Source organism: Sapajus apella, unplaced genomic scaffold, assembly GCF_009761245.1.
Source record: "Sapajus apella isolate SASKATOON/1434 unplaced genomic scaffold, GSC_monkey_1.0 scaffold64, whole genome shotgun sequence".
Taxonomy (NCBI): domain Eukaryota; kingdom Metazoa; phylum Chordata; class Mammalia; order Primates; family Cebidae; genus Sapajus; species Sapajus apella.
In genome coordinates, this window is record NW_022437004.1 from 2,305,670 (window position 1) to 2,449,848 (window position 144,179).

General features: G+C 38.0%; 3 protein-coding genes and 2 long non-coding RNA genes across 13 annotated transcripts; 2 read left to right on the top strand and 3 right to left on the bottom strand.

Moving 5' to 3' along the window:
- The first annotated feature begins 14,045 nt into the window (after positions 1-14,045).
- On the top strand, positions 14,046-45,023 carry LOC116529907. Of its 2 annotated transcripts, none has more exons than XR_004259731.1 (6): positions 14,046-15,328; positions 16,738-16,918; positions 20,125-20,220; positions 42,900-42,976; positions 43,364-43,512; positions 44,381-44,470. It is a non-coding gene; the product is annotated as an uncharacterized LOC116529907 (long non-coding RNA). The 2 variants fall into 2 exon arrangements; XR_004259732.1 differs by lacking the exon at positions 14,046-15,328 and adding an exon at positions 44,937-45,023 and having other exon boundaries at positions 15,339-16,918; positions 44,381-44,528.
- GBP2 (guanylate binding protein 2) lies at positions 24,119-51,374 on the bottom strand. The gene is given in 12 exon segments (XM_032247817.1): positions 24,119-24,390; positions 25,809-26,002; positions 26,293-26,368; positions 26,370-26,396; positions 35,719-35,931; positions 37,239-37,519; positions 40,209-40,451; positions 40,794-40,990; positions 43,401-43,510; positions 44,363-44,490; positions 45,000-45,209; positions 50,903-51,374. Coding segments are annotated over 11 exon segments (1,776 nt in total). The 5' UTR covers positions 45,190-45,209; positions 50,903-51,374; the 3' UTR covers positions 24,119-24,273.
- Positions 51,375-54,211: 2,837 nt separating this feature from the next.
- LOC116529902 (guanylate-binding protein 7) lies at positions 54,212-97,789 on the bottom strand. 3 transcript variants are annotated; one of them, XM_032247813.1, is made up of 11 exons: positions 97,717-97,789; positions 83,896-84,104; positions 79,989-80,116; positions 73,936-74,045; positions 73,539-73,735; positions 71,631-71,876; positions 70,629-70,909; positions 66,861-67,073; positions 64,403-64,505; positions 57,156-57,349; positions 54,212-56,298 (listed from the first exon to the last, which is right to left on the bottom strand). In XM_032247813.1, the coding sequence occupies exons 2-11, from the start codon at positions 84,083-84,085 to the stop codon at positions 56,080-56,082; spliced, it is 1,881 nt and encodes a 626-aa protein (XP_032103704.1). In that variant the 5' UTR covers positions 84,086-84,104; positions 97,717-97,789; the 3' UTR covers positions 54,212-56,079. The 3 variants fall into 3 exon arrangements, with proteins under 3 accessions (XP_032103704.1, XP_032103703.1, XP_032103705.1); XM_032247812.1 differs by lacking the exon at positions 97,717-97,789 and adding an exon at positions 90,121-90,230; XM_032247814.1 differs by lacking the exons at positions 79,989-80,116; positions 97,717-97,789 and having other exon boundaries at positions 83,896-83,974.
- Positions 81,949-95,757, top strand: LOC116529908. Its single transcript, XR_004259733.1, has 3 exons — positions 81,949-82,009; positions 90,200-90,371; positions 95,283-95,757. It is a non-coding gene; the product is annotated as an uncharacterized LOC116529908 (long non-coding RNA).
- On the bottom strand, positions 84,035-114,876 carry LOC116529899 (guanylate-binding protein 4-like). 6 transcript variants are annotated; one of them, XM_032247807.1, is made up of 12 exons: positions 114,348-114,828; positions 112,679-112,873; positions 110,144-110,271; positions 107,560-107,669; positions 107,163-107,359; positions 105,542-105,787; positions 104,331-104,611; positions 102,896-103,108; positions 99,476-99,578; positions 98,815-99,008; positions 97,717-97,952; positions 84,035-84,104 (listed from the first exon to the last, which is right to left on the bottom strand). In XM_032247807.1, exons 1-11 carry the CDS (start codon positions 114,469-114,471, stop codon positions 97,734-97,736), a joined length of 2,010 nt encoding a protein of 669 aa, XP_032103698.1. In that variant the 5' UTR covers positions 114,472-114,828; the 3' UTR covers positions 84,035-84,104; positions 97,717-97,733. The 6 variants fall into 6 exon arrangements, with proteins under 6 accessions (XP_032103698.1, XP_032103697.1, XP_032103696.1 ...); XM_032247806.1 differs by lacking the exon at positions 84,035-84,104 and adding an exon at positions 96,031-96,346; XM_032247805.1 differs by lacking the exon at positions 84,035-84,104 and having other exon boundaries at positions 97,590-97,952; positions 114,348-114,827.
- Positions 114,877-144,179: the final 29,303 nt, after the last annotated feature.

The following is a 144,179-nucleotide window of genomic DNA, read 5'->3' on the forward strand; positions in this document are numbered from 1 at the left end:
AAAAGAAGGCTTTCAAGCAGAAAGCAGGTGGCCTCTGATGGTAATACACATCCATACGGACAAAGAGCACCGTAAGATAATTATATAGTTGCAAAAGACAATATAAATGCATATTTCTTCTTATTTATCTTTTAAACTAATTTTTAAAAGACAGTTATATAAAACTGGTCTTGTGGTTCTTACCCAGAAACTGACTCATGCAATAACTGACTCAATCAGCGCTCCCCACTTTCCAACCCCCTTCCCACCAAATTATCCTCAAAAACACTCATACTGAAATTTTCAGGGAGGCTGATTTAAGTAATAACTCAAATGTATATGATTGGCTTTTAGTCTCTACTAAAAATACAAAAATTAATCAGATGTAGTGGTGCATGCCATTTGCAACTATGTTTCCCTAGATATCCAGGTGACTTCCTCCTTACTGCTTTAGGTGTTCCCTGAAACATCACTTCATTGATGCTAATTCTGATTCCATGTGGCAAATCGCTATACTCTAAATTGCCAGCTTGTTCTCTCCCTCCCTTATTCCTGCTTCACTTTTCTGCATAAAAGTTGTGGTCATTGGACACTCTGTGTTTTATATTTTTGTTATTTCTTGCTAAAATGTAATGTCCCTAAATACAGATATTTTTGTCTCTCCCTAACTGTCCGATCTCTAGAACCTCAAATCAGTACCTGACACATAATAAGCCTTCAGTAAGTATTTGTTGAGTTAATGAATAAAACTGGAAGTAAACATGTTGATTAAAGGTTATGCTCTTTTTCAAGACCTTTGAGGCATGTTTTAAAATTCGTCCCTGGAAGTATTTGCTGTTCCTTCCATACTTCAAAGTGCTTATTCTCCCTTTCACATCATCCCCAACAGGTGGAATCAGACTTTTTAATCATTGGTCAACTGACAGGTGGAAAAAGACATTTTTTAAAATAGGCAATTTTTGGCCAGGTGCAGAGGCTCACGCCTGTAGCCTAGCACCTTGGGAGGTTGAGGCAGGCAGATCGCCTGAGGTCAGGAGTTTGAGACCAACCTGGTTAACATGGCGAAACCCCGTCTCTACTAAAAACACAAAAATTAGTCAGGTGTAGTGGCATATGCCTATAGTCCCAGCTACTCAGGGGGCTGAGGCAGGAGAATCCCTTGAACTGGGGAGGCAGAGGTCACAGTGAGCTGAGATCGCACCACTGCTCTCCAGCCTGGGATACAGAGTGAGACTCTGTCTAAAATAAAATAAAATAAAATGTGAATTTTTGATTTTTATTTAAAAGGAACATATATTTATATAACTATTTTCACCACATTTTCATCTTGTACTATATGGGCTTCTTTGAGGTGATGAAGCCTGAGTTAATGTTGTTATAAGAAGTAAAATGTAGCCTGGGCAACACAGCAAGACCTCATCTCTATAAAAAGTCCTACTTACTTGGGAGGCTAGGTGAAAAGATTGCTTGAGCTCAGGAGTTCAAGGCTGCAGTGAGCTCTGATCATGCCGCTGCACTTCAGCCTGGGCAGCAGAGTGAGATACCATCTTTAAGAAAAAGAAAAACGTCTTTAAAGAAGTAAAATGTTTTTGGTGTCTTCTATATGACAGGCTGGCAGGCATGGTGCTGGATTCTTTACAGGTGTTATTGAATTTATTCTTCAGCATATATTATGATGCAAGTATTATTTTCTTCATTTCACAGAGCAGTAAATATAAAGATGTTTAATTGCTTTTTAAAAACAGTTTATCAGGCCACAGGATCCTGACGGTTGATTTGAGGTTTCCTCAAATGATTAAGCATCATGTTAAAAGAATATCAAATTGAGTTTGTCTATGGCTCTTTATTCTGCCGAAGCAGATGGAAACATTCTGGTGCTGTATGTCTCTCCTGTTACTTTCCCTAACTTATAAGTGTAATCAGCTCTCTCATAAATGAAAATTCCCAGGCCCTCCATTTTTTGTTTTGAGTGTAGGATTTCTGAGGTCAATTCAGGACAACTTGAAACCATTTTTATTTTGGACACAATCAAATTGAAAGTGAAAGCAAGGACAAGCTCTTCATTTCTGGGAAATAGACTAGATGTTAAAAAATCAGTTCCTTTCTGTTTAGTGCAACGTGTTGGGAACAGTCTCTGTGCCTTTTATGTCAGACTGCTGGAAAAATTTTCTAAAGAATTTTTCATTTAGATGGGGGGGCGAGGAAGCATCATTTCCTCATTTTTCAGTTCACTTCGTTTGCAGTCTGTGGAATCCTTCTAGTAGTCACAGATCAAATTAATTCACAATTTAGTATTATTACATGATACAATAATCAATGTATATATGCCTAGTGGTTTCAAAGATTGTCTTAATATTAGCATCCAATGAACAGATTGAATTTCAGGTTTGGAATGTTTTGATAATAAGTTTATTTTCACATAAAGAGCTTTATGGGGCCTGCTGTAGAATATGCATAGCAAGAAGGATTCAGTGATTCAGCTGGGGTCACTGAGTCTCATACCAAATGGAAGCAAGACTTGCAAGTTAGAAAAACAACCATATGTACGTGTGTGTATAGAGAGCAAATATACTGTATGCACTGTGCTGTACTAGGTGCTGATAAGTGTATGAAGATTAATTAGACACAGCCACTGCTCTAAACTGGACTTACTTTAGTGTAAAACTGATTTGCATTCAAAGCATCAAATGTGCAAAATAACCAGCTAGCATCATAATGACAGGATCAAATTCACAAGTAATAATATTAACCTTAAAAGTAAATGGGGTAATGCCCCAACTAAAAAATATAGACTGGCAAACTGGATAAGAGTCAAGACCCGTTGGTGTGCTGTATTCAGGAGACCCATCTCACATGCAAAGACACACATAGGCTCAAAATAAAGGGATGCAGGAATATTTACCAAGCAAATGGAAAGCCAAAGAAGCAGGGATTGCAATCCTAGTCTCTGATAAAACAAACATAAAACCAACAAAGATAAGAAAAGACAAAGAAGGTCATTATATAATGGTAAAGGGATCAATGCAATGAGAAGAGCTAACTATCCTAAATAGATATGCACCCAATACAGGAGCACCCAGATTCATAAAACAAGTTCTTAGAGACCTACAAAGAGACTTAGACTCCCACACATTAATATTGGGAGACTTTAACAACCCACTGTCAATATTAGACAAATCAACAAGAAAGAAAACATTTTTTTCTCATGTAAACTGATTTTTTCTTCTTTTTTAAAAAAATTTATTTATTATACTTTAAGTTCTGGGGTCCATGTGCAGATCGTGCAGGTTTGTTACATAGGTATACATGTGCCATGGGGGTGGTTTGCTGCATCCCTTGCCCCGTCACCTACATTAAGTATTTCTGCTAATGTTATCCCTCCCCAATCTCCCCACCCCCTGCTATTCCTCCCCAACCCCCAGGCCCCAATGGGTGATGTTCCCCTCTCTGTGTCCATGTGTTCTCATTGTTTAACACCCACTTAGGAGTGAGAACATATGGTATTTGGTTTTCTGTTCCTGTGTCAGTTTGCTGAGAATGATCGTTTCCAGTTTTATCCATGTCACTGCAAAGGACATAAAGTCATCCATTTTTATGGCTGCAGAGTATTCCATGGTGTATAAGTGCCACATTTTCTTTATCCAGTCTATCATGGTTGGGCATTTGGGTTGGTTCCAAGTCTTTGCTATCATAAACAGTGATGCATAAACATATGTGTGCATGTGTCTTTATTGTAGAATGACTTATAATCCTTTGGATATATACCCATTATTGGATATATACCCAATAATGGATACAGCTGGATCAAATGGTATTTCTGGTTCTAGATCCTTGAGTAATCTCCACACTCTCTTTCAAAATGGTTAAATTAATTTACACTCCCACCAACAGTGTAAAAGCCTTCCTATTTCTCTACATCCTCTTCAGCATCTGTTGTCTCCTGATTTTTTAGTGATGGCCGTTCTAATTGATGTGAGGTGGTATCTCAATGTGGTTTTAATTTGCATTTTGTAATGACCAGTGAGGATGAGCTTTTTTTCATATGTTTGTTGGCTGCATAAATGTCTTCTTTTGAAAAGTGTCTGTTTATACCCTTTGCCCACTTTCAAAAAATTTATTATTATTACTTTTATTATTATTATACTTTAAGTTCTGGGGTACATATGCAGATCATGCAGGATTGTTACATAGGTGTATACATGCCATGGTGGTTTGCTGCATTCATCCCCCCATCATCTACATCAGATATTTCTTCTGTTATCCCTCCCAAACCCCCCTACCCCCTGTTTTTCCACCTCTATCCCCCCCACCCTGCAACAGGCCCCAGTGTGTCATGTTTCCCTCCCTGTGTCCATGTGTTCTCATTGTTAAACACCCACTTATGAGTGAAGAACATGCGGTGTTTGATTTTCTGTTCTTGTGTCAGTTTGCTGAGCTTCATCCATGTCCCTGCAAAGGACATGAACTCATCATTTTTTATAGCTGCATAGTATTCCATGGTTTATATGTGCCACATTTTCTTTATCCAGTCTATTATTGATGGGCATTTAGTTTGGTTCCAAGTCTTTGCTATTGTAAACAGTGCCACAACGAACATACATGTGTATATGTCTTTGTAATAGAACAATTTATAATCCTTTGGGTATATACCTAGTAATGGGATTGTTGGGTCAAATGGTATTTCTTTTTCTAGATCCTTGGGGAATCGTCATGCTGTCTTCTGTACAATTGCTACAAAGAGAACAAAATACCTAGGAATACAACTAACCAGGGAGGTGAGGGACCTCTTCAAGGAGAACTACAGACCACTGCTCAAGGAAATAAGAGAGGACACAAACAGATGGAAAAACATTCCATGCTCATGGTTAGGAAGAATCAATATCAGGAAAATGGCCATACTGCCCAAAGTGAATTATAGATTCAATGCTATTTTCATAAAGCTACCATTGACCTTCCTTACTGAACTGGAAAAAACCACTTTTGCCCACTTTTTGATTTTTTTTTTTCTTTTAAATTTGTTGAAGTTATCTGTAGATTCTGGATATTAGCCCTTTGTGAGATGAATAGATTGCAAAATTTTTTTCCCATTCTATTGGTTGCTGGTTCACTCCCTTGATAGTTTCTTTTGCTGTGCAGAAGCTCTTAAGCTTAATTAGATTCCATTAGCCTATTTTGGCTTTTGTTGCCATTGCTTTTGGTGTTTTAGTCATGAAGTCCTTGCCCATGCCTATGTCCTGAATGGTTTTGCTTAGGTTTTCTTCTAGAGTTTTTATGGTGTTAGGTTTCATGTTTAAATCTTTTATATACCTAGAGTTAATTTTTGTATAAGGTATAAGGAAGGGGTCCAGTTTCAGCTTTTTGCATATGGCTAGCCGGCTTTCCCAACATCATTTATTAAATATGGAATCCTTCCCCAACTGCTTGTCTGTCAGGTTTGTCAAAGTCTGTAGTTGTGTGCCATTCTAAGAAAGAAAATTAACAAGGATATTCAGGACTTGAAATCAGCTGTGGACCAAGCAGACCCAATAGATATTTAAAGAACTCTCCATTCCAAATTAACAGAATATACATTCTTCTCAGCACCACGTAGTACTTATTCTAAAATCGACCACATAATTGGAAGTAAAATACTCCTCAGCAATTGCAAAAGAATGGAAATCTTAACAGTCTGTCATCCGCAGTGCAATTAAATTAGAACTCAGGATTAAGAAACTCACTCAAAACTGTACAACTACAGGAAAATTTAACAACGGCTCCTTAATTACTACTGGGTAAATAATGAAATTAAGGCCAAAATAAAGAAGCTTTTTGAAACCAGTGAGAATGAAGAAATAACATACCAGAATTTCTGGGTCACAGCAAAAGCAGTTTTAAGAGAGAAATTTATAGCACTAAATGCCCACATTAGAAAGTGAGAAAGATCTAAAATCAACACCCTAACATCACAATTAAAAGAATTAGAGACACAAGGGCAAAGAAATTCAAAAGCTAGTAGAAGACAAGAAATAGCTAAGAGCAGAACTGAAGGAGATAGAGAGTCAGAAAACCCTTCAAAAAATCAATGAATCCAGGAGCTGTTTTTTCTTTAAGTTAATAAAATAGATAGACCACTAGTGAAACTAATAAAAAAGAAAAGAGAGAAGAATCAAATAGAAACAATAAAAATGCTAAAGGGAATATTACCACTGAACCCACAGAAATACAAACTACCATCAGAGGACACTATTAATAGCTTTACACAAATAAACTAGAAAGCCTGGAAGAAACTGATAAATTCCTGGACACATACACCCACCCAAGACTAAAACAGGAAGTCGAATCCTTGACAAGACCAATAATGAGTTCTGAAATTCAGGTAGTGATTCACAGTGTACCAACCAAAAAAAGGCAAGACCCAGACAGATTCACAGTGGAATTCTACCAGAGGTACAAAGAGGAGTTGATTCCTTTCCTCTGAAACTATTCCAAATAATAGAATAAGAGGGACACCTCCCTAACTTATTTTATGGATCCAGCATCAATCTGATTTCAAAACTTGGCAGAGTCACAACAAAAAAATGAAAAATTCAGGCCAACACCCCTGATGAACATAGATGTGAAAATCTTCAATAAGATACTGACAAACCAAATCCAGCAGCACATCAAAAAGCTGATCCAAAATGATTAAGTTGGCTTCATCTGTGGGATGCAAGGCTGGTCCAACATATGCAAATCCATAAACATAATCCATCACATAAACAGAACCAATGACAAAAACCACATGATTGTCTCAATAGATGCAAAAGAGGCCTTTGATAAAATTCAACAGCCCTTCGTGCTAAAAATTCTCAATAAACTAGGTATTGAAGTAACATATCTAAAACAATAAAAGCTATTTATGACAAACCTAGAGCCAATATCATACTGAATGGGCAAAATCTGGAAGCATTACCTTTGAAATCGGGCACTAGACAAGGATGCCCTCTCTCACCACTCCTATTCAATATAGTATTGGAAGTTCTAGCCAGAGCAATTAGGCAAGAAAAAAAATAAATTATATTCAATTAGGAAAAGAGAAAGTCAATTTGTCTCTATTTGCAGATGACATGATTGTATATTTAGAAGACCCTATCATCTCAGCCCAAAATCTCCTGAAACTGATAAGCAACTTCAGCAAAGTCTCAGGATACAAAATCAATGTGAAGAAATCACAAGCATTTCTATACACCAGTAACAGACAAACAGAGAGCAAAATCAAGAATGAACTGCCATTCACAATTGCTACAAAGAGAATAAAATACCTAGGATTACAACTAACATAGGATATAAAGGACCTCTTCAAAGAGAACTACAAAACACTGCTCAACAAAACCAAAAACCTTGAAAAAAGGTTAGACGAAATGCTAACTAGAATAATTAGCTTAGAGAAGAATATAAACGACTTGATAGAGTTGAAAAACACAGCACGAGAGCTATGTGAAGCATACACAAGCTTTAATAGCCAAATCGATCAAACAGAAGAAAGGATATCAGAGATTGAAGATCAACTCAATGAAATAAAAAGAGAAGGAAGATAAGAGAAAAAAGAGTGAAAAGAAATGAACAAAGCCTCCAAGGAATATGGGATTATGTGAAAAGTCATAATCTATGCCTGATTGGTGTACCTGAATATGATGGGGAGAATGAATCCAAGCTGGAAAACATGCTGCAGGATATTATCCAGAAGAACTTCCTCAGCCTAGAAAGGCAGCCCAACATTCAAATTAAAGAAATATAGAGAACTCCACAAAGATATTCCTCAAGAAGAGCAACCCAAGGCAAATGACCATCAGATTCACCAGGGTTGAAATGAGGGAAAAAATGCTAAGGGCAGCCAGAGAGAAAGGTCAGGTCACCCACAGAGGGAAGCCAATTAGATTCACAGCAGATCTCTTGGCAGAAACCCTACAAGCCAGAATAGAGTGGGGGCCAATGTTCAACATCCTTAAACAAAAGAACTTTCAACCCAGAATCTCATATCCAGCCAAACTAAGCTTTGTAAGTGAAGGAGAAATTAAATCCTTTACGGACAAACAATTACTGAGACATTTCATCACCACCGGACCTGCCCTACAAGAGCTCCTGAAAGAAACACTAAGCACAGAAAGAAAAAAGTACCAGTCAATGCAAAAGCAAACCAGTTTGCAAAGACCAAAAACGCAATGAAGAAAATGAGTCAACTAATGGGAAAGAAAACCAGTCAGTAACAAAATGGCAAGATCAGATTCACACACAACAATATTAACATTGAATGTAAATGACCTAAACACCCCAATCAAAAGACACAGACTGGCAAATGGGATAAGAAGTCAAGACCCATTTGTGTGCTGTATTCAGGAAACCCATCTCATATACAAAGACACACATAGGCTCAAAATAAAGGGATGGAAGAAGATTTACCAAGCAAATGGAGAACAAAAAAAAGCAGGGGTTGCAATCCTAATCTCTGATAAAATGGACTTCAAATCAACAAAGATCAAAAGAGACAAAGAATGACACTCTACATAATGGAAAAAGGACCAATCCAACAAGAAGAGCTAACTATCCTAAATATATATGCATCCAACACAGGAGCACCCAGATACATAAAGCAAGTTCTTAACATTCTAAAAGGAGATTTAGACTCCCATAGAATAATAGCTGGAGACTTCAGCTCTCCACTGTCAATATTAGACAGATCAATGAGACAGAAAATTAACAAGGACATCCAGGACTTGAGTGCAGTGCTTGACCAAGTGGACCTAATAGACATATACAGAACACCTCACCCCAAATCCACAGAATATACATTTTTCTCAGCACCACACTGCACTTACTCTAAAACTGACCACATCATTGGGAAGCAAATCACTCCTCAGCAAATGCAAAGGAACGGAAATCATACCAAACAGTCTATCAGACCACAGCACAATCAGACTAGAATTCAGGATTAAGAAACACACTCAAACCCACACAACCACTTGGAAATGGAACAATTTGCTTCTGAGTGTTGACTGGATAAACAATGAAATGAAGACAGAAATAAAGATGTTCTTTGAAACCAATCAGAATGAAGACAAAATTTACCAGAATCTCTTGGACTCCTTTAAAGCAGTGTTGAGAGGGAAATTTATAGCAATAAATGCCCACACGAGAAACAAGGAAAGATCTAAAATTGACACCCTATCATCAAAATGGAAAGAGCTGGAGGAGGAAGATCAAAAAACCTCAAAAGCTAACAGAAGACAAGAAATAACTAAGATCAGAGCAGAACCGAAGGAGATAGAGACACAAAAAACCCTTCGAAAAATCATTAAATCCAGGAGCTGTTTTTTTTAAAAGATCAACAAAATAGACAGACCACTAGCCAGATTAATAAAAAAGAAAAGTGAGAAGGATCAAATAGATGCAATAAAAAATGATAAAGGGGATATCACCACTGATCCCACAGAAATAAAAACTACCATCAGAGATTACTACAAACAGCTCTATGCACATAAACCAGTAAACCAGGAAGAAATGATTAAATTCCTAGACACCTGTACTCTACGAAGACTAAACCAGGAGGAAGTTGAAACCCTGAATAGACCAATAACAAGGGCTGAAGTAGAGGCAGCAATCAATAGCCTACCAACCAAAAAAAGTCCAGGTCCAGACGGGTTCACAGCCAAATTCTACCAGACATACAAAGAGGAGTTGGTTCCATTCCTTCTGAAACTATTCCAAACAATACAAAAGGAGGGAATCCTCCCCAACTCATGTTATGAGACCAACATCATCCTGATACCAAAACCAGGCAGAGACTCAACTAAAAAAGAAAACTTCAGGCCAATATCCATGATGAACATCAACACAAAAATCTTCAATCAAATGTTGGCAAACAAATTGCAACAGCACATCAAGAAGCTTATCCAGGATGATAAAGTAGGCTATATCCTGGGAATGCAAGGCTGCTTCAACGTAAGCAAATCCATAAACATAATCCATCACATAAACGGAACCAAAGACAAAAACCACATGATTATCTCAGTAGATGCAGCGAAGGCCTTTGACAAAATTCAACAGCACTTCATGCTAAAAACTCTCAATAAACTAGGTATCAATGGAAAGTATCATAAAATGATAAAAGCTATATATGACAAACCTACAGCCAATATCATACTGAACAGGCAAAAGCTGGAAGAATCCCCTTTGAAATCAGGCACTAGACAAGGATGCCCTCTCTCACCTCTACTATTCAATATAGTATTGGAAGTTCTAGCTAGAGCAATCAGGCAAGAAAAAGAAATAAAGGGCATTCAAATAGGAGAGGAGGAAGTCAAATGGTCTCTATTTGCAGATGACATGATTGTATAGCTAGATGACCCCATCATCTCAGCCCAAAATCTCAAACTGATAAGCAGCTTCAGCAAAGTCTCAGGATATAAAATCAATGTGCAGAAATCACAAACATTCCTATATACCAATAATAAACAAACAGAGAGCCAAATCAAGAGCAAACTCCCATTCACTATTACTACAAAGAGAATAAAATACCTAGGAAAACAACTAACAAAGGATGTAAAGGACCTCTTCCAGGAGAACTACAAAACACTGCTCAATGAAATAAGAGAGGACACAAACAGATGGAAAAACATTCCATGCTCATGGTTAGGAAGAATTAATATCATGAAAATGGGCATACTGCCCCAAATAATCTATAGATTCAACACTATCCCCACCAAGCTACCAATGACCTTCTTCACAGAACTGGAAAAAACCACTTTAAACTTAATGTGGAGTCACAAGAGAGCCTGCATAGCCAAGACAATCCTAAGCAAAAAGAACAAAGCCAGAGGCATCACACTGCCAGACTTCAAACTATACTACAAGGCTGCAGTAATCAAAACAGCATAGTGCTGGTACCAAAACAGAGACATAAACCAATGGAACAGAACAGAGGTCCCAGAAGCAACATCACACATCTACAACCATCTGATCTTTGATAAACCCGACAATAAGACCTGGAACCAACCAAAATGTCCATCAACAATAGACTGGACAAGGAAAATGTGGCACATATACACCACAGAATACTATGCAGCTATAAAAAATGATGAGCTTGTGTCCTTTGTAGGGACATGGATGAATCTGGAAACCATAATTCTCAGCAAACTGACACAAGAACAGAAAATCAAACACCATATGTTCTCACTGATAAATGGGTGTTGAGCAATGAGAACACATGGACACATAGAGGGGCGCATCACACACTGGGATCTGTTGGTGGGGGCAAGGGAGGGACAGCATGGGGGGGCAAGGTTGGGGAGGGATAACATGGGGAGAAATGCCAGATGTAGGTGATAGGGGGATGGAGGAAGCAAACCACATTGCCATGTGTGTACCTATGCAATAGCCCTGCGTGATCTGCACATGTGCCCCAGAACGTAAAGTACAATTAAAAAAAAAAAATCCAATGTCTTATTTCACAAAAATAGAAAAAAATCCTAAAATTTACATGTAGTTACCAGAAAACCCCAAATAGCCAAGGAAATCATGATCATAAGGAACAAAGCTGGAGGCATCACATTACCTGATTTCAAGCTATACTACAGAGAAATTTTTATTAACACAATATGGTACTGAAATAAATATGGACACTTTGCTGAATGGAACAGAATAGAGAATCCAGAAATGAACCCACCCATATACAGTCAATTGATTTTCAACAAAGGTGATAAGAATACTCAGTTGAAAAAGAACAGTCTCTTCAATAAAGAGCATAAAGAGTGTTGGGAAAGCTGAATATCCACATGCAGAGAAACGAAATTGGACCCTTATCTCACACCACATAACAATGAACTTAAAAAAGGGTAAAGACTTAAATATAAAATCTGAAATTGAAAAGTGACTAGAAGAAAACATATGAGGCAAATGATATGATGTTGATTAGAACAATGATTTTTTTTTTAATTTGACTCACAAAATTCAGGCAACAAAAACAAAAATATGCAAATAAGACAACATCAAACTAAATCTTCTATACATAAAGTGAAACAATTAACAGGGTAAACAGACACATATGGATTGGGAGAAAATATTTGGAATGCATGTATCTGATAACAGCTTAGTACCCAAAACATATGAGACCGTTAAACAACTCAATAGCAAGAAAACAAATAACCCAATATTGAAATTGGGCAAGGGACCTAATTAGATATTTCTCAAAAGAAGACATACATATGGCCAATAGATACATGACATAATGCTCATCATCACTGATCATCAGAAAAAATGCAAATCAAAACCACAATAAGATATCATCTCACACCTGTCAGAATGGCTATTACCAAAAAAAGATGAAAGAAAACAAGTGTTGGTGATGATATGGAGAAAAGAGAACTCTGATACACTGTTGGTGGGAATGTAAATTAGTACAGCCATTATGAAAAACAGTATGGATGTTTCTAAAAAAATCTAAAAATAGAATTACCATATAGTGCAGTAATTCCACTTTGGAGTCTATTTCTTAAAAAATTGAAATCAGAACATTGAAGAGATGTCTGCACTTCCATGTTCATTGCAGCATTTATTCACATTAGCTAAGTTGTGCAATCTACCTAAGTGGCTATCAACAGATAGATGGATAAAGAAAATGTGGTATATATACACATGGAATATTATCTAGCCTTAAAAAGAAGACATTTCTGCCATTGAGACAACATGGATGGAATTGGTGAAATAAGCCAAGCAAAGAATGACAAATATCACATGTTCTCACCTATATGTGGACTTTAAAACAATTGAATTAATAGAAGCAGAGGGTAGAAGGGTGGTTACCAGAGTGTGAGGGTGGGAGAAATGGAGAGATGGTGATGAAAGGATACAAAGTCTAAGTTAGACAGGAGAAATTAGGTTTTGCGTGTGTGTGGTTTTTTTAAATTTGTTGCATGGCATGGTGAGTGTACTCAATAATGATATATTGCATATTTCAAACTTGCTAGGTGAGTAAATTTCAAATGTTCTCACCACAAAAATGACAAATATTTGAGGTGATGGATATGTCAATTAATTTAATTACTCTATTGTATTCATAAAGATAACACTACTTAGCATTTTATAAATATATACAATTATATTTTGTCGATTTACTATAAGATCAAATTTTTTCAATTAAAAAATTTAAAGAACTTATTTTAATGTCAGATATGTATAATAGATTTTTTTTGTAATGGCTAGACAGTTCTTATTTGTATTGAAATGTTTTCTAGACCATCCATTTAGTCCCATTGTTTGCTGATTTTTATTATACTCAGTGCCATACTTTAAAATGATTATAATTTATGTTTTATTGTATTATCTGGTACTATAATTTTTTCTAATACATTATATTATGGTTTGGCTCCATGTCCCCACCCAAATCTCATCTTGTAGCTCTCATAATTCCCATGTGTTGTGGTAGGGACCTGGTGGGAGATTACTGAATTGTGGGGACAGGCCTTTCCCATGCTGTTCTTGTGACAGTAGACAGTAAATGGATTTCATGAGATCCAATGGTGTCTTTTTTTTTTTTTTTTTTGAGATGGAGTATCCTTCTTGTTGCCCAGACTGGAATGCAATGGCGCGATCTCAGCTCACTGCAACATCTGCCTCCCAGGTTCAAGTGATTCTCCTGCCTCAGCCTCCCAAGAAGCTGGGATAACAGGCATGCGCCACCACACTTGGCTAATTTTGTATTTTTAGTGGAGACAGAGTTTCACCATGTTGGTCAGCCTGGTCTTGAATTCCCGACCTCAGGTGATCCACCCACCTTGACCTCCCAAAGTGTTGAGATTACAGTCATGAGCCAACTTGCCCTGCCAGAGATCTGATGGTTTTAAAAACAGGAGTTGCCCTGCACAAGCATGTAGGCATGCAGAGGTGGGGAATTTTTAGCACTTGTGAAATTTGAGAACATGCTTCTTCATGCATCGTTATGTCTCATTAGCATTTTAAATCTCCACCTTTGGATGTGATTTTTAGTATTAGAGGAGATTATAATGAGGAAAATCTCAGTGAAAGATTAGTGCTGGAGTCCATCTTGTCTTTAGCCAGCTGGATCTGGTCAGGTTCTTATGAGGAATGCCAGAGTCCCTCTTTAACAAAATTAGGAGAAATACTGTAATTCAACAACATAAATGGTTAGGTCTTTCTTATATGGATAGGGATTCAGCTTGTTCAGCTGAGTTAGGAGCAGGGCAGCTTTCTGCTATGTGACTTGGGTCAGCTTGCTAAGAGAGGCAAGGAGGTAGGGGAGGGAATATGCCTGGACGTGTGAGACCCATGGAGTCTTGGTTATTATGTCTCTTGTCTGCTGGGACTGAGACGCTTCCCTATACTGTCTCAATTGGAGTATAAATCCTTTCCAGTTGTAGGAAAGCTGTGGTTTCTTATATGTACTCATATTACAATTTTAATTCTTTCGACTATCTTTCTAAATGACAATGACATCACTAAAGATGACTCGATCCTTCAGAAGCCACTCTGATGAACATTTGTCTTCAATAAAACTTCATTTAAGAGACATATTCAAAAAGAAAGGGGATAAAATTTCTCTGGCCCAATGGGTAGCACTTGTTTTGGCTGATATGCAGAGGTCTCCAAATGCAATTCTCCAAATGCAAGTAAATCGAAGGATTTACTTGCCTGCAGCTACCTCTCTATATTCAGCTCTCTCTATTCCCCCTCATATTTCTGATTTCTCTGCTTCAATACCTTCACATACTTCTTCTTCCTCTTACTCAGACCTCTAGCTTTTCCCAGCAACTCTCCTGAAACCCCAAAATTCCAGGGACCTCTGAGACAGGTCACACTTGACAGTTTACTTTAAAAGTAAGCAGGCTTCCAAATGTACTCATGTTGGGGAGGTCTTGTAATTCATGGCAACATCCAGTCCCTGTGTAAAAAATATTAATGTGAATTTTCAAAATTGTTTACTGATTAATGTATGACCTACTTTATTGAAAAGAACACTTATTTATTTCTGAATCATGAAGATTCATGATTGTCTGGCATGTAAACATTTTAGTCAGCATGTTGCAATCTGTATCCAATGATTGTAATCTTTGTATTGTACCCTCCAATGAGAAAGGATAACTGGCATGAGGAGTCCTCTTTCCTTCTTCTAAACTTTCCTATAAAAGTCTTTCAACTTGTAGCAGACTCTGGAACACTCCCAACTTTCCAACTTGTAACAGACTGAAACACTCCGGATTGTTAATTTGTCTTCCAGGATTTATCCTCAATTTGTCTTTCCAAGAAATTGTTATCTAATTATTTGTCTCAGCCTTATTTTGCTGGGTACTTCTAAAGATTCTTTCCTCTCATTATCCAGGTATGAAGGGAATTACAAAGTTTAAATCTTGTAACTGAATTAAGCTGAATTAAGAACTCTAAATAAAAGATTTCCCTAAACTCAAATAAGATTGGCAAATATTCATAGAAGAATTTATAATTCTTTTGGATGAACATGACCCAGGGTTTCCTGATTGTTATAGATGGAATGTTTTTTTTCCCCGAACTCAACTGTTGAGGCCCTAACTTCCAGTGTGACAGTATTTGGAGATGGGCTCTTTGGGATGTGATTAGGGTTAGATTAACTTATGAGGGTGAGGACCTCCTGATGGAATTAATGACCTTATTAGAAGAAGAAGAAATCTTTCTCTTCTTGTCTGTGAAAAAGCAAAGAGGAAAGGCCAGGTGAGGACACAGTAAGTAGGCAGCCATCTGCAACCCAAGGAAAGAACACTTCCCACCCCCTAGAACTGTGAGAAAATAAATTTCTGTTGCTTAAACCACACAGTACGTGGCATTTTTTTATGACAGTCCTAGTGTTGCAGGACGTTTCCTTAGTTCAGCTAAAGACAGGGTTCTTGTCTGTCCCATGGCCATGAAAATTTAGGCTTGCAAATGGTTCGAAGGGTGAATAAAGCTGGGTTTTATTGGGTGAAAGGGAAAAAAGGGGGGATCTGCTAGAGCGCTTCCTGCCAGGCAGTTTGAATCTCAATTTCCACCCAGGAAGAGAAGGGGACAGGCTCAGGCTCCTCCCTATGGCAAAGGTCCTGAATTTCCCCAGGCTCCACCTCTGTGGGCAGGCTGATTGGAGTTTCTCCAGGGAACCCTTCCCATTAGCAGTCTCTGTCTCACTAGCAGTGTAACACACTGACCTATGTGTGACCTTTAACAACTTGCAGTCATGTTGGTTAAAATCCGAAATGCTAAATCCTGGATGACAAAAGCTGGTTATGTTTTCCTGGAAAGGGAGCTATAGAATCCTTCTTCCCACAATAAATCTGAGGGTCAAAAAGAAAAAAAATTTTTAAAGGCTATAAGAGTAGGTTGAAGTCTCCTAAAAGCCAGACCTGAAACATTTTCAACAAAAATTAATTGGGCCATAATTCAGTCATGCAAACTGATGAAACTAAAGGAGATTTTCAGAATAGACTAGAAAATACCTTCCAACATTTGGAAGCTAAAGAAGATGTTGATGTAATAGCTACTCTTTCGTCTCATTTTGCCAATGGAGTTAAGCTTGAAATTGAAGATCCAATTTAAAAACTAATTAGAATGGAAATAGCCCCCTTATCTGCAGTACAATACCTAGTACAGCATTTTGAAAGGGCTTTAGAACAAAAATGAAACAGGTTCTAAAATAAACTTGTAGCACTACTAATCCAACAGCTAGGTTACCCATTTTATAACAAGTGACTTGTTGACAAGGTCATGTTTGGATATTGTTAACAGGACACAGGAAAGAAGATTGTCCCATCTTACAAGAGACAAAAAAAGACAGAAAAATTCCTAATTCAGATCAATTGATGTTCTCACAAAAACCAGAAAAGGAAAAAGCATCCAATATTCTGCCTGATGCTAAACAATCAGTGAATACGATACAAATATAGATGGTCAACTTCATCAATTCCTGGTAAATAAGGTTTCTACTCTTTCTACATTAAACCCTGCCATCTTTGCTCAACATTTTCTGTGGAGTAAGCATATTACACAGGCAGTATTTCCAATACCCCACAGATTTTCCCTGTATCTCAGCCCTTAACTATAACTATTGGGCTTTAACTGCAAAAACATTCCTTTCTATCCTGTGATACCACTCCTGCAAATTTAATAGGAAGAGATTTACTTTGCAAATGGAACTCTAATACTTTTTTTTTGTTTGGTTTTTGTTTCTTTAATTTTTAAAGTTTTTAAAATTTTTTATTGTATTATTATATAATATTTTTTATTATATTGTTAAAATTTTTATTGTTCTGGGGTACATGTGCAGAACATGCAGGTTTGTTACATAGGTATACACATGCCATGGTGGTTTGTTGCATCCATCACCCCATCATCTACATTAGGTATATCTCCTAATGCTATCCCTCCCCTATCTCCCCACCCCATGCTATCCCTCCTCCAGCCCCCCAACCCCCTGACAGGTATCAGTGTGTGATGTTCCCCTCCCTGTGTCCATGTGTTCTCATTGTTCAACACCAATTTATAAGTGAGAACAAACCTTATTTAATACATGGTGTTGGGAAAACTGGCTAGCCATATGCAGAAAGATGAAACTGGATCCCTTCCTTACACCTTATACAAAAATTAACTCCAGATGGATTAAAGATTTAAACATAAGACCTAACACCATAAAAACCCTAGAAGAAAACCTAGGCAATACCATTCAGGACATAGGCATGGGCAAGGACTTCATGACTAAAACAGTAAAGGAACCACAATATTAAATGTTCTCCAAAGGGACTAGCTTTTAAGGTTGCAGAGAACACTTCTATTCATAATTGTGTCTGCTCAACATGTAAGTTTGCCTTCTCCATTATATTTGATACATATCCCAGATAAGGATCTTGACATTATATCTGGCTAGATCTTTTTTTTTTTTTAATTGCATTTTAGGTTTTAGGGTACATGTGAAGAACATGCAAGATTGTTGCATAGGTACACATATGGCAGTGTGATGTGCTGCCTTCCTCCTGATCACCTATATCTGGCATTTCTCCCCATGCTACCTCTCCCCAAATACCCACCCCCTGCTGTCCCTCCCCTATTTCCTCCCTACAGACCCCAGTGTGTGATGCTCCCCTCCACAGGGGAGGGGAGTTCTCATTGTCCATGTGTTCTCATTGTTCAACACCCACCTATGAGTGAGAACATGCGGTGTTTGATTTTCTGTTCTTGTGGCAGTTTGCTGAGGATGATGGTTTCCAGGTTCGTCCATGTCCCTACAAAGGACATGCACTCATTGTTTTTGATGGCTGCATAGTATTCCATGGTGTATATGTGCCACATTTTCCCTGTCCAGTCTATAATTGATGGGCATTTGGGTTGGTTCCAGGTCTTTGCTATTGTAAACAGTGCTGCAATGAACATTCATGTGCATGTGTCCTTATAGTAGAATGATTTATAATCCTTTGGATATATAGCCAGTAATGGGATTGCTGGGTCAAATGGAATTTCTATGTCTAGGTCCTTGAGGAATCACCACACTGTCTTGCACAATGGTTGAACTAATTTACACTCCCACCAACAGTGTAAAAGTGTTCCTATTTCTCCACATCATCTCCAGCATCTGTTGTCTCTAGATTTTTTAATGATTGCCATTCTAACTGGTGTGAGGTGGTATCTCAATGTAGTTTTTATTTGCATTTCTCTGATGACCAGTGATGATGAGCATTTTTTCATATGTTTGTTGGCCTCATGTATGTCTTCTTTTGTAAAGTGTCTGTTCATGTCCTTTGCCCATTTTTGAATGGGCTTATTTTTTTTTGTTGTTGTTGTTGTTGTTGTTGGTTTGTTTTTTTTTTTTTTGTAAACCTGTTTTAGTTCTTTGTAGATTCTGGCTATCAGCCCTTTGTCAGATGTGTAGATTGCAAAAATTTTTTTCCCATTCAGTTGGTTGCCGATTCACTCTAATGACTGTTTCTTTTGCTGTGCAGAAGCTGTGGAGTTTGATTAGGTCCCATTTGTCTATTTTGGCTTTTGTTGCCAATGCTTTTGGTGTTTTGGTCATGAAGTCCTTGCCTATGCCTATGTCCTGAATGGTTTTGCTTAGGTTTTCTTCTGGGTTTTTATGGTGTTAGGTCTTATGTTTGTCTTTAATCCATCTGGAGTTAATTTTAGTGTAAGGTGTCAGGAAGGGGTCCAGTTTCATCTTTCTGCATATGGCTAGCCAGTTTTCCCAACACCATTTATTAAACAGAGACTCCTTTCCCCATTGCTTGTTTTTGTCAGGTTTGTCAAAGATTGTATGGTTGTAGGTGTGTGGTGTTGCCTCTGAGGCCTCTGTTCTGTTCCATTGGTCTATATCTCTGTTTTGGTACCAGTACCATGCTGTTTTGATTACTGTAGCCTTGTAGTATAGTTTGAAGTCTGGAAGTATGATGCCTCCTGCTTTGTTTTTTTTACTTAGAATTGACTGGCTAGGTGGGCTCTCTTTTGGTTCCATATGAAGTTTAAGGTGTTTTTTTCCAGTTCTGTGAAGAAGGTCATTGGTAGCTTGATGGGGATAGCGTTGAATCTGTAAATTACTTTGGGCAGTGTGGCCATTTTCACAATACTGTTTCTTCCTAACCGTGAACATGGAATGTTTCTCCATCTGTTTGTTTCCTCTCTTATTTCGTTGAGCAGTGGTTTGTAGTTCTCCTTGAAGAGGTCCTTTACATCCTTTGTTAGTTGTATTCCCAGGTATTTTATTCTCTTTGTAGCAATTGTGAATGGCAGTTCGTTCTTGATGTGGCTCTCTTTAAGTCTGTTATTGGTGTATAGGAATGCTTGTGATTTTTGCACATTGATTTTGTATCCTGAGACTTTGCTGAAGTTGCTTGATCTTTGTGTTTTTATTTCACCCCTACAATGTCCTGGAGCTTTCCAAGTTACCTTATGAGAACAGATAACTAGAAGGAAAGAAAAAAAGGAACCTCTGTAACAGACTAGACACACTGAACCTCAAAGTCCTGAGTGCAAAGCAGTGGATTAAAACTGTAAAGAATTTTCTGGGAGTTGTGTTAGTGGTTGCATTAACATCTTCAAATTTTATTTTTGGAAGAAATCATAGATACCATTTGTTGTTGTTTTTAAAAGCCCATCATATCATGTGAAATATCATCTTACTTATTTTAGGTTTGGGTGACATTTTGAAAAGCCAAGGTTGAGGAGGCATCATATTGTTTTAAAGTCTAACTTCCTCAAATATTTGACACACTCACATTGGAACAGGTTAGTCACTTGGAGATGCAGCAAGTGAAGTAAAGGACATGTCTTATATACTGGTGAGTATTTAGCACCAAGCTAAGGATATAGCCTTCCATATGTATTTTGCTTGAAAGAATGAAACTGGGAGTGGAGCATGAAGGTCAGAGATGGTGTTCTTATTAAAGGCTTTTTGAGATATATTAATAAACTTGCTTTCATTCCTTCATGCCCACCCCCTACAGGTGGAATAAGGCTTTTTAATATTAACTAAATTGAGAGGTGGAAAATGGCACACTGTTTTAATAAGAAGTCTTTAAATATTACTGAGATGAAATATATTTGCAGCATTGAAGCCTGGGTTAGTGTTATAATAAAAAGTATATTGCATTCTGTGGGGCGCAGTGGCTCATGCCTGTAATTCCAGTGCTTTGGGAGGCCAAGGCAGGCGGATCACTTGAGGTCAGGAGTTCCAGACCAGGCTGGCCAACATGGCAAAACTCCATCTCTACTAAAAATACAAAAATTAGTTAGGTGTGGTGGTGTGTGCCTGTAATCCCAGCCACTTGGGAGGCTGAGGAAGGAGAATCACTTCAACTGGGGAGGCAGAGGTTGCAGTGAGCTGAGATAGCAACACTCCACTCCATTCCAGCCTGGGTGATAAGAGTGAGACAGCGAGACTGTCTCAAAAAAAAAAAAAAAAAAAAGGAGAAGAAGCATATTACATTTAGTGGCTATTATATTGCAGGCATTGTGTTAACTTCTTTATAGATATTATTTATTAAATTTATTCCTCATTACCAGATTGTGATGCAAGTACTATCATCCTCATTTTACAGCAAATATACTACAAAGATTTTAACCTACATTTTATGCCAGTTCATAATGCCACAAGGTTCTGGCACTTGGTTCAAATAACTCAGTTTGTTAAAAAAAAAATGGTTAAATTATGTTTAATCTCTGCTCCGTATTCCTGAAAGTAGACTAGATATGAATGCGGACTAGAACAATCTGGCACTATTTATCTCTACCTTTCCCCTCCAAATCTGAAAGTTTGATTATTCATTTTCTAAAAGAATAGTACTGAGAGCTTGTGTAGGTCTTACACCAAGTTGCATCCAGGGAATATAAGATGAGGTGAAGACACTGATCAGAATAGATTAGCAGCAGAGAATTCTTTTGAGAGAGTTATTGGTGTGCATTGATCCCCACCCTCTTTTTATCTTTGCTCATTTTCCTCATAGGGCAATGAGAGGCGCTGCTTTCTTACTACCTTTACAAACGAAGTAGCAATGGACACTTAAAGATTCCCTTGAAAAGCTGATATGTGCTCTTTGGGGTTTGGGGACACTAGTCCTGGTGCCTGACTCATGCCTAAAAACATTTAAAAGTGATAGTCTGGCGTGGAATTGTTTGTGGCGAAGTAGGAAAGAAAAGAGAATTGGGGGCTTCCCGTCCCTGCAGTGTGGGGCAGGTAGGTGCGCATGAGCTTTTCTCCTGGGTAGAATCACTGGGGTGTTCTGGACTTGGGTCATCTTGAAGCAATCTTGCACCAGATGTCAACATGTCAAGGTGCATTGATCTCAACATCAAGCATATATGGAATAAGTGGATCCTTAGAAGAGAAAAATTGAGGAAAGGAATCAGAAGTAGACTACAATAGGGATGTGCTATTGGGAGGTCCAGGCAGGGGGAATCAGCAAAGAACCCAAATCATCCTTAAGGACTTAAGCCACCACCAGAAGGTGACAACACCAGAGCAGTTATGTATCATGTAAGGTTTCTTTTCTTTAATACCCTGCACTCTAGTGTTACAACTTGAAGGTATCATAAACATGAGCTAGTGTACCCTGTGGGAGGTAGAGCTGGAAATGCAAAAAAAAAAAAAAAAAAAAAAAAAGCCATACTCCTTTCTCACTGTGTGCCTGTAAGGCTGAATCAGGCCTGGGCTGTGTGAATGAGTGAGACCTGAGGGAATGCAGGATATAATGACAGAAACTTTAAATCAAAACTCAGAGAAACATCTACAAATTTAGGTCAAATGGTATTTTGTTTTTATTTAGAAAGAGAGACTATTCATTTATCTGAGAGTGACTAATGAACAAACAGGAAAAAATGTTCTGATTAAGTAAAAGGGGAATTATAAGAAAGAATAAAGTTGCTTTTTGCTTGCACAGAAGTAGATACAAAATACTAGCTGTTTAAAAAGTAAGAACGATACCTAAATTGAGGCATAAACAAGATAAATCTTAAATTCAAACAAACTAATGTGTTATATTGTTTTGGGAGGGTTGGGGAGTAGGGAGTACCTGTTTGATAGTCCTATTAAGGCTTTCTTAAGTATCATTGTTAAAAGCTAAGAATAACTTAAAGAATGTTAACAAAATTCATGACATAAAACAACAGTGGAAAAAATTTGAAAAAACATTGAAAAATGATGACAAAAAGAAAAAGATGAGAAGAGTATTGTATCTGATGTACACAAAAATACTAACACAAGTCTTATTTTATTCCTGCTATAAGATTTATCTCCCAACATCTACCTGGAAAAACTGGTTGACTTAAACCTAGAGGAAAATTTCCCATGTTATTAGTTTCTACCTTCAAAAGTAGGAGACAAAAAAATTCCAGTTCTCAGACTTCCCCTTAGGTAGGCATATGATTGAGATTCTTCCCTGCGCATTGACTTTTGTGAGGCTTAGCTGGAGGTGTAAGCAACTCAAGATGCAACTTTTCATGGGGTAGGGGTGTGTTTGTTTACTGCAAATGTGAAAGTGGTGGCATCCATTTACTCATAGGTGACATTGGAGAAGCTTCTAGCATTTCATCTAGAGATCATGGTGCCGGGTCATGGTAGCTGTGTTGTTTTCCCATGAGATGCGTTTACAATGGTAGTATTATTCTGGGTAGAATAGCTGTAGAGTATGACTCCCTCACAATTCTGGAGTATCTGTGTGCACCTTAATGGTCTTAAAAATTAAATTACTTTTTACTTAAATTGCTGAGCAGATTGTTATTTGCCATGAAGAACTCTGAATAATACACACCCTGAAACAATTGGAGTAGGTTGTTTTGTATTAATGAATTATTCTTGATATTTTTGATCTGTCATCTGTTTTTGCCCTAGCAAGGCATTTATTCTGACTAGCTTTGAGTATATAATGTCATAGCAGAGGGGCAGAGAGAAAAACGCAGTCGAGTTTTAGACTTTACAGAATTATAGTCATGGTCCTCAGAAAAATGGAAAGTAATTTGAGTTTGAGTTAAAGCTTTCCTTTCTGTGGTTGTAGAAGTCATTCTCTAAAAGTCAGGACATGGAAAAGACTAAGAAAGGGAGATTAGAGGAGAGAAATCTAGGTGGCCTGGGAATGGGTCAGTAATTTACCTAGAGGGTTTAAATGGACAGAGAAGCTGGAGCCTCTACTCATATGCATTCTGCACAGAGGCAACCATTTTCTCTGCCAGTGCCCATAGATCATGCAGCCTTCACCCCAGTGAGAACTGTGCACTGTCTGTACTTTAAAGCCTAGTTAAGTGTCCCAGATCTCCTTCATTTGCAGCCAGGGTGCCATACAAAGGCCATTTGGCAGGAGTGATGCTCAACTGTGCCCCATGGTTTGTTTGGTCTCATCCGATTTTCATCCTGTTCACAATACTGCAGCCCTATCCTAGGATCATAGTAAATCCCTGAATAAGAGCACTGGACTGAATATACAGAAGGGTGGTGCATATGAGAGAAAAAAATCTACCCTGAACAGAAACTGCATGATATCTCATTGGAAAATGCATTCCAGTTGTCAATATCTCTCTTGAGTCCTTGTGCATGATTTCAAATATAGGATTTAGTTAAAGATCATATTCAAAATTAGTTTATAAATAAACATGAATTGAATTGCTTTGTTGGTAAAACATAGACCTCATTTTTAACCTTCACTTTGCAAACTTTATGGTTCAACAAAAATGCTCACATCATGATTTTGAGTTAAGTTTAATGGCAGTTGTTCGACACACTGGAGTTGCTCATTCACCTTGTTCCTTGGGGAGAGGGAGCTGGATAGGCAAATTTTGCTCCTTGGACTTTTAGAGTATGTTACATGTTGGGCCCGATGATACGCCTCTCATCTGGATATCTCGTATCTCTTTCTGAAGTCTCTTGCTCTCATTCTCGAATCCCTCTTTGAGAAGGCGTTCCTGTTCCTAAAATGGAAAGTGGAGACTAAACCCATCCAGTTTAACACACTTTCACCAAATTAGTTCCCCTTTTGGTACTTATATTGATCCTTCAAGAATTTTTGACACTTGTTTTTGAAACGCTTTCTTCCCTTACTTTCCATTCTATCACTCTCTTCTGAGTCTCCAGTACCTGCCAATAATCTTTCTGTGATTTCTTTAGCTTCAAAAATGGTGTTGTCCTGCAGGTTCTAAAATATTAGTGACCCAACATTTTATTCTTCAGTTCCTTTACCCTTCACACACATGCAACACAGTCTTCCTGGAAAAACTCTTGTTCTTTTCTTTTTGTTCATTTCTGATCTGTATAGTAGGGACTCAAATATATATCTAGGAAGATATGAAAGATAGGTGATTTTCAATTGATAGGTTACTACATAACTCAAGACTAGGGTAAGTGTTTGATTGGAGAATTTAGTACGAGTCTCCAAAATTCAGAGGTAACAGAAATAAATTGAGGAGATCAGGGCCTACAGTGGCCCATAGCGTATTTCTGGGCAAGCATAAATGTGGAAAAGAGCCCAGAGAACAAGAAAGTATTGGCACCATGGGCACTTAACTAGTGTGTTTAAGTGGGTAGATGGTTAGAAAATCTTTCTTTCTTTCTTTTTTTTTTTTTTTTTTTTTTAGATGGAGTTTCGCTTTTGTTGCCAAGGCTGGAATGCAATGATGTGATCTTGGCTCACTGCAACCTCCGCCTCCCAGGTTCAAGCGATTCTCCTGCCTCAGTCTCCTGAGTAGCTGGGATTACAGGCATGCACCACCACACCCAGCTAATTTTGTATTTTTAGTAGAGACGTGTTTTCTCCATGTTGGTCAGGCTGGTCTTGAACTCCCGACCTCAGGTGATCCGACCCCCCAGCGGCCTCCCAAAGTGCTGGGATTACCGGTGTGAGCCATCATGCCCAGCCCAGTTAGGGAATCTTTTTACTCATAGCAGTGCTTCTAGACATAAAGTTATAGCAGGCATGACAGAAACAAAATCCCTATGTATGTCTCTTAGTAGGAAAGACTGACCAGATATTTCTCCAGGTAGTCCGATGCAGAAAAGTTACTTATTGCTCATGAAATTACAATTTCTTCATTAGGCATGAGAAAATAATAGTTCCTTTGCCATTAGAGGAAAATTTGATCACATAATGTAAAACACTTGTGCAGTGCCTAGCAATGTTTATTAGTGACAGCATAATAAAGTATTCCATGTGATATTATCCTGAAAGTAAATAATCTTTACTAACTAGAGATGACTGCATAAAAACAGGGAATGAAAAATGTAGTAGTGTCTGGGCTAGAAAATTTTTTGGGAAGCATTATGTTCTCACCCTTACACTTTGTTTTCAATTTGGGGCACTGGAAGAGAAAATTGAGATGATGCAATTGAATACCTTAAGTTTAAAATTGATGGTCTTCTCTTGCTCCGCCATTAACCGGGCCTTAGCACTCTCCATCTTCTCGGTCAGTTGTTTCACATGTTCCTGATAACTCTTCTCTTTCTGTTCCATCATCTGCTCGTTCTTCTTTTGTATTTCCTCCAACATTTTCTTTGCAGCTTCTGCAGATTCAGCCTTTATATGTTCCACTGGGGAAGAAAAATAAGCAGAAAAAAATATGAATATTCAATTGCAGGTGTTCCCTTTTCCTTTCACTCTTTTTTGTTTGTCTTATTCTCACATTACTGAGAAAACTTCTTGTAACTTTGCCCTGGGTAACCAGAAAACCACTGATCATATACATTAGTTAAGAAACTCTCATAACTATCAATGATACTTGCCATTCTTTCTCTACAATAATAATTCTAGGTGGACCAATATTGCTAACTAACAGTTTGAGGACTTTCCAACCATCTAAAGTGTTTTCAGCTGTTCTCACCTTCAATTGCTTTTTCCTTTTCTGAGAGTGACTGATCAGTTTGTAGAAGTGCATCAGCCACATCCTCCTTGGACTCTTAAGTATTTTTTCAGCACCTCTTCAGCCTAGTTATGCAGAGGAAGGTAGAATGAAGAAAGAGTGATTATGGGTTAGCGCAAAACCCTGCAATATATCTGCTAATTCAATTTAATTTTACGACTCATGTAACAATTCACTTTATAATTCAAATAGTATTTAAAATTTTGTAGGCCTGAAATGCAACTCTGGATCTCCCTTCAAACCTGTTCCTTCCCAATCACCCCAATTTTAGTAATTAATAACTCTGTTCATCTAACTATATCTTGATTATCTTTGTTTTCTCACATACCCAGTAAGCAGTCATCTGCAAACTGTGTTAGCTTTCGCTTCAAAATACAGTCAGAACCCACCCCTTGTCACCTGCTTCATCCAAACACCCTGGTCCAAGACAGCATCACCTCTAGGCTGGATCATTGTTAAAGCTTCAGAATTGGTCTGTTTCCACTCTTTTTTCCCTACAGTCCATTCTCCTCAGAGCAGCCAGAGTTTCACTACATTATTTAAAGAAAAATCATACCACTTTTATACTCAAAGTCCTCTATTGACTTTCTAATTCATCCAAAAAAAAATTTCAAACTTCTTTTATTAGGTTTCAACATACTCCCCTGTCTGGCCTCTGGTCTCTACCACTCCTCTGAACGTATCTCTCACCAATCACTCCTTGATTCACCACCTGCCAGCATATTAGCTTTCGTACTATTTCCAGGACGCAAGCCAATTTATGTATCAGGTTTATTTCTGTTATTTGAAGTTTTCTTTTCCTAGAGTCCATTTGGCTCACTCTTTAACTTCTTCGAAGATTCTGCTGAAACTTGACCTCATCTGAGAGGCCTTCTGTAAGAACATACACATAAAATTGGTGCACATTTCCTTCCTCTTCTATACCTGGATCCTGCTTTCTTTTTCTTCAGAGTGCTTTTGGTCACTGTGACAGGGACTGCTAGAGGCATTCTAAATCTCTATTCTCCTCTGTGTATTTTGTAACAGAACTGTGATTTTTTTTTTCCAGCTGGGCGCATGGCAGGTCATGGTAAAATATTGTCTTTTCTTTTTTTTTTCCTTCCTTTCTTCCCTTTTTTTTTCTCACTCTGTCACCTGGGCTGGAGTGCAATGGCATGATCTCAGCTCACTGTAACCTCTGCCTTCCGGGTTCAACCAATTCTCCTGCCTCAGCTTCCCAAGTAGCTGTGATTACAGATGCCTGCCACCATGCCTGGCTAATTTTTGTATTCTTTTTTTTTTTTTTTTTTTTTTTTTTTGGTAGAGACGGGATTTCACCATGTTGGCCAGGCTGGTATTGAACTCCTGACCTCAGGTGATCCATCCACCTTGGCCCCCCAAAGTGCTGGGATTACAGGCGTGAGCCACCACGCCCAGCCAATACTGTGTTTTCTATTCAACCTCCCTTATAGCTGAGGTGCCCATATGATTAAATTCAGGCCAATAACATACACTCAGAAGTGTTATATAGTACATTTCTTTAAAGGAAGAAAATTTCTTTAAAGGAAGTTGACTCACAGCCCTTTTACACTTTGCTTTTCCTTTTTTCCCCCCGCCTATAATGTGGAACCAAACGCTGAAATTCTATGAACCATCCTAGAGCATAAGTTGACATGGAAGATCGAGGCTATGCACTAAGGAGCTGAAGCAGAACAAGGGAGGGCCTGGGGTCAAGGTGAATGTGACGTCCTCATAGCAGCATTCGGCTCCCTCCTCCTGATTTCTTACATGCATACAAGAAAAAGAAACTTCTACCTTTTAAAGCCACTGTTGTTTTTTCATTTTAAATAATATATAGCCAAACTTAATTGTAACTGTTGTAACCTCAGTATACTAGCATAGAAGACTTGCTAAGAGCATAGATTCTGCTACTTGCATTTGCATTCAAGCGTATCATTCATTACTTGTGTGATATTGGTAAGTCCTTGCACTTCCCTGCACCTCAATTTTTTATATAAAATTGGGTTGTTGAGAGGGCAAAGCAAGATGGCAAAATATAAGTCTCCACTGATCATCCCCCCAGTAAGGACACCAATTTAACAACTATCTAAACACAGAAAAAGCACATTTATGAGAACAAAAAATTAGGAGCACACTGACAGTAACTGGTTTTGTCTTAATATCACTGAAAGAGGCACTGAAGAGGTAGAAAAAACAGTCATGAATCTCTGATGCCATCCCTCTGTTACCCCCTGGCAGAGGCAGCGTGGTATGGAGAGTGATTCTGTGTCTAGGGAGAGGGAGTGCATAACAACTGTGAGGCATTGACCTCAATACTGCTCCGTTAAAATAGAAAGCAAAATAGGTTCAAACTTAGCTGACACCTGTTCATGAAGGGGCTATTTAAATCAGACCTAGCCAGAGTAGAAATGCTGATCCAGTGGTTGGAATTTGAATGCCTACAAAGCTCGCTGCCGCAGGCTGAAGTGGTTGGGGTGCTCAATAAACTTGAAGGGCAGTTTAGGCCACAAGAACTGTAACTCCTAGGTGAGTCCTCATGCTGAACTGGACCCAGAGTGAGTGGACTAGGGGGCACATAACCTACTAAAACAGCAGTCAGGGTGGCTAAGAGAGTTCTGGCATTATTATTGCCTTAACCCCAGGCTGCAAGGCTCGTGGCTCCAAAAGAGACCCTTTCCTTTTGCTTGAGGAGAGGAAAGAAAAGCATGGGAAAGACTTTGTCTTGCATCTTGCATGCCAGCTCAGCCATAGCAGGTTAGGGTATCAGTCAGAGTCATAAGGCTCCTGTTTCAGGCCCTCCTGGATGACATTTCTAGACACACCCTGGGCCAAAAGGAATCTGCTACCTTGAAGAGAAGGACCCAGTCCTGGCAGCATCCACCACCTGCTAACTGAAGAGCCTTTGCACCCTGAATAACCAGGAGCAATATCCAGGTAATATGCTGAGGGCCTTGGGTGAGACTCTGAGACTTGCTGCTTCAGGTGAGACTAAAGCACATTCCCAGCTGTAGTGGCTATGGGGCAATAGTCCTTCTGCCTGAGAAAAGTAGAGGGAAAAGTACTGGGGACGTTGTCTTGTACTTTAGGTACCAGCTCACCCACAGGCAGGTAGAGCACCAGGCAGGCTCTTAGGGTACCTGATTCCAGGACTTTGATCTTAGATGGCATTTCTGGACCTTTTCTGAGCCAGACAGCAGTCCTTTGCCCTGAAAGGAGAGTCCCAGGCTAGGCAGTGTTCACCACAAGCTGACAAAAGAGCCCTTGGGTCTTAAGAGAATATTGGTGGTAGTCTGGCAGTACTCCCCATGGGCCTGTGGTGGCTGTGGCCATGGGGTGAGGTGTCTCTGCCTTTGGAAAGGAGAGGGAAGAGCGGCAAGGACTGCATCTTATGGTCTGAGTGCCAGCTCAGCTGCAGTTCAATAGAACACCAGGCAGATTTCTAAGGTTTTTTGACTGTAGTTCTTGGCTCCTGGATGACATCTCTGGACATGTGAGGGGCCCGAGGAAACTCTCTGTCCTAAAGTGAAGGACACAGGCCAGGCTGGCTTTGCCACCTGCTAATCGTAGAGCCCAGGGCCTTCAGCAAACACAAGAGGTAGTCAGGGAGTTATTATAGCAGGCCTCAGGAGGGACTCAGTGCTATGCTGGCTTCTGGTCTGACCTGGCACAGTGCTAGTGGTGGTGGCCACAGGAGTGCCTGTGTCACTTTACACCGAGCTTCACTTGGCTCAGAACAAAGAGAGAGACTTCACTTGTTTGGGAGAAAGTAAGGGAAGAGAACAAGACTCTCTGCCTGGTACTCCAGAGAATTCTAGATCTTGTCCAAGACCATCAAGGTAATACCTTGATGAGTATGTAAGAATCACAGTGTTACTGGGCTTGAGGTGCCCCCAAAGCAGATATAGCTTAGATCATGATATCCAAGTCCTTTTAAATATCTGGAAAGCCTTCCCAAAAGGACAAGTACAAACAACACAGACCGCGAAGGTTACAATAAATACCTAACTCTTCAATGACCAGACACAGATGAACATCTACAAGTATCAAGACCACCAGGAGCATGACCTCGCCAAATGAAGTACATAAAGCATCAGGGACATGTTCTGTAGAAACAGAGATATGCCACCTTTCAGGCAGAAAATTCAAAATAGTTGTTGTATTGGTCCATTATCACACTGCATTTGTCCATTCTCACAAGACACAGGTAATTTATAAAGGAAAAGAGGATTAATGGACTCACAGTTCCATGTGGCTGGGGAAGTCTCACAATCACGCCAAAAGGCGAAAGGCATGCCTTACATGGTGGCAGACAAAGGAGAATGAGAGCCAAGTGAAAGGAGCTTTCCCTTATAAAACCATTGAGTCTAGTGAGACTCATTAATTACCACAAGAACATTACGGGGAAAACTGCCCCCATGATTTAATTATCTCCTACCAGGTCCCTTCCACAACATATGGGAATTATGAGAGCTACAATTCAAGATGAGATTTGGGTGGGGACACAGCCAAGCCATATCATTTTGCCACTGGCCCCTCACAAATCTCACATTCTCACATTTCAAAGCCAATCATGCTTTCCCAACAGTCCCCAAAGTCTTAACTCATTTCAGCATTATCTCAGAAGTACACAGTCCAAAGTCTCATCTAAGACAAGGCAAGTCCCTTTGCCTATGAGCCTGTAAAATCGAAAGCAAGTTAGCTACTTCCTAGATACAATAGGGGTACAGGCACTGGATAAATGTGTCCATTCCAAATGGCAGAAATTGGCCAAAATGAAGGGCCGAAAGGCCCCTGCAAGTCCAAAATCCAGCATGGCCGTCAAATTTTAAAGCTCCAAAATGATCTTCTTTGATTCCACATCTTACATCCAGGTCACACTGATGCAAGAGGCAGATTCCCCTGGTCTTGGGCAGCTCTGCCTCTGTGGCTTTGTGGGGCATAGCCCCCTCCTGCCTGATTTAATGGGCTGGCATTGAGTGTGTGCAGTTTTTCCAGGTGCACAGTGCAAGCTGTTGGTGGATCTATCATTCTGGCATTGGGATGATGGTGACCCTCTCTTCACAGCTCCACTAGGCAGTGCCCCAGTGGGGCCTCTGTGTGGGGGCTTCAACCCCATATTTCCCTTCTGCACTGTACTAGCAGATGCTCCATGTGGGCCCCATCCCTGCAGCAAAGTATTTTTCTGGACATCCAACCATTTCCACACTTCCTTTGAAATCGAAGTGGAGGTTCCCAAACCTTGATTCTTGACTTCTGTGCACTTGCAGGCTCAACACCGCATGGAAGCTGCCAAGTCTTGGGGCTTGCACCCTCTGAAGCCATGACTGGAGCTGTACTTTGGAACATTTTAGCCATGGCTGGAGTGGCTGGGATGCAGGGCATCAAGTCCCTAGACTGCATATAGCAGAGAGGCCATGGGCCTGGCCCACAAAACCATTTTCCCCTCCTAGGCCTCTGGGCCTGTGATGGGAGGGGCTGCCATGAAGACCTCAGACATGCCCTTGAGACATTTCCTTCATTGCCTTGGTGATTAACATTGGGCTCCTAGTTACTTATGCAAATTTCTGCAGCTGGCTTGAGTTTCTTCTCAGAAAATGGGTTTTTCTTTTCTATTGCATTGTCAGGCTGAAAATTTTCTGAACTTTTATGCACTTTTAACAGCACCCAAGTCACCTTTTGAATGCTTTGCTGCTTAGAAATTTCTTCCATCAGATACCCCAAATCATTTCTCTCAAGTTCTCAAATTCCATAAATCTCTAGGGCAGGGGCAAAATGCCACCAGTCTCTTTGCTAAAGCATAACAGGAGTCACCTTTGCTCCAGTTTCCAACAAGTTGCTCATTTCAATCTGAGACTGCCTCCGTCTGGTTTCATTGTCAGCATTTTGGTCAAAGCCATTTAACAAGTCTCTAAGAAGTTCCAAACTTTCCCACATATTCCTGTCTTCTTCTGAGCTTTCCAAACTGTTCCAACCTCTCCCTGTTACCCAGTTCCAAAGTTGCTTCTGCATTTTTGGGTATCTTTACAACAGTGCCCCACTCTACTGGTACCAATTTACCGTATTAGTCTGTTTTCACACTGCTTATAAAGACATACCTAAGACTGAGTAATTTATAAATGAAAAGAAGCTTAATGGACTCACAGTTCCACATGGCTGGGGAGGCCTCACAATCATGCCAGAAGGTGAAAGGCACTTCTTACATGGTGGCAGACAAGGGAGAATGAGAGCCAAGTGAAAGGGTGTTTCCTTATAAAACTATCAGATCTTGTGAGACTTTTTCCCTACCACAAGAACAGTATGGGGGAAACTGCCACGAAGATTCAATTATCTCCCACCAGTTCCCTCCCACAACACATGGGAATATGGAAGCTAAAATTCAAGATGAGATTTGGGTGGGGACACAGCCAAACCATATCAGTTGTTTTGAGAAAGCTAAAAGAAATTCAAAATAACGCAGAGAAGGAATTTAGAATTCTATCAGATAAATTTAACAAAGAGATTAAAATAGTTTAAAAGTATCAAGCAGAAATTCTAGAGCTGAAAAATGCAGTTGGCATAGTAAAGAATGCATCAGTCACTTAATAGCAGAATTCATCAAGCAGAAGAAAGAATTTGTGAACTTGAAGACAGGCTATTTGAAAATATACAGAGGAGACAAAAGAAACATAATAAAAAATGATGAAGCACACCTATAGGATCTAGAAAACAGCCTCAAAAGGACAAATCTAAGTTATTGGCCTTGAAGAGAAGGTAGAGAAAGAGATAGAAGTAGAAAGTTATTAAAAGAAATAATAACAGAGAAAGATATGAATATCTTAGAGAAAGATATCAATATCCAAGTACAGGTAGGATATAGAACACAAAGAAGATTTAACCCAAAGAAAGGATTAATTTCAAGGCATTTAATAGTAAAACACCCAAAGGTCAAGGATAAAGAAAAGATCCTAAAAGCAGAAATAACATGCAATGGAGCCCTAATATGTTTGGCAACAGGCTTTACAGTGGAAAATTTATAGGCCAGGACAGAGTGGCCTGACATATTTCAAGTGCTGAAGGAAAAATCCTTTTACCCTAGAATGGTATAGCAGGTGAAATTATCCTTCACACATGAAGGAGAAATAAAGGAGAAACAAAAGCTGAGTGATTACATTGACACTAGACCTGTCCTACAAGAAATGCTAAAGCGAGTACTTCGGTCATAAGAAAAGGACATTAATGAGCAGTAAGAAAACACTTGAATGTCAAGACTCACTGGTAATAGTAAGTACACAGAAAAACAGAATAATATTACACTGTAACTGTGGTATGTAAACTCCTTTTATGCTAAGTAAAAAGACTAAGTGATAAACCAATCAAAAATAATTAAAACACATTTTAAAACATGCACAGTACAATAAAATATAAATAGAAACAACAAAGTTAAAAAGTGGGGGGATGAAGTTAAGGTATAGAATTTTTATTCACTTTTTGCTTGTTTGTTTATGCAAATAGTGTTAACTTGTTATCAACTTAAAATCATGGGCTATAAATGGCATTTGCAAGCCTCCTGGGGACCTCAAACCGAAACACATACAACACATACACAAAAAATAAAAACAAGAAACTAAATCATATCAGCAGAGAAAGTTAATTTCACTAAAAGGAAGACAGGAAGGAAGACAGAAGACCACAAAACAACCAGAAAACAAATAACAAAATGGCAAAAGTAAGTCCTTACTTATCAACAGTGAAGTTAAATGTAAATAAACTCTCCAATCAAAAGACTCAGACTGGCTGAATAGGTTTAAAAAACCAAGATCCGGGGACTTCTGCCAAGATGGCTGAATAGGAACAGTTCCGGAGTGCAGTTTCCAGCTAAAGCAATGCAGAAGGCGAGTGATCTCTGCATTTCCAACTGAGGTACCAGGTTAATCTCAATGGGACTGGTTAGACACTGGGCGTATCCCAAGGAGGGCGAACCAAAGCAGGACAGGGCACTGCAAGAGGCTGGAGAACTCCCTCTCCTAGCCAAAGGAGGCCATTAGGGACTTTTCTGGACACTCTGGCACTCTGGTTTAGATACTGCACTTTTCCCATGGTCTTTACAACCTGCAGACCAGGAGATTCTTGTTGGTGCCTACAACACCAATGCCCTGGTTTCCAGCACAAAACTGGGTGGCCATTTTAGCTGGTGCCTGAAATGCCAGTGATACAGAACTGCTCATTGCCCTGGAAAAAGGGGGGCAAAAGGCAGGGAGCCAAGTCATTTGGCTCAGCAGGTCCCACCCCCACAAAGGCCAGCAAGCTAAGACCCACTGGCTTGAAATTCTTGCAGCCAGCACAGCAGTCTGAGTTCGACCTGGGATGGTTGAGCTTGGTAGGGGGAGGGGTGTTCACCATTACTGAGGTGGTTCTAACCTTGCCTGTGTAGTCACTGGGAAGTTCACACAGTAGCTGGGCGGAGCCTGAGGCAGTTCAGCAAGGTCTCTGTAGGCAGACTGTGAATAGACTCCCTTCTTGCTGGGCAGGGCATCTCTGAAAAAAGGCAGCAGCCCCTCAGGGACTTATAAATAAAGCTCCACCTTCCCAGGACAGGGTAGAAAGAATGAATAAAATCAAGTATAGCACAACGTACTTGATAGCATAAAACTTGATAACACAGAAGGGTGACTATAGTCAATAATAATTAAATTGTACATGTTAGGATAACTAAAAATTATATATTATTGGATTGTTTGTAACACAAAGGATAAACGCCTGAGTGACCAAATACCCCATTTTCCATGACGTGATTACTATGCATTTCATACTTGTACCAAAACATCTCATGCACTCCATAAATATATGTATCTACCATGTACTCACAAAAGCAAAAAAGTAAAAAACTACAAATTTGGGATATTAGTAAATACATACTTTACATAATTGTTCTTAGTATTAATGAACTAGGCTTTCAGCCCAGTTCCTGGAACACAGTAAGTGCAACATAAATGTTAACTGTTATTATTATTTGTTCATAAGCTATAATTTGCTAATTGCCTGTGTGTACTTTGAGACAGCTTGGCCCTTTTTTTTTTCCTTTTTCTTTTTCTTTTTCTTTTTAACTGCTGTGTCCCCAGCAACTTGACAAGTGCCTGGCATACAGCTAGGCCAAAAACAAATAATTGTTGAATGACTGGATGAATAAATAAATGAGTAAATTCGATAAACTTTTTTGAGGGCTACATCTGTGCTTCCGAGGAGGAACTTGCTATCTCTCTCATGATGGGCTCTCTTATTGAATCAGTAAATGGAAAAATGAAAGGCAGAGACCCTGGGCACCGGTTGCAGTGCCATTTACCTTCTTGCCAGTGGGCTTTGAAAGTATCCCCTCAGCACGTCCCAAGAAATGTACCCACTGTGTAGTACCTGTATCCCCTTCCTCGGCACCTGGTAGTACTTATTCTTCAGCTCCTGCTGCTTCTGAATAAAAAGACGGTAACCTCCTGGTTTAGAAAATGTTCCCTGCTTGACATCTTCTTCTAAAGGGCCAAATATATCCTGAAGTAAAGCCATGCAACAATCTGATGATGCTTTCGAATTCTGCTTACAAAAGTCATCTCGCTTTGCTTCCAGCTGGGCCTGCAAAGTGACAAAACAGCACAGATGTTTCAGTAAAGCCATGAGGAGGATGTTAGCCACATAGAGACCGGGAAATGCTTCTCCTTGAAGAAACTGTGGCCTCTAAATAGTTCCATCCTCCTCACCTTGCTGTTAGATCCTAGAATATCCCTAAGTTGTGCTTGTTGCAGAAATTTATCTGCTTCTGTTTGTGATTTCCTAAAGCTCCTTTCTTCCAGTTTTCCTGCTTCAGAGAATGAGTCTCAAAGCACACACTATTTCATATGAAACTTTTATCTTTTCAAGTATCTCATTTGAGGAATAGTTCTGAGCAGAAACACTGGAGTCAGGCAGCCTGCCTAGAGTTCCAAGATCCGCTAGACTGTGGCTTGTGACACACAACCTTTGTGAACTGAGGATTCCTTGTCTGTACAGCAGAGGAGCAATACTCATCTCATCAATTTCTCTGCAGGGTTCTATGAGGTGATGTAAGGTATTTGGCCCAGGAACTTTTTTTAGAAGTGCTCAGTAAGGAGTACATGATTATTTAGTACATTCTTTAATATAAGAATATTTTCTCAGCATAGGACTAATAAAAGTAATGAAGATTGTACCATAGGTATTGTCAGTATTTAGAAAGTTCCATAAAGCAGCATATTTATCTACATTAAATCACTTAAGATAACATAACTAAGAAACTTTCTTTTTCCTCCTTAGGTTGGAAGGGTGACAATTGCTGACATCAGCTATCTAGCTTCACCAGAACCTCAGAATGTAGCAACATATCATTTATAAGATCCCGCCTTCCTAGCTAAAAAGAGAATTTTCACTTGTCAAGTGGTCATTCTTCATGCAAAAATACTTCGTTCACTTGGAATGAGGTAGACGTTAAAAACATTCTATAATAAATTATATAATTAATTTCTCTTTTGTGGCTTTCTGAATATTTTACCATTGGCTTACATTTAAAAAACAACACATTGTTAGGGTTATTTAAAAATAATTTAGTCCCCACTGATAATTACCAGGGAACATAAAAGCCAATGTATTTTTTTAATTTAAAAGGAAAAAATGACATAGTCTTTAATAATGCTGTTGTACAATCTACTTACTTTCTTAAAATATGGCACCCATAGAGGAAAAACTAACAAAACTGAGTTTCTGTAAAACTTAGGTGCCATTTTTAAAGGTCTAAGGCTATGCATATTCTAGTCTTTTAATAATTATTTCAAATATGTACACATAACTGAGTGCAACTATTTTGGAGTCTAAAAAGAATTATTCTCCCAAGTTTTTCTGCCTCTTATGACGTAGAACACCAAATATACCCCTAATTTCCTCTGGAACTTGTGGTCCACATCCTTGAAAGAGTTCTTCATGAAGACTTCAATGGCCTCCCTCTCACTGTCCCTGTGCAGGTCCAGCAGCTTCTGGAGGGTTTCCGTGGGCAGCTGCACCTTCTGGCCCATCTGCTGGTCATAGTGGGCAACAGCCTTTTCCACTGCGGCTGAGTTTTCTAACTGGGCCAAGGCCAGGACTGCATTCTCCATGCAGGGCAGATCCCCGCTGCTGATGGCACTGACATAGGTCAGCACCAGGCTCTCTAGACCTGCAAAAGGGAAATTTTAAAAAATGTGACCATCACTTGGTGGGACAGAGTATTTTGTGTGCTTTTCAAGTGAGTGTCACAAAGAATAGTTTTAAAGAATTTTTGGATAAAAAATAGTAATGGAATAATTTGTTAATTTCTAGTCACAGAGGAAATTAAAGTTACTCTTTCCTAATTCCTTCACACAAAAGGAAGATATTGAAATGAATAGAATAGGATATTTTGTGGCTGAGATACTAGGTCAAGGTGTTTTCTTAACTTTCTTTTCTCTCATCTCTCCCTCTATTCCCTTTTTCTCTTCACTCCTAATTTATGAAAAAGGTCAATAAGAAAACTTAGCCTTTTAAATTTTCATTAATTTTAGTAGTGCTGGCCACTAGTCCTGTGTCTGGCTTAGGTAAACATGCCTCCTTACATATTCTCTCATCAGAACTACATGCAGGGTATAAACTCATTAAGTTTGTCAGGGCTTTGCTGGGTATAACACTGAAAGTCTCACATGCCAGGAAGACCTCATCTCAGGTGAACTGGAGTGGCTGGTCACAAACAAGAGGTGATTATTTGTGACTAAATCATGGACCTTCTCATCTCTCTGTAGTTTTAAGTACCATTTGTATGGATGGCTGGTATATTTTGTTTCCTGCCTTGACATTTATTTTGAGCTTTGGATTAAAAATAAGTTTTGTGCCTTATTTTTAATGCACTTTTAATATTCCTTACTGTGTAAATCAGAAGAAATTCAATATTAAATAATCTAAATATAAAAACTTCATCCACTCTGAAAAACTATTTCTCCTCCTGATCTCATTAAATAACACAGCCATTAAAGCAATTGCTAAACTTGAAACTCTGGAGATAGGCTTGGCACTTCCTTCTTATTCCTTTCATAAATCCATATTCCCTCCATCAACAGGCCTTTTGGATTTGATATCCAAAATATGTTTGGATCTTGTACATTTTCACCGTTTTTACTGCCATAATCGGAGACTAACCCAATGCCCATTTATTGCTCAGCCACTGCAAATAGCATCCATCCTCTTATTCTCTCCCATTCACCACTCCAACAAATTATCTACAAAATATTCAGAAAGATATGTATAAACATAAGTTAGATAACTTTACCTAACTGCCAAAAACTCTTCCCTAGAACTTAGACAAACTCTAATCTCCTCAAAGTTCTTTGCCAATCCTTTCAAGACCTGACCCCTTTATACTTCTCTAATTATGACACCTCTCTATTCAGTCTACTCTTGTTCCAATCACCTGTCTTTCTTCTATTTTCATTAAAAGACATGGAAATGGAATTCTGCTCTGTCACCCAAGCTGAAGTGCAGGGCATAATCATAGCTCACCATAGCTTTGAACTCCTGGGCTCATGCTGGGTCCTCCTGCCTCAGCCTTTTGAGTAGCTGGGACTCCATGCATGTACCACACATTTGGCTGATTTTTAATTTTTTTATGATAATAGCATCTTGCTAGTTTGGCCAGGCTGGTCTTAAACTCCAAAGCTCAAGGAATTCTCCCACTTTGGCCTCCCAACGTGCTGGGATTACAGGCATGAATCTCCATGCTAAGCCCCTGTCTTCTATTTTCTTGAAGCTGCAAAGTTTTCCTGCCCTGGGCATTTCCACATGACATTATTTTTGCTGTAAAACTATTTCTCTATATGCTTTGGTTAGCCCTTAATCATTTATTTTATATATATTTATATAGGTACCTATGTATTTGAGACAGGGTTTCACTCTGTCTCCCAGGCAGGAGTGCAGTGGTGTAGTCTTGGGTCACTGCAACTTCTGTCTCCCAGGCTCAAGTGATCCTTCCTACTCAGCCTCCTGAGTAGCTGGGATTACAGGTGTGAGCCACAATGCCGGGTTAGTTTTTGTATTTTTAGTAGAGAAAGTGTTTCACCGTGTTGCCCAGCTGGTCTCAAATTCTTGAGATCAAAGTGATTCACCCACCTCAGTCTCCCAAAGTGCTGGGATTATAGGCATTAGCCACCACAGCCAGCCAAATCAATCATTTTTAAGTTCTCATCTTACATATGACATTCACAGACAAGCATTCTCTCACAGTCTAAATTATATCTCCCTCCCTTTACTCTTTCATAGAAGCCTATTATTTTTATGCATTATGTTAATCACTATTTATCATTATAAGTTTTCGTTTTACTTTTTACAAAAGTACCTTTTGCTCCTATTATGCTGGAATGAGGATAAAAGTCACATTTCTTTTATCCATCATTATACCCAGTGGTTGGTACATTACATTACAGGCATTCCTTAAATATTTCTGAATTGTTGAACAGGAGAATTGTACTGCAGTTAGCGGCAAAATCTACCTTACATATAGTATTTGCTTTTTTTCTTTCTTGCTTAGTGTATATATATATATACACATATATATATCCTGAGTTTGTTTTATTAAGAGGGAGCTGAGAAGTTGCTGGAGAAGTTGACCACAGCAGAATTAGATTCTAGTTCTTTTCTTTATCCTCCTTGCAAGGAATATGAGATGATACTATAGTTTTAGTTTTCATGTAAAATTTATAATATGACCTTCATGTTGTGTTTTCCTTGCCATCAATAGACTATGAATTTGTCAGAAGTGACCCTTATGCATTCCATTTTATCCTCTACAATAGGTGAAAGGAGAAAGTCCAGGTAGGAAGTCGGTAGAGAGAGTGACTCACGAGGCCCATTGACTGTGATGCCACCTGAGAGAGTCTTGACATTGGAATGGCTGAGGATGTAGGAACAAAATTCTGCAACTTGTTCTATGAAATCAGGGTTTAGATCTTCCTCCTTCAACTGCTCCAAGTGAGCAAGGTACTTCCTCCGAGCGGGCCGATCGAAGATGAAGCACTTCCTCTTGGGGAAGAACTTTCGAATGCACAAACGAGGATCATTAAAGCTTTTACTTTTTTTATCAGTACCTACAGGAGTGAAAATTAGAGGTAATAAAACTTCAGATTAATTACTTCGAATATAATCTTTCAATTTTATGATTTTCACAAAGCCCATGTAAGGAGGAAATTAATAAGGAAGGCAGAATAAACAATTAAAAAGGTAGAGAAAGGAAAGTCTCCAAGAAGAGATAGGTAATGCAATTTAAAGTTGGTTCCAACTGATATAATCAAGTAATATGTCCATTTCCTTTAGCAGAACAGTCAGGAAAACACAGTTAAAAATTATAATTTTTAGTACTACACAGAAATGGTCATTTTGATATTATCTGCTCTTTACATATTAACCCACCAACGATTAGACCCAGAAACCTTTTCTTAGCTTCAGCGAAAGCTCCAGGTAGTCATCGGGAGTGATGGGTTCTCCATCTGTTTCCAGCTCCAGGGAGAAATCTCTAAGAGTCCACACAAATGCTGGAAAAAAGCTCACAAAGTCAGCTGAGTCTTCTACATAAGTGTTATCAGGTGAGGAGTTTGCCTTGATTCGATCTGTCAGCTCTGTCACATAACTGAGACGCTAAGTTAAGAAAATTACAGAAAATGACACTTTTTATACTACATTTTATCCTAATGCTTACCTAAAATAATTCAGTTTCTTTTGATTAGCTCATTGATTCACAAACATTTATTTACAGAATTCATTCACTCACAAACACTTGTTGAGCACCTACTACGAAATAAGCACTGTCCCAGGGACTAAGAATACTGTAATGAATGAGACAATGCTACCATTATAGAGCTTACATTCTAATCATGGAAACAAACAATAAACAAGTAAATAAAAATATAATAAATTATCAGGTATTGATAACAATTGTCTTGAAGAAAAATAAACTGGGCAACTAGTTCCTAGTGTATTTTTAGAAACTAGCAACCAATAGACAGTTATCTAACACTCTGGTATCTCCCACATCTACCAATAAGGAAAGCAGAGAATAACCATGTGTATTTGCATGTGGTGCTGATTTATGTAGTTTTCCAGGTAAATTATCTCTGACATTGTAGTTGAGCAGTGATCTGAATGAATTGAAGGAGCCAGTCATATACAAATCCACTGGAGGAGCATTGCAGACAGAGATCACAGAGCCTGCAAGCCCCTAGATAGGAAATCACTGAATGTGTCCAACATATATCAAGAAGTCCAGTGTGGTAGGGCAGAAGCCTTAAAATAAATAGAGGTAGGGATATGTAAGCTCTGTAAACCAAAGTAAGAAGTTTGAAATTGAATAAAAAGTTAATAGGAAGTCATTGGTGGGTTTCAAGTGAAGAGAGGACATAGTATGATTTTTTTTTTTAACAAAAACCATACTGGCTGGCATTGTCTCTGTGAGTCAAATGCATATGCAAAACAAAACAAAACAAAAACAAAAAACAATTAGGTAGTTGGAAAGATAACCAAGTTGAGAGGTATTGAAAACTTAGAGTTATCATGGAAGAAGTAGTGAGAATTGGCCAGTCTAGGAAAATAACTTTGATAGTGGAGCTGAAAGAATTTGATGATTAATAATTTCCAGGACATAAGGAAAGGAATCATCCGAGATGATTCCTAAGTTTTTGATCTGAGCACTTCTACGAATGATGTGGGAATTTATTGTGATTGGAAAGACTGGGAAGGAATGATTTTGGACAGAAAAATTAAGTTTTATTCTGTATATTTTAGGCTCAAGATGTATCTTACACATCTGAATGGAGATGATAAAAAAGTTTGAATTTGTTCATACTTGGTAATATAAATTTGATGGTGATTGACATATTGGTGCTACTGAAAACCTTGAGGCTGGATGTGATCATCTGGGAACTGGGAGTAGAAAGAGAAAAGAGGCACAAGAGCTTAAGATTTATAATATTTAGAGGCTAAAACTAGAAAGAGGATGCAGCAAAGTAATCTGAAAAAGCCCACCAATAAGAAAGGTGAAAAATTAGGGAACTATGGTATTCTAATAGGAACCAATTCCAAACAAAACAAGCATTTCAGAAAGGTGGAAGGGATCAAATTTATCAAATGCTCCTAGACAGAAAAAAAAGGCTTTTGGAAGACTGGAAGATCAAATGAGGTGAGAACTGTGCATTACATACACAAATACGATGGTGACTTTGATGAAATCTAATTCAGTGTAATGCTTGAAACTAAGCTAATGGAAATGGTGAGGTCATTGATAATGAACTAGGTTAGGTAATGTATGAGAGTGGAGAATAACAATGAGAGTTATTGGGGAGTTCCAATAAGGTGATAGAACTGAGACACCAGGGTATTAGATAATTGTCTATTGGTTGCTATTCTCTAAAAGGACACTAGGAGCTAAAATCTTTAGTAAATGAGGAATGTATTTACTGGAACGTTGCTAGATAATTGCAACAAAAATGTGGCTTCGTCAAAGGGTATATGTATTAAAGAAGGTTCTCTTCCTAATGGTAAAGGAATGAGAAGATGTCCATAACTCTAACATGGTAGAAGAAGGATACCTAACTCATCTCTTAGACTTATGATATGCAAGGTATGGTATAAAAAATAATTATCACATAAGACCACTGGAGAGGTCTGTAGCAGAAATAGTATCTATAGTGTATAGCTAGGTATCAGTTAGAAGGCAAAACTTGGAGAAGATGATAAGAATATAGAGAATTGCAAAAGTAAGACCATGAGTTCTTGAGGACATTGAGGGTTTGGACAGGGATAGGAGATTAAGTCAGAAAGATGATATACAGAGTCTTGGGTGGCTGAGCGTCTAAGGATATATGTAACCAGGAAGACTTGAACTTCTGGTAGAGATTGAGATACAGTGAGATTTTCAGCATGAGATTTATTAAAGATGGGACTTACGAATTCTTCAGTACCTGTTTGCCTCTGTACCTGATGAAAAAATGAAGCTGTTATTTTCTAGGTTTAATGCTGTTCTGGACCACAAAAAAAAGAGATACTGCAATTGGTCCATGGCCTGCTGGTTGATGGTTCCCATGCTATTGTACACGAAGGTGCTGCTCAGGAGGATGGCCAGGGCAAAGATCCAGGAGTCATTCTCATTGTCACCCTGTAAGTTATTGTAGAAGCCACACAGAACAGTGACTAACAGAATGAACAATCAATTCAGATAGCTGAAGACTGACTGAACTCCAACCCTGTCTCTTACTAGCTGTGAAAACTTAGGTAACTCACTTCTTTATGCAGTATTTTTCCATCTGTAGAGCAAATTTATAGTGTTCATGATGTATACTTTAAGGTATTATATATAAATGTATATGTTAGTGGAAAACACGTGAGCACTTGGTATTAGAAGCTATTTTGATCAGCTACTAGAATTCAAACTGGTATCCTAAACTTAGTTTATGGCTCTATTCCATTTCCATGGCACATCATGGTAAGAAATTTTTTACACAGTAGTTAAAATAGGCTCCTTCAATAACAGCTTCCTATGTCTAAGATTTATAAAAGTATTAATACATTATCCTTAATGAGCAAAGATGTTATCATTAGATGTTACACTTTGCTTCTCTTTCTACTGGTGCTGCTGTAGATGTGAAAATTTTTACCACCTTTATGGGTTCCCACTGTAAAAAGTCAGACACGTTTTTAAAATGTCTACTGAAGTTTATAAGCACCTTCAGCAGCCTTACCAAAACATTTCACTATAATATGAAAGAAAAATGACTGAAAACATTATTAGCCATGATTTTATAGGTTTACCAAAATTAATCAATTGAACTTACTGTATACTCTAAATGCTTACACCACATCAATTAAAAAAAAAGAATATATTAATATAATTAACTAGAGTCCTAAATCAAGGAGTAGGAGTGATAGTGCAAAGAGGTTATTGATCTGACCTTGTTTATGTAGATTTTAATCTATCTAAGTGAAATTTTAAAAATATTTATCTTCTTACCTTCTCTATATCTCCAAGGCCCTCAGTGTCGAGCAGAACTAGGGTGTGTCCTGGCTTCTTGGGATGCGGCTCGCACCACATCCAGATTCCTTTGGTGTGAGATTTCACTGTGGAGCCCAGAGGGAAGCCTGCAAAGGAGAGGATAAAATGGAGAAGAGATTAATTAGTAGGCGTTTCTGGAAATTGAGATAAAAGTTAACATAATCAAAGGTAAAAGAGATAAAAGAAAATACAACTGGCATAAATCTTAATTACAATCCAGTAAATAGGAAAGTTGTATATCTAACAGACACTGAAACATTCATTTTTCCTTAAAGTTCATTGAAAGCTTGCTGTCACTACATAAATATTTTAATAAATGTTTTATAAGTATTATTATGGAGGTTAACTTTATTTATGTATTCCTTCCAGAAAGGCACATTTATACTCTCAATTGGGAAAATAAAAGTAAAGTGGGAAGAAAGAGTCAGCTGACTATAATCCTCTGAAGTCAATGTAAAGAGCCCATTAATGGATTAAAAGTTAGCTTTCAATATTCATTCTCATCTCTAACTTTCTGTTCTCACATTCCAAGGCTGGATGATCGCAGTGTGTATGGACAGGAGGGACTTGGCAAAGCTTTGCTGGTGTCACTTACCCTTGTTCTTCCCAGCCAGCCTGTTCATCAGGTAGGATTTGCCTGTGCGGTAGAGGCCCACAATCGCCACCACCACCACAGGCTGCGTAATTGCAGACAGGATCTTCAGAGCTTCTGGATTCACCACCAGTTGCCCTTCAACGTTGTCAATGAGGCTCACTGGGCCTGCCATGTGAATCTCTGGAGCCATGTCCAGGGTGGTGTTCCCTTCTGTGCCAGGAAAAAGATGAAATGGAAAGCAATTTCTAGGTAGCTAGCCATGCTGAGCTTTACAATATGGGTTACATTTTTGATTTCTATGCTTGAATTTTTTCTCATATACATTTTTTAAAGCCCTATTTCTCTTTAAGGCTGTCCTACAAATTGGTCCACTGGCTTTCTTTAAAAATAACTTTATTTTGAAATAGACTTACAGAAAAGATGTACAATGGGTATGAAAAGTTCCCATATATCATTTCCTGTAATGCTAAAATTTTATATAACCATTGAACAAGGATTTTAACATTAATACAATGATAATTAACCTACACTCCTTATTCACATTTCACCGGTTTCCAACTATGTCATTCTGCTCCATGATCAGTCCAGGACTGTTCATTGCATTTAGTCATTATGTTTCTGTATTTTCTTTGCATCTTTGATAGCTTCTATTCTTTGTCTTTCATGTCTTTGACAGTTTAGAAGTTGACTGGTCTGTGATTTTGTATTCATCCCTCAATTTTTTTGATGTTTCTTTATTACTAGATTGAAATTATGCATTTTATTTTGCAAATGTCACTGAAGTGATGTTCTGCCATTTTCAGTGTCTCCTATTAAGGGATTCATGGTGTTCACATGACTTTTTCTAATGCTGTGACCTTAATTTTGATCATTTGGTTAAGGTGGTCTCTGCCAGATTTCTCCACCACAAAGTGTTATGTACCATTTTGTCACTAAAAAAACACCATTTGGAGAGACACTTTGAAGACTATGCAAATAAAGTTTCATCATACTTTCATAATTTTTCAGTCACTGTTTTTAGCATCTATTGATAATTCTTGCTTATAACTTACTGTTGTGTTTGATTGAAGGTAATTTTCTATTCTCATCATTCCTTCTATATTTATTAGAGTTTTAATGTGAGCAAGAACTGCCCTTTCTCCTTCATTTGTTTTATTTACTTATTTAATCATTTAGTTGTATCAGTGTAGACCTACAGATATTTATCTTATCATCCGGGTAACACTTTACTATCATTATTTATCTCATTGCTCAACTCGTCCCAGATTAGTTCACTGAGAGCTCCTTCAAGCTAGAGCCCAAATTCTTTGGACATGCTTCCATCATATTTTCACTGCTTCTTTCCTTCTGGCAGGCTTATCTAATACCTGCTTCAGTCTTAGAATTGACCATTTTTCCCAAAGGCTCTGGTTGCTTTCATTGGATACTGGTACATAGACACCAAGATATCACACTAGGTGTAGTCATTACTTCTAGTCATTACTTTCCCACAGGGAAAATTAAGGAATCTATGTTTGTATACTAGCACATGAATACAAACATCTACATTTATTTCTTATCTGTACATTTCTATATATAAGCTTGTTTCTTTTGATACTTCTAATTCCAATTCAACAAAACAAAATTTATTCATACTTTCCCTCCTTGTTTTTAAAACCTTTTCTCTGAGTATGTCATTACATATAATAAATTATTTGCTCAATTCTACTATATACAATTAAAGTTACTAACTCATAAGTCTTTGTAAGATAAATTTGCTAACTAGAGTGCACTATTAGTTAACAGTTCTTTTTGTCTTTGGTCTTACACATACAGTCAAAATACTGTATTCCAAAGTTGCTTAAACTACCTTTTCCTTCTCTATTCTCTTTGGTGTGGTTAAATCATTTATCTGTAATATAGTTAGGTTTGTTTGTTGGTTGATTTTAAGTATGTATGTATTTATTTTGAGTATGTAAAATATCACAGTTATGAAAGTCAGAGCTTTACAACAAGCTGTAGTCAGAGAAGTGTCACTTTTCCTTCATCTTAGCACTGCATTCCCATTCCAGCTGTCTTTATATTCTTTCCACCTCACGGCCACTCATCCTCCACAGATGCTCAATCTTGTTAGTTTATAGTTTACCTTTCTTGGACATTCTTTTCATTAATGAGCATATACATGTATGTTTTTTATTCACGTTTTCTAACATAAAGATCACATCATGTGGAAATATGGAAATCTCTCCATACCAGTTCATAGGAAGATTTCTCAGTTCCTTTTACAGGCATCTATTCCATTTATGTGAACATACCACAGTTTATTCAACCATTCTTTTATGTATAGACATTTAGATTGTTTCGGATATTTAGCAATTACAAACAATGCTGCAATGAAAACCTCTGCTAACCTTGTGAGAGTGTATTTTTACATTGCTATAGGAGTTACTTTAGGATAGTGTCCTATAAGTGAGATTGCTGGATCAAAAAAAAGAGCATTTTATTCCGTTAGTTATTGCCAAGTTCTTCTCCAGAAGGATGTACCAGGTTGAATTCCCACCAGATCTTCTTGTATCTCATTGTTCAGAAAATGAATTTTTTTCTAGGTATGTCACATTTTCTGACTTAATTACAAAATTTCCTTTGGTAACTTTTCACATTCACATTTAGATCTTTGGACTGAGCTCGCTGAGCTCCTGCATATAGTAATGGGAACCTTCACCTGAGGAATCTTCTAGCGCACATATCTCCATACTTTGAAACATAGACACCATTCTCACCTAGCCTTGGTCTGGATTTCTTCCAAGCCGTTCTGTGGACAGGGCCTGGTCATATTGTGGGACTCAGGTTACCCAATGGCTTCTTCCTCTCACTATGCAGGAAGCCCCTTGAGTTACCGTAGCCCATCACTGGTTCTTAATATTTGCTGTGAATCAGCATTTACCTGTTACTCACTCAAGCTTGATATCTCGCATCTGACATATAGAAAATCAACAGATTTTGTTACCAGAGTTTGACCTTTCTGTGCTTTATGATTCATTGTCTATTACTTGTATGTATGTCAGTTTGCATATTGCTTTCAATTATTTCAGGTAATGAAGCCAGCATCAGGAAACATTGCCTGATGAGCCAGGGCTTGTTTTTGGTGTGACTTCTGCTTCACGTGCAGCAGTATATACACAATTGTAGGCATATCCTGTTTAACCAGGCCTTGATAATTTGATAATTTACTAAAGAATAGAAACATATTCTCTCGTAGTTCTGGTGGCTGGGAAGTCCAATCTCAAAGTGTTAACAGGTTTGGTGTCTCGGGAGAGCCTGGTCTCTACTTCCAAGACGGTGCCTTGGAGCCTTGATCCTCCAGAGTGACTCACTCACAGAGGCTCTTTTTATAGTCATTAATCTCTTCATGAGTGCTCTGCCCATTTGGCCCCATCTCCCAACCCTGTTACACTGTTGGGAATTAACTTTCAACATGAGTTTTGGAGGGGACAAAAATATTCAAACCATGACATATCTTTTGAAAATTAAAAGTATAGTATATAAATAAAATTCAATAGAAAGCTCATAAGATAAAGTTGAGAAAATCTTTTTTAAAGCAAAAAAAAAAAACCTTAAAAATGAAGATGAAATAAATGAGAGAAAATACAAGATAATTACATTACTTCCCCCTTAATAGATTCTACATTTGAATAATATGAATTCCAGAAAAGAATGGAAGTTACTAGGGGGAAAATAGAGGCTGAATTAGTAACAAATAGAAAACTAAACAAAAAAAAGAAAAGCATTACTTTAGGAAAAACAAAATTGTTCAAGAAAGGAAAAATAAAGATGTTAAGTATATCGATATCATTTATATCTATAGTGTCAATGCTATAAATAACATTGAAATTGTCATACTAATGCAAACACTGAGTATTGATCTAAATAGAAGTATGATATAATTATATTGAGGGGATCATGGGCAGAGTTTGTGTGAACGTGGGTGGTAGTAATAGTGGTGAGGGGGTGTGTGATAAAGGAATGGAGATGATGAGTAAGGCTTAAATCCTTATTTTCCCTATATGATACATAAAATTAGAAATTCAAAAGGTAGGAAATACAAGGTTGTTATTTTTATATGTGGAGGTAAATAACAAAGAAACAGCTAAAATAATTAAAAGTGGTTGCTATTGAAAAAGAGAAGAGGTAAAGGTGGGGGATTTACTAGGAGGATTTTTTTTTTTTTGAATAAGTCTCATAGAATTGTTTGATTCTATAAATTATGTGAAAATCTAATTTTGAAGAAAATAAAAACAAAAGTTGAAAATAAAAATTAAATAAGTAAATAAAAATAAAACAAGTGAGAGGCCTTCCTGCAGTAATATCTTAATTTTTGTTTTTACCTTGAATATGTCAATCCTTGTAATTTAAAATGATTGTGGTATAAAATGCCTAATTTTTTAACATACAATCATAGACTATAAGCATTTACAGTTTTCCTTCTTATCCTATAATAGAGTGCTTTGTTTGTAATATAGAGCTGATTACTTCTGACTTGCTCTGCTGAAGGCTTATATCTAATTATCTACTTCCTATCTCTTCAGGGGACAATGGCAAAAAAAGCCATTTATTTTTCTGTGATCAGGACCCATTTTCTTTTACAGCAATGGCTGACAGAGACTTCTGGAAAGACTTCTGTTTCATTTTATAGCATGAGGTATACTACCTTAAAATGGGACTCAATCAATGACTGACTCAGAAAAGTAGCTGCACAAAGATTTTATAAGCTCCCTAATTATAATAACTTGTTCTTCACTTTTACACTGTTGGTGGGAGTGTAAATTAGTTCAACCATTGTGGAAGACAGTGTGGCGATTCCTCAAGGATCTAGAAATAGAAATTCCATTTGACCCAGCAATCCTATTACTGGGTATATACCCAAAGGATTATAAATCGTTCTATCGCAAAGACACATGCACATGTATGTTCATTGCAGTGCTGTTTAAGATAGCAAAGGCCTGGAACCAACCCAAATGCCCATCGATGATAGATTGGACAAAAAAAATGTGGCACATATACACCATGGAATACTATGCAGCCATAAAAAACGATGAGTTCGTGCCCTTTGTAGAGACATGGATGAACCTAGAAACCATAATTCTCAGCAAACTGACACAAGAACAGAAAACCAAGCACCACATGCTTTCACTCAGGCGGGTGATGAACAATGAGAACACACAGACATAGGGAAAGGAACAACTCTCACAGGGCTAGCTGGTGGGGGTGGAGGGGAGGGGGGGGCAGTGGGGGTGGAGGGGAGGGGGGGGGGGGCGGGGGGGGGGGGAGGCAGGGAGGATGGGGAGGGATAATACTGGGAGAAATGCCTGATGTAGGCAACGAGTGGGGGGTCGGTGATGGAGACAGCAAACCACCATGGCATGTGTGTACTTATGCAACAGTCCTGCAGGATGCAGGACGTGCACATGTATACCATAGCCCAAATACAATTAAAAAAAAAAAAAAAGAAAGAAAGGGCTGATGAACTGGCTGGTAGAAAATGCAGTGCTTTGTAAGTATTATGTTCCTTCAACCATTTAAGAGGAATAAAACTAACATCTACTCTGTCTCCTACAAAAACAAAAACAAAAACAAAAACTTGTTCCCTCTTTTTGCTGATCCCAAGTTGCCTACCTTCATTTACCTAGAGCTCTAAAAGTGGCAAAGTGAATGTGATGGAGTCCTAACTTTATTAAGCAGATACCGATAATGATAAAGTTAACTTAAGATGGTGTCAAGAAAGAAATAACAATTTGGAAACATTCCCATCTATGGAGGGACCATTCCCTCCGTAAGTAGTCTGACCGTTCCTGTGATGGGAATGGTCAGTTTGGATAAAACTGATGAACCCTGGTAAATAGATTCCCAACCTGTCCCAGTCTTATCTAAATCAGAAATCCTTTAGAGTTGGAAAGAAGGTTGCTTCAATGTGAAAGTTGATTCTTATCCTCCTCTCTTTTCTTCTGAATTTGGCAGCATTGCTTTCTCCGTCTTTTTTCTCTCAGTAACTGTGAGCTTTCACTTTGCCCCTCCAATGTCCGGGGCTTCCCAGATTTTCTTCAGAGACCTGATGAAAGACAAGAAAAAGAGGTAACCTCTGCAAAGGAATGAACTAATATGAAACAGAAAGTATTAACTAAAGCAGTGACTCATTAGCCATAAAAGGAATTGCTGGCAGCTGTGCCAGTAAGAGGGTTTGTCATGATTTCTCAACGAGGAATTTGCTGTTTCGTTATTTGAAAAGATCTTAGAGACTGCTTGCATATTAATTTTTAAAAATCCCTTCATTGGGTCATTTAAAATTGTGCTATTTATCTCATGTTTGTGGGCCAGTTTGAGAAGAATGTGGATGAGAAAGCCTCATATAATTTTTTTTTTTTTTTTTTTTTTTTTGGAGACGGAGTTTCGCTCTTGTTACCCAGGCTGGAGTGCAATGGCGCGATCTCGGCTCACCGCAACCTCCGCCTCCTGGATTCAAGCAATTCTCCTGCCTCAGCCTCCTCAGTAGCTGGGACTACAGGCACGCGCCACCATGCCCAGCTAATTTTTTGTAGTTTTAGTAGAGACGGGGTTTCACCATATTGACCAGGATGGTCTCGATCTCTTGACCTCGTGATCCACCCGCCTCGGCCTCCCAAAGTGCTGGGATTACAGGCTTGAGCCACCGTGCCCGGCCTATAATATTTTTTTAGGTCCAATTACCTTGAATATTAGCTTGAGCACTGTAAGTGCCCTAAGGGAATATCTGTGTCTTTTATACTTTTGGATTATTAGCGCCTAACCCAGGTCCTGATGCTTAACATTTAATAAATAATAAATAATGATGAAGGTAGCTCTCATTGATTGCACACTTGATACAGACACAGTGATAACATCTTTATGTAGATCATACCATTGTATTTTTATTTTGTATTGATTTCTCTTTTAGAGATAAGTTCTTGCTCTGTTGCCTAAGCTGGAATGCAATGGCATAATCACAGTTCACTGTAATGTCAAACTTCTGGGTTTAAGTGATTCTTTTGCCTCAGGCTCCAAGTAGGTGAAACTACAAATGAGGCATTATGCCAGCATGTGTGTGTGTGTGTGTATGTGTGTGTGTGTGTGTGTGTGTGTGTGTGTGTGTGTGTGTGCGCGCGCGCGCGCGCGCCCGCGCGTTAGATATGAAGTCTCAGTGTGTTGTGAAGCTGGTCTCCAACTCCTGGTCTCAAGTGATTGTCCTGCCTTGTCCTCCTAAAGTGCTGGGATTATAGGCTTGAGCCACTGCACCCATTCTCCCTTGCATTCTACAATTTCACCAAATTTCAGTGTTACCGAGAAATTTAACAACTTGTTAATATTACAGAGTTACCAAGTAATATTTGAACCCAAGTCTTGTTCCAAAACCCATACTATCAACCACTTCACTAAAATGCCTCTGCGTTTGGTGAGTGAACAACAATAATGTTTCTTATTTATCAATTGCTTTCTAGGCTAGATTATTTACATATATGATTCAAACAACATAATGCTGCTTCAAAATATGGAGTCTTTGTTATTCCCTTTGTCTAAGGAGGAAAAAGAGAAAGAGATTAATGTCAAACTAAAGCCACTGAGCAACTTCAAACTAGCAAGTCATTATGTGAGATTCTAACTTGAAAAATCATTTTAATTAATATCACATTCTTTCTCTGTTCCATGCTCTCTCTAAAAGAAAGAGAAAAAAATAAACAATGAGAGAAGAGAGTAAGATCATGTGTGTGAGTGTGTGTGTGTGTGTGTGTGTGGGTGGGTGGGTGGGTGTGTATGAAAAGTGAAAGTAGAGCAGGGTTACTTCAAAATAGAAGCAATGCTAGGAAATCAGCTGCTTCTTTTCTTCTCAACAATAAAATATGTCTTTTGTAACAGGGAACCAAAAAATAGCTCCAGGGACAACTGAATCTTTGTGAATTACGTATAGTTGAAGAGTAAATGAGGGGTGTGGGGAGGGAGGAGAGGGTGGGGAGGGATAACATGGGGAGAAATGCCAGATATAGTATGCACCGAAAGTAAAATAATAAAAAAATAGTAAATGCAGATGAATACTTGTTTATTAGCTGAAAGAGCCCACTTTTTCTAAGTTTCTGGCACTTCCTTCACTATGTTAAACATTGTAATTGCCCCGTGAGCCAAAGGCAGTAACTTCATTCTGGCGTGATTATCATAGGTGAGAAGCTTGAGGTACACAGGGGCCATGAGGTGTCCAGTCCCTCAGAGAGAACAGAGTAGATCCAGACAAGTGTGCATGTTCTTTCTAATTCAGTGACTCCCGTCTGCACTGGTTTCTAAAATTGTGTCCTTTATTTTGAGAGCTCTAGAAATTGTAAATACAGTGAACTTATGGTAAATTGTGGATTTATTGGAGGGTAGCTTATGTATTTAGCCCACACCTCAGCTTATGCGGTGAGTTTTGTGCTGAGAACTAAAGACAAGTTGATGAAGACCTGGGATCTGATATCAAAGGTGGCAGACAGAAGTAAATAGGCACTTTTAATATTACATCTATATAACATCTTCAATGGTAGGAGTGACAAGATGGTGCCATGGCAACACTGAGAAGGGCATCTCATTTAGCCTTGGAAAGTCAGGAAGTAGGACACTTTAAGGATGAGTAGGGGTTGAGAGATAACAGATAGAGGGTGAGGAAACAGGGTTTTAAGAAGTCTGTGTCCCTTATGCAAAGGCTCTCAGTCAAAAGCATAGGCCCAGTTTATGGAACTGCAAGGAGTTCATTCGAGTTCTTCAAGCACTGGGCACTAGAGAGCCAATACAAATTCCTAAACGTTGAGTTGAGGAAAAAATTTCTTTCTACTTCATCGTCTTTATAAATGTGAGACAGCATTTAGAGACCCCTCCAAGCAACAGCCTAGGGGACTTTTTATCTGAAAATATACTTTGGAATAAACTTTGAAATCTTTATTGAAAGGTCATAATAAAAACGAAATTAGGATGCATGTCTTGTGCCCTTTTTAGTTCTTTGTTCTGATGAGCCGGCTTTTCCTGTTGAGATGACTTATGCTATTTCTAGTGGTATAAATAACTTTCTTCCTATCATGGGAACTCTCCCATTCATTTATTACTATTTCCTTTTTAATTTTAATCATTGTTTTATCCATGTTTAAAGACATATTAATAAGTTCATGTAAAATATTAAAGACACAGAAGATCACAAAGTATGATTTTTTTTGGTGGATTAGCATATAAAAGTGTTTTCAGCTCCCTGAGAGACTGGATGGAGGTGGAGGCTATGTGTTTGCGGTGTTGGTAGAGGTGCTACAATAGAATGTAATTTATTATGGTGCTAAAGTCACCCTAGTTAATGCTGCCTGCATGAAGAGGACAAATGTACAAAAGACTCAAGAGAGAGGACAAAACCATATTGACAAAAGAGTGAAAGACTTCTGGAGTGCACAAATCAGAGGAGCTTTTTTTTCTGGTTTCATAATGCCTTGGAAGAGGAAAGAACAAGAGATTTTCATAAGAGTTTGCTTGGTCTCACAAAATCTTGAAAAAATTAGATCAAAGATCAAATCCATGCTGTGGCAGTACTTCTTTGTAACGAAATAGGGCTCCCTATTTGGAATACAAGAAAACAAGACTTTATAAGTAGTATAAAATCCTTTAATCCTATTTTTTCAATTAGGTATATTATATTTGTCTTCATCTTGACAATTATATGTTTGTTTTGCTTTTGATATGTCTGACAACTCAGTTTAAGAGTTATTCTTCCATTCCTTGATATTAAAGTCTATGTAGTGGAATTGGAGTTATGAAACACAAGCTGAGGTAATAACTTGGTAACCTAACCAATGATCTTGGGCAAATAGATTAATTTCCCTATCTTCCTTTTATTATCCACAAACTGAAGATAATAACATTTGTCCTTCAAGGTTATGGTAAGAACCAAATGAAATCTGTATTTGTTGACCTAAAGCACTCAACAAAGACAATAAATATAACATTAATGCAATAGATTTTTATAAAAAAATAAAGGCACAGAAGAATATATGATGTGAAATTAGTTATCTTCTTATTTCTTGCCTCAACTATTCAAGCTCATTCCTGCTATGACAATGTATACTAGATTATTTTCTGTTTTTCCAGAAGGAGATAATATATGCACAAATTCATTATTTTCTAAATTCACTGGTAGTAATTTTACATGCTTCCTGCATCTTTTTTTTTTTTTTTTTTTTTTACTTATAGTACATCTTGGAGACTTTTCATTAGTTCAAATAGAGCTTCTCCCTTCATTTTAGTGGCTGTAGAATATTCCAGGAATTTCCCAAGATTTCCCTTATCAGTACCTGAAAGAGGGACTTTAATGTTTTTTTCAGTCTTTTGGCATTAAGGCAATGGTGCAACATATATACTATTATATACACCATTTTCAGTTTGAGTAAATCAGTTCATCTGATGGATTTCTAAATGTGGAAATGCTCCCCCATCAAATGTATGTGAACTTAAATAATTCATACATGATTCCAACAGTTCACACTCTCACTAGCAAATATGCGACACTGACAATATCCCCAAACCCTTGCCAGCTCAGTGCCCTGTCAAACTGCTCTTTCTTGCCCATCATAAATTGAAGCGAGAACCTCATAGTTTTTTTTTGCACAACTTTTATTGTCAGTAAAATTAAACATTGTTATTATCATATTTTTGCCTGTTTAAGATATGTGGTGTTACTCTCTTCTCACTGATTTACAAGAGCTAATTATAACAAATTATCTCTGTGACTGCAATACAAATTGAAAATGGTTTCTTCATCTTACCATTTGTCTTTTTGCTTTACTTAAATCTTTTCTAGGGATAATTTTATCTTCCAACTTGTCCCCCATTTCTATAAATTATTAATTCAGTCAAATTTAAGTTTGTTTTTGTGGACTTCAGGCCATATTCTTTGAAATTTGCTTTTTAATTTTAAACTTTTCTTAAATGAAACTGCAATAACACATATACTTTTAAAGTGAGCAACAGTGTTATGCCATTTTAACAAAAGAAACCTTATTTTATAATTTTCTTAGCAGGAATTCTTAGCCTATTACATACATGAGCTAAGAATTTCCATCCCTAAATCAACTAGTTTAGCAGCCCCAGGTAGTACTGCGATAAATATATTGCCAGCCACATCAAGAATCTGGGAAAACACTGAGGGCTCTTCATTTTCAGCTGTTTCAATCTCTTCTTTCAGTCGATTAATCTCTTCATTTAACAACTCAAATATGTCTTTAAATCCTTCAGTAAGCGGTTCTTCTCGGACCTATGAAAGTAAAAGAGCCTACTTTGGAAAATCCCCAATTTTTAAGAGTCAGAGTTTTGTATTTAACAATTTCATTAGTTAAACACATTTCCATGTTTCTAACATCTTAGAAACTCTTTGATGAGTTTGTCTGACATTTCCAGATGACTAGACCTGAATGGTGGGAGTATCCATGATTTATACCTTTGTGACATTTCCTCAGCACCATCTCACTGGAGGTGGGGAGGAATTTCCTTCCAGCACAATGAATCCCCTTTGAGAGGGAATGCAGGTTTAATTCTAATGGATTCCTCTTTCCACTGATGTAGCATGGCCATGCTCATCCAGCAAATAATAGGGACCACTGACTCTGTATAAAATGCTGATTGTCAAGCTCCAGGTTGGGACAGGGAATATATTTTACTCAGGTTGTATAGAATGAGTCAGGCAGATACAGAAACAAATGGAGCAATTTGAGATCATTCGGTATCATTTCATATCAAGCCAAATCTGATACTTTCATACAGATGGATCTATTTTGGGTCCTTTTGATGGTTGTGCCGACAATCCTAAGGACTGGTGGACTCAGGTCCTAATTAATTGGGGCACAGTGAGACCCTCCTATAATCACCACAAACAGCAGCCTGGCACCATAGGGGATGTCATGTGTACTCTCCAAAGTCTACCATGACAGAAAGTGCTGAAGTCTTATAGACTTAACAGGCTTCGGTAGAATTCATATGTATTTGAAATTTAAGTGAAATATATGCCTTTTGTGTTTCCTTCTGGAATCTTGACTGGGCTAAAAATTTTGGCCCTTCCCTAACTGAGGAACTGGCATTGTGCCTCAAGAACTACCAAGCTTCATTCAGACTCACCTTCAGCTTGTGACTCAGCATCTTTCTCAGCTCTCTCATATAGTTTTCCCTTTCCCTCTCCATCTTCTTCTTGAGTTGGGCCATGTTTTCCTGGAAGCTTCTCTCTTGAGCCTCCATCATTTGCTGCTGTTCCTTCTGTTTTTGTCTTAGCAGCTCCTGTTCCTTCTCAGCAGCCTGCTTCTTAGCCTGCTTAGCTGTTCCACAGAGGTTTCACAGAGGGAAGAAAATAACAGTCAGGTGAGAGAAGAACTATGATGGCTAAGCAGATGCAGTCAGGAAGAGCTTCTCCCATTGAGAGGTCAGACCACGAAGAAGACTGATACACTCCAAGCAGGACTTCAGAAGGAAGGCATTGAGAGCAGATGAAGGAAGGTTGCAGACCCGAGGCTGAAGGGAAAGAAAGCTGGGAACCTTGCACAGGGTTGCCAAGTACCAAGACTCAGTCCTAATCCTGAGCAGCTCCTGGGGAAGGGGTGAGGGAAATTGGTGCAAAGTGGCCCAGTCTTGCCATGAACCTCTGGAATCCTAGCTTTAGGATACCCCACAACTACCATAGATGTTTGAGCTGGCAAAGAGAACTGCCTGGAGAGTTGATAGGGTCAGGACGCTGGCCAGTGTGGAGCCTAGATATTTGGCACAGGAATGGCTCCAGTGGAGCACAACCAGGAACTCCCATTCCCCAAGGCTTGCTATACCCAAATATTTAGCTTGGGCTTTTGTCGACTATTGGTCCTGGATAGAACTGGGCTATCTTGCCTGTGGAATGGATCCACTATGATCTGAGCACCTCCCAGTCTGTCAGCCTCTCTCATGGTTCTTGCCTGGCTGCATCTACTTCAAGTACAACTTCAATTGCCAAACTGAAGAACTTCCTAGCAGCTACCACCATATCTTCTTTGCTGACATACCCTACGTAACCATCATAGAGCTTCAGCAGGTGGGCTCACACCAGTGTGCACTCAATGCATCCTCTCCCCACTGTTTTGCTGGCACACACTCGTTTGCAGCCTCTCACCACCGCTTTCCTGGTGCACACAAGTGTGCCAACCCTGTCAACCTGTGACCACCAATGCACATGCACAGAACCTGCAGCACTGCTGCCCTGCTGCTGCCACTCACCCATGACCGTGGACCACGCTGCCACTGCCCTGAGAAAGTGCTTTTGCCAGCACCCCCATCGGAGTGTTGTTGCCAATTAACCAGGAAGAGGCTGGCCCCTGCAGCACAGCAGGTGCTTAACGTAGAAGGGCCAGACAACAAAGCCTTGAGCCTGGTCCCAGCCTACTAAGGTTCAAGCCCACAGCCCAGGGGTGCTGAGCTGAGCCTTGGCCCCTTGAAATCATCCGGAAAAAAAAAACCTGGTCAACTGAACACAACTTATACCAGTTGAATCTTCAAGGGAATAAAATAATATAAAAGCCAAAAGCTTCATGAAAGAAACAGCAACTTCAAAGACTAAAGGAATATCAGCCTACACCATTGAGAAAGAACCAGTAAAAGAACTCTGGCAACTCAAAAATCCAGAGTGCTCCTTACCTCCAAATGAGTCCACTAGCTCCCCAGCAATGGTTCTTGGTTAAGCTGAAATGGTTGAAATAGTAGACATGGAATGCAGAATCTGGATGGCAATGAAGATTATCAATACACAGGAGGCAGTTGACATACAATCCAAGGAACTGAAGGAATTCAGTAAAATGACTCAAGAAGTAAAAGATGAAATAGCCATTTAAAACAAGAGTCAAACTGATTTGATAGAGCTGAAAAACACACTACAAGAATTTCATAATACAATCAAAAATATTAAATGTAGAATAGACCAAGATGAGGAAATAATCTCAGAGCTTGAAAACCCATTTTTAAAACCAATTTAATCAGACAAAAATAAAGAAAAAAGAATAAAAATGAACAAAATCTGAAAGATCAGATTATGTAAAGAGACCAAACCTATGACTCATTGGCACCTGTGAAAGAGAGGGAGAGATAGCAAGCAACTTAGAATATTTGAGGACAGTGCCCATGAACATTTTCCCAACCTCACTAGGGAGGCTGAAATTCAAATTCAGGAAATCAGAGAACCCCTGTGAGATCCTATATAAGATGACTATTCCCAACACATATGAGAGAGTTATGAGATTTTCCAAGGTCAATGTGAAAGAAAAAATATTAAAGGCAGCTTGAGAAAAGGGCAGGTCTTCTGCAAGGGGAACCCCATCAAGCTAACAATGGAACTTTCAGAAGAAACCCTGCAAGCCAAAAGAAACTGGAGACCCATAGTCAGCATTCATAAAGAAAAGAAATTCCAAGCAAGAATTTCATATCCAGCCAAACTAAGCTTCATAAGAAAAAAAAATTCTTTTTAGACAAGCAAATGCTAAGGGAATTTGTTACCACCAGACCTGCCTTACACAAGGTGTTGAAAAGAGTGCTAAACATGAAAATGAAAGACCATTATCGGCCACCATAAAAGCACACTTCAGTACATGGATCATTGGCACTACAAAGTAACAACACAATCAAGTTAACATAGCAATCAGCTGTCAACATGATGACATGTTGTCGTGTTATGTCATGAGGATATATGTGGATCAGATCCACACACATCAATATTAACTTTGAATTAACCACTCCAATTAAAAGGCACAGAGTGGCAAGTTGCATAAAGAAATAAGACCCAACTATCTTCTATGTTCAAGAGCTCGATCTCATATGCAATTACACCAATAGGTTCAAAGTAAAGGGATGAAAAAAAATCTATCAAGCAAACGGAAAACAAAAAGAGCAGAGGTTGCTATTCTTATTTCAGACCAAACAGACTCCAAACCAATAATAATCAAGAAGGATAAAGATAGGCATTATAGAATGATAAAAGTTTCAATTCAACGAGAAGACTTAACTATACAAAATATATATTCACTCAATACTAGAGAACCCTAGATTCATAAAACAAGTTCAAAGAGACCTATGATGAGACTTCGATAACCACACAATAATAGTGTGAGTCTTCAACACCCCATTGACAATATTAGACAGATAATTTGAGTGAAAAAACTAACAAAGATATTCAGGACTGAACTTGACACTTGAATAAAATGGACCTAACAGAAATCTACAGAACACTCCACCCAACAGTAACAGAATATACATTCATCTCATCTGCACATGGCACATATTCTAAAGTTGACCCATGCTCCATCATAAAGCAATTTTCAACAAATTAAAAAAACCCAAAATCATACCAAGGTTCTCAGACCACAGTGCAATAAAAACAGAAATCAATACAGAGAATAGCTCTCAAAACCACACAATTCCATGGAAATTAAATAATCTCCTGAATGATTTTGGGATAAACAGTGAATTTAAGACAGAAATAAATTATTTGAAATTAATAAAAACAAAGATACAACATACCAGAATCTCTGAGACACAGCTAGAATGGTGTTAAGAGGAATGTTAATAGCACTAAACAACTACAGCAAAAAGTTAGAAATATTTCAAATTAACAACCTAACATCACACCTAAAGGAACTAGAAAAACAAGAGTGAACCAAGCACAAAGGTAGCAGAAGACAAGAAATAACCAAAATCAGACTTGAACCGAACAAAATGGAGACAAGAAAAACCATACAAAAGATCAGTGAAACCAATGGTTCTTTGGAAGAATAAATAAGATGGATATATTTCTAGTCAGACTAAAAAAAAAGAACAATAAAAGAGAAGATCCAAATTAAGCATAATAAAAAACAACAAAAGGAACATTACCACGAACTCCACAGAAATACAAAAGATCCTCAGAAACTATTATGAACACCGCTATGCACACTAACTAAAAAACCTAGAAGAAATGGATAAATTCCTGGAAATATACAACTTCCCAAAAGTGAACCAGGAAACAAATTGAAACCTGAAACAGACTAATAATGAGTTCTGAAACTGAGTCAGTAATAAAAAGCCTACCAAGGTGAAAAAGCCCTGGACCAGTCAGATTCATAGCCAATTCCACCAGACATATAAAGAAGAGCTGGTACCAATTCTACGTAACTATTGCAAAAAAAAATTGAGGAGGAGGGAATCTTCCCTAATATATTCTATGAGGCCAGCATCATTCTGATTTTAAAAACCCAGTACAGACATAATAACAACAACAAAACTGCAGGACAATATTCCTGATGAACATGGATGAAAAAATCTTCACCAAAATACTAGCAAACCCAAATCCAGCAGCACATTAAAAAGTGAATCCACCATCGTGAATTAGGCTTTATTCCTGGAATGCAAGGTTGATTCAGCATACGCTAATCAATAGATTGATCCCTCACATAAGCGGGACTCAGAACAAAAACCACATGATCATCTCAATGGACACAGAAAAGACCTTTGATAAAATTCAACAACCTTTCATGTTAAAATATCACAACAAAGTGGGCATCAAAGGAATACACCTCAAAATAATAAGGGGTATTTATGAAAACTCCACAGCCAACATCATATTGAATGTGAAAAAGCTGGAAACATTTCACTCTCAAACCAAAATGGGACAAGGATGCCTACATTTGCAACTCCTATTCAACATAGTACTGGAAGTTTTAGCCAGAGAACTCAGGCAAGGGGGAAGAAAAGTTATCCAATAGGAAGAGAGGAATTTAAACTATCTCTCATCTTAGACAATTGAATTCTGAAAACTCCATAGTCTCTGCCCAAAGCCTCTTCCATCTGATAAACTTCAGCAAAGTTTCAGAATTTAAAAAAAAAAGCAACATACAAAAATCAGTAGCATTTCTACACGCCAATAATGTCCAAGCTGAAAGTCAAATCAAGAATGCAATCCTATTCACAATAGCCACAAAAAGAATAAAATACCTAGGTTTACAGCCAATCAGGGAGGTGAATCATCTCTACAATGAGAATTATAAAACACTTCTGAAAGAAATCTGAGACCATACAAACATATGGAAAAACATTCCATGCATATGGATAGGAAGAATCAATGTTATTAAAATAGCCATACCGCCCAAAGTAATTTAAATATTCAATGCTATTCCTATCAAACTATCAATAACTTTAAAAAAAATAGAATTAGTAAAAGCTACTCTAATATCCATATGGAGCAAAAAAAAAAAAAAAAAAAAAAAAAAACCCCAAGTAGCCAAGGCACTCCTAAGCAAAAAGAGCAAAGCCAGAGTCATCATATGACCTGACTTCAAACTATATTACAAGACTACAATAACCAAAATAGCATGGTGCTGGTCAAAAAGCAAAATAAAACAAAACAGACACATAAACCAACGAAAAAGATTAGAGACAGAAGAAATAATACCACACACCTACAACTATCTCACCTTTGGTAAAGCTGACAAAAATAGCAATGAAGAAAGGATGCCCTATTCAATAAATGGTGCTGTGTTAACTGGGTAGCCATATGCAGAAGATTTAAACTGGATCCCTTCTTTTCACTATATATGAAAATAAACTCAAGATGAATTAAAGATGTAAAGGTAAAACTTAAAACTTTAAAACCCCAAAAAGAAAACCTGGTAAATACCATTCTGGACAGAGGCAATGGCAAAGATTTCGTGATGAGGACTTTGAAAGCCACTGCAAGCAAACAAAAAATTAACAAGTGGAACCTAATTCAACTAAATAGCTCATGCAAAACAAAGGAAACCATCAACAGAGTAAACCTACATTATAGGAGAAAATATCTGCAAACTATGTATCCAACAAAAGTCTTATATCCAGAATCTATGGATAAGTTAAAGAAATAAAGAAAAAGCAAATGTCCCCATTAAAAAAATGAGAAATGGACATTAATGGACATTTATGAAAAGAAGACATACACATGGCCAGCAAGCATATCAAAAAATGCTGAACAGCACAAATCATTAAGAAAATGCAAATAGAAAACCATGTGAGATACCATCTCACACCAGTCAGAATGGCTGTTATTAAAAAGTCAAAAAAAAAAAACAGATGCTGGCAAGATTGCCAAGAAAAGGGAATTTTTTTTTTTTTTTTTTTTGAGAGGGAGTCTCACCCAGGTTAGAGTGCAGCGGTGCGATCTAGGCTCACTGCAGTCTGCCTTCCGGTTCAAGTGATTTTTCTGCCTCAGCCTCCCGAGTAGCTGGGACTACAGGCCCGCACCACCATGCCCAGCTATTTTTTCTATTTTTAGTAAAGACGAGGTTTCACCATGTTGGCCAAGATGTCTCAATCTCTTGACCTCGTGATCCGCCTACCTTGGCCTCCCAAAGTGTTGGGATTACAGGCGTGAGCCACTGAGCCTGGCCCGGGAATTCTTATACACTGCTGTTGGGATTGTAAATTAGTTCAGCTGCTGTGGAAAGCAGTTTGGAGTTCTAAAAGAACTTAAAACAGAACTACCATTTGACCCAGCAATCCCATTACTGGGTATATATCCAAAGGAAAACAAATCAATATATCATAAAAACACATGCATGCACCTGTTCATTGCTCACTATTTGTAAGAGCAAAGACATGGAATCAACCTAAATGTTTATCAGTGGTGGACTGGATAATGAAAATGTGGTACATATATGGCTTATAATATTACATAGACATTAAATGAATGAAATCATGTCCTTTGCAGCACCGTGGACGCAGCTGGAGGCCAGTACCCTAAGCGAATTAATGCAGGAATAGAAAACCAAATCCTGCATATTCTCATTTATGAGTGGGAACTAAATGTTGAGTACACATGGACACAAAGGGACCAATAGACACCAGGACCTATTTGAGGGTGGAGGATGGGAAGAGTGCGAGGATTGAAAAATTGCCTATTGAATACTATGCTCGTTACCTGAGTGATGAAATAATCTGTACAACAAATCCCCATGATGCGCCCATGTATTACCCATACAGCAAACCTACCTGTGTACCCTCTGGACCTAAAATAAAAGTTGGAAAGAAAAAGAAAGTAACAGTCTGGTCTGAGTTCTACTCTCCTGAGTTCAGAGGCCAAACTGACTTTAAGAAAAGCACGAAGGTGGGGAACTGGGAATCTTTGAATTCTCCCACTATTCATGTCAGCAAGAGCATGTTTAAGAATGTTGTGGGAAGGAACTGAGTGGCTGGATGTTTAATCCCAACTCCCCTTATTTTCAGTTTTAGCAGAGCATGTGTCCTCTATGAGAAGAAAGCTCCTGGTATAAGGAAAACAGGTTTTTCTGAACATCAAGCGGGCATTGCAAAAACCTACCCATTTCTCTGAGAGCTGAGCCCTGCCCCTGTACCTGCTATGGCCTTCTCTCCAGCAGTGAGGGCTTTGTCTGACTGCAGGATGGATTCCTCTACAACCACCTGTGACTGCAGGAAGCTCTGGAGGACCTCGTTTGCCTGAGGAACCAAGAACGAGCAAAGACCTGTCAGGCAGCAGAAATCTTGTCTTGTGATGAGGAAATTATTGTTCAATAAAGCCACAAATCTAACCTTATGGACTTCACATTATTCTTAAGATTCCACTGTGGTTTCTTTCCTCCCGCAGCCACAACAAAAAGTCCAAGCTCTTTTCTGAGACATGAAAACCCTGCGCAGCAGCCTCCCTTGTGCCTGTCCAGCCTCCTCTCCCAGGGATGCCGCTCACCGCCCACCCCAGGGTGCAGACAACCAGATTTCTATGCAGTTCTACAAACACACATCCTCTATAGTTTGCATTATTTGCTTTCTTTTCCTTCTGTCTGAATGCCTGTCTACTCTTTTTAATTTAGGATTTAATTTTAATTTAAATTTAATTTTTAAATTAGGGTAACATCTATTAATAGCTCTTACCTTGCTGGAAGCTTTTCTAGGCTAATTATTTACTTATTTATTTTTTAACTTTTGATAACTTTTGAGAATGCTGATAATAGTTCATTAAAAGTAAACAATGTATTCAAATTTAATTTAAAAAGTTAAAGACTGAACAGGTAACTAGCCTATTTTCAAGAGTATGGTGAATATAATTGAAAATTAAACAGTTGAGAAACTTTTTTTCTTTTTTGAGACAGTCTCGCTCTGTCACCCAAGTGTAAGTTCAGTGGTACTATCACTTCAACCTTGAACTCCTGCTCTGAAGCAGTGCTCCTGCCTCAACCTCCCTTGTAGCTGGGACCACAGATGTGTGCTGCCACAGCCGGCTAATTTTATTTTTAATTTTTGTAGAGATGGAAGTCTTATGATGTTGCTCAAGATGGTTTCAATCTCCTGGTCTTAAGAAGTCCTCCTGCCTTGGCCTCCCAAAGGATTGGGATTACAGGTGTGAGCCACTGTACCTGGCCTGAGAAACTATAAGAATTTGAAACTTTAAGAGAGTAACATGGCTATCAAATATGGGAAATTACCAATCAAGGAAAATACAACACCGCATAGACTTAATAGTCACACATGGGAAGGAAAAAGAGGCATAAATACCTTAGACAATATGCGATGAGTGACTGAAATTTGAGTGGGTGGGGCACATCACAGAAGGAAGGACCTAGGCATTTTTTGGTGATTATTTTCCTTGATCCTTTCTTTCAAAAAAAAATTTAGATTCATGGGTGTGTTAGGCCATTCTTGCATTGCTACAAATACCTAAGACTGGGTAATGTATTTATTTTTCTTATTATGTGATTGTAGCTTATTCATTTTCATTGTGATATAGGACTCCATTATGTGAATATACTAGTTTGTTTATTTGTTCTATTGTTGATGGACATTAGGGTAAAATTTCAGATTGGTGCTATTATGAATGACGCTGTTATGAACATTTCTGTCCCTATCTTTTAAGTGAATGTATACATCTAGAAATGGACTTGCTGAGTTACTGGGTATTTGTTTTTCAACTTTAGCAATGAAACTAAACAGTTTTCCAAATTGATGTACTGATTTATACCTCATTAGCAATGTGAGAATTCCAATTGCTCCATATTCTTGTCAGCACTCAGAATTTTGGCTTTTTAAATATTAGACAGTCATCTTCTTTTCATTTTGTGAGCAAATTGAAACTCCAATAATTGAAATCACCTGACCAGTACTAGGCTTGGTTCTGAGAATGCAAAAGACTTTGCAGTTCAGAATTAAGCACTTTTTTCTCTTTAACTGGCAGGGACTTATGAAGTAAAAGAAAAATCTGATTTGATATATGTATCTTTCCAAGAAGGATTACAAGTAGCTAATTTATTTTTGTCTGATCTGAATTTAAAATAATTTTTTGGACACTACTGTTTCAGCATGAGTGAACAATAATGATTTAGGTATAGAGTTAGAACCTACATTAAATTTTTTTTTAAATTTAACTTTTAAGTTCAGGGGTAATTTATAAAGCAAAGAGGTTTAACGGGCTCGCAGTTCTGCAGGCTTTACAAGAAACATGGCTTCTGCTAAGGCTTCAGGAAGCTTTTACTCCTGGTGGAAGGTGAAGGGGTAGCTTGCCTGTCACATGACAAAAACAGCAAGAGCAAGAGAGAGAGAGTGTGGTGGGGGAAGGTGCCACACACTTTTAAATGACCACCCGGACTTCTGATTCTAAATCTTCTTTGGTAAAAAAAAAATAGTTTTGTTTTAGTAAGAGAAGCTAAATAATTATGGATTTTAAGATGTAAAATATCAAGATATTACCATGCTTCACTTTTTGTCCATAAATGGTACTGTGTTCTTAGATTTTTCAGAAGGGGTAACAAAGACCCTCTGACCATCCTCTGCCATTCATCCTCTTCTCCCCTTAGTTCTCACCTTAACTCCTTTTCTGGGCACTAGTGTATAGTTCTGCTCAATCTTCTTCTTTGCTTCTAAGTAGCGATTGTGCCCTCCAGTAACAAAGAAAGTTCCTCTTGAAATGCTTTCCATCAAGTGCTCTGAAAGCCGCTTAAGCTCAGCCTGGCAATATTTGGCAGATGCCACTTCATTCTGCAGCACAAAGTCTTCCTTCTTTTTCTCTGTGGAGTCCTGCCAGAGAAAGGTAGGGAAAAACAGTAGAAAGAAGGTGTTAGAAGGAAAGGTCCAACTATGATCCTCTTGGAAGAAGTAGTCTGATGACTTCAGAGTGGGCTGGGATTTGGTGTAGACCAAGAGTCAGAAGACTTGTTTTAGTTCCAGTTCTGATCAATTCTCTGCATGACCTGCATAACTCTATCTTAGCTTCAGGAAAAGGATGATTAACAGTGATCTAACTATGAACAATAAGCAGAGGACAGTTCAGTTGTGGCAGTAGTAGTGTCCTTAGAGAACATGGATTGCTATGAATAAAATGTGTACATAGAAAATCAACCCTTCCGGTATAATCACTTCCCAGTAATGACTTGATTTTACTCTGAACAGAGCTTGTAACTCTTTTGAAATTCTTCTAAAAAGGATTTTAACATGTGAAGATATGGGAACATATTAGTTTTTTGCTTACATTTGTAAATTATGATTGCATCTGGGTTTTCTCAATATGTACTAGAGAGATTTCTGTCACATGTGGACTGGTAAAAGACAGACTGAAAGAAGAATATTCATTAACAGTGCCAACAGCAGATTTAAGATGTCCCCCAGGATTCCCCCTCCCCACCCCCAGGTTTCCATAGTCCCTGGACTTATTAATATGATGGCGTGTACTCCAGTATTTAGGTAGCATTATATGGTATCTGTTGACTTTTAGAAATGGAGAGTATTCAAGTAGTACTGAGTATACTCAAGAAAGTATTTAAGAATTACTCAGAGACACAACAAAAAAAAAGAAAATTTCAGGTGAATATCCCTGATGAACATCGATGTGAAAATTCTCAATAAAATACTGGCAAACCAAATCTGGCAGCACATCAAAATGATTATCCACCACGATCAAGTTGGCTTCATCCTTGGGATGCAAGCCTGGTTGAACATATGCAAATCAATAAACATAATCCATCACATAAAAAGAACCAATAACAAAAACCACATGATTTATCTCAATAGATGCAGAAAAAGCCTTTGATAAAATTCAAAGGCTTCAGGCTAAAAACTCAATAAACTAGGTATTGATGGAACATATCTCAAAATAATAAGAGCTATTTATGACAAACCCACAGCCAATATCATACTGAATGGGCAAAAGCCGGAAACATTCCCTTTAAAAACCAGCACAAGACAAGGATGCCCACTCTTACCACTCGTATTCAAAATAGTATTGGAAGTTTTGGGCAGGGCAATCAGGCAAGAGAAAGAAGTAAAGGATATTCCGATAGGAAGAGAGGAAGTCCAATTGTCTCTGTTTGCTGATGACATGATTATCTGTTCAGAAAACCCCATCATCAGAAATAATGCCACACATCTACAACCATCTGATCTTTGGCAAAACTGACAAAAACAAACAATGGAGAAAAATTCCCTATTTAATAAATGGTGTTGGAAAAACTGGCTAGTCATATGCAGAAAACTGAAACTAGACCCCTTCCTTACACTTTATACAAAAATTAACTCAAGATGGATTAAAGACTTAAATGTAATGTCTAAAACCATAAAAACTTTAGAAGAAAACCTAGGCAATACCATTCAGGACATAGGCATGGGTGAAGACTTCATGACTAAAATACCAAAAGTAATGGTAACAAAAGCCAAAATTGATAAATGGGATTTAATTAAACTAAAGAGCTTCTGCACAGTAAAAGAAACTGTCATCAGAGTGAACTGGCAATCTACAGAATGGGAAAAAATTCTTGTGATCTATCCATCTCACAAAGGGCTGACATCCAGAGTCTATAAGGAACTTAAGCAAATTTACAAGAAAAAAAAACACATCTAAAAGAGAGCAAATGATATAAACAGACACTTCTCAAAAGAAGACTTTACATGACCAACAAACATATGAAAAAAAGCTCATCATCACTGGTCATTAGAGAAATGCAAATCAAAACCACACTGAGATACCATCTCACACCAGTTAGAGTGGCGATCATTAAAAAGTCAGGAAACAACAGATGCTGGAGAGGATGAGGAGAAATCGTATCGCTTTTACATGTTAGTGGGAGTGTAAATTAGTTCAACCATTGTGGAAGACAGTGTGGTGATTCCTCAAGGATCTAGGACCAGAAATATCATTTGGCCCAGCAATCCCATTACTGGGTATATACCCAAAAGATTATAAATCGTTCTGCTATAAAGACACATACACACATATGTTTATTGTGGCACCGTTCACAGTAGCAAAGACTTGGAACTAACCCAAATTCTCATCAATGATAGACGGGATAAAGAAAATGTGACACATATACACCATGGAATACTATGCAGCCATAAAAAAGGATGAGTTCATGTCCTTTGCAGGGACATGGATGAAGCTGGAAATCATCATTCTCAGCAGACTAACACAGGAACAGAAAACCAAACACTGCGTGTTCTCACTCACAGGAAGGAGTTGAACAATGAGAATGCATGGACACAGGGAGGGAAACATCACACACTGGGGCCTGACAGGGGATGGGGGTCTAGGGGAGGGATAGCATTAGGAGAAATACCTAATGTAGGTAATGGGTTGTTGGGTGCAGCAAACCACCATGGCACGTGTATACTTACGTAACAAACCTGCATATTCTGCACATGTATCCCAGAACTTAAAGTATAATAATAAAAAAGAAAGAAATGCAAATTAAAATCACAATAAGGCATCACTACATACCTTGCATACCTAGTCAAATGACCAAGATAAAAAATACAGACATAAAAAAGAAAAAAAGAATTACCAAATCACATGAGCTCTTCGAAAGCAGAGCTTTTTTGTTTACCTTGAGGCAGAAGAGGAAGCCAGAGAGATTAGAAACAAGAGAAACATTTGATGCATCATTGCTGACCTAAAGATGGAGAGAGGGTCCCCTGAGCATACAGGTGAGAAGTAAGCTCAATCAACACCTTGTTTTCAGCTTGTGATACACTGAGCAGAGCACACAGATGCTCTGAAATGAACTTCTGACTTACAGAGCTGTGAGCTTATGCATTCTGTTCATACTCAGAGTCAGGCAAGTGTTTCTTTATTTTACCTTTTTAAAATAAAATAATAAAAATGGTATATGTATAATGCTTGCGTCATGTTATTTTGAAATGTAACATGAAATGTAACATAGTCTGTACAAGTTAAAAGTTTTGTTTAACTTGTGCAGATTATGAAACTACTAAATCAAGCTAATTAACATATAGATTATCTCAAATATTTTTCTTCTTTTGTGGCGAGAGTGCTTAAATACTATTCTCTTAGTAATTTTCAAGAATGCAATCCATTGTTATTAACTGTAGTTAGTATGTTGTATAAATGTATTGTAAATGGGTTATAGTCATAATTTCTTATGCATGATAGAAAATTAATAAATTTCCTATATTTTAGAAAAATAGAAAACTGTTGCCCATTAAACTGAAATAATATAATCACATAAAATAATCCAAGCTCCTTTTGCCACAAGAAGGAGATGAACCATGGCATTAAAATATTGGACTCTAAGTATCATTCCAGACAGGCAGGAGTCAAGGAAAAAAAATACAAACACACATTACCACAAGCTTCCTCTGGAATTCCTGGTTTTCATCCTTGAAGGAGTGCTCCATGAAGACTGCAATGGCTTCCCTCTCACAGGTGGTGTGCACATCCAACAGCTCCTGGAGCGTGTCTGTGGGGAACCTCACTTGCTGGGTCATCTGCTGGCTGTAGTGGTCAGCTGCCCTCTGCACGGCTGCTGAGTTCTCACGCTGGGCCAGAGTTGTCACCGCATTCTCCAGACAAGGAACCACTCCGCTGTTGATGGCATCCAGGTAGGTCTCCACCAGCATCCCCAGCCCTAATTTAGGGAATGGATAGAACATTTTCACTCATTGTTTTGCAAGTGGTACGTATCAGCATTCTAAAAATCACAAAAAACTTTACGTAACACGAATTTTCCCTCCTTCTCCTTCTTTTAATTCTACTCTTACTACTACTACTTTTTATGAATCCACTTTCTTATAATAACATCACTGCTGTTCCTATTTATTCTTTCTCTTTTTTCTCCAACTCGTCACATTACAAAGTTAATTACTAATCACGAACAATAAGTTCAAGTGTTTCTTGAAAAAATACTTTTCTGCTTAAGTAAAAATTTAAAAGCAGCTATTCAGCAAAGTAAATTATATCATTTGTGGATCATAGTTCTGAATGTAAAGCAGGTGCCTTTATAAAGACTCTTAAGACAGTGACAGAACATTAAACCCTGTGAAAAGCTCTTTTCTGCACAGAGCACTAAAAGACTGCACAGGTAACATGTTCATGAAGTTGATTTTCTATATGAGATTACGCTGAATTTTGTACCTCTAAATCTCAGTAGGCTTGCAGAAACTCACGACATGCTACTTATTTTTTGATTTGTCTAAATTCACAATACATCATTTATATCCTCACTGAGAAAAATATCCTTCACGTATTCCACGCCTCATAACACAGATGTTATCTCCTTACCAGTTGTTTGTGCTGATAAGCTTAGTTTACTAGTTTTTGAGATACCCCATATAGAGAAATAGACTCACGGTTTCCAGTGACAAGGATTCCCTCTCTCAGGGTCTTGGTCTTTGCATGCGTGAGGATATAAGAACAGAAGTTTTCTGATTGCACCTGGAAATCACTATCCAGTTGGTCTTCCGGTACTTCTTCAACATGGAATAAGAGCTTTTTGTCATTTGTTGGCTGGTCAAAGACAAAGCACTTCCGTTTTGGAAAGAAATGCCTGATCCACTCCCTGGGCTTATTAGAATTTTGGATTTGGGGATTCTTGCCTGCAGAATTAGTGAAAAAGCGACTACTGAAGAACGGCTTTTAGGCAAGCCTGAGATTTTCATTTCCAGAGTTCCTTGCATTAATCACTACAGTCTCTTGTGTCTGTGAATCTACTCTATCCTCTCATGCAACCAAACTTATGCTAATCCACTTAAGGTACGAGAAGTCCATTTCTGCACAGAGCAGAGTCAAAAGGAAGGGAAGGCATCCACCTTAAGAGAAGGAATTTATGGTTAGTTTCTTCAGCCACTGTATGATATCTGGTAGATTGACAATTTTTTAAATGTTTGCTGAATTATGATTAACTAAAATATGATAAGAAGTACTTTCTTTAAAAATTGTATATATTTGTAGTGTTATAATATGATGTTTCAATATACATGTACATAGTGAAATTATTAAGTAAGCAAATTATATAACTTAACACCTTCCAAACTTACTTTCCTTCTCTGTTTTTTTTTTTTTGTAAGAGTACCTAAAATCCAATCTCTGTAAATTTTAAATGTAAAACACAATATTGTTAATGATAGTTCTCCTGCACTATATTAGATCCCAAGACTTTTCCACCCTGTATAACTTCAAGTTTGTACCCTTCACCCACATGTCCTCAGTTCATCCCTCACCGTGCCCTGGTAACCGCTGTTCTCTCTCTGTTTCTATGTATTTCACGTTTTAAAATAGAATCCATATATAAATGAGGTTCTGTAGTAGTTTTCTTCCTGTTTCTGGCTTATTTTACATAGCATGACAGACTTTCTCAATCTTACTGTTCCCATGTCAGAAATGAAATGGGCTTAAAAATAAAGTAATTGCTAAAAACAAGGACAAGATGTGGCTGGGGAAAATGTTGGATAGAGACAGAAAATATCCAGGTCAGATTATATTAGGTCTGACATTGTCTTGCAGAGGGATTATGGGGCATATACAGATTATTCAAAACAAACTTTTGCTGAAAGGATGAATAAATGAACAAAGACGGATATTGTAGGTACCAACAGGTATCCACTCTGCTAAATACAATCCGTTTAACAAATGTATAATAGATTGACAATATATTGTATGAGGCTGTAGAATGAAGTACACGATATTATGAAAACAGTGAAATGAAGGATTTGACAGTCTTACTGGAAGCATATATTAGTGTATCTTTTTAATTGCCTGAATCATTTACTGTATAAATCTTTTTTTACTCTAAAGGATATAACCATCCAGGCTAATAAAATAGACAGAGTGAAATATATTTCCAAAATTAAATCATTTGACTTCTTGTGATTCTGTGTTTACCAACTTCCAATTTATTAATTTTCTCCAAATAGAGTAGAAGGAACACTTGAAGTTAACAAGTAACACAAATATATGAGTCTTAGGATGTGATAATATTAATTGTAATCCTCAATATATTTTTCATGGTACTTATTGGTCTAAAATTGTTTGATAGAATTTTGAGTTTTAAACGTCTTCAATGAATTGAAACTTTAGCCTCTGGGAAATTTCAAGTAAAAATAACCACAAGAATCATAATCACTTGTCAATCACCAACCACCACGAGCATGGGCTTCAATCCAGTCTAATATAAACATTTGTGTCAGGTGCTGAATGGCAGGTCTTAGTTGATCCCACCCATTGCTGAACATTCCCCCATCCAGGCCGAGCTCTGATACCTGGAATCAGCTTCAAGGCATTCTCCAGGTACTCATCTTCTGTGATGGGGTGTCCATCTAACTTCAGCTCCAGGGTAAAATCTCGAACAGCCCAAATAAAGTCGGGAAAGAAACTCACAAACTCGCTGGAGTCCTCAACTTCATCAGTCCTGGGGCAGGATTTTGCCCTGATTAGCTGTGTTAGTTGAGTCACGTAGCTGGGATCTTAGCTAAGGAGTAACACCCTATACCATTATTTCAACATCTCACTTAGAAACAAGTTTTATAAACATTCCCTTTTGCACTGTGTCTCTTCTTACTCAACCAGGACAACTGGGTCACAGCAAAGAAGGCACAGTATCAGTTTCCATTCCCCTAAACGCCATAAAACCTGGCTCTTCTCTTCCCGGAAGGATACTGCAGCTGCTCCAGAGCCTGGTGGTTGATGGTGCTCATGCTGTTGTAGACAAAGCAGCTGCTTAGAAGCACAGCCAGGGCAAAGATCCATGAGTCATTCTTAGGGTCACTCTAGTGTTAAAGAAAAATAAAAATGGAGGCGACAGTTTAGGTACATCTGAAGGTCAACTACTAGTATCCATGTAGCTAAAACTTAAGTCATTTCAGTTTTCCCAAATTGCTGTGTCTAAAGGAAACACAAATGTAAGCTTTATATGCTTATCACCTTGATTCAGTCACATTAAATAAATCAGCTATAGAAAAAGCAGTTTAAACATCTCTATTTGCCCTAAAATTATTGTTAATGCATAATGGCCAATCACAAGATAAGTGAAAACTTTTCTTCCCTTATGCTTTATGAATTGTGCTTTAACTATTACAAGGAGAGCATCTTGGTTTGAAGTCTCCTGAATGATAGTCTCTACTTTTTGTTTGGGACAAACTTAAATTCTTCCAAACTTGATCTGATATTCCTTACATTAGAAAACACATTACAGTTAGGACTTAGGAGTCTCCTTTTAATTTATTCACTTATTAATTCATTCATTTGGTTTTTTATTCACTATTTTATCTGTAGGATATAAAGCTGATTAGTAGGACATATAATATGAATTTTGAAGATCATGTTAATGTCAAGCTGTATTTTTGCCACTTACATTGATCTTCTCAGGGCTTCACTCTCTTTAGATATTAAAAGTAGCAATTGACACTGTCAAGGTGTAAAATATTTAATACAGTGACTACAGCATAGTAAGTATGCAGTAACTAGTGAACAATAATCTCTTTGCAGATTTTCTTAATCATGGCTATGTGAGGAATGCAAATGTTAATCAATTAAATTTACCAAAAATTGTTTGGCTATGTACAAAATGCAAACCTTGCCTCTGGTTTTGTGGATGCAAAGTTCCATAATGACAACAAGATGACTTTCAGGAGTGGCAGATAGGGTTGTTAACATAAAAATACAACCAAGATGATAATTTCTGCCAGGAGTGGAACCAAAGTCATAACATAAAAAATAAAAAATAAATCCAAAAAATGGGAAGTGGGAAGGAGAAAAATAAAGAGGAACAAATGCTCTCTGAGTTCAAAGCAAGAAGTTACTATGTCTAACTAGAAAAAGATGGCAGTAGGTGAAAAGAGCTGGATGTTAAGGAGTACAGAAAAGGAGAACTTGTGGAAATGAAAGGATTAAAAAGGTGAAAGACCCAACAGGACCCAAGTCACAATTGTTAGGGTGTGATCATATAATGGTATTACAGAGTTATTTAATTCAACTGAGTGAGTGAATAGGTATGCGGAGAAGACAAGGCTGGGCAAGACATGAAGATCCCTTAAATAGAATTAAATTTTAACCAAATCCACAAATTCCAAGGCCAACAAGTAATTTTGCTTCCATCAAGCACGTATATATTTGTATATTCTGGTCCCTTGAACAATTATTCTCTTGCAAATAAAAAATTTTATGCAAGTTACAATCTATTTTAAATCAATATTTCATCTTTCTTGTATACTGAAATGATGATGGACAATGTTAGTGCTGTATCTTTAAATTCACTGTTTCTAAAGAAGACCCCCACACACATTTATGATTTTTGCAGTATGAAAACCTATACACACTAATTATATATTTTTAAACTTTTATTTTAAGTTCAAGCTTTTCCCTGAACTTAATAAAATAAAATAAAGAAGTTAAGAAATATTTTAAGTTCAGTGGTGTCTCTGAACTTAATGAAATACCATGAAAGTTAATAAAAGTTAAAAAAAAGAAAATATAATTAGTATGTTTTGGCTTTCGTACTGCAACACAGGGGTTTGTTACATAGGTAAACTTATGTCATGGGAGTTTGTTATACAGATTATTTTATCACCCAGGTATTTAGCCAAGTCCCCATTAGCTATTTTTCCTGATCTTTTCCCTCCTCCCATCATCCACCCTTCAATAGGCTCCAGTGTGTGTTGTTCCCCTCTGTTTGTCCATGTGTTCTCATCATTTAGCTCCCATTTATAAGTGAGAACATGTGGTATTTGGTTTTCTGTTCCTACATAAATTTGCTAAGGATAATGGCCTCCAGCTCCATCCATGCCCTGCAAATGATCTTGTTCTTCTTTTATGGCTGCATAGTATTCCATGGCGTATTCCATGTCTTTGCTATTGTGCCACAATGAACATATGTGTGCATGTGTCTTTATAATAGAACAATTTACCGTCCCTTGTGTACATATCCAGTAATGGAATTGCTGGGTTGAATGGTAGTTCTGTTTTTAGGTCTTTGAGGAGTTGCCACACTGTCTTCCACAATGGTTAAACTAATTTACACTCCCACCAACAACGTATAAGCATTTGTATTTCTCTACAACCTAGCCAGCATCTGTTATTTTTTGAGTTTTTAAAAAATAGCCATTATGACTGGTGTGATCACGATAGTATTGTGTTTTTTACTTGCATTTCTCTTACTGGTCAGTGAGGTTGAGCTTTTTTATATGATTGTTGGCTGCATGTGTGTCTTCTTTTGAAAAGCGTCTGTTCATGTTCATGTCCTTTGGCCACTTTTTAATGTTTGTGTGTGTGTGTGTGTGTGTGTGTGTGTGTGTGAATTTAAGTTCCTTGTAAATGTTGGATATTAGATCTTTGTCAGATGCATTGTTTGCAAATATTTTCTCCCATTCGTAGGTTGTCTGTTTACTCTGTTGATGGTTTTTTTTGCTGTCCAGAAGCTCTTTAGTTTGGTTAGATCCCATTTGTCAATTTTTGCTTTTGTTACAATTGCTTTTTGACATCTTCCCATCATGACATCTTTGTTTGTGCCTGTGTCCTAAATAGTATGGCCAAGGTTGTTTTCTGAGGTTTTTATAGTTTTGTGTTGCACATTTAAGTCTTAAATCCATCTTGAGTTAATTTTTGTATATGGTCTAAGGAAGGGGTCCAATTTCAATCTTCTGCATATGGCTAGCCTGTTATCCCAGCACCATTTATTGAATAGGGAATCCTTTCCCCATTGCTTGTTTTTGTTTTTCAGGTTTGTCAAAGATCAGATAGTTGTAGGTGTGCAGTCTTAAATTCTGGGTTATCTGTTCTGTTCCGTTGGTCTATGTGCCTGTTTTTGTACCAGTTCCATGTGTTCTGGTTACTGTAGCACTGTGGTGTAGTTTGACATCGGGTAGCATGGTGCCTCCAGCTTTGTTCTTTTTGCTTAGAATTGTCTTGGCTATTTTTTGCCTGAGCTCTTTTTTGGTTCCATATGAATTTTTTAAATGTTTTTTTTTCTAATTCTGTGAAGAATCTCAATGGTAGTTTAATAGAAATAGCATTGAATCGCCGGGCGCGGTGGCTCAAGCCTGTAATCCCAGCACTTTGGGAGGCCGAGGCGGGTGGATCACGAGGTCAAGAGATCGAGACCATCCTGGTCAACACGGTGAAACCCCGTCTCTACTAAAACTACAAAAAATTAGCTGGGCATGGTGGTGCGTGCCTGTAATCCCAGCTACTCAGGAGGCTGAGGCAGGAGAATTGCCTGAACCCAGGAGGCGGAGGTTGCGGTGAGCCGAGATCGTGCCACTGCACTCCAGCCTGGGTAACAAGAGCGAAACTCCGTCTCAAAAAAAAAAAAAAAAGAAATAGCATTGAATCTATAAATTGCTTTGGGCAGTATGGTCATTTTAACAATATTGATTCTTTCTATCCATGAGGAAGGAATGTTTTTCCATTTATTTGTGTCATCTCTGATTTATTTGAGCAGTTGTTTTTAGTTTTTGTTGAAGAGATCTTTTACTTCCCTAGTTAGCTGTATTCCTAAGCAGCAATTGTGAATGGGAGTTTGTTCCTGATTTGGCTCTCAGCTTGACTGTGGTTGGTGTGTAGGAATGTTAGTGATTTTTGCATATTGATTTTGTATTCTGAGATTTTACTGAAGTTTTTTTCTTTTTTTTTTTTTATCAGCTTAAGAAGGCTTTGGGCTGAGACTATGGGGTTTTCTAGACATATAATCATGTTGTCTGCAAATAGAGAGAGTTTGACTTCCCCTCTTCCTATCTGGATGCTCTTTATTTCTTTCTCTTTTCTGATTGCCCTAACCAGGACTTCCAATAGCATGTTGAATAGGAATGGTGAGAGAGAGCATCCTTGTCTTGTGCCTGTTTTCAAGAGGAATGCTTCCGGCTTTTGCCCATTTTGTATGATGTTGGCTGTGGGTCTGTCATATATGGCTCTTATCATTTTGAGCTATGTTCCTTCAATACGTAGTTTATCGAGAGTTTTTACCATGAGTGGATTTTGAATTTTATTGAAAGCATTTTCTGCATCTATTGAGATAATCGTGTGGTTTTTGTCTTTAGTTTTGTTTATGTGATGGATCACATTTATTGATTTGCATGTCTTGACACATTCTTGGATTGCAGGGATAAAGCCTACTTGATCATGTTGGATAAGTTTTTGATGTGTTTCTGGATTTAATTTGCCTGTATTTTGTTGAGGGTTTTTGCATTGATATTCATCCAGGATATTGGCCTGAAGTTTTCTTCTTTTGCCGCTGTATCTCTTCCAGATTTTGGTATCAGGATGATGCTGGCCCCACAGAATGAGTTAGGAGGAGTTCCTCTTCTTCAGTTTTTTGGAATGGTTTCAGTAGCTATCAGCTCTCCTTTTTACAACTGTTAAATTCAGCTATGAATCTATCTGGTTCTGGGCTATTTTTGTTGTTGTTAGGCAATTTATTACTTCCTCAATTTCAGAGCTCGTTATTTTTCTGTTCAGGGATTCAATTTCTTCCTGTTTAAGTCTTGAGAGTCTATGTTTCAACAGATTTGTCCATTTCTTGTAGATTTTCTAGTTGATGTGCATGGAGGTTTTCATAATATTGTATTTGTGTGGGGTCAGTGGTTACGTCTCCCTTGTCATTTCTGACCAACCCTATTTTCAATTTCTACTGAGACTAATATAAATAAAGGAAAAAACTGCACCTAATACTGTAAAGCAAAATTATCTAGAATTATCCAATTTACAAATTTTTTGTGGGTCTAGCTCATGCTGTTCTGGAAGTCAGTGATGACTACATATCCAAGCCGAATAAATTGAGCAAAAACTTTTATGAATGTTCTTGGTGTATCTGGCACTCTTCTTTTCTTTTCCTTTCTTTTTCTGGTGTTTTTTTTTTTTTTTTTTTGATACAGAGTCTCACTCTGTCACCAGGTTGGAGTGCAATAGCGCAATCTCAGCTCACTGCAAACTCCATCTCCCGGGCTCAAGCAATTCTCCTGTCTCAGCCTCCGAGTAGCTGGGATTACAGGCACCCATCACCATGACCGACTAATTTTTGCATTTTTAGTAGAGATGGGGTATCACCATGTTGACTAGGGTGGTCTCAAACTCCTGACCTCAGGTGATCCACCTGCCTCAGCCTCCCAATGTGCTGGGATTAGAGCCATGAGCCACCATACCTGGCTAGCTGGCACTTTTCTATGCATTTCAAAATAGATTATTTCAGTGATACTCCATTTTCCTGATTTGTACCTCCAATCCTATGAACCCCACACACCTTAACTAGTAGCACCCATTGATCCCACTCCCTGGAAAAAGTTTACAGCTTCTTCCAGGAAGCTTTCTCCTAAATTGTAACATCGGGTTAGGCCCTCACTTCCAGCATCTGAGCACTCTAACTGATCACAATGTTGTCTTCACCACTAGGCTCTGAGCATTTACCTGGTTCACTGATTAGCACATAGCTTTGAAATTCAGGACAATGTATTTAGCAAACAGCCCTAGAGTTCTGCTATGCAGAAGGTATTTATTAAATTTTATAATTCATCCAAGTGTTAAAAATAGGAAGATCTATCACCGATAGTCCAAAATATTTGAGCTTACCAAGAAAGTAAGTTCTAGGAAATGAAATTTAGCTTTGTTTCCTGTAGTCAGATTTGTAATTTAGGAATAGGCCACAGAAGTTGGATTTATGGTATGCATAAAAACATAAACAAAGAATCAAAGGTAAAGAAGATTTCTCTATGGCTCTGTCTTACCTTTTCAATATCACCCAGACCCTCAGTGTCCAGAAGGACCAGGGTGAGGTTTGGCTTGGAGGGATGGGGCAAACACCACATCCAGATGCCTTTGGTTTTAGACTTCACTGTGCAGCCCAGAGGGAAGCCTTCAAAGGAAGAGGAGAAACAACATATACTGACAGGAGAATCCAGGCAGACCAAGTTATACTGGTTAAATGTATAGGAATGTAAGTGCCTGGTAGGGGAAATTGTTGCTTCCATTTTAGCAAAGACAACTAATCCAATCTTTATTTATATAAATGACTTTCTCAAGAAGTATTTGGGTCCCCTATTCACCTCATATCTCTATAAGCTCAAATACTGCAGAATTAATGTAAACTCTACTAACCTGTTGCTATGGTCTGATTGTTAGTCCCTCCAATACCCCATTCATATGTTAGAACTTAATCCCAAAATGGTGATATTAAGAAGTCAGAAGTGGTTAAATCGGAAAGGATCATGCCCTCAGTTAAAAAACTAATACCCTTATCAAAGACCTTGAGGGAGTTTCACTGTTCCTCCTGCCCCTTCTGCCATTTGGGGACAGTGGAAAAACACCTCTGTGAGCAACAAGCCCTCACTAGACATTGAATCTCCCTGTGCCTTAATGTTGGACTTCTCAACCTCCAGGTCTGTGAGAAATAAGTTTTTAGTACTTATAAATTACCCTGTCTAATTATTTTGTCATAGTGGCAGACAAAGACTGAGAAATCTGTGTATATTTTATGCGACACTGGAGAGGAAGAAAAAACATGCACCCATAAGTGAAATTAGAGAGGGTGCTGGGACAAGAGCTCCAAGTGCTGAGACAAGCGTTCATCTTCAGGTAGTGACTCTTTTTCCTTAGATGGGTGTCATGTTAACAGAAAGACATCCAAATGGAGGAGAGTCTGACATGGAAAGGACACTGTAAAACATCCACTCTAGTACTCTAGTACAGTCTGTCGAAATGGTTTCCAAGAGTGGAGTAGTGAAAGTAACATCCTGAAATGTAGTTGAGGAGTCTGTGATTTGAACCCCAGAATATGTAGCCAAGTAGACCAAATTGAGTAACAGAATTCACTTAAGTGTTTCAAATGGACAATGACAAAAATCAGCCAAAAATTTAAGAAAATCCGTGAGGTATTAGAATACAGCAGGAATCAAAAAGTTATGCCTTGGACTAGTAAAAGAGTTCTAGAATTTTAAAGGCAGAAGGTGTGAAAATTGTCAGCATCAAAATGGAGTCACTTATGCCAAACTTTAAGGAAGTCAGCAGATCATGAAGGAAAAGCTCTCATGCACACTTTCCTGTGATGGGAACTGCCATTGAGGATGTTGCCAATCCACCACCTTGCAACACAGGCTAATGTTATCAGGCCATCATTCCAATAACAGCCAGTCCTAACTGTAAAGTTGCAAGTGGTATAACTTGCAATCAGGGTCCTGCAATCAGGGTCCCTTCTGCACTGGCTCTTTTAGCAACAGCCAGTACACATGTTAACTCCTGTGAGTAAGCTCTTGTAAATCAATAAACTTTTGTTTCAGAACAACCTGCATGTACTTCTCTTTTTTGTCTTCAAAGTTTCCCACTGTCTCCACCACCGTGGATGCACCTATTATTTATTATAGCATTTATACCCGAATTCAGTATGCATATGGTTCCCTGCTCATTCTTAAATAAACTCATCTCTTTAGAGAGCTACTTTCTCTGTTGGTATTTTAGCTGGATATAATCTAACATCAGAAGTAGGACCCAAAGTGAGCTCATCTTAAAATGATCAGCAGCCCCTGAAACCTGTGTGGTACTCACGTGTTGAGCCTTTCGATCTCTTCGTTTCCACAGCTGACCTTTTCCGCCCTGTCGAGTCTCCTCTTGGGTTAAAATTCCTTCTTTTTGTCTAGTTGAGGATCTTATTTGGATAAGGTCACCTCAATAAAAGGCATTGAATGCCTTCTTAGCCTAAAAAAGACTGTCTTTTCTGGCAAGCCCTTCATGAGATAAGAACATTGTCCTTTTGGTGAGTACTCTTTTGTTTTTGTTTACTTCTGCATACCTGGTTTAATATTTTGTTTGGTCTGCATGAATCCCAAATCTTTACATGACCTAAGAGGTGCATTCTTCCATGTAGTGAATAACTGGCAATATTCTTGACACAGCTTTTTGTTCAAATTGTACCAGTGATCTCTTTTTACAGAGTTAGCACTCTCAGCTTTGATTAACCCTGTATTGAGATACTAAATAATAGAATCACTAACCAAACTACATAAAAGACTCAATACCGCTAGCAAATCTTACCCAGTTCCACATGGTCTTTTAATTTGTTTAATTGGGCTCTTGGTTCAGAACCATTGTCCAAAATGAATTTTTTTTTGCTCCTGTTGGTTTTGCTTTGTATTATTTTCTTTAAGCTATGTACCTGTTATCTGTCCAACTTCTGCAGAAATGAGACTCCTAACAGAATAATGCTGGCTCAGCACTGAAAGAATATGCCAAAAATGTGGAATTGACAAAATTGACTTAATAATGAATTCCAGGTAGAATTAGCCTGAAACACACTCCTTCCAAACCTCCTTGTTGCTCAAATGTGGCTAAAAGGGCTTTGAAACTGACTCCCAGTCACCAATCACTTTCCCCTGACCTGGGACCAAACCAATGAAATCAAGTGCATCTAGCACTAAGGAACACATACTACATAACTACAGGATGATTGATCAGAGATGTTTCAGAGAAAGACCTTGATCAAAGGGAGAAATGCAAAGGCTGTCAGAAGCAAAATGGAGTCACTTACACCAAACTCTTAACAAAATGGAGTCAGGAATTCATGAAGGAAGGGCTTTCATGTATACTTTCCTGTAGTGGGAACTGCCATCAAGGACATTTACAAACTACAGCCTTACAACAAAGGCTACTTCTGTACTTCCAGTAATAGCCAGTCCTAACCACAACCTTGCAAGTGGCCTTACTTGCTGCAATCAGGGTTATATCCATAAAACTTTAGTTAGGGTTATATCAGTCAGGTTTATATCCATAAAACTTCAGTTAGGGTTATATCCATAAAACTCTCTCAAGCAAGATCCAATGTGCATGTCACCACCTGCAATACGATCCTGTAAACCGATGAACTTTTATTTTACATCAACTGGCATATACTTCTCCTTTTTGCCTTTAAAAGTTTCTCACTCCCTTAACCTTTCCGGATGAGCTCATGATTTGTTATAGCATGCATTTCCAGAATTTATAAATCCCCTGCTTATTCCTGAATATATTCATTTCTTTGGAGAGTGACTATCTGTTGTTATTTTGAGTTGACAGAAGAACTCAAGGTATGGTAGTCAAATCACTCATTTCCTGAATGATGAAACTGAAAAGTAGAAATGGTAACTGATTGACTTAGTTGGAAAGACATACAGACTACACTTTAACATCAGCCTTCTGACTGGTAGCCTGGTGCTTTATAAGCCACACTGATTGCCTGACAGTGGACAACAGTCTCATGTAAAAGAGATAAGAAAAATTATAACTAATAGTGACCTTAATTACAAAAAATGGAAATATAGAAATTAGAATATCCAACATGGATTGAAATATTCACTTTATCTTAAAGTTCTGTGGAAACTTGCTATGACTGCATGAATATTTTAGTAAATATTTAATAATGCATTATTTAAGTTAATTTTTTATTAACACCTTATTTACATATGAAATGTGAAAATAAAGACAAAGTGGGAAGAGTCAGTTGACTTAAATCCTCCATAGTGAATGTAAAGTGTTCATTCATGAATTCAAAGTTAGCTTTCAGTATTTATCCCCAGCACCAACTTTCTCTCATCTGATCTTCTTACTGGACATTGGCTGTGTAAGTAGACAGATGGGGCTCATCCAAGCTTTGCTGATGTCACTCACCTTTGTTCTTCCCAGCCAGCCTGTTCATCAGGTAGGACTTGCCTGTGCGGTAGGGGCCTACAATTGCCACCACTACTACAGGCTGTGTAATGGCAGACAGGTTCTCCAGAGCTTCTGGATTCACCACCAGGTACCCTTTAGTGTTCTCAATGAGGCACACTGGGCCCAGCATGTGGATCGCTGATGCCATGTTCACGGCGACACCTTGTCTGCAAGGAAAAAATGAAATGGAAAGTAATGTCTGGTCAGTCAGTTAAGCTGAATTCTACAATAGGGCATACATTTTTATTTTCTGTTCTTGAACATTCTTTCTTGTGCATTTTTAAGAAGACTGGTGGCCCTTTAAGGCTGTCCTATAGACTGGCCCACTAGCTGCCTTTAAAATAACTTCATTTTGAAATAGAATTACAGAAAAGATGCACAATAGGTATGAAGTGTTTCCATAAACCATTTCCCTAGCTTCTCCTAATGTTAATATTTTACATAACCATAGAACAATTACTGAAACCAGTATTTTAACATTGATACAGTAATAACTATCTACACACTGAATTCACATTTCACCAGTTTCTCACTAACATCCTTCTGCTCACGATCCAATCCAGGATCCCTCATTGTGTTTAGTCACTATGTTTCTGTGGTTTCCTTGCATCTTTGATAGTTCCTTATTCTTGTTTTATCTTTCATGTCTTTGACATTTTAGAAGAGTACTGGCCTGTGGTTTTTGAGGAATATCCCTAAATTTGGGTTTTTCTGATGTTTTCTCATTGATTGAAGTTATGCTTTTTCTTTTGCAAATGTCACAGAAGTGATGCTCTGCCATTTTCAGTGTCTTATATTAATGGATTCATGATGTTGACATGATTTCTCCTGGTGCTTTGATCTTAACTTTGATCACTTGGTTAAAGTGCTTGCTGCCAGATTTCTCCACCATAAAGAGTTATGTGCCACATTGTCACTAAAAGTTTCCATTTTGCAGACGACATGATCATATATTAAGAATACTCCATCATCTCAGCCCAAAACCTCTTTAAGCTGATAAGCAACTTCAGCAAAGTCTCAGATACAAAATCAATGTGCAGAAACCACAAGCTTTCCTATACAACAATAACAGACAAAGAGCCAAACATCATTCTGAAATTCAGAGCACATATACACCATGGAATACTACACAGCCATAAAAAATGATCTAACTCCCATTCACAGTAGCTATAAAGAGAATAAAATACCTAGGAATACAACTAACAAAGGAGGTAAAAGACCTCTTCAAGGAGAACTACAAACCACTGATCAAGGAAATAAGACAGAACACAAACAGATGGAAAAACATCCCATGCTTATGGTTAGGAAGAATCACTATTGTGAAAATGGCCATACTCCCCAAAGTAATTTGCAGATTCAATGCTATCCCCATCAGGCTACCATCGACCTTCTTCACAGAACTGGAAAAAACCACTTTAAACTTCATATGAAACCAAAAGAGAGCTTGTATAGCCAAGACAATCCTAAGCAAACAGAACAAAGCTGGAGGCATCACGCTACCAGACTTCAAAAATTATTCTACAAGGCTGAAGTAACCAAAACAGCATGATACTGGTACCAAAACAGGGGTGTAGACCAATGTAACAGAACACAGGTCTCAGAAGCAACGCCACACATCTATAATCATTTAATCTTTGACAAACCTGACAAAAATAAGCAACAGGGAAAGGATTCCCTGTTCAATAAATGGTGCTGGGAAAACTGGCTAGCCATGTGCAGAAAGCAGAAACTGGACCCCTTCCTTATACCTTACACTAAAATTAACTCCAAATGGATTAAAGACTTAAACATAAGACCTAACACCATAAAAACCCTAGAAGAAAACCTAGACAATACCATTCAGGACAGAGGCATAGGAAAGGACTTCATGACTCAAACACCAAAAGCAATGGCAATAAAAGCCAAAATAGACAAACGGGATCTAATTATACTTAAATGTTTCTGTACAGCAAAAGAAACAAGCATTAGAGTGAACCAGTAACCAACAGAATGGGAAAAAATTTTTGCAATTTACCCATCTGACAAAAGGCTAATATCCAGAATCTAAAAAGAACTAAAGCAGATTTACAAGAAAAAAACAAACAAACCCATCAAAAAGTGGGCAAAGGATATGAACAGACACTTTTCAGAAGAAGACATTTATATGGCCAACGAACATATGAAAACATGCTCATCATCACTGGTCATTAGAGAAATGCAAATCAAAATCACATTGAGATACCATCTTAGGCCAATTAGAATGGCACTCATTTAAAAATCTGGAGACAGATGCTGGAGAGGACGTGGAGAAATATGAATGCTTTTACACTATTGGTGGGAGTGTAAATTAGTTCAACCATTGTGGAAGACAGTGTGGTGATTCTTCAAGGATTTAGAAAAAGAAATTCCATTTACCCAGCAATCCCATTACTGGGTACATACCCAAAGGATTATAAATCGTTCTGTTATAAAGACACATGCACACGTATGTTCATTGCAGCACTGTTTACAATAGCAAAGACCTGACCAATCCAAATGCCCATCAATGATAGACTGGACAAAGAATATGTGGCACATATACACCATGGAATACTATGCAGGTATAAAAAATGACGAGTTCGTGTCCTTTGTAGGACATGGATAAATCTGGAAACCATCATTCTCAACAAACTGACAAAAAAACAGAAAATCAAACACCGCATATTCTCACTCATAGGTGGGTGTTGAACAATGTGAACAGGTGGGCACAGGGAGGGAAACATCATACACTGGGGTTGGTTGCGGGGTAGGGGAGGGACAACAGGGAGTGGGAGGGCTGGGGAAGGAAAACACTGGTAGAAATGCCTGATGTAGGCGACAGGGGGATGGAGACTGCAAACCATGATGGCATGTCTGTACCTATGCAACAACCCTGTGGGATGTGCACGTGTGCCCCAGAGCTTAAAGAACAACAACAACAAAAAAAAAAAACAGAAATAAACTTCCACTTTGAGAAACAGTTTGGAGTCTGCAGATATAATCTTATCATACTTTTTTTTTTCCAGCCACTACTTTTAGTTTTTATTTATGATTCCTTTTGTGGTGTTTGACTAAAAAGGGTTTTCTACTATTATTTCTATATTTATTAACTGCAGTTGTACCATGAGCAAGGGCTATTACTTCTTTATTTTTTTGTTTGCTGATTTAATCATTTATTTGTATCAGTGCAGACTCAGAGGTATTAGTTTTATTCTGAGGGTTTCAGTACTTTACTATCAATATTTATTTTGTTACTCAACTTGTCCTAGATTTCACCATTGAGAGCTTCTTCAAGCTGGATCCTAGGTTTTTTGTTTTTTGTTTTTTTTTAATGCTTCCATCATATTTTTAGTGCTTCTTTCCTTTTTGGCCGCACAACATATTCTAGGAAAAATATCTGTATTTTTCCTGCTTTATCCCTAGAATAAAGTCACCATTTCTCCCAATGTCTTTGGTTTCTTTCATTGGATAATGGTACCTTGACACCAAGGTAGCACTCTAGGAGTGCTCATTATTTCTAGACCCACTCAAGGGCAAAGTTAAGAAATATGTGTATGAATGCTAACACATATATACACACATCTATATTTATTTTTTATCTGAACATTTCTATAATAAAGCTTGAGATTCTGTTGTTATTTCTAATTCCAATCCAACACATGTGAGCTTATTCAATCTTTTAGCTTTCCTTTTAAACTATTTTCTCTAAATAAGCTAGACTTTGGTCTCCTAATACATAATACATTTGCTTCCTTGCTCAATCCTAGTATTTTCATATAGTAGTTTCAAAACTGGTAATAAGTCTGTGGAAAAATTAATTTACCTACTACAGAAAATTATTAGTGTACCATTCTTTTTGTCTTTAGCCTTATATACACACTCAAAACACTGCATTCCAAGGTTGTTTGGGTTCGTTTTTTTACTTCTCCACCCTCTTGTGTATGGTTAAATTATTCATTTGTAAAATAGTCACATTTGCTACTGCTTGTGTTTCATTGTGGCCTCCCTCACATCTTGGTATCTTGGTTGATTTTAAGTATGATTTATTTTTTGAGTTTGTGAAACATCATGGTTCTGAAATTCAAAGGTTTTCAAAAAGTTATAGTGAGAGAAGTGTCACTTTTCCTTCATCTTAGCACTCTACTCCCATTGCAGTATTCTGTTCTTTCTACCACATTCCCACCTGTCCTCCACAGATACCCAATCTTGTTAGTTTCTGGTTTACCCCTCTTGGATTTTCTTTTCACAAATGAGAATTACATATTTTCTTATTCATATTTTCTAACATGAAGATCACATCATATAGAAATTTGGAAATCCCTCCACATCTGTTCATAGAAAACTTTTAAAATCCTTTTAACATGTATCTACTCCTTTATGTGGATTATACCCCAGTTTATTCAATCACTCTTTAATATATGAGCATTTAGATTGTTTCAAATATTTTGCAATTCCAAACAACGCTGTAATGAATAATTCTGTTAACTTTGTGCATGTGTATTTTTATATAGTTACAGGAGTAATTTCAGGATAGATTCCTACCCGTGGGATTGCTTGGTCAAAAGATGAGAGTATATAATTTTTTAGATATTGCCAATTTCCTCTACAGAAAGTTGTACAAGTTTGCATTCCCACCAGTTCATCCTGTATGTCATTTTCCAGAAAATGGAATTTTTCCTAGGTGTTCTACTCTCGCACTTTTGAATTAATTACAAAATTTTCTTTGGAAGCTTTTCATGTTCACATTTAGATCTTTGGACTGAGCAAAGCTGAGCCTGCTGAGCTCATGTGTACAGTAATAGTAATTTTCACCTGGGGAATATTGTTTCATAACATCCCTATACTTTGAAACATAGATACCATTCTAACCCATTCTTGGTCCTGTTTTCTTCCAAGCCCCTCTGTGGACAGGGTCTGGTGAGACTGTGGGACTCACGTTACCCAAAGGCTTCTTCTCACTGTGCCTCAGCATTCACATGTCATTCATGCAAGCCTGATAGCTCACACCTGACATGTACTACGTTGATTTTTTACTCAATTATATTACCAGATTTTGAACTCTCTGCATTTTAAGATTGATTCATCATTACCTCCATGTATATCAGCCTGCATATTGTGTTTAATTATTCCATGTAATGAAGTCACACCAGGAAACATTCTTTGAAAAACCATGGCTTGTATTTTGTCTGATCTCTGCTGTATTGAGAGTAGCCTATGCACAATTGTAATCATACTATCTTTATCCAAAGCTTGATACTTTGAGTATTTTGATAATTTTTGCAAACTTAAAAGGAGTGAAAAGCCTTCCTATAGTAATGCCTCAATGCCTTAATTTTGTGTTTTCAAGTTGAATGTCTAACTCCTTGTAACTTATGTGATCATGATACAAAATATATGATCTCTTTAAGATACAAGTAAATGCATATGATAGATACTGCAGTTTTCATTCTTATCCTGTGATAAAGAGTGGTTTGCTTCCACTATAGAGTTGGTTACTTCTGACTTCTTCCAGTGGAGGCTTATATTAAATTATTTGGCTTCCCATTGCTTCAGCAGAAGATGGCAAAAACACCTTTTATTTTTCTGTGATCCTGACCCATTTCCTCCTAGAGCAGTGGCCTACAGGATCTGCTGGCAAGTAAGAAGGGAAACTAGAAACTGAAAAGAGTGAATATCTATGGAAGATGAGTGAGAATAGAGGAAGGGGTCTGTCCGATTCTGTAGCATGCACTATGCTACCATAAAATAGAAATCAACCAGAAAATGTGGTGGCACAAAGATGTTACAAGCTCCTCAGTTACAATAATGTGTTGCCTCTTTTTGCAGATCCCAAGTTGCCTACCTTCATTTACCTAGAGCTATAAAAGTTGGCAATAAAGAAAGTGACAGAGTCTATTAGGCAGATATTTAAAGACAACGGTAATTTAAGATGGTGTCAGAAAAGAAATAACAATCCTAGAACATTAGTTTCTCTGAGTATCTCTTCCACCCCTACTGAAGCCTAATTCAACCCAGCAGGAATTAGAGTGCACAAAGGGACATGACATGCAGCCACCTAAGACCAGGATTTCATCAGGACTTGTATCCTGCAGCTGGCTCGACTGGAGCCTGTCTTGGGGATGGTCAACTTAGAGAAAACTAATGAATGCTCATAAATCTTTAAATCTTTGTAAGTCCTAGTCTTACCCAGAGTAGAGATCTTCTAGAGTTGGGAAGGAGGCAGCTTCAATGAGAAAGTTACGAGTCTTTGTTCTGTTCTCTTTAGTTCTGAATTTGGCTGCACTGCTTTCTCCCTGTTTTTTCTTGCTGGAACTTTGGACTTTTACCTTACCTCTCCAAAGTCATGGGGCTTTCCAGATTTTCCAATTCTTTGTTTGAGATGCCAATAATCTGGACATCCTCTACCAGTACACATTTGGCGAGTCAGCCAGGAGGAGGTAAGACCAAAGTTTGGGATTCATTTTCTCCTTTTTCTTTCTGCTCCATACAAGGGAATCTCTCTGTCTCTCTCTCTCTCTTTCTCCCTCTCTCTATCTCTCTCTCTCTCTCCCTCTCTCTCTCTCTCTCTCTCTCCATGTCTTTTCCTTTCCAACTCAGGACGCTTGGTGGGCAGCACCCAAACACAAAGGCAACTGCAGGTTTCTGGCTGTGGCCAGTGAAGCTAAGGAGTTTCCACGTGGAAGCACTTCACCACCACAGCTGGGTTCACTTAAGGGACCAGAGTCTTCCATTTTTTTTTCTCCTGTCTTTCTTTTTCAGTCTTTCAGTGACTGCTTCCTAGCAGCTCCTTCCACTTCGAGGGCAACTGACTGGGGGTTACTCCCCAGTGTTGCCTGAAGGCCAAAGAGTCAATGGGGATAATTGCTTTGCCTGGAAGGAGGAAGGACTCTTTTTTTTTTTTTAAATCTTTTCCAGTTGTGGTCCCTGATCCCTACAGGTGGCACAGCCTGGAGTTAATGCACATATGTTTCAGGTGGCTTAAACCTTTTTTTCTTATGCTAAATTCTTCCCTTCCCCTACTCTGTTGGCTAAGGACAAAAAAAAAAGCTCACCCAACCTCTAATTCCTATCATTACTATGGCTATCCTTATAAAGCTCATAGTAGGCCACTGCATCTGGAGGGAAAACATGTATATGGCACTGGTGCCCACCTAAGGTCAGAGACATCTGACACTCTTAAGGTTGGACTCCACAGGAGAACACCCTGGGTATCCCCCAGGCCTAAATCTCTCCAAAGGGACACATTCTGCAGAGGTTCTGAGGTCTAGCACTAAGACATCTTTAGAATTTTCTCTTGGATTTGCGATACTGTTTGGAGTCTGGATTTTACTGTTTAATGGGAAAGTGAGATGGTGTTGGATATATCCAGACCTTTGTGCTGCTGTTCTAAGCAGGGGATCTGATTAACATGTGACACTCTCTTTTGGTACTGTTTGGCCCCAGTGATCTTTGGAGTCCAGCGAGCTTTGACCTTTAAAAATCAAACTGCCATGGAAACTGCTGTACCCAAAATTTTGGTTCACAGCTGTTAGAAATAAACTTTTGGTGCTGCAAAAGAAATAGCACTCAAATATAAATTTTCTCAGCAAGGCAATTTACTTCTATAGAAGGATGCATCTCACGGATGGAGCAATGATGAGAGCACACCTGAACAAAGGAGGGGAAGGGTTTCTTATCTCTGATGCAGGTAGCTGTACTGCTATGTTGTTCCCCTATTGGCTAGGGTTGGACTAGACAGTCTAAGCTAATTCCGATTGGCTATTTAAAAGAGAGCAAGGTACGAGCTAGAGTACCCCTGGAGTAAGCAGTTTCAGCAGGAAAGATGATTATGGAACAGGTGACTAAAGGTGACTCAGGTCAGGTCAGATGACCAGGGGTGACTCAGGATGGAGCAGGTGACCAGGAGTGACTCAGGATGGAGCAGGTGACTAGGATGAGTGAGAACTCTAAATATGTGGGTTAGGAGGGGGATGTGTGAGGGGAAAGTGAAGTTTTGGCAAGAGGAATAGGTGCAGGTAACCAGGGGAACAGATGTGAACTACTGATTAGAGCTGGCAGGAAGGTTGTTTATTGAAACTAGGGGCAAGAAGAAAAGTAAGTTAAACTTTAAAATGAAGAACAAAGAACAGGGAAACAAAATGTGGACATACTGATTTTTGAGGAGAAAGTTAGAACTCAGTATATTTAACAACAGCCTTCATTGGATTATCTATTGGGGAAAACAAAGTAAAACCAGCAAGTTTGTATTGCTATCTCATTGCTAAGGTTCCCAACTATTGGATCTTCATTTATGTGTGTGTATACATGTCTAGATATGTTTATTTGTATGTATGCTTATTATTGTATGGTGTGTCTAGCAAATTGGCTTATGAGTAAAAAAGCACACATAAATTAAGTAAGTCTAAGCAATTTTCAAGTTCATGTGATTTAAGTATAACTTTGCTAAACAAGCTGGCTTTTAAAATTATCAGTAGAATAAAAATAGAAATGTCTTCAGAATTGTCAGCATACGTTTTCTCTGGATTTTATGTTTGTCTTTGCTTGACATTTTAAGATGTCAGTGTCTGGCATAGAAGGTTATAAAACTATAAGCACAGCTAATGCAAGATGATCTTGGTTTGTATGCCTTCTTTTGATGAATGAGAGTAATTTATGAAAGGAAAATATCGTGGACCCCCAAAATCACCAAGCTGAAGGGAAATTTCATGCTGGGAATGCTTGGGACAAACATTCCTCCCATTCTATTTAAAGTCATCCCTCTGCTCAGTAAGATAAATGCACATCGGATTGCTTTCTTTGGAAAGGCTAATTAGAAACTCTAAAGAATAAACTCTTTGTCTTCTACCTACCTGTGACCTGGAAGCCCCTAAGCCTCCTCCCCACCTTCAGTTGTCCCACTTTTCTGGACTGAACCAATGTTCATTTTACATATGTTGATTGATGTCTCACGTTTCGCTTGTTAAAAGTGAAAGAATTGAGTACAATGAATAGGACAAATATTTCAGATAAACTTTTTGTGCAAATTAAAATCTTAAAAGTTATTTTTGATGCTCATTTAGTATATGGGCAATCCCCAATTAAGGTTGTGATATGGGGAAATATGTTTCTAAAATTGTGGAATTGTTCTTACCTATAAATGCCTGTATCTGATAGTTCAGTATTTCTTGCTTTTTAGGATTTCACTGAAGTTTTAGGTTACTAATGAAAAGAATTCTAGTTAACTCATAATTCTGTAAACAAAATGTGCCTGAAAGGGTTATGCTATTAGTGAGAAAAAAAATAATTTTGTCTGATTCAGAAGTTATCCAAACGTTAGTTCAAATTACAGATTTAAAAAGGTTATGTATGAAACAATGTAGTGAGGCACCACTAAGTAGGGCAAAAAGATGTGGAAAAGTTTAAATAATAGAATATTCTTTAAAACCTGATAGAGAATTGTAGACATTTGGCTAATTAGCATTTTCATAGTTAAAGCTCTTAGCCTTGATTAAATTAAAGTAATAAGTATTGTAAATAAATGTATTGGTAGTTTAGTAATTTTTTGAAGATATAGTTAAATTTCTTATTTCTTTCTGTGAATAGTTATTGTGTTTCCTATGAATTTCTAGCAAGTCATCATTTGTTCCATTTATCTGGAATTCCTAGGCTACCTCTGTTGGGCCCACAGGAATGGATGGAACACACCAGCCTTCTAACCTTAAGCTAACTTTTTGGATTTTAGGCTTCCTGATACTTTAAATGTGTTGAGTAGATTCTCATAAATAGAATTTGAGTCATATTATCTCTCTCTGCCTAATTTCCCCAAAATTTGTAAACTATTTGTGAATATTCTTAATTAACAGCAATGTGTTTGTCTGCATACAGTTGAACAGGGTTGCTAGGGCTGCTCAAGGAGAGAGAACTCAGAAACCTGACAGGCTGGCAAAAGGGCAATAATTTCTTACCAGTGAGACTCTAGCCTCTTTCTGTCTGTGCAAACTGGTTAAATGAAATGTAAAAGTCACTGTTCATCTCCCCTGTTAAACAGTATTGATTAATAAAAAAAGAGCTTTAATTAATTGATTTAATAATGAGAGCTTAATCAAATATTTTGTCAGAAAAGTAAATAGTGCAATACCTTTTATTTACTTCATGTGACCTGAGTAATCTTTGGGAAAGAAATATGATTTTAAAGATTATTGGTAAAATACAAATGTCTTCAAAATGTAAACATGTGCTTTAAATTATGTTCAAATATTAGGTTTGCTAAATGCTTTAAGGTCATAAACTGCTTTGGCTTTGAAAATTGCCTGACTTGTCTGCTTTACAGCTAGGTAAGGACTGAGGACATGTGGAGTTGGCTGCTCCTAACTATGCTGGAAACATTCAAACCTTATCAGCACCTAGTACATAATTAACATAACTTACCATGTTTTACATTAAAATTAAAATGGCTAAGAGTCACCATTATAAGATGTACTTGAGACTACTAAAATAGTTTTACATGCAAGGTGTGTAAGAACAATAGTGTGTGTGTGTGTATTAAAAGTATTAAGGAGGCATGGAAAGGTAAATTCTTGCCTATGGTTAAAGAATTGTTTTAAATTAGATAAGAAAAACTAAAAGTTCAAACAGGTGGTGGAAGGTCTCTAAAAATTAATCTTGCAAAAGAAATTATCTGTGTGAACATATTGACTAAATACGGTTTTTCTGTAAACTGAACATTAAACAACAAGGTTTTCTTAAAGCAATAATCTGCTCTTTGGCAAAATTTATAAAGGGTTATAAAAGGTTTTTGCTTCTTTAAAATTTGAGTAATCATGTTGGCAAAATAAATAGTTCATGGTCATCAAGAATTCCATTTCATAATATCAAGTGTTTTAAACTCTGAATATATTTAACAGCCTTCCCAAAATCAAACTTCAGTTTCAACATTGTCTTTCCTGATGATTGGCTTTTTGGATGAATCAGGAGGCCCCTGAATCATTCAGAAAAGAGGCAAACAGGATTATTTAACATATTTAGGTACATAGGATTGCCAGAATTATGTTCAATCTTCTTTAGGTTATACTTTTGTGAATAATGCTAATATATCTCCCAAAATTGTCTGATATTTCTAAAATTCAAATGTCTAAGTGTATGCTATCAATTACAATTGTGGTTATTATGTTAAGCTATGGTAGACCACAGAAATAACCAAATTTCCTTGTATAAAACTACTAACCTAAATGGAACAAAAAATTAATTGAATAACCAGCTTTTGTTTTTCCTCATGCAAATTTCTGTCACAAACATTCTTAACAGCATAGGTGTCCATCTCCTGAAGTTTAAGTTAAATCTTTTAACCAAATTCACTTCCTCTCACCTAGAGACCCTCAAGCTTCAGATGATCATGCAACAAACATTCCAGCCAGTTCCTGGTGAAGACACCACCCCTGGCCATCAAGAAACTACCCTGCCTCCACTAGACAGAGAAAGGCAAGAGTTCCATGATCCCCAGTAGGTAGGGACTACGCCCCAAGCCAGCATGAAGCAGTTACAGAAGAAAGATCCTCAGTCCCTCCACCTCCCATAAAGATTTATAGGAATTACATTTCTCAGGGAGAAAATGAGGCAGGAAAACATGATCTGGAGGAATGGAACATGAGGCCAATTCACATTTCAGCTATGACAGGAAATATTATCTTTATTTACATAGGGCTTACACAAAGTAAACAACGGAAAACTCTAGAGCGTATTTAACCCCCTCAAATTCTGTAACAGAACCTTGAGTCCCTATGCTTGGGCCCACTCCCACGCTGCGGAGTATATTTCATTTTCAGTAAATCTCTGCTGTTGTTGCTTCATATTTTTCTTGCTTTGTCTTGTTCTAGTTCATATTTTTCTTGCTTTGTCTTGCTTCTAGTTCTCTGTTCCAATGAGAAGATGTTTCCTGTTGAGCAGACTTATGCTATTTCTAGGAATATTAATTACTTTCATCCTGTTGTGGGACCTCTCCCATCCATGTATTGTTATTTCAATTTTTATAATTGTATTAATCCATGTTTGAATACATGATGAATTTACATAAAATGTTAAAGACATATATGATTTAGAGTTATCCTCTCATTTCTCACCTTAACTATTCAGGTTCATTCCAGGTATGACCAGGATACTAGTCTATTTTTTACTTTTTCAGAGGGAACTAAGAAGGTACACACATATTCATTAGTTCCTAAAGTAACTGATAGCATACTTTCTGCATCTTTTTTTTTCTAATGATATATCTTGGATACTTTCTCATACTAGTATAAATAGACCTTTTTCATTTTAGTGACTATAGAATATTCCTTTGAAATATTCCTTTGAGAGAACTGCTTGAGCCTGGGAGATTGAGACTGCAATGCACCATGTTTGTGCCACTGTATTCCAGCCTGGGTGGTAAAGTGAGACTCTACTTCAAAAAACAAAAAGAAAATAAAATAAAACTATCAACAAAGTAACAGACAATCTATAAAATGGGAGAAAATGTTTGCTAACTGTGTATCCAACAACGATCTAATATCCAGAGTTTATAAGAAACTTCAACAAATTTACAAGCAATAAACAAACAACCCCGTTAAAAAGAAAGTGGGCAAAGAACATGAACGAACAGATTTCAAAATAAGACATATATGCATTTAAAAAGCATATAAAAATGCTCAACATCACTAATCACTATAGAAATGCAAATCAAAAACCACAATGTGATACCATCTCACACCAGTCAGAATGGCTATGATGAAAAAGTCAAAAAACTACAGATGCTGTTAAGATTGAGGAGAAAATGGAACATATACACTGTTGGTGGGAGTGTAAATTAGTTCAGCCACTATGGAAAGCAGCTTGGTGATTCCTCAAATAACTTGGAATTAACATTTGACTCAGCAATCCCATTATTCCCATAGGAATGTGTATTCCCAAGGAAATATAAATCATTGTACCATAAAGCTACATGCATATGTATGTTCACTGCAGCACTATTCACAATAGCAAAGATATGGAATCAACCTAAATGCCCATTAGCAGTAGGCTGGATAATACAAATGTGGTATATACAAACACCACTGAATACTATGCAGACAAAAAAAAATGAGATCATGCCCTTTGTAGCAATATGGAAGTCATTATCATAAGCGAACTAACACAGTAACAGAATCCCAAATACCACGTTCTCACTTCTAAATGGAAACCAAACAGAGAACGCATGGATTCTAAGAGAAGAACAGGAGACACTGGTATCTACATGAGGGTGAAGGTTGGGAGGAGACAGAGAATCAGAAAATAAACCTGTTGGGTACTATGCTTAATACTTGTGTTTTAAAATTGTCTGCACACCAAACCCCTATGACATGCAGTTTACCTGTGTAACAAACCTGCACGTGTATCCCTGAATCTAAAAGTCAAAAAAAAATTTTTAATTGTGGTCTTGCTCCCTTCTCATTAATTTGCAAGAGTTAATTATAACTGAAATTATTTCTGTAACTATAATATAAATTGCAAATTATTAATGGCTTCTTAATCTTACCAGTTGCCTTTTTGCTTTACTCAAACCTTTTCTAGCAATAATGCCACTACTTCTGACTTGTTTCCCAGTTTTATAAATTATTAGTTCAATCAAAATTAAGTTTGTTTTTTGTGGATGTCAGACCCTGATATTCTTTGATAATCACTTTTTAATTTTAAATTTTTCTTGCATGAAACTTCTATAACACATATACTTACAAAATGATCAACAGTGCTATGTTATTAAAATAAAATAAACCTCACTTTATATTTCCTTACCAGGAATATTCAGGCTCTTAAACCTGTGAACCAAGACATTTCATCCCTACTCCAAATAGCTTAGCAGCCCCAGGTAGAGCTACAATCATCATATTGCCAGCTGTGTCAAGGATCCTTGAAAGCACTGAGGGTTCTTCATTTTTGGCTGATTCAATCACCTCTTTCAGTCGATGAATCTCTTTATTTAACTCCTCAGATTTCTTTTCAAATCCTTCAATAAGCATTTCTTTTTGTACCTATGAAAGGGGAATAGTCCACGTTTGAAAATCCCCAATTCTCTGCAGGGAGTGAGAGTTTTGTGTTTAACAAATTCAACAGTTACGCATACGTGTCTATTTCTCTATTATCTTAGAAAACTCTTTGATGAGTTCATCTAACATTTCCAGGTGGTTGGACCTGAATAGTGGGAGTATATATGGTTTATACCTTTGTGACATTCCTTAAGCAACATCTCACTGGAGGTGGGAAGAAATTTTGTTCCAGCACAAAGAATGCCCTTTGAGAGGGAATGCAGGTTTAATTCTAATTAATTCTAATTTCCACTGATGTAGCATGGCCATGCTCATCTAGAAAATAATAGGGACTGCTGACCCTGTATAAAACATTGGTTGTCAAGCTCCAGGCTGGTACAAGGAATGTATTTTACTCTAGTTGTATAGGATGAATCAGGCAGATACAGAAACAAATGGAGCAATTACTGATCTTTCAATATCATTTTTTATCAAGCCAAATCTGAAATTTTCATCCAGATTGATCTATTTCAGATATTTGAGGGTTGTGCCCCAAATCCCAAGGATTGGTGGACTCAGGTCCTATTTACTTGGGGGACAGTAAGACCATCCTATAATCACCACAAACAGCAGCCTGATACCCTGGGGGATGTCATGTGTACTCTCCAAAGTCTAACATGAAGAAGATGCTGGAGTCTTGTAGACTTTCAGGCTTCAGTACAATTCAGATGTATTTGAGATTTTAGTGAAACATACAACTTTTGTGTTTCCTTCTGAGATCATCACTGTGCCTAAAATTTTGGTCCTTCCTTTCCTAAAGAAGCAAGGCATTGGCCCTCAAGCACTGCCATGCTTCATTGAGACTCACCTTCAGCTTGTGTTCCAGCATCCTTTCATGCTCTCGGAGGAGGTTTTCCCTTTCCTTCTCCATCTTCTTCTCCAGTTGGGCTATGTTTTCCTGGAAGCTTCTCTGTTGAGCCTCCATTATTTGCTGCTGCTCCTTCTGTTTTTGTCTTAGCAACTCCTGTTCCTTTTCAGCTGCCTCCCTCATGGACCGCTCCGCTATTGCACAAAGGTTTTAGAGAGGGAAGAAAATGACAGTTTTGCCTGAGTTTTACCCTCCTGAGCTCAGATCAAACTGACTTAGAGAAAAGCACAAAAGTGAGGGATTGGGAATCTCTGAATTGTCTCACTAGCCATGTCTGGAAGAGAATGTTGAATAATGTGATGTGAAGACACTGGCTGGAGGTTCAACCCCAATCCCCTTGAGATTTTGGGATTTAGCAGAGTATATGTTCCATAGTAGGAAGAAGCTCCTTCATCTATAGTAAGAGAAAGCAAATTCCAAGTATATAATAATTTTTTAACTATAGTCGCTATGCTATACATTTGGTATGCAGAACTTATTAATATTTTAACGGAATGTTTATGACTTTTGAAGCTCCTTGTATCCAGAATATCTTTCGGTGTGATCAGCAAGAAGGCACTGCAGTAAACTACCAGCCCCTCTGAGAGCCCTGCCCCTGTACCTGCTATGGCCTTCTCTCCAGCAGTGAGGGCTCTGTCTGACTGCAGGATGGATTCCTCTACAACCACCTGTGACTGCAGGAAATCCCAGAGGACCTTGTCTGCCTGAGGAGCCAAGAAAGAACAAAGACCTGTCAGGCAGCAAAGATCTCAACTTATGATGACGAAATTATTGTTCAATAAAGTCACAAATCTAACCTTGTAAACTTTGCATAATTCTTAAGATCCCACAGTTATTTCTTTTCTTCCACAGCCACAACAAAAAGTCCAAGCTCTTTCTTAAGACATAAAAACCATGTGCAGCAGCCTCCCTCCTACCTGTCCAGCTTCCTTTCCCAGGGATGCTGCTCACCACCCACCCCAGGATACGGACAACCTGACAACATAAATGGGCAGTTCTACAAACACACATTCTCAGTTGTTTGCGGTATTGCACAATCCTTTTCTTCTGTTTGGAAGCTGTGCTACATTTTCATGACTAGGATAACCTTTATGGATACATCAACTAGCATTCCCGGTCACTCTTTCTGGAAGCTTTGTCAGGGTGCATTCTGAGTTTTGTTTCTTATTTTATTGAGGAATTATTTACAAATGGAAATTGTGTATATTTAAGTTGTACAGCATGATATTTTGATATATGTGAAATGATTACTGCAGCCAAGTCAATTAACCTATCCATCATCTCATAGAGTTTTCTTTTGTTGCGAACACCTGAGATCTTACTCTCTTAGCAAATTCCAAGTATAATTCTTTTTTTAGCTACAGTCACTATGCTGTACTTAGGTATCCAGAAAGTGTTTATTATAGCCGAATATTAGTTACTTTCAATCATTATTTTCCCTTTTCCCCCACCTCTCTGACCTTGATAACCACCATTCAGCTCTCTGTTAACATGAGTTCAGCATTTTTTTTCTCACATAAACATGAGTCACTCCATATTTGTCTTTCTGAGTCTGGCTTATTTCACTAAGTCTAAATTCCTGCAGGTTCATTGATATTTCCACAAATGTCAGGATTTCCTTCTTTTTAAGGCTGAATAACATTTTATTATATATGTATGTATACACATACATATGTATGTTTGTGTATGTCACATTTTTACATGTATTTATCTGTGGATAAACAAAAGTTGTTTTTATGGAGGCATAGGGGAGGGAAAGTGGGGGGTAGGGAAGTTGGGGAGGGATAACATAGGGAGAAATGCCAGATATAGACGACGGGGGGATGGAGGCAGCAAACCACATTGCCATGAATGTACCTATGCAACAATCCTGCATGTTCTGCACAGGTACCCCAGAACCTAAAGTGCAATAATATATATATATATACACACACACACACACACACACACACACACACACATATATATATATATATATATATATAAAGTTGTTTTTATATCTTGCTATTATGAACAATGCTGGAATGAATAGGAGTACAAATCTCTCTTCAGGATTGTGATTTTATTTCTTTTGAAAACACCACAAGTCCATCAAAAGCTGTTAAAACTAAGTTGGCTAAAGTTGCAGGATACAAATTTAACATACAAAATCAGTTGCATTTCTATATACTAATAAAATATTATATGAAAAATAAGAAAATTACATTTATAACAGCATAAGAAATAAAATACTTATAAATAAATTTAACCAAGGGGGTGAAAGATATATATACTGAAAACTATAAAATGTTGAAGAAGTTAAAGAAAATATAAAATAAATAGATATCCCATGTTCATTAATTGGAAGAAATAATATTGTTAAGATGTCCATACTACCTCAAATTATCTATGGATTTAATGCAATATCTATCAAATTTCCAGTGAATTTTTCAAAGAAATAAGAAAACTAATTCAAAAATTTATATAGAAACAAAAAAGATCCTGAATAGTCACAGCCATCTTGAGTGACAAAAACAAAGTTGGAAGTGTTGAATTACCTTATTTCATAATCTATTACAAAGCTACAGTAATCAAGTAGCATAGTACTGGTGTAAAAACAGATAAACAAACCAACAAAACAGAATAGACAGCCAGGGAGGAAATTTACATATATACGATCAAATAATTTTCAACAAATGTGACAAGAGTACACATAAAGAAAGGATAGTCTCTTCAACAAATGGTGCAGGGAAAGCTGGATATTCAAAATAATAAAACTGGACCCTTATCTTACACTATACAGAAAAATCAACTAAAAATAGATTAAAGATTTAACCGTAAGACCATAAAACTCCAAGAAGTAAACAGAAGGAAAATACTTCTTGATATTGGCCTCGGCAGCAGTTTTTTGAATTTGACATCAAAAACACAGGCAACAAGTGCAAAAATAAGTAGGACTACATCAAACTAAAAATTTCTGCAGAGCAAAGAAAACAATAAAATGTAAAAGAGTTTTCTTCCATGCAGAATGGAAGAAAACACTTGCAAATCTGATAAGGGGTTAATATCTAAAATACAAAAGTCATATAACTAAATAGCAAAATAAACCAATAAACCTATTAAAAATGAGCAAGGAACCTAAATAGACATTTGTGAAAAGAAGACCTGGAAAACAGGTATGTGAAAGCATAGTCAGCATCACTAACCATCAGGGAAATGCAACTCAAAACCACAGTGACATTTTATCTCACACATTTTAGAATGATCATTATCCAAAAGTCAAAAGATACCAAATGTTGGCAAAGATATGGAGGAAAGGGAATTCTTAGAAACGGTTGGTAGGAACCTAAGTTGGTATAGTCCTCATGGAACACAGGACAAAAATTTCCTCAAAATTTCCAATGGCTGTCGAGTACATAAGTCAGCCCTATCAGCTCCATCACTTGCTGGCTGCATTGTCCTAGGCACCTTATTAACCTCTCTGTGCATTACATTTCTCAACTGGCTCTGTGGAAGACAGTGGTACCTAATTTACATTATTCTGAGAATCAAACCGATAATCCAACAAATCACTTCCTCTGACACAGGAAGTGAATGCTCAGTGTGTGTGAACCATTCTGTTGATCATCATCATCATCATGATCATCATCATCATATTAGCACATACCAGTATGATAACCATAATGGTACCATAGCCAGTCGAGTATTAATTTGTTCATCTCGGGTAAGACAATATGCTTCGGAAAACAAAGTTGTTTGCTTCATAAGGTATCCTCTGTACTTAGCACAAAAACTATCCCATTAATTAATAAATATAAGTGAGTTGTTTCATCTGGATTCGTGATGTTAAATCCTCTTGGAGAGGAAATGTTTCTTTAAGAGTATCTAACTAATTGTGGATTTAAATACTAAAAATGCCAAGATAGCATCATGTTCTGCTTCCTCTCCACACGCAGCGCTATGTTCTTAGATTTTCAGAAGGGGCAACAAAGACCCTCTGACTATCTTCTGTTATTCATCCCCCACTCCCCTTATTCCTCACCTTAACTCCTTTGCAGGGCACTAGCTTATAGTTCTGCTCAACCTGTTTCTTTTCTTCTAAGTAGAGATTGTGCCCCCCAGGAACAGAGAAAATTCCTCTCAAAATGCTTTCCGTCAGGTGCTCTGAAAGCCGCTTAAGCTCAGCCTGGCAATATTTGACAGATGCCTCTTCATTCTGCAGCACAAAGTCTTCCTTCTTTTTCTCTATGGTGTCCTGCCAGAGAAAGTTAGGGAAAAACAGTAGAAAGAAGGTGTTAGAAAGGAAGGTCCAATTGCGATCCTCTTGGAAGGAGTAGTCTGAAGGCCTCAGAGTGAACTGAAATATAGTGTAGACCAAAAGTCAGAAGATTTGTTTTGTTCCCAAATATCTGATCATTTATCTGTGTGACCTGTGGAAAGCCCCTTAACTCCCCAGGGGTCAGGCACAATATCTGCAAATTTGTGTAATTAGAAGTCATAAACTCTATAGTTCTTTTAGTTATGGTATGATTAACAGGGACCAAACCTCCCAACCATGATCAGCAAAAAGTTGAATTTTGGCTGGAAGTAAAAATTCCCCAGAAAACATAGGTTGCTACATATTAAAATATGGGCATGGAAAATCAACTCTGCAGTAATGAATTAAGTATATTCTGATGAGAAAAATGAACTATCTGTGTATTCCTTCAATAAGAGTTTGAATATGTGAGGATACAGGAACAGAATTTTCTTTTGTTTGTACTTGTAAGTTACAGTCCAGTTGGATTTTATCATTATGAATTAAGAGATTATTGTTACTTTTAGGTTAGTCTGAGACAGACCGAAAGACAAACTTTCAGTAAATATGCCTATGGTAAAGAGATTTAAGATGTCCCATAAGATTCCTCACTCCTTGGTATCCACACCTGCATAGTTCCTGGGCCTATTAATGTGATAGATACCAACCCTGTGATTAGATTATGTTATGTAGGACAAGATGACTTTAAGAAATGGAGTGTGCCCTGTTGGGCATGACTTAATCACATGAGCCCCTTAAAAGTGGTTTTCTCTAGATGGTGTAAGAAGAGGAATTCAGGGCAATTAGAAACAGAAGGATTTGATGCATCATTGCTGAGCCGCTAAATGAAATCTAAGCCCATTTAACACTGTGTTCGGTCTGTGGCACACTGAACAGAGTACCCAGACACCCTGACAAGGACTTCTGACCTACAGAACTATGATCTAATAACGTGTGTTGTTTTAAGCTGCTAAACTCATGATAATTTATTTTTCAGGAATAGAAAAAAAAGTGACCATCATCTAGAAGAAGTGTGGCCGCTAGCCCATAGAGCCCTATTATTCACAAGAAACCATATTCTTTCCACAATGGTAAGGAGATGAACCCTGGGGTCAAAAGGGTGGACTTTACGCATTATTTGGGGAGAACTGAAATCAGGAAGGATAAATGCTAAAAGTACCACAAGCTTCCTCTGGAATTCCTGGTTTTCATCCTTGAAGGAGTGCTCCATGAAGACTGCAATGGCTTCCCTCTCACAGGCCATGTGCACATCCAGCAGCTCCTGGAGTGTGTCTGTGGGGAACCTCACCCGCTGGGCCATCTGCTGGCTGTAGTGGTCGGCTGCCCTCTGCACAGCTGCTGAGTTCTCCCGCTGGGCCAGAGTTGTCACTGCATTCTCCAGACAAGGCACTCCTCCACTGTTGATGGCATCTACATAAGTCACTGCCAGAGTCCCCAGCCCTGAATCACATATATTTAAGGAAAATTTATAGTTCTCACTCATTATTTATACAAGTTTTAGCATTCTAAAAATTACAAAAATTCGAGTTATCTTGACCTTTCTTCCCCCTCCTCTTCTTTAATCTTTCTCTCCTTCTTTTTCATCTTCCTCTATGAGTTCCTTGAGGAATTTATAATAACATCCCTATTTTTCCTATTTTCTGTTTTATATGGCTCTTGGATTCACATTACAAAATTAATTACTCATTGCAACCAACATGTCTTCGTGTTTTATGGAAAAGTACATTTCCATTTGGATGCCATATAATGAGTTTGTTATGCAGGAAAACTAAGTTATATAATTTGTGAGTCCTACTTCCAAATAAAAATGCAAGTCCCCTCATTTCATCAGATATTCTTTACAAGGGAACTTGCATTTTTATTTGGAGACAGCAATTTTTATTTGAAGACAGCAACATAGACTATTGAATCAAGCATGGACCCATCTCACCATGAGGAGTGGATGACTCCACAGGTTTCATGCCATGAAGCCAGTCCCATACTTAATATAACATTTAAATTTGTTTCTCTAACTCTTAATGAGCTTGCATGGAACTCATGGCCTGATGTTGGTTTCTTGACTAATGTCAATTTATAAAATATATTATATATCCTCACTGAGAAACACTAACCCTATAGGACTTCTCATCATGTAGATTTCTCTCCTCAGAAGTTTGTGTTTACCCCATTAGTGTATTAATTCTGTGAGATATATTAGGCCTCAAGAAATTCTCATATGAGTAAACTTTAAGAAACATTCATTTCTATGTGTGGCACGGTCTGCCTGCATTCCTATACAGAAGTAAACAATATTATTGACAAACTTGCAGAATCACGACAGCTTCAACACACCCTGGACCACAGACATGCTCTGCAACAAAGAAGACTCACGGTTTCCAGTGACAATGATTCCCTCTCTCAGGGTCTTGGGCTTTGCATGGGTGAAGATATAAGAACAGAAGTTTTCTGATTGCCTCAGGAAAAGCCTTTCCATATTTTCTTCTGGCAATTTGTCCATATGAATTAAATATTGTTTGTCATTTGTAGGCCGGTCAAAGACAAAGCACTTCCGTTTTGGAAAGAAATGCCTGATACACTCTCTAGGCATGTTAGAATTTTGAAGTTTGGGATTCTTGCCTGTGGAATTATAAAAAAGAAAGCTCAATGAAGAGACAGGCTGCAGTCAAGGGGGCTGAGGACTTTTCCAGGGATCTTTGCATCCCTGCAGCTCCTCTGCCTTGTAAATTTTGTTGTATGCCATCATACAAAGCAGCCTTGTGCTAATCCAACCAAGGCATGGAAAATCCATTTTTGTACAGGACCGAGAGTCAGGAAAGAACTGCAGAGGAAGGGAAGACATCTAACACAAGATGAAGAAACTTATGACTGGTTTCCTTGGCCTTTGTATGGTAGCTGGTAGACTATTTATTAAATGTTTTTGAATGATTAACTAAATAAAAAATTTGTCAGAAATATTTTATTGATATTACATTCCTGTGTCAGAAGTGAAACATGGGCCCTAAATTGAAATAAGGATAAGATGTTGCTAAGAAGAATATCAAGAAGAAGGTGAATGATCACCAACACAGTAATAAAAGTAAAAAATATTTCAAAATCAGAACCCTAAATTATAAACACCATAAATATGTTTAGACACTTCTTTATCTGAACAATCTAAAGTTAATCCAGATGTAACTTGGAGACCTTGCCACTTTTCAATGTCAGATTATATTAGGTCTGACATTGTCTTGCAGAGGGATTCTGGGGCATATATAGATTATTCAAAATAAACTTTTGTTGAAAGGATGAATAAGTGAACAAAGATGGATATTGATTGTAGGTGCCAACCAGCATTCACTCTGCTAAATACCATCTGTTTAACAAATTTATAATAGATTGACAACATATTGTATGAGGCTGTAGAATGAAGTAGGTGATGTTATGAAAACAGTAAAATGAAGGATTTGACAGTCTTACTGGAAGCATATGTCAGTGTATTTTTTAAATTTTCTGAATCATTTACTGTATAAATCTCCTTTTTCTCTAAAGAATATAACTACCCAGGCTAATAAAACAGACAGCATGAAATGTATTTCCAAAATTAGATCATTTGGCTTCTTGTGATTCTGTGTTTACCAACTTCTAATTTATTAATTTTCTCCAAATATAATAGAAGGAACACTTGAAGTTAACAAGTAACACAAATACATAAGCCTTAGGATGTGATAATATTAATTGTAATCCTCAATATATTTTCATGGTACTTATTGGTCTAAAATTGTTTGATAGAATTTTGAGTTTTAAACTTCTTCAATGAATTGAAACTTCAGCCTCTGGGAAATTTCAAGTAAAAATAACCACAAGAATCATAATCACTTGTCAATCACCAACCACCACGAGCATGGGCCTCAATCCAGTCTAATATAAACATTTGTGTCAGGTGCTGAATGGCAGGTCTTAGTTGATCCCATCCACTGCTGAACATTCCCCCATCCGGGACATGCTCTGATACCTGGAATCAGCTTCAAGGCATTCTCCAGGTACTCATCTTCTGTGATGGGGTGTCCATTTAACTTCAGCTCCAGGGTAAAATCTCGAACAGCCCAAATAAAGTCTGGAAAGAAACTCACAAACTCGCTGGAGTCCTCAACTTCATCAGTCCTGGGGCAGGATTTTGCCCTGATTAGCTGTGTTAGTTGAGTCACGTAGCTGGGATCTTAGCTAAGGAGTAACACCCTATACCATTATTTCAACATCTCACTTAGAAACAAGTTTTATAAACATTCCCTTTTGCACTGTGTCTCTTCTTACTCAACCAGGACAACTGGGTCACAGCAAAGAAGACTCAGTATCAGTTTCCATTCCCCTAAACGCCATAAAACCTGGCTTTTCTCTTCCCGGAAGGATACTGCAGCTGCTCCAGAGCCTGGTGGTTGATGGTGCTCATGCTGTTGTAGACAAAGCAGCTGCTTAGAAGCACAGCCAGGGCAAAGATCCATGAGTCATTCTTAGGGTTACCCTAGAAAGAATATAGAGCAAAGGACTTGGAGTATTCTCTTCATTCATTCATTCATTCATTTGGTTGTTCATTAGCTATTTCAGCTGTATGATAGTTGAAAACTAGGAAAAATAAATTTTGAAGGCAATGTTAAATTCAAACTTCATATTTAGATTTTACATTAATCCTCAGGCTGTAAGCTCATTTAGCTACCAACAGAAATTAATTACATTGTGATTAAAATATTCAATAAAGTGCCTAGAATATAATAGGTGTCAAGTGATCAGCATGCAATTATTCCATTGCAATTTTGTCCTCACTCGTGGCATATTAAGGTCTCAAATGCTATTCAGTTAAGTTAAAAAACTATTCATTGTGCTTCTGACAAAATGCAGACACTGCATTTGGTTTTGTGGATATAAAGTTCATGACAGTCCCTGCCCTCAAGAAGATGACTTTCTGGAGCAACAGATAAACATGTCAATATACAAATTCAATCAGAATAATAATCGCTGCTGGGGGAGTAAGCCCCAAAGTTACAAAGTATAAGAAAGACAGAAAGGAGGAGGAGGCCCATAAATATGAATAGTTACTCTGTGGATTCAGGAGCAAGAACTGATTATGTGTGGCAGGCACATGCTTGCAGCAGTTTGAAAATAGCTGCACTTCAAGAGTTGATAGAGTGTGGACTTGTGAAGAAGAAGGAATAAGGCAGATGGAAAGATCAACAGAAGCCAAGTCAGAATTGTCAGAGCATGGTCATAAAAAGGTATTACACAGTTATTTCTCTGGCTTGAAGCAGTAAGTATGCATGCTGGAGTGGAAGAGGAGGCTGGAAACAAGATTCATGGTAAGACATTAAAGGATTTTGTGTGTGTGTGTGAACTTCTTTTTTGTATTACACTTTAAGTTCTGGGGTACATGTGCAGAACGTGCAGGTTTGTTACATAGGTATACAGGTGCCATGGTGATTTGCTGCACCCATCACCCCCTCATCTACATTAGGTATTTCTCCTAATGTTATCGCTCCCCTATATCCTCACTCTCTGCTATTCCTCCCATAGCTCCCCACCCCCCAACAGACCCCAGTATATGATGTTCACATCCCTGTGTCCATATGTTCTCAAACACGAGGTGTTTGGTTTTCTGTTCTTGTGTCAGTTTGCTGAGAATGATCATGTCCTTGCAAAGCACATGAACTCGTCCTTTTTTTATGGCTGCATAGTATTTCATGGTGTATATGTGCCACATTTTCTTTATCCAGTCTATCACTGATGGGCATTTGGGTTGGTTCCAAGTCTTTGCTATTGTGAACAGTGCCACAATAAAGATACGTGTGCATGTGTTTTTATAATAGAACGATTTGTAATCCTTTGGGTGTATACCCAGTAATGGGATTGCTGGGTCAAATGGTATTTCTATTTCTAGATCCTTAAGGAATCACCACACTGTCTTCCACAATGGTTGAACTAGTTTACACTCCCACCAATTAGATGGTACCCAAATCACATCACAAGTTCTAAGGTCAGCGAGTAGTTCTGCTGCCGCCATCAGTTTATATTTTGATACGTTCTGATCTCTTGACAAATGCAACTACATAAAAAGGAGTTTATGAAAACTATAGTATATTAAGAATAAATGTTTCACTTTGGTATTATACTAAGAATAATTCAGACTTTTAATCCTGAAATTTAAAGTTCATATTGCTAAGTCTGTGCTTCCTTCCCCCAACTTCTATGCTTTTTTTCAATAATGGAAGCCAAAGATCTACTGCTGCTACTTTTAATTCAGACTGAGACTAATTCAAATAAGGAGAATTGACAGATTGCACCTAACACTTTAAGACAAAATAACTAAAATTATCTCACTTACAATATTCTTTGTGGGTCTAATTCATGCTATTAAAGAAGTCCATGCAGAATTCATCTCCAAAGTTCAGGGAGTTGGACCAAAATGTTAATGATAAAATTAATGCTTTTCTGAAAATTACTGAAATAGACTCCTTCAGTAAAACCCTATTTTTATATGGTCCCATCCTCCAACCCCACATCTTAAATAGTAGATCCCATCAGTCCCAGGGGTTATAGCTTTCTCCAAGAAGCTTTCTCTTAGTTGAATGACTGAACTAGTTTCTCATTTTTTGCATCTGAAACTCTGTACCGATCACACCCTATATTTCTCGTCTTCACAACTAGGCTCTTGGCCTTTACCTTGTTTACTGTCATATCTGTAGAACTCAGTATAGAGCCCTAGAATTCATCTCTTCAATACATATTTCTTAAATTATATCATTCAACCCAGTGTTAAATAAGATCGATTCTTATATATGCCTCAGTATTTGAAATTAATAAGGAAGTTTTAGAAAACAGAATTTAGCTTCATTATTCATAATTAGATTCTGTAAACTCATAATTAGAGTTTACAGAAGTATGTACAGAAGTTGAATGGAGCTGAAAAATTAAAAGATAAGAGGACAACCATGAGCAGTGCCTTACCTTTTCCACATCGCCCAGGCCCTCAGTGTCCAGAAGGATCAGGGTGTAGTTTGGCTTGGTAGGGTGGGGCATACACCACATCCAGATGCCCTTGGTTTCAGACTGCACGGTGGAGCCCAGAGGGAAGCCTGCGGCGAAGAGGAAAAATAACAAACAGTAACAGTGGATAGACCAGGATGTCCCAGGCTTACATTGGTTAAACTTGTAGAAATGTTTAAGTGGCTGGCAGTGGAAAACCGCTGTTTCCATCTCAGTCAGGACAACTAATCCAATCTTTACATGTATTAAGAATTTTCTCAAACTTGTTTTCTTTCTTAAACTTGTTTAGTAGACAGAGTTTCACTCCCTAATGGTGCCGAGCTTCTGAGCCAAAGAGGAAGTAGGTCATTAGGGGGAAGAAATGGCTGCATGGTCTTTGAAAACAGGAGCACCTAACAGAGCCATAGGCAGATTGTGTTAAAAGTCAATAAGAACCAAAAGAGAAACCTGGTATCAAAAAATTTTTTAAAAAGCCTTCAAAAAATTAGAAATGAAAATTGCAATGAATATGTGAAAAGGTGCTTAAACTTACAGTGAAATAAATAACATGCGAAATAAACAACATGTAATACATTCAACATGTCAGTACAAGTTAAAAGGCTTTATGTCATTGAATTTCTTGCAGGATGTAAAATTCTAAATCACTGCCAATAAGCATCTAAATTGCATTTAAATTTTGAAAAGCTGGCCAGGCACAGTGGCTTACACCTGTAATCCCAGCACTTTGGGAGGCCGAGGCGGGCAGATCACGAGGTCAAGAGATCGAGAACATCCTGGCCAACATGGTGAAACCCCGTCTCTACTAAAAAATACAAAAATTAGCTGGGCGTGGTGGCACCCACCTGTTGTACCAGCTACTCGGGAGGCTGAGGCAGGACACTAATTTGCTTGAACCCAGGAGCAGAGATTGTAGTGAGCGGAGATTGTGCCACTGCACTCTAGCCTGGCGCCTGGTGACAGAGTGAGATTCTGTCTCCAAAAAAAATTTTTTTTGAAAAGCTATTTGACTTTATCTAGAAATTTTACCTACTCTCTGATTCAGAAATTCCACTTCTGAGCATATTACACAAGGGAAGTTTTAATATATACATATAAATGTATAAACATATAAATAATAGAGTATCAATAATACTTATTTATATATTCATTAATGACAATTAATATTCATTAATATTCTATTAGTATTCATTAATGACAATGAATAAGGTTATCATTAATACTCTTAATTTCCTCTATTATTATTAATAATATATAATATATAGTATATATTATATCTATTAATAATACTATATAATATATAGTATATATATTATATCTATTATTGTTAATAATAGAGGAAATAATAGAGTATTAATGATAATATATACTATATAATATATAGTATATATTATATCTCTATTATTATTAATAAGAGGATATAAATAATAGAGTGTTAATGACAACTTTATTCATTAAAGATAAAAACTGGAAAAATACCAATGTTCAACAGGATATAAACATAAGTAACAGAGTATTAATGGATATAAATAATAGAGTATTAATGACAGTCTTAAAAATAAAAACTGGAAAAATATCAATGTTCAACAACAAACAAATATATTGTCCTTAAGTAGTGGCATACTGTCTGAGGGTATAAAAATGGGTACACATGGTAACTGGAGAAACCTTACACATTTCTTATTGAGCAAAGGAACAAGATATCCAAGAATACACACAATATAAATTCCTTTATGTAAAGTTTAAAAGCAGACCAAACTAAACTATTTTTCAGAATGCATATATATTAAGCAGAACCATTTTTAAAAACCAAGAGTCAAAGAACTGTGCCCTGAAAACAAAAATATTGGTGAGCTCTAGAGAAGGTATGACAGTGTATGCTTTTTGGATGTTTAGGAATGTTTTATTTCTTGATCTGAATAGTGATTACCCACGTATTCACTTTATCAACTTCACTGTACAAGTATGCTGTACGTACTCTATGTGTCATAGTTCACATACTAGAAAGACTAAATAGAAGGGAGTATAACTTATCAAAGTTTTGCTACAAAATGAAGCAAGAAATTGGATGGTAGCCCAATTTAAATAGAGGACACGCAAGAATTATACTGCCTGTCCTTCTTATTTATTTTTAAAACAGGGTATATTAAACTATGTTTGTGTGCTATTTGAAGTGACCAGGTACCCTACACAAAAGTGTTGAATAAGAAAGAAAGGGCATAATTGCTGGAGCTGAGCCCCCGAAGAGGTGAGTGTAGATGGGATCAAGAAGACCCATGGAATGGATCTTTTGATAGGGTTGAGATGGTTCTTTACTATTAGACAAAAGATATATATATACACACATATGGTTGAGATTTTAAATTTAGTGGTGAGAGAATTAGAAGTTTTCTTCACTGGGAGAAGTCATGCTCTTCTTTAGGATGACCCTAGAGGAGGTGATCAGCCATGTTATCACTGGTTCCAAGTAAATGGCTCCTGACCCAGGGCCACACTCACCATGGTTTTTTCCTGCAAGACGATTCATGAGATAGGATTTTCCTGTACGGTATATCCCTACAATGGCCACCACCACCACCGGCTGAGAAATCTTGTCAAGAATCTGTAATGCCTTTGAATTTACTGTCAGCTGCTCTTTCTGGTTTTCCACTAGACAAATGGGGGCCATCATGATGGATTCAGATTCTGGGTAACCTGTAACCCAGAAAAAAAAACAGTAAAATACAAGACCTTGAAGTCATCTGTAAGGGCTACCCAAGGCACATACAGATCAGTTTTCTGCTTGTGGGATGGTATATCAAATTTCTACATTTTGTATGTTTCTAATGAAAAAATATTTAGCATGTCAAGGACTAGTACAGATGCTTTATGTACATTATTTATGATTCTTACAAGAACGCTAAAAATGCGCTGTCAAGGTGATGCATAAAATAGAATAGGAAAATCAAGGCACTGATGACAGAGCCCCAAGTAAAGTAAACTCTTGGAATAAGTAGGGGCAGGATGTTACATACAGGAGATGAGTGGTTAGAAAAGGTTCCAGGCATTCCAGAAGAATTTGCTCTCTCATTAATTTAATAAATAGTATTGAGTACCTACCATGTGCTAATAAACACCATTTTAAGTTCTCAGTATCAAGCAAGGAACAGAATTGATACAAAATCCTGCCTCTTTGAGCTCTATTGCAGTGGGGGACAGAAAATTAATAAAACAAACAAGCAAAAAAAGTGTATATGTATACTAGCTGATGATATTTCTCAGGAGAAAATTAGCAGGGAAAAGGGATATGGTGTTTTGGGATTTGAATGTATGTTAAGGTTGGTCAGGAAGGCCTTCGAAAAGACACAAAATGAAACCGATCATTGATTGATATTGATGAAGATGGATTTAGTGAATTGGTAAAAGCAGGAGCAGGCTGGATAGGGGAACAATCATAAAAGAAGGAAAAAGAGATAAAGAATGTAGCTCTCTCTCAAAATACAGGACAGTTATCTGGAGTGATGATTAAAAATGCCTGGGACCCTGTTTCAAGCAGTACCTCATGTTATTCTGATGTACTTCTTGCATGGGCCACATGGGCCACAGCATGATAATCAAACATGATTAAACCTTAAACTTATTTTAAACAGTTGATGAGTGAAAGTGATCTGAAATTCCACATAATGCAGCTCTGTAGCATCGCTGGAATGCTAAATGTGGCTCATACAAAAATAGAGTCATAACTATTAAGGATTTAAATAGACAGTGGCAAGGATCTTCTGTTTCCCCAGTGTCCCGGCAGGGGGCAGCCGGGAAACGCCAGAGAACGGAAGAGGGAGGAAGCGACCCCATGATTCGGGGAGCAAGGACTTCAGGCCCCATTCCTCCGTGACCCAAGCAGGGATCTTCGCCGCAGCTCTGGGAGGAAGCCCGAGGAGGAGCAGCGCATCCTGGAGACGCCGTCGCCCAGTCGCCGCCTGAGGACCACGTGGAGACACTGAGCCCCCCGGGGCAAAGCACTCAGGGGTTCAAGCAGCAACCGACTTCCCCGAGAGGTCCCCCCGCTGCCTTCGTCACCCGCCAGTGTGAAGTCTCTACCCTCCCCGTGTGGAGTCTGCGCTTGGGAATTCGTTGTTGATTGTTCTTTAACCCAATATACTTGAAAGGCAAAGCTTAGGAGCGAACTTACGTGTCGCGGACGCTGCAACGTGAAGAGCTGCGCTTGCTCTCCCCTTGCTCTGTCCTCCTGCGTCTGGCTCCTCGTGAAACGGACTGTTTTTACAAGCCGAAAGCATAGCCGGGATTACAGACATCCAAATAAGGGTTTGGGAAAACCGAAATCGAAAGCACTTGAGTTTGGCGGGGAGTTAAACCGTTGAGATATTTTCCTGTTTTGGCAAGACAGGAAACTAAAGGAGCTTGGAAGTGCTGGTACCTCCATACCAGGCTCCTAAAACCCAGGTTTGACCCTCTTCCACCCTTGGCTTAGGTATCTTTCGCCTCCAAAATGAATATAGAGCAGCAGACATGAATGTTGTTTCATCTACTCCCTGTCTTTCAGGGGTAATTTTCTCAGGGAAGAAGTTTGAGTTTTTGTTTGCTTTTAATTTTTTTTTTTTTTACATGCTCATCTGGTTTTGTTTCTCATCTCTTTGTAAAGTTATTTTTTCGTTAACCATAAAATGAGTGTGTGTGTGTGTGTGTGTGTGTGTGTGTGGATATGTGTGTATCGCCTAATATTATTGCCCGGATGCAGTGGTGGCAAGCAAATACTTCTCTTTCAAAGCACAAACATTTCATCGAAACTGGACTTTTTGTGAAGGACAGCAGGATGATTGAACCATACAAAGCATAATTTATAATTAAGAGTCTTACCCAGGCTAGCAGAAAAATGGACTCAGTCCTGAAATGACTAGCCAGTTTGTCAACAGAATTTGGGAAATCTTCTATCTGGAATAAATGGGTAATGATTCCCCAGTTGTGCCTATCCCTTAGATCTTCCTATTTGTTTAATAGTCTGATTAAACATTTGCAAATTATTAAGTCCAAAATTTTAGGTACTTAATCAGGTAAAATTACTGGTGATTATTTTGATTCAAAACTTGACATTGATTTCCTGTAAGCAATATTGAAAGTGAAACTAAAGCTAAATCTAGTTTTAAATAGGACCAGTAATACGAAATCAGCTGATTTTTTCTCCGACCATTTATTATTTTTTTTTAATATTAGGAAGCCTCTCTTAAAAAAAAAAAAAAAAAGTAAGGAGAGAAAAAGTACAGGGATGATTGAATCCTGGTAAATGTGTTTGAAACGCCTGAATTTCACCAATGGCACCGCTTTCCAGATAATCCAACGTTACTAACTTCAGATAATTATGGAAATGTTAATCAAGAAGAAATTTAGGCTGGGTGTGGTAGCTCACTCCTGCAATCCAAGCATTTTGGGAGGCCAAGGTGAGCAGGTCACTTGAGTCCAGGAATTGGAAACCAGCCCGGGAAACATGGGGAAACCCCATCTTTACAATTAGTAATAAAAATAAATTAGCTGGGTGTGAAGGCGTGTGCCTGTTACAATAGTCCCAGTTAGCCAGCAGTCTGAGATGGGAGTCTGAGCCCAGGAGGTCAAGGCTGCAATGAGCCCTGGTGATGCCACTGCACTCCAACCTGGGCAACAGAGTGAGACACTGTCTCCCCACCCCCCCCCCCGCAAAAAAAAGTTATCACTTCACAAGTGTACATAGCAATGATTGCACATAGCAATATGTCTATGCACATAGAAAATGTACATAGCAATATGTCTCTGTTACACAGATAAAAGTCTAGAAGTATTCACCAACCACTACCCCCCCCCCCAAAATTAGTAATTCTAGCTCAGGTGATTTTAAAAAAGTCTTTCTGAATTATATGAATTTTCAAAGACTGTTTTAATAATAACAGATATACACACACGTACTCTTAAGAAGGAAATAACTTTTATTTTGATAAAAAGAATCTTAGTTGAAGATTTTTTGAATATTTTCCATATCAGATTTTGAGCTTCTTATTTATATATTTTTTGAAAAAGTAAAGTGCAATGTCTTTATGTTTTTGTATTTTGTGGTTTAACTTTTAATTCATTTACAAGACATATCGAAGAAAAGATTTTTGAAATGAGGGTGTTTTACTGGCTCATTGATTTTGGAAGGAAATTGGAGGAAATAATGGAGTTGCAGATGCTTTTAATCCAAGTGAGCCAGTCAAGGAGACAGGAAGTTATGACATGAGTAGGTCATACAGGGCAAGTGGTTATGTTATCTTTGTGTACTTACTTCAGTATAGTTCAGAATAGTCAATGTCGTGTGTGTGTGTGTGTGTGTGTGTGTGTTTACAAATTTACTTTAATATACATTCTGAAGATAGTGATAAGCATATGAATGACCTAATCTGGAATGATCTCCTCAAGAAGAGGTACTTTATTCTATGTCAACACCAAATTCTTGTCAACTGGCATAAAGGATGGTAAAAGTAATAACATCAATGTTGTTTAACAGAGGTGATTGGTCAGAAGAGCATGAAGAAGTGTCTTTGGTCTTCTATAAAAACATAAAATAAACTGGATAAGTTATACACAACAGAAATTTACTTCTCACATTTCTGGAGGCTGAGAAACACAAGCATGAGCAGATTGGGGGTCTAATAAGGGTTTGATTTCTGGTTCATAGTTGGTGGCCTCTTGATGTGTACTCACACGGTGAAGGGCAAGGCATCTTTCTGGAACCTCTTTTCTAAGGGCACTAGTATCACCAGTTCCATTCTCATGACCTAAGTTTATTCTCACCTCCTAAATAACCCACTGTCTAATACTATTACATTGGTGATTAGGTGTCAACATATACTTTGGGGTGGTGGGGAGGTGCAAACATTCAGACCACAGTAAGAATACATAAAATCAGACGAGCCTCCAAGTCTATGCCATCTGTGCAATGTTCCAGTTGAAAAACCCTGCCTTTCACCCTCCACAGAGAATTTTGCCACTTGTTCTAACTTCAAGGCCATAGAGCCTCACCACATTCAACTTGGAATGAACTCTGGCTTCAAAGGAGCAGCATCCACAGGCTAAAAACACATTATATGACTGTTTGCAGCTACGTGCTATTAAATGCTTGACACAATTTAATCCAGGCCTTTTTTAGTGCCATGTAACTGAAAAACCTGGTATCAAGTTTTGGAGGATGGGGACTTATGACATCTCTGAGTTCTAACCACAAGGGGCAGTTCACACTTTTAAAAATGATTCTGTAACACTTCAAGTTACTATTTAATTACTGATCCAAGCCAATATACTCAGTAGTGCCCAGGAACACCACATTTTCATTGAAATTAAATAAAAGAGTATATTAGAAAGGTGAACCGAAACATTCAAATGAGAATGTGAGGCTCATTAAAAAAAATCATCAGGAAATTCAATACAATAATTTCAAATCAAGTATTGACCTTTCTGAGGCTCTGGCACTACATGGCTGCATTATTTGCTTATCCATGCAGATAGACTTAAACATAAGATTTTTTTTTTTTCTGAAAAACACTTTTCTCTTTTTTCTCTGTTTCCATTTCTCTCTTCCTCTTTTTCCTTCTTTCATTTACAATAATAGATATCAAAGATCTGTTGCTAATTTTGATTTAGACTCAGAGTGATGTAAAATTAGGAAAAATCATACATTGCCCTTAATACTATGAAGACGGAATATCTAAAATTATCTCACAGTATTTTACATAGGCTAAGTTCATGCTTTTAGAGAAGTCAGTGAAGAGTTAATTTCCAAAGCCCTTAGACTTGGAGTAAGACCTTTATGATGTTCCTGATGTAGCTGAAGCTTTTATGGAGGTTATTTAAAGGATAACTTTACTGAAACCCTATTTCCAACGCTTCTGTTTCCAAATCAGTCACTCCCATGTGCTTTAACTGATAGCTACCAGTGATTCCCCTAGTTATGGTCTAGATGTTATTTCCTCCAAGAAGTTTTATTTGGTCTGTACAACTGAGCTAGATCCCTACTTCTGTGCATCTACGGCACCCTGCACTGATCACACTGTGTATGTGCGGTCTCCGTAACTAGGCTTTAGGCTTTTACCTTGTTTACTGCCCTTCTATAGTACTTAGCACAAAGCCTTGAAATTCAGCTGCTCATAAGTATTTATCAATTCTATTGTTCACCTCAGTGTTAAAATAAGATCTTACCTTTAATATTCCAAAGTATTTGATCATACCAAGGAGAAAAGTTCAGGGAGACAGAACTTAAACTCATTCTTCGTGATCCATATTTTCATTTTGCAGAAATACGTCAGATAAGTTGAATCAAGGTAGTTAATTAAATGTTGAGAATCAAGAGTAAAGGTCTTTATGACTCTGCCTTAACCATCCTGCATAACCCAGACCCCCAGTGTGGTTCTGCTTGGAGAGAGCCCACATCCAGAGCCCTGGGTTTCAGCCCTCATAGCAGAACCCACACAGAAGCCTGCTAAGGAAGAGGACAAAGCAACAAAACAGTGATAGCAGATAAGACAGGCAGCCCCAGGTATAAATTTAGTTGTAGGAATTCGAAATTTTTTTATAGGGAAGAGTTGGTCTGTTTCTTATGAAGACCGTAGAGTTGGTGTAATCAGGTGCATTATTATGATTCCAAACTAATGGTCTCTGTGTCAAGACCACACTCACCACAGTTCTGTCTTGCAAGATGATTCATCAGGTAGGATTTCCCTATGCATTGTAGCCCTACAGAAATCACCATCACCACAGGCTGAGATATCTTGTAAATAAGCTTTACTGTTTGAGATTCACTAACAGCTGCTCTTTCTGGCTTTCCACTAAACAAATGAGGGTTATCCTGATGTGTTCAGGTTCCATGGTAAGCTGCAAATCCAGAAGAGTATCTCAGTGGAATGAATATAAGATTCCAAAGTCATTTCTAATGGCTGTCAAGGCATGAGCATATCAGCTTCCTGCTTGTGAAGTCTACGTAACAACCTCCAAGGGAAAAGTATGTAGACTTGCACTGGCAGATTATAGAGCTCTTTCTCCATTACGTTCATTACTGTTCGTAAAATTGATGATGATAAAAGGGTATAATTGGTGTCTAAAGTCTCATTCTTTTAAAAATAATATTCTAGCTAATGAATATTTATCTATGCCTGGTGTGGATGCTTTATGTACATTATGCATTAATCCTTAAAAGAAACATAAAGTATTTCATCTGTTCTAGTAGATGAAATGAAGGCAGTAAAGATATAAGCAAAACGATTGGTTACATATTTCATAGTCAGTGGTTGAAGCAAGAATTCAACAGTGATCTATTTTTCTCACTATATTACTTGCTGAAAACTAACCTGTCAGAATCAACTTCCTAAAATAAACACTTTTAGATATATAATAAGTGGTATGGTTTGGATTTGTGTCCTCATCCAAATCTCATGTGGAATTGGAGGAGGGGCCTGGAGGGGGGCGATTGGATCGTGAGGGTAGATTTCCCCCTTGCTATTCTCATGATAGTGATTGAGTTCTTATGAGATCTGAAGGTTGAAAAGTGTGTGGCACTTCCCCCTTTCCTCCCGCCCTCTCTCCTGCCACCATGTGAAAAAGGTGCTTGCTTCCTCTTTGCCTTCCACTGTGATTTTAAGTTTCCTGAGACCTCCCAGTCATGCTTCCTGTTAAGCCTGTGGAACTATGAGTCAATTAAATCTCTTTTCTTCATAAATTACCTATTCTCAAGTAATTCTTTATAGCAGTGTGAGAATGGACTAATACAGAAAATTGGTACCGACAGGGGTACGGCTATACCTGAAAATGTGGAAGTGACTTTGGAACTGGGTAACAGGCAGAAGTTGGAACCGTTTGGAGGGCGATGAGGAAGACAGGAAGGTGTGGGAAAGTCTGGAACATCCTAGAGCCTTACTGAATGGTTTTGACCAAAATGCCAATAATGATATCAACAATAAAGTCCAGGCTATATGGTCTCAGATGGAGATGAGGAACTTATTGGGAACTAAGCTAAAGGTCACTCTTGGTATGCTTTAACAAAGAGACTGGTGCTATTTTGCCCTTGCCCTAGAGATCATTATATATTTTATGAGCCCAATGCCATGCCCACTGTTAGCAATATGAACAAAAAACACAGAGTTACAACCTTCAAAATGCCTTAGAATCTGTATCAGCTGGATTTAGTTCATCTATGAGTAATAGGTAAACTTAAGCAAATGGTGGTTTAAAAGCTAAAACTTATTGCCCTTTCTTATATAAGTACTAAGATAAAGAGTCCTGGATTCTGTTTCACAAAGTTATTAGAATACTATTTCCCTCTATTTCCTGCTTCAACCATCCTTTAACATGCCACCTCATGGTCCAAGATGGCTTGCCATCACATGAACCTTCCATCCAGCAGAAGAAGAATGGAAGGAAGAGGCTACTTCCCTTGAAAGGGCATCTCCTGAATACTGATCATAGAATTACACCTGATGGCTGCCCTAATGCAAAAAAGTCTGAAGCATTTTTTTTCTCTAATGGATTGCCACATACCCATGTAAAAATCAGATTTTCCATCACAATAGAACAATAAAAAGATGGATATTGGAAGGTCAGTGTCAGCTTTTTCAACAGTAGCAAATAATATCTCAAGAACTTATGGTGTATTGGACAAAAAAAGACAATAAATCATTTATTGCATCATAAAAAGGAAAAGTGCCATGATAGACACATGCATAATATGGTGTCAAAATAAAAAGTATGGTGAACTAATACAGATTGAAGGAAGAATGAGTCAACAAAAGTTTCTAAAGTGGCACAGAGAAATAAGCAGAAGGAAGCTAAGTAAAAATGTTTCAAAGAGAGTGTTTAAAGCGAGAAAAATGTAATATACAATTATTCTTACTGTTAAAGTGAGAAAGACATATTAAGAGTAATGTCTAGTGTTTCACCTTGGGTGGGTAGCTGAGTACATGTCAAAAAATAAGATATGGGCCCGGCGCTGTGGCTCACGCCTGTAATCCCAGCACTTTGGGAGGCCGAGGCGGGTGGATCACGAGGTCAAGAGATCGAGACCATCCTGGTCAACATGGTGAAACCCCGCCTCTACTAAAAATACAAAAAATCAGCTGGGCATGGTGGTGTGTGCCTGTAATCCCAGCTACTCAGGAGGCTGAGGCAGGAGAATTGCCTGAACCCAGGAGGCGGAGGTTGCGGTGAGCCGAGATCGTGCCATTGCACTCCAGCCTGGGCAACAAGAGCGAAACTCCGTCTCAAAAAAAAATATATATATATATACAGGCACAAAAGTATCTGAAATGTTAAGCACGTAATGAAAAAATTAGTTTCTCATAAGAAACAAATGGACAATATTGTCTATTCTAACAAAATGCGGAGAGAAAATATAATGCTGAAAAATTATGTAGGGAGCCGTTCTTTATCCAAAAGTTATGCTTGGTTACTGTTAAATATTTTATTCAGTTTTTCAAATGAGATAAGAGGGTTGGTATGCATACTACCATTCACTTGCGCCAGGTGATACAGAGCTATACTTAGGCATTACACAGACTCATAACAATGACACCTCCCTCTGTAATGAGCACACCTCCCTCTGGTGAAGTAGAAGCAGCCCAGATGTTCCCAGAGACCTCAGCTTTGACTTGTAGGAAGACCCTACTGAGATCTCTTCCCATTCAGGCACAAGGACTGCCTGAATGACCGTACAAAGCAACCCACCATAGGCAGAAGGCTGGAAACAGTTTGAGAACACATGAAAGTTGCTTAGCATATCTTAGAGACAATAAAGGAACAGGCAAACCTTTTCGAAGGTTACCCGTCTCTTGGTGTCAAGAAACACTCTACCTATTGAGATGAAAACAATCAAAGTAGAGCTTCCCAGATGTAGGACTCTATGCCATCTGGACAGACCATCAAACTCCCTCGCTATTGGCTCTCTTCTCTGCCAGCCTAAACACAATATACATTTCTTCCAGTTAGATACATTAATCTAGGTACTGTAAAGACAGGTTCTGTTCTACATTGAGAGAGCACTACATTCTTTAACTCTCTTGCTTCTCTCACTGTCACGCCTGCACTGGTTCCTGCTCCCAAGAATACATGACATCTATTCTCATCAAGGTCACTGATCCCTCCATTGCATCTCTCAAAGACACCTTCCCTGACCATCCTATATGTAAATGCAACCCCCAACACCATATCCCCGTCTCCTGCTTATTTTTCTCCATAACCCTTACCAACATCTAATACATATACTTTTATATACTAAGTGATATATGAATATAAGAATTTTATTTGATTTTTTAAAAATCAGCTGTCTAAGAAGACAGGGAGGATGGAATTCCAAATGAAGGTTAAAGACTGACTTTGGACAGAAACAGTGACACTGCTCTCATGGATGCAAGCAAGTGCAGGGCATAATATCCCATGAAGAGGACAAATAGGCAAGAGCTGACCCAGTGGGAAGGGCTGATAGGGAGGGCACACATGGAGGATGAGTCAGGAAAGAGGAACCCAGAGCTGCCCTGGGATTGTTACCGAAACACCAGGGATGTGGTCTAGGTCTTGCTGCTTGCTGCACAGAAAGCCAATCACTCAGATGATTATTTGCAAGGAATAGTGTTCCTTGTGTCAGTGATTGGCTTTCTGTGTGCTGAGCACAGACGAACACCTGGTGCTTCTGTAACAGAAACACCTTGCCTGTGGCTCCACTGCTGAAGGTATGAGTCTCAGAAACCCTGCTAAGCAGCTGCCTGCCCAATTCTGGCTGAAAGTGAGTTTTGGTTTCTCTCTGGTCCTGCCACAGGCAGCTCCAACCACGTTTCTGATTGTCTAGAAGGAGCTTCCTCTGAAATTTGACATCTGCGTCCAGATAGATGAGTGTCTTTTGAGGGCCCAGATGGCAGGATCTCCTCCTCTCACTTTGGGAAATTTTTAAAGGGATTTCCTTTTGCAGGTTGAACAAGTCCAACTGCCTGGGAGAGCGAAGCACTCTTGACTGTTTCATTATGGACACTCTTGGGGCTTGCTTGCTGTTGCAGCAGTTGGATTGTGTTTTGGTGATTGTGTGTGTTTAATATACTTATGTACACACATATATAAAACCATCGATGTTTTTGGTTTCTAATGGAAGGCTTTTTATTTGGCTCTATGACTATTCATTTTGTTTCCTGTACATTTCTAACAAGTCGTCATTTGTTCTATCTATGTAGAATTCCTAAGCCACCTTTGTCAAGCCTGCAAAAATTGATGAAGCACACCAGCCATTTAAAATTTGGTAGGTTTTGCTTACCTCTAATGATCTAGAGAGCTACAGGAGCTTTAAGCTTCCTGGAAAAAGAATAAAATACTTAATTTTATAAGTTCTGAGCAGTAATTGTGCCTTATTAAATTTGTTATTTGAAAAAGTATGTGAGAATAAAAATGTTTAAATGGCATTTATTTTCAAGGTAATTCAATTCAATCAATAATTTGAGTTGGTTTCAGATCTTTTCCTTTAGGTTATGAAGAAAAACTGTGACATGGGTGCAAATTGTTAATGTTAGGAAAGATTGCCTTGTCCTGCAGGAAATTATATTATTGGGATTTCTCTCAAAGTGATTTAGTTGTGTTTACCATTATTAAAATGAAGTGATACTCACTTGGATGAAGTAGTAAAAAAAAATGTGAGACTTTCTAGTGATCTTTGATCTCAAGCCATTTATCATGGGCTTTGATGTGTGTACTTGAAAACAATATACGTACAAGTGTTCCACTGATTTGAAGATTTTAGTGGTCAAAGTTACCTAATTAGCTGTCAGTACTGTATCTAGAAACCAATCTTGGAAATATGTGATGATGCTCTTTTAAAAGAGCCGAAGGAGACATTACTGTATGCTTGTCCTTACTTTCTTATTGTTTTGTTGTACAATATTTAAATACAAAGAGTTGTTTATTCATCCTCATATTGAATTTCCAAAACGGATTTTCTTTTCATTACCATTCTTTTAAATGACGGAGAGAAAAGTTAGTTGTCTTTCTTTGATAAGCTGGGTATAGAGCTTATCACATTTCTGATGCTTTTGGGTCACAGTTATGTTACTAGAATGCTAGCAATTGGACATATGAAGTGAGTAACCTAACTAACACAGTGGTTTGCAGTGCTACAGGTGGTAACTCTTAGATACCAAATCACAGTGTTTTAATTTGTAATATGTTAGAGAGAATGATAGAACTTTCTGTAGTATAAATATTCTATTAACTAATTCCTGTGCTGTTAGGTTATAGGGCTTTGACTCCTGGGTCTGAAAAAAGCACTGACTCCTGCTAAATTTTGAGTGTTGACCCCAGTTGAAGCCTCATTTTCAGACCTGGGAGAAGGTGACAATCAAAATGAATTGCTTTCGTGAGACACAGGACCAGAAATTAAAACTACTGAATCCCTCTAGGCTCAGGGACTATTGCTGAAGAGGTAGGCATATGAGATAGTAAGGGCTGATTTTGAGGGATAAGATGAGTTCAGAGTTTTTCTGTAAGTTAAACATTAATATCAAAAGCACACTGATGCAAGGCCAGCATCTAGGCCTTGTGTCAGAATAACAGGGTTTTCCTGGAGCATTGATCTGTTCTTTAAGAGAAACCAACCCAAATGCTCATCAATGATAGACTGGGCAAAGAAAACATGGCACATATACACCATGGACTACTATGCAGCTATAAAAAACAATGAGTTCATGTTCTTTGTAGGGATATGGATGAATCTGGAAACCATCATTCTCAGCAAACTGATGCAAGAATAGAAAACCAAATACCACATGTATTTTGGCAAAATGAATGACTGTTTTATGCTAGCTTGTGATCCTATTTTCTGATATCAAGTGTCTTAAACGTTTGATATTTGATAGACTTTCCAACAGCAAAATTTCAAGTTCAAATTCTGTCTTTTTTACCTTAAACTAACTTTTTTTTGGATATTAGGTTTCCTGAAGTCCAAGAGAGACATATTACGTTTATTTACATTAGAATTATACAGGAAGCATTGTCAAATTTAAAGTGGTATTTAACTTTGGGTTATATTGATGTATATGTGTTGTTAATATGTGTTCCAAGATTATATGGCATTCCTGAAATTCTGATGTATTAACACATGTTGTCAGTAACAATTATGATTATTATGTTAGATATTGTACACCACAGAAATAACTAAAGTTCCTTGTCAACTGTGTGTTTCACTATGGTTGTCCTAAGGCTTTTGTAATCCACACTTGTTTTGCTTTGATTCCTCTCAAAAAGTGACTTATAATCAGCTGCAGTCTGGGGCTTACTTCTTTGGGGGAAGTTCATGAAAATGACTCTTGAATGCAGGTTTCTGATAGCTTTGGAGATGGTGCCACTGGATTAGAGATAAAACTTGCTGGACTCAAATTAAAAGGCTAATATGTTCAAACAGATTGCTAACCCAATATGAAGCAGAGCAAGAGTTGATTGCATGAATGGAATAACTGAAGGACTGAAATAATTCTTATGACTTTTTTGTTTGAAATATTGATAATTCTTTTTCTTCTGTTTTTCAGTCTGGAGAATTTTTTTCTTTTGCACTATTTATAGCCTTCAAACGTACTTTATGTGTATTGAACTATTTGTAAATTTTCTTAATTCGTGGCAATGTGTTTGTTTATATATGTTTAATAAGAACCTGTTTTATAATGGCACACAGTTGGAGGAACTGGTTATTTTCCCAGGGCTTTGACTGAAATGGCCTTGTGAGAGGTTTTAGCAAAGCCAATTTAGGAGAGCTTATGTGGACAATGATTCTTGCTGCACTTTGTGTGGGTAATCAGACCAACTATATGAGTCTGAAATTTATTTTGCAGGTAGGTTGGTCCTGCTGTGATTTGTCTTTGGTGGAAGTAGGGGACTGGAGAGAGAAAAAATGTGTTTTAGAAGAAAATTATAGTATTGAGTTAACCTTTGATTCTTGGGTGGCCATGTAGTCACCCTGAGGAGGGAGCTGTCTGTGATGCCCTTCCTCAGCAGGAAGCAGCCAGAAAGGTCAGTGACCAGATCCCCCATATTGAGGAATTGATCAATAGAAAGGGGGGACTAAAACTGATCTAATAGTCCCATAGACAGGTTTTTTTTTTGAGAAACATAAAAATTGATCCTTCTGGTCTTAAAGCTTGAAACTTGTGTGCTTTATATGACTTCCTTCCTCAGGAAAGAACCCCAAGACCTCTCAAAAAGTATCAAAGAACTGAACTGAGCAGATCATGGCATCTAGACAATGAGATGCCAGGCCCCTCATTCATCCTGATGGCTTCCTTACTCCTTTCGGGTTCTTGTTTTCTCACACATGGTTACATTTCTTCCGTGCTGTATAAACCCCTAATTTTAGTTGGTCAAGGAGATTGATTTGAGACTGATTTCCCATCTCCTTGGCTTCAGCACCCCATTAAAGCTTTTTTCCTTGGCAATAATCATTGTCTCGATAATTGGCTTTCTGTGTGGTGAGCAGCAGGACCTGCGTTTCTGTAACAGATATGAATTTACCTGGTACGGAACCTGCAGCCAGGGCACAAGTTCTTAGCTGTCCTTGCTAACCCCTTCAGCTCTCCTGTGTCTGGCTCCCCTCAAATGAAATGTTCTTTTTAGTAGCTGAAAAATCAAACAAGATATTGATAACAAAACACTAGGGGTTTGGTCTAACCCCTGATGCTCACCTCACATAAAACCAATCACTGAGATGATGAAGATTGCCAGGGAAGAAGGCTTTAGCTGCGTGCTACAGCTGAGGAAATGGGAGTTCAGTCTGAGATCCATCTCCTTGACCAACTAAAATTAAGAGTTTACTAGTAGGGAAGAAATGTAACTATGTGTGGAAAAACAGGAACTAGGGAGGAGTAAAGAAACAATCATGATTAATGAGGGGCCTGGTGTCCCATTGACTGAATTGATTACTCTGGTGAGTTTCAGTTCTTTGATACTCTTTGAGAGGCCTGGGGGTCCTTTCTTGAGGAAGGAACTAAGGTAAAACAAATGTAAGTTACAAGCCCTAAGACCACAAGGGACAATCTCTATGTTTGTAAGAAAAAAACTGTCTATGAGACTGTTGGGTTGATTTCAATATAACAGTCATCCAATTAAGCATCCAATGGGGAAAACCAACATTGAAAAGACATGCATTTCTTGCGGATTTAACTGTTGGCATTTCCTTCATTTTTGCTGAGGCAGGAGACTGTGTGGCATGAGACAGGAAGAAAGTCAACTTCTTCCACATTGGGCTTTGGAAACCCAGATTTGTTCCTCCTTCATCATTGGTAGAGGTTTCCTTGATGCTCCCAATAAATACAGTGCATTCCCTTTACAGTGGAAATGTAAACAAAAAATAGTATAGTACGCTTAAAACATAAAACAGCCTGTCTTAGGAGTAACTCTGTGAAGGAAGAAGCTTGCTTTCTTAATTAAAAATTGTTTTTTTAATTCCTCATTTTTCTCTTTTTTCTTTTTTTGAATATATATATGTATATTTAACACAATGTTGTTTTCACTAATAATCAAAATACTCATCCTTGTGTTTCTGTGTGCACACGCATATATATATTTTTCTGTGTGTATACTTAATTTTTTGGCCATATATAACAACAAGAGCAGCTAGATAAATATAAACCTTAGTTAAATTGCCATTGGTTTATCTTGTAAAATCTAATCATACAATAGTTAGAGCTGAAAGATACATTATAACTCTAACAGTATGTGCAATAATATTAAAATTTTTTGAACTCTTAAAATTAAACTTGGCAGATTCAAGACAAGAACTTAATCTGAGACAATTATAGTAGTTCCATTCTTTCTGACTCATAAATACTGTTTTAGAGAAAAGGTGAGCATATGACCTAAGACCAAATAAAAGCAGTCCTTCTTCAGTTACCTAGATCCAAAAAGTGTCTCCCTCTCTGTCTCTCACTCGCTTACCCTAGATATTTTCCTTTTTTCCTTGTCTCTCTCATTTTTTAAAATGAGGATATAAAGATGTGAGCCTAGAAATACAGAATGTAAAGCTAGTTAGTTTTTTTGCTCTAAAACATGATTTATGTTATTTTCAGTGGAGGAAAAATAAATAAATTTGAAGTCCTACTTCCAGCTTCCATGATTTGTAAATGCTGCAAGGAAAAAAATTTTGTAAAATTATATTCCATAAGTCTAATCCACAAAAATATGAACAGATAAAAGAATAACTATTAAAATGGTTTCTTATAATAAAGGAGTTTAATGAGCCTTGATGAAAATGACTTTTTAAATATTCTATTAATTTAACTCCAGGACCAGTGATTTAACATCTTATTTTAGAAAGTTTGTTTTTGACCCATAGTATACTCAGCTTTGGGATTACTGAAAATTCTCATACGGAAAGAGTTTAACTTTAACACCTTGCTAAATAGAGACTGGTGAAAGACCACAAACCTGAAGATAGACCAGTCCTTCTGAGTTTGAGAAACACCGACTTGAATTAGTTCCAGTTAAGAAACTTATTCCATGTAAATTTTTCAGTTAGGAAGAACCTGGGAACACAGGAACAATGGTCCTTGAGAGATAAGATTCATAGCTTTGGGGAATACTAGAATAGTATAGAATAGTCACTGTGCAAAACAGTAAAAATAAGGCAAAGTAAAAGCACCTAGGACATTATTGAGCATGGAAACAGACAGGATAAAGACAAGCTTTTAGAAGTACTCAAAAAGTCAGGCAATGGAACTCCCTTGCTGAGATGGCTGTGATGTCACTTTCTTCAAGATGAATTGGAGGTGCATCACCTGAGAAAAGTATACCCTCAATTCAGTCTTATTGTACCTGGAACATGCGGCTTAAAGGGAAAACTGAAATTACAGGTCATTTAATTTGCAGAATAGATCAATGGGAAGAAAGTGTCTCAAATTAGGCTATTATACTGCAATTCTAGTATTGCATATTTTTGAGTTTATAAAAGTCTACAGTGTCTCAGGCTGCTTTTGGAGAGACCCAGGTTAGTCTTCTGTGCCTCATGTCCAGGCTGGTTCAGGCTATGCTGCTTCACTTATTTCTACCCTTTCAGCTCTAGATTTTGGTTATTTATCCCTCACACTGACATTACACATACTCATTGCTCTGACTCCCTTAGAGAACAGGTTCAGTGACTTGCAAAGGAGATTACTGGGAAAGTGTGCTATAGCGGGCCTAGAGCCAGAACCTGAGCAACGCCATTTTATAAGGTAAAGCTGTGTTTGGCTTCTGTAAGTAAAGCTGCTAGCTTGCTCTGAAAAATGCCCACTATGTAAAGCTGCTTACCTTTTCTTATCAGTACCAGAATAAGCAGCCCAAGCTAATTCCGTCTTGGCCCTTGCGACTTGTAATAAGTAACTAAGATCTGTAATTTCCACCACTACCCAGACAATGTGTAAACTAACGCTTATCTTGACTTCTGTAAACCACTTAGGTAACAATCGGAGTGACAAAAAGTCCCCTAGCCCTTGGAATGTCTGGAGACCCCCACCCTCATCTCTGCCCAGGAGGTGATTTATGGAATCCCCTGTCCCTCAGAATGTCTGAATCCCTTCAGCCCCACCCCCGCCCCTCACCCTCTCGCTCCTAAAACCAGGATGTGGTTTTTCAGCTTAAAAACCCCTCTCTCCCCGAGCCCGGGGCTACAGGTTGGAGAGACGTGGGTCCTCTGTGGCCACAGGCAATAAAGACCCTGCAATTTGGCATACTTTTGTCTTGGTGTTATTTTAATCTCGCGTTCAATACTTCAAAAGCATATCACTTCTTCTGGAGATCCAGTTGGGAAATACTTTAACAAGAGTAAGCTCGTTTGGTCCCTTCTGACTCTCAACACATCTGGTTTGGTATAAGGAAGGCATATGTATGAACACTGCGGTTACGCCATACCTCAAAAACTACCCCCCTTAACACACAACACTTGTCAGAGATTATCTGTTTTAATTGAGGAATTTTAATTTGTTACTTGGGTGCCAGGTCTCACTGCACAAACAATGCTCAAACTAAACCCTCACTTTGCACCAACAGTGCTCAGACTAAACCTCTTCAGATTCCATTTATAAAAGCAGAAAGTAATTCCTAGCTTAATGTTTCCTTTTACCATTTGCAGGAGTGACGGGGGGGTATCGAAGCGTTTACATATTCAAAGTTTATCGACTTTAATATTGGATTTTGCATGTGGGAGTCTTTGTGTCCATTAAAACTACACTGGAGGAGGAAGCAAGATCTGATACACACCTAAAGATACGACATTAATCCACTGTACTGGAGGATTTATTCAGTGCTGCACATTCCTCTAATTTTCTTGAATCTATACATACTTCATCAGGAGTGTTTAACCTCTTACTCACCTTTACTACTCTTTAATAATATTGGAATAATAATCACATGACAATTACAGGAGTATAGTGTGAATCTTAAGCAACGCGATACTTGCCCACCTAAATAAAGCATAGAAGTGATTTACATTCCAACTGATTTTTGTCTTGGTTCTTACATTTACTTGGATATGAGGGAAATAGAAACCACAGTCCTGTATGACCTGACAGGAGCTCACTCTGATCAGGCATGATATCTCTCTGCCCTTCACAATAACAGGAAAACAAGGGACTGTCCTACTTGATTGTGCAGCCAAATTTGGAGGAAAACTTAAAATCCTCCATTAAAGATACAACTCTTCAGTTAACTCCTTCTCTTCTGGCCACTAGGACCATGGCATGGCATGGCATCAATGTCTTCCTCCCAATATAACCTTTTTTCCCTCTATTCTTGTGGATGGGTTTCATCATTTACACAATATAGAATGAATTTAAAATCACGTGACTAGGATTCCATTGATTCTACCATATACCAGAGCATTTAAAATTTGGTGGCCAAAGAGAGCTGTGAAGTAGACTTTTAAAAATGTAACTGAATGACCAGTTTAGGCATGCTCCTCTATGTGAATGGGATACCATTCTCCAGCTTGTAGCAAACAACTTAAACTCACAGTTATTGTAAGTTGGGGTGTAGCCAACAGGTCTAATACACAGGTTTGGAGTCCAGGGTAAAGAGACTAGTGGTCCTACTTACTATCACTCGTAGTTATTTCTTTAGGGGTGGAGGGAATTTGTGCTGTCCATACCTAAAAAAAACATTTAGGTATCTTGGTTCCAGATATCTTGCTTCCTAGAAAAGAGTTATTTCTACCAGGGGACATGCTTGATGCGCTACATCCCAAACCTGAATAGTGTACGTAGGCTACTCAGTGGCCCAGCTATCCCAGAAAAATCCTCCCTTAACTGTGAAAAAGAAATTATCAAACTGTAAGTGCATCAATTAAAAGTAATGGCAAAAACTGCAATTACTTTTGCAACATAATACTTAACACAACTGAACTATATGTTAATAAATGGCTATGACAGTTGTGTTATGACTTTTTTATCACAATAAATAAAATAGTTTATTGGTAAGAAAGGAATTATAATTAAAATGTTTTCCTAAAATAATAGAGGCTGATAAGTGCCAGCTTCGTTGAATTGGAATGGCCTACGAATTTAATTTATTTCTGTAAAAGCTGGCCCAGCACTTTGCTATGAAATGGCGAGGTGGTTAAAGAAACATTAGCAGCTGGGAGGGGATAAAAAAGGATAGCAGAAAGGCTGTCACTAAGACAGCCTCTAGCCCACGTGAATTCAACCCCAAACAGCCGGAACTTCACCCTAACAAATGAGGTTTGTGGTAAAGCCTGAGGACAACATGTACTGTGAAAGGAGAAACTAGGGCACAGGTGGAAATCCCCTAAAGTGAGGCATACCCAATAACATAAAACCGTGTCCTTGCGGTCACTCCAAGCTTATAGTATTATTATTATAATAAAATTTACATGGACTTTACACACACTCCCACTGCCCCGCCAACTGTAGGCTTTAATGGGTAGGAACATGTACAGTTTAGCTTTAGTTATATAACCATAAACTACCAATCAAACAGCATTATCTTGCCATTCAGACACACCTCAAACCTCAGCTCTTCCCCAGAAACCGCATATAAACAACTGAAGTTTTGTAAAGAGGTGTTGATTTCACTTCACAGAAATCAGCCTGCTTTCCTTTAACAGTATATTTCTGTGCTTCAATAAACTTTGCTTTAAGTGTTCGTTTTGGTGTTAGTCTGCAATTCTTCCCTCACTATCACAAAAACCAAAATTTCTGATCCAGAGCTCCAGGTTTGTTAATCAATTTGGGTTAAAAAAAAAAAATCCCAATGCAAAATTCCCAGTAACAAAATGAATGGTTATTTGAATCCAAGTGTTCTCAGATTTTGGACCTTGACATGTATTTGCAGAATAGAAAGAATCTCATTTAACATCATGAATCTCATGAAACACAAGGAGATGGAGCACTAAACTGACGATAACCAGATTTGCATAGGGATCCTGGAAAGAAAGGCTTTAAGCAGCTTCAATTCAGTTATCTTCTTAGTGTAAATCTTCAGCATTATAAATCTGGGGGTACATAAGAAATTCTGTCTAGAGTCAAGATTTACAGGCATATAAAAGTCTTACACTAAAAACAAAGTCAATAGCCACTGTAACAGAAAGCTAAAAAACAACACAGAAAGCACTTTTGGATATTGTTGGTCATAGAGAAATATAGGAAAAAAGAAACTGGAAATGTACTGCACAAAATGTGATGCAGTGAACTAGCTTCATGAGTTTGCTGTAATATGTCACTTTGTTGTAATCTCAATGGGGCTGGTCCCCTATAGAGAAAGGCTTCCTGTAGTTCAGCATTGAGGCTAAGGAAGCAGAATGAAAATTAGAATATAAGATTTTAAAAACATTTTTAGAATGGATAGTTGGAGAAGGAAGCTTCTTCTAAAACAAGGATATAGAATTCTAGCATTTTGTGTATGTGATTTGGAAAAAAATAAAGCAAAACAGGGTCTCTCATGCTATTCTCTGAAACACCCTGCTATTATCTCTCTTCCTAGTCCCTCAGTGCGGGTTGGACAACTGTGCCTTTTCCCTTCTTCTAGCCCTAACTGAATCTAATTAGCTTCGTGCCACATCATTGATGGTATGTCCTGAGGAAGAGGCAACTGAGTAATGTAGAAGCTCATGAGGGTTGTATGTTCTGGTCATGTGTGCTGGGGAGACTTTGTAGGGAAGCAGAACTCATTACTGCCTCCTCATTCCTTCTATTAGACAAGGAATAGACACCAGTGGATCGAGGGGGACTAGCTCAGATGCAAGACTTCTCATTCCAGTGACTTTAGTTGGAGAAACTTGGAAAGTAGTTATACAATGCCTTAACACCCTCAAGAAAGCAGAGCTGTATTCTTAAGATTGTAGAAGGAAGGAAGAAATAGGGAGCAATCACAGTGTGACTGTTTGGCAGCTTTATGAACAACGTATGTATTCCACCCCTCTGTCAGCCTGCATCATTTTCAGTGAGAAATTGATCCTCTATTCGTATAAAAAGCTTGGTTCTATTTCAGCAGAAACACCCTGCAGTGAAAGAAAAGCTATGATGGAAATGGAAAGTTTGCATGAGTCTAGTACTTTCTTTACTATTTAAATGTAATCATTGTGCCGTGAGTCAAAGACAGGGTCATATTGCTGGGTAATTGTCATGGGTAAGAAACTTGAGGAAAACAGCACATGGTGAGTCTGTTCCCTTAGCAAAAGCAAGACAGCAGATTCAGATGCATGTTTATATCCTTTTTGCTTGATTAACTGTGCACTAATTTCTAAGATTGTGTCTATTATTTTGAGAATCCCACAGAGCAGCTAATGTAGTGAGGATATTCTAAATTGGAGCCCTATGAGATGACGTCACAAGTACTTATTCAACCAACATTTTTTGAACACTTGGTGCTTTTGTGGTGTACTTCATACTGGAAGCTAAAGATCAATCATGAAGACCAAATATCTGGGATAAACAGATGTAAGGGAGACAGCTGCAAATAGATGATTTCAATTTTCACAATCACAACTTTCACAATAAAAATTTCTGTGTCAGGAATCCCTGAATGCACAATGGCAGCACAGGGGAGGGATAATATATTCAGTCTTAGAGTGAGGAAATAGGAAAACTTAAAGAGAAACAAAGGCTAAGGAGTAAAGATATTGGACTGAGGAAGCTAGGGGTATTTAAAGAAGTCTGTAAACGATGTGCAAAGGCCTACAGTCAAGAGATTAACTCACATAATTACAACTAGTTCATCCTAGCCCGGCAGAGACTTAAAACAATAGACAGCAGGAAAGGATTCAACAAATGTTGAGTTGGCCCTGAAAAGTCTGTTCCTTCTAATTCACCAACTTTATAAATGTGGGATTGGACTTTAGAAGCCATTCTAGGCACTATTCCAGCCTTATCGAGAAGCCATAATGAAAATAAGGTTAAAAGGCCTGTCTTGTGCTTTCCAGTTCGTTGTTGTGATAATCATATCCTTCTGGGTGAGCAGCTTTATGCCGTTTCTAATAGCATTATACACTAATGCTAATTCTAATAACATCTATCTGACTGTCTTGTTGATGTACAACCACATACTTCCCCTTGTTATTTTCAGATTTAGCAGATTATGTGAACCACAGGAGATGAAGCTCTCCATTTTAGAAAGGTTTTCCTGTCAGATCTCTCAGAGGGCATTTCAGGAACCTACCTGCTTTGCTTTAACCTGAGCTTTGCCCCTGTACCTGCAATGGCTTTCCCTCCAATGGTGAGGGCTTCGCCTGACTGCAGGATGGACTCTCTTCTATTGCTACCTGTGACTGCAGGAAGTGATAGAGTGCCTCATTTGCCTGTGGTGAGGCAGAAATTAAAGAACAGAAAAAGAAGAAAATCATACAAAGAAGAAAAACAAGCTCTCTGTGTTAGTCTAAAGACAGTCAACAGGCTCAGGCTTGGCAAGAAAACTTGAGAACGTTATCTCAGAAGCCAGAGCTCAAGGGAATGTGCTCTGAAGACTTTCCCAATACTCCCTCAGCATCTGGAGGAAAACATACATTTTCTTCCACATCCCTACCCTCCTGATGTTGAGGGAATGCATTCTTTTCCTGGATCCCCACGGGGGCATAGTTTCAAAGGCAAGAACTTCCCAGAGCCATATGTCCATCCACATCTCCATCCAAGAACTTAGAGGTCTTTGTTTAACTTTCACACGCATGGAAAAATAATCAAAGATCAATCACTTCAGCAGAAGTTTAAAGGCACTCCTTTCATAGGACAGAAAATTTGAATGAGGCGGGAATTACTCCCAGGTTAAAAGTTCCCTTCTCACTCATCCAGGCAGACTCCATATCTGGATCCCCTCTCACAACACAGGAGAGCTGCTCTATTTTCTTTTTCTCTCTCTCTGCCTAAATAAGTCACTTTCTGCAAAGCTCTTTGGGGTCCGATATTTACTTACGAGCCCACCGCAGCTGGTGGGGTCCTCCCTACCATTCTTGGGTGAGTGAGGGACCAAGAGCCTGGAAGAACACATCCCAGTGGGGCAGCTGAGCCTCCCCCATGCCCCAGAACCCAGTCTCAATATGAGTAAGCCTAAGAATTTACCATGTATTGCTTGCCTGTTTTCTATCTAAATGACGCAGTGAAGGCTATGGGAAATGTCCAAACAGGATAGAGCTGCAAACATCAAAGAAGAGGTCAGTACAGAGCCCTGCAGGACCAGTCTGGACTAGCCTGGGCTCAAGATAAGGTCACCTGGCGTGCATACCAGAGTCATGTGTAAGCTTGCCACTGTATTGATTAACTGCCTTTGTTATTGCTTCTGTAAACTGGCTACTTTTCACACCTTAAGATACATAAAAGACACTTGGTTTCTTTGTCCTGCACTCAGTCCTTTGGCTGTGAATCTACTGATCCAGCGTATGCCTTAAATAAATCCTCCAGTAACCTCGTTGGTCTCTGGTTCACCGATTTTCTGCTGCAGTGGAAACAAGAAGGAGCAGAAAAATGTCTTGCCCCAAAGATCTGGTCTCTTGCTGGGTAAATTATTGTTCTATAACACCACAAATCTGACCTTCTACATTTTGCATCCTCCTTAAGATCCTCCGTGCTTCCTTTTCTTCCATGACTATGATATCAATTACAAGTTCTACCCACCACAGGAGCCAACAAAGTTAATGTGTTTCTGCAAAACATTAATGTGTTTGTATATTCTTTACTTCTGCCAGGTTGCTTGACTATACCATTTTAGCCCAGATAACATCCACTGCTTCATCTTGACACTCTATTTCTTTTTATAGAAAGCTTTCCTGAGCTGCCTTCTGAGTTCTTTCTTTTTTTTTTTTTTTTTTTTTTTTTTTAGACAGAGTTTCTCTTTTGTTACCCAGGCTGGAGTGCAATGCTGCGATCTCGGCTCACTGCAACCTCCGCCACCTGGGTTCAAGCAATTCTCTTGCCTCTGCCTTCTGAGTAGCTGGGACTGCAGGCTGCGCCACTATGCCCAGCTAATTTTTGTATTTTTTGTAGAGACGGGGTTTCACCATGTTGACCAGGATGGTCTCGATCTCTTGATCTCGTGATCTACCCGCTCCTTCTGAGTTTTGAGTGGCTGTCAAGTACACTAAACTACTCAACCAGTCCTCTTCATTACAGGCTTTGTGACTTTTGTAATTCACTAATTCCTCTGGGCGTCACATTTCTCAGCTGTAAAATGTGGATAATAGTAGCATGTAATTCCTAATACTCTGAGAGTTAATCTTCATGTGAAGCACCTAACTTTGGGTTGCTTACTGTATACATTGTATAGAAAGTGCTAAATCTGTGGCTGCATTATTAATCTTATTATTATTATCACCATTGTCATTATTTTTACCATATGCTTATGCCAGATAATCCTTATCACACTATATTTAATTGGCTAATATTTATCTGTATCTCAGGAAAGATCATTAGCATCTTAATAACAAAAGAATGACTTTAGTCTTTGAATCCCGTATACTTAGCTAAAAAGCAATCACATTGTTTAATCAGTGAACAAAAAGTCTGATGGCCTTAGAGTGGACAGGAACATGGAAAATACAGGAGTTGGGAAACTTGTTTTAGTCTCATTTCTGACCAATTCTTTGTATAATCTTGTGATGACTCTTAATTTCTTTGATGTCAGGCTCATTTACTGTAACATGATGGGGTTGAACCCTGTAAACTGCATGGTTCTTTCACTGTACTGTGATGAACAGTGATCTACCCATTAATGATGAGCAATAGAAAGTTCAACGTGGCTGAGAGTAGAGTTTCTTCGGTGGATTTCTATTGCTATAGATAAAAATGTAGACATGAGAAAGCAATCCACTCAGTAAGTTTTCTCTGTAAAGGGTTTGGAACCCTTCATTAATCCTTCCAATGGCTCATTCAGGGCTAGTGTCACTGGTGGTTTCCTACGTGGATGCCATTAAGAGTGGAACAGTCCCTCGCTTAGGAGATACATAGCAAACAATTTTTTACTTGCACTTGTAAATTATAATCCAAGGGATTAAATTCTGTCAACAAGCTGATTAAGATTTGAGTATTCCCCAGAGCCTGCACGTGGGGACTCAGTTTGACTAACATTTTGTTTTCAGCTTCGGGATGCCCTGAACAGACACCTTGTGCTGGATTTCTGTCCTAAAGAGCTGTAAGCTGATACATGTTTGCTGTTTTAAGCTGCTACATTTATAATAAATTGTTTGGTAACAATAGAAAATAAATTAAATGGCTACTTTTTAGATAAAGTGTGATCTGTCACACTGTAGGACCTTGTCACTCACAAGAATCCAGGCACGTCCTACGACAAATAAGGGATGAACCATGGAATCAAAAAAGCAGATTTTAAGCATCATTTTAGAAAGGGAGGAATCAAGAAGGAGAAATACTAAAATTACCATGAGCTCTTTGTGGAATTCCAGCTTGTCATCCTTAAAGGAGAACTCCATGAAGACTGCAATGGCTTCCTTCTCAAAGGCTACATGTACCTCCAGCAGCTCCTAGGGCATGTCTGTGGGGAACCTACTCACTGGGCCATATGCTGTCTGTAGTGGTTGGTTGCCTTCTGAGCAGCCACTGAATTCTAATGCTGGGCCAGAGTTGTAACTGGGTTCTCCAAGCAAGGGACTGTTCCACTGTTGATGGCATCCACGTAGGAAACCACCAGTGACTCTAGGCCTGAATGAGCCAAGTAATTTAAGGGTATATATTAAGTTAGCACTCACTTTTAAAATTTTTTACTGGATTTTATAATAAGCATTTTGAAAATCCCCAAAACTCTATGTAGCATACAATTTCCTTTTCTTAAAAATCCACCTCCTCCTAGTAACATTGTTTATTCTATTTTTTCTTTGATGTTTTAAATTCATACATGACAATTTAAATGATTGGTGGAGGGAGGACAAGATGGCTGACTAGACACATTCAGGAAGAACTCCCACTGAGAGAGACCAGAGTATTGAGTAAACAGACATCCTCCAAACAGATTATATAAGAAAATGTACTGAGAGTGGATAGAGAGATGACCTAGATGCCAGACTGAAGTGATAGGAGGCTGGGGACCTTGCACAGTATTGCCAAGCATCAGGACACATTCCAAGCCCTGTATGGTTCCCACGAAAGAGATGAGTGAAATAAAAGCAGTGCAACCCACTCTTGCCTTTGACCTCCAAAATCGTAGCTGCATGAGACTCTATGACACTCATGTACATATGAGTGGGCAAGGGGAACTGCTCTGAGAGTAGGCAGAGTAAGAACATAAATCTGTGCAGAGCCCAGGTGGTCTGGCATGGGCATTGTTGCGAACATGCCCATAGGTGCTCATTCACCAAGGTTCTCTATACTTCTGTTAAGTGGCACTGACCCGTGTAATCTGCTGGACCTGGAGAGAACAGGGATGTCTTTGCCATGGCACCAGAGTGAGTCTAATCTACATGCCTCTCAGACTGCCAGCGCCTCTAAGAGTCCCTGTCTGATCCTGTCAGCTCACGGTGTAGCCTCAGCCAACTCACTAGAGTGCTTTTGCCAGTGGCCATCACAACAGTGCTTTGGCTGGATGCTCCCACTGCCCTACGAGAGTGCTTCTGCTGACAGCTTTTTGTTCATGATCCCACTGTTGCTCCACAGGAGTGCTTCTGACCATGGCTTGCCTACCATCTTGATGGAACGCTTATGCCCGCAGCTCCTTTGTCACCCCTACAGTGTGCTTTTGCCCACGGCCCCCGATGGAGTGCCGTTTCCAGTAGACTGGGGGTATTTGGCCATGCCAGCCCAGTCAGTGCTCAAACTCAAGGGTTGAGATGACAAAGTAAAAGCCCCAGTCCCAGACATATAGTGTTAGAACACAGCTCAGGAATGCATAGCTGAGCCATGACCCACTGAAAGCATCCAGAAATGAAGCCATTGAACTATACCCAATTTGCACCACAATTAAGGGCAGTAAAGAACATAAAAACAAAAATCCCAATCCAAAGGAGAGCAACGTTAAACAATAAAGAAACACCAGCCTTCACAAATGTGAAAAAATCCAGTGCAAGAACTCCAGTAAACTAAAAAAGTCAGTGTCTTCTTAAGTCCAAATGATCACATTAACTCCCCAGCAATTTTTCTTAAGCACATTGAAATGACTAAAATATCAGACATAGAAGACAGAATCCAGATGGCAAGGAGTCTCAACAAGATACAGGAGAAAGTTAAAACTTAATCCAGGTAAAACAGTGAAACAATACAAGAGTTGAAAGAGAACATAACTATTTTAAGAAAGAACCAAACTGAACTTTTGGAAATAAAAAATTCACTACAGGAATTTCAAAATACAACTGGAAGCATTAAGAACAGAATAGACTAAACTGGGGAAGGAATCTGAGCTAGACGGCTGCTCTTTTGAAACAACACAGACAGACAACAATAAGGAAAATATTTAAAAACATAACTTCTGAGAAATATAGGATTATGTAAAGAGACCAAACCTATGACTCATTGGCACTCCCCAAAAGAGAAAGAAAGAGAGCAAGCAACTTGGAAAACATATTCGAGGATATAGTTCAAGAAAATATTCTGAATCTTAGTAGAGAGTTTGCCATACAAATTTCAAAAATTCAGAGAGCACCTATAAGATACTATACAAGATAAACGTCCTCAAGACATAGAATCGTCAGGTTGTCCAAGGTCAATGTAAAATAAAAAATCTTAAAGGCAGCTAGAGATAAGGGCCAGGTCACTTACAAAAGAAACTGTGGGGCTAACAGTGGACCTTTCAGCCAAAATTTTACATGCCAGATGATATTAGGGGCCCATTATCAACATTCTTAAAGAAACAAAATTCTAAACAAGAATGTAATATTTTACCAAAGCAAGTTTTATAAGCAAAGGAGAAATGAAATCCTTTTCAAACAAGCAAACATTAAGATAATTTGTTACAGCTAGACCTGCCTTATAAGAGGTCCTAAAGGGAGTGCTAACCATGGCACCTAAAAAAACACACTTAAGTACATAGGCCATTGACACTATAAAGCAACTATACAATCAAGTTTGCATAGCAACCAGCTCACAGCATGGTGACAGGATCAAATCTTTACATACAATAATGATCTTGACTGTAAATGGGCTGCCTCACTTAAAAGGCACAGAGTAAAAAGTTGGATAAAGAAGCAAGACCCAACTGTATCCTGTATTTGAGGGACCCATCTCACAAGTAATGACATCCACAGGCTCAAAGTAAAGGGATGGAGAAAAATATGTTAGGCAAACAGAAAAAAAAGATCTAATGCATTCTTATGTCAGACAAATCAGACTATAAACCAACAATAAACAAAAAGAACAAAGAAGGACATTAAATAATTATAAAGACTTCAATCTAACAAGAACATGTACATGCCTTAAATATAAATGCACCCACCATTAGGACACCCAGGTTTGTAAAACAAGTTTTTAGAGATCTATGAAGAGATGTAGACAAGCACACAGTAATAGTGGGAAGCATCAACACTCACTGACAGTGTTAGATAGATCATCAAGGCAGAAAACTAACAAAGATATCACGCACTTAAATTCAACACTTGACCAATTGGACCTAATAGACATCTACAGAACACTTCACTCAGCAACAGAATACACATTTCTCTTCTCTGCACATGGCACATACTCTAAGAATGACCGCATGCTCAACCCCAAGGCATGTTTCAACAAATTCAAGAAAATCAAAATCATACCTTCTATATTATCAGACCGCAGTGCAATAAAAATAGAAATCAATACAAATAAGATATACCAAAACAATACAAGTACATGGAAGTTAAACCACCTGCTCCTGAATGAGTGAGAGCATGTAGTGTTTGGTTTTCTATTTCTGTGTTAGTTTGCTGAGGATAATGGCTTCCAGCTCCAACAATGTCCCTGCAAAGGACATGATCTGATTCCTTTTTATGACTGTATAGTATTCCATTTCTTTATCCAGTCTATCATTAATTGGCATTTGGGTTGATTACATGCCTTTGCTATTGTGAATTGTGCTGCAATAAACATGTGTGCATGTATTTTTATAATAAAATAATTTATATTCCTTTGGGTATATATTAAGTCATGGGATTGCTGGGTCAAATGGTATTTCTGGCTCTATATCCTTGAGGAATTGCCACATTGTCTTCCACAGTGGTTGAACTAATTTACATTACTACCAGTGGTGTAAAAGCATTTCTATTTCTCCACAGCCTTGCCAGCATCTGTTGTTTCTTGACTTTTTGATAATTGCCATTCTGACTATCCTGAGATGATACTTCATTGTTGTTTTGATTTGTGTTTATCTAATTTTCAGTGATATTGAGCTTTTTTCTATACATTTGTTGGCCACATAAAAGTCTTCTTTTGAGAAGTCTCTGTTCATGTCCTTTGCCCACTTTTTGATGAAGTTGTTTCTTCCTTGTAATTTTTTTAAGTTCCTTGTAGATATTAAACCTTTATAAGACGGGTAGATTGCAAAGATTTTCTCCCATTCTGTAGGTTTTCTGTTCACTCTGATGATAGTTTCTTTTGCTGTGCAGGAACTTTTTAGTTTAATTAGATCCCATTTGTCAATTTTGGCTTTTGTCACAATTGCTTTTGGTGATTTCATCATAAAATCTTTGCCCATGCCTATGTCCTGAATGGTATTGCCTAGATTTTCTGCTAGGGTTTTTATGGTTTTGGGTTTTACATTGAAGTCTTTAATCCATGTTGAGCTAATTTTTGTACAAAGTGTAATGAAGGGGTCCAGTTTCAGTTTTCTACATATGGTCAGTGAATTTTCCTAGCACCATTCATTAAATAGGGAATCTTTTCTCCATTGCTTGTTTTTGTCAGGTTTGTTGAAGATCAGATGGTTGTTGATGTGTGATCTGATTTCTTAGATCTCTAGTCTATTCCACTGATTTTATGTGTCTGTTTCGTTACCAGTACCATGCTGTTTTGGTTACTGTAGACTTGTAGTATAGTTTGAAGTTGGGTAGTGTGATGTCTCCAGCTTTGTTCTTTTTGCTTAGGATTGTCTTGCCTATATGGGCTATTTTTTAGTTCCTGATGAATTTTATAGTAGTTTTTTGTATTTCTGTGAAGAATATTAATGGTTCTTTGATGAGAACAGCATTAAATCTATAAATTATTTTGGGCAGTATGGCCATTTTCACGATATTGATTCTTCCTATCCATGAGCACAGAATATTTTTTCCATTTGTTTGTGTCCTTTCTGATTTTTTTGAGCAGTGATTTGTGAATGGGAGTTCATTCAATATAACTGCTTATCTATTGTTGGTGTATAGGAATGCTTGTGAATTTTGCACATTGATTTTGTATCTTGAGACTTTGCTGAAGTTGCTTATTAGTTTAAGAAACTTTTGGGCTGAGATGATGGGGTTTTCTAGATATAGGATCATGTTGTCTGCAAACTGAGACAATTTCACTTTCTTTCATCCTATTTGAATATGCTTTCTTTCTTTCTTTTGCTTGATTGCCCTGGCCAGAACTTCCAATACTATGTTGAATAGGAGTGGTGAGAGAGGACATCTTTGTCTTGTGCTGGTTTTCAAAAAGAATGCCTCCAGCTTTTGCCCATTCAGTATGATACTGGCTGTGGGTTTGCCATAAATGGCTTTTATTATTTTGAGGTATGTTCTATCATACCTAGTTTATTGAGAATTTTTAACATAACGGGATGTTGAATTTTATTGAAGACCTTTTCTGTCTATTGAGATAATCAAGTGGGTTTTGTCATTAGTTCTTTTTATGTGATTAATTATATAATTAATTTTATTGATTTGCATATGTTGAACCAACCTTGTATCCCAGGGATGAAGCCAACTTCACCATGGTGGATAAGCTTTTTGATTTGTTGCTGGAGTTGGTTTGCCTGTATTTTATTGAGAATTTTTGCATCAATGTTAATCAGGGATATTGGCCTACAGTTTTCTTATTTGTTGTTGGGACTCTGCTAGGTTTTGGTATCAAGATGATGCTGTCCTTATAAAATGAGTTAGGGAGAAGTCCCTCCTTTTCATTTGTTTAGAATAGTTTCAGAATGAATGGTAGCATCTCCCCTTTGTGTGTTTGGTAGAGTTTTACCATAAATCCATCTAGTTCTGGACATTTTTGGTTAGTAGGGTGTTAATTACTGTCTCAATTTCAGAACTTGTTATTGGTCTGTTAAGGGATTTGACATCTTCCTGGTTTAGTCTTGGGAGTTTGTATGCATCCAGGAATGTTTCCATTTCTTCTAGATTTTCTAGGTGTTTTTTTTTTTGTGTGTAGAGATGTTTATATTATTCTTGGATGGTTGTTTACATTTTTATGGGGTCAGAAACTAATAAGCCAATTTAGTAAATTTGCAGGATACAAAATCAACATACAAATATCAGTAACATTTCTGTATGCCTACAGTACATAATGTGAAAAATAAATAAAAGTAATCCCATTTAAAATAGCCACAAATAAAATGAACTACCTAAGAATTGACTTAAAAAGAGAAAGATCTCTATAAGGAAAATTGTAAGACACTGATGAAGGAAATTGGACAGAAA

Coding starts and splice junctions, on each gene's coding strand:
- LOC116529902 (XM_032247813.1), bottom strand. CDS start 84,085: ATGGCATCAGCGATCCACATGCTGGGCCCAGTGTGCCTCATTGAGAAC. Junction 70,910..71,630: donor AATCCTTGTCACTGGAAACC/GTGAGTCTATTT, acceptor TCCCTAAATTAG/GGCTGGGGATGCTGGTGGAG. Junction 57,350..64,402: donor TGGAGAGAAGGCCATAGCAG/GTACAGGGGCAG, acceptor TCTGTGGAACAG/CTAAGCAGGCTAAGAAGCAG.
- LOC116529899 (XM_032247807.1), bottom strand. CDS start 114,471: ATGTCTGTAATCCCGGCTATGCTTTCGGCTTGTAAAAACAGTCCGTTT. Junction 105,788..107,162: donor TGCCTTGAAGCTGATTCCAG/GTATCAGAGCAT, acceptor ATAATTCCACAG/GCAAGAATCCCAAACTTCAA. Junction 97,953..98,814: donor TGCTGGAACACAAGCTGAAG/GTGAGTCTCAAT, acceptor CCCCTTTCATAG/GTACAAAAAGAAATGCTTAT.